Source organism: Impatiens glandulifera, chromosome 5, assembly GCF_907164915.1.
Source record: "Impatiens glandulifera chromosome 5, dImpGla2.1, whole genome shotgun sequence".
Taxonomy (NCBI): domain Eukaryota; kingdom Viridiplantae; phylum Streptophyta; class Magnoliopsida; order Ericales; family Balsaminaceae; genus Impatiens; species Impatiens glandulifera.
In genome coordinates this window covers 1,641,261-1,763,156 of record NC_061866.1, presented here as the reverse complement: position 1 = coordinate 1,763,156, position 121,896 = coordinate 1,641,261, and the positions used below count along the sequence as shown (strand labels likewise).

General features: G+C 31.6%; 12 protein-coding genes across 13 annotated transcripts in view; 4 read left to right on the top strand and 8 right to left on the bottom strand.

Moving 5' to 3' along the window:
* Positions 1-4,411: 4,411 nt before the first annotated feature.
* LOC124938983 (mitochondrial Rho GTPase 2-like) lies at positions 4,412-14,658 on the bottom strand. Its single transcript, XM_047479503.1, has 14 exons — positions 14,370-14,658; positions 14,137-14,269; positions 13,901-14,050; positions 13,139-13,315; positions 12,566-12,817; positions 10,395-10,463; positions 7,849-7,904; positions 6,741-6,822; positions 6,194-6,405; positions 6,017-6,086; positions 5,775-5,887; positions 5,124-5,274; positions 4,794-4,980; positions 4,412-4,724 (listed from the first exon to the last, which is right to left on the bottom strand). The coding sequence occupies exons 1-14, from the start codon at positions 14,558-14,560 to the stop codon at positions 4,651-4,653; spliced, it is 1,917 nt and encodes a 638-aa protein (XP_047335459.1). The 5' UTR covers positions 14,561-14,658; the 3' UTR covers positions 4,412-4,650.
* A 6,913-nt stretch (positions 14,659-21,571) lies between these two features.
* On the top strand, positions 21,572-23,591 carry LOC124938468 (pentatricopeptide repeat-containing protein At4g02820, mitochondrial). The gene is made up of 2 exons (XM_047478911.1): positions 21,572-21,912; positions 22,060-23,591. Exons 1-2 carry the CDS (start codon positions 21,628-21,630, stop codon positions 23,314-23,316), a joined length of 1,542 nt encoding a protein of 513 aa, XP_047334867.1. The 5' UTR covers positions 21,572-21,627; the 3' UTR covers positions 23,317-23,591.
* A 2,193-nt stretch (positions 23,592-25,784) lies between these two features.
* LOC124940252 (protein trichome birefringence-like 11) lies at positions 25,785-27,454 on the bottom strand. Its single transcript, XM_047480749.1, has 3 exons — positions 27,004-27,454; positions 26,712-26,933; positions 25,785-26,513 (listed from the first exon to the last, which is right to left on the bottom strand). Exons 1-3 carry the CDS (start codon positions 27,405-27,407, stop codon positions 25,823-25,825), a joined length of 1,317 nt encoding a protein of 438 aa, XP_047336705.1. The 5' UTR covers positions 27,408-27,454; the 3' UTR covers positions 25,785-25,822.
* A 6,275-nt stretch (positions 27,455-33,729) lies between these two features.
* Positions 33,730-36,530, bottom strand: LOC124938201. The gene is made up of 3 exons (XM_047478599.1): positions 36,229-36,530; positions 35,056-35,994; positions 33,730-34,836 (listed from the first exon to the last, which is right to left on the bottom strand). Exons 2-3 carry the CDS (start codon positions 35,968-35,970, stop codon positions 33,958-33,960), a joined length of 1,794 nt encoding a protein of 597 aa, XP_047334555.1. The 5' UTR covers positions 35,971-35,994; positions 36,229-36,530; the 3' UTR covers positions 33,730-33,957.
* Positions 36,531-39,815: 3,285 nt separating this feature from the next.
* LOC124940225 (outer envelope membrane protein 7) lies at positions 39,816-40,294 on the bottom strand. The gene has a single exon (XM_047480716.1). The coding sequence runs from the start codon at positions 40,206-40,208 to the stop codon at positions 39,951-39,953; it is 258 nt and encodes an 85-aa protein (XP_047336672.1). The 5' UTR covers positions 40,209-40,294; the 3' UTR covers positions 39,816-39,950.
* Positions 40,295-41,517: 1,223 nt separating this feature from the next.
* Positions 41,518-43,835, bottom strand: LOC124938096. 2 transcript variants are annotated; one of them, XM_047478469.1, is made up of 8 exons: positions 43,701-43,835; positions 43,488-43,611; positions 43,227-43,297; positions 42,779-42,887; positions 42,516-42,598; positions 42,286-42,444; positions 42,040-42,147; positions 41,518-41,896 (listed from the first exon to the last, which is right to left on the bottom strand). In XM_047478469.1, the coding sequence occupies exons 2-8, from the start codon at positions 43,558-43,560 to the stop codon at positions 41,714-41,716; spliced, it is 786 nt and encodes a 261-aa protein (XP_047334425.1). In that variant the 5' UTR covers positions 43,561-43,611; positions 43,701-43,835; the 3' UTR covers positions 41,518-41,713. The 2 variants fall into 2 exon arrangements, with proteins under 2 accessions (XP_047334425.1, XP_047334426.1); XM_047478470.1 differs by having other exon boundaries at positions 43,709-43,727.
* A 1,034-nt stretch (positions 43,836-44,869) lies between these two features.
* LOC124940332 (TVP38/TMEM64 family membrane protein slr0305-like) lies at positions 44,870-50,098 on the bottom strand. The gene is made up of 9 exons (XM_047480844.1): positions 49,439-50,098; positions 49,123-49,184; positions 48,584-48,638; positions 47,808-47,906; positions 47,463-47,549; positions 46,503-46,619; positions 45,771-45,863; positions 45,640-45,670; positions 44,870-45,217 (listed from the first exon to the last, which is right to left on the bottom strand). Exons 1-9 carry the CDS (start codon positions 49,526-49,528, stop codon positions 45,012-45,014), a joined length of 840 nt encoding a protein of 279 aa, XP_047336800.1. The 5' UTR covers positions 49,529-50,098; the 3' UTR covers positions 44,870-45,011.
* A 6,116-nt stretch (positions 50,099-56,214) lies between these two features.
* On the top strand, positions 56,215-62,696 carry LOC124937798 (early endosome antigen 1-like). The gene is made up of 11 exons (XM_047478126.1): positions 56,215-56,338; positions 56,983-57,059; positions 58,917-58,976; positions 59,078-59,131; positions 59,473-59,605; positions 60,192-60,649; positions 61,037-61,210; positions 61,341-61,457; positions 61,652-61,831; positions 61,931-61,977; positions 62,249-62,696. Exons 1-11 carry the CDS (start codon positions 56,215-56,217, stop codon positions 62,445-62,447), a joined length of 1,623 nt encoding a protein of 540 aa, XP_047334082.1. The 3' UTR covers positions 62,448-62,696.
* Positions 62,697-74,489: 11,793 nt separating this feature from the next.
* LOC124940103 (probable galacturonosyltransferase-like 4) lies at positions 74,490-75,626 on the bottom strand. The gene has a single exon (XM_047480587.1). It carries the CDS (start codon positions 75,589-75,591, stop codon positions 74,539-74,541), a length of 1,053 nt encoding a protein of 350 aa, XP_047336543.1. The 5' UTR covers positions 75,592-75,626; the 3' UTR covers positions 74,490-74,538.
* An 11,503-nt stretch (positions 75,627-87,129) lies between these two features.
* Positions 87,130-101,812, top strand: LOC124937609 (piezo-type mechanosensitive ion channel homolog). The gene is made up of 21 exons (XM_047477902.1): positions 87,130-87,806; positions 88,077-88,157; positions 88,408-88,567; positions 88,678-88,835; positions 89,224-89,380; positions 89,518-89,710; positions 89,876-89,991; positions 90,298-90,382; positions 91,871-92,086; positions 92,166-92,343; positions 92,504-92,632; positions 92,770-92,943; positions 93,066-93,299; positions 93,815-95,350; positions 95,738-98,226; positions 98,310-98,705; positions 98,782-98,940; positions 100,093-100,590; positions 100,680-100,821; positions 100,993-101,137; positions 101,228-101,812. The coding sequence occupies exons 1-21, from the start codon at positions 87,758-87,760 to the stop codon at positions 101,361-101,363; spliced, it is 7,431 nt and encodes a 2,476-aa protein (XP_047333858.1). The 5' UTR covers positions 87,130-87,757; the 3' UTR covers positions 101,364-101,812.
* Positions 101,813-111,170: 9,358 nt separating this feature from the next.
* Positions 111,171-114,102, top strand: LOC124940456. The gene is made up of 4 exons (XM_047480976.1): positions 111,171-112,231; positions 113,025-113,238; positions 113,324-113,456; positions 113,538-114,102. The coding sequence occupies exons 1-4, from the start codon at positions 111,375-111,377 to the stop codon at positions 113,828-113,830; spliced, it is 1,497 nt and encodes a 498-aa protein (XP_047336932.1). The 5' UTR covers positions 111,171-111,374; the 3' UTR covers positions 113,831-114,102.
* Positions 114,103-115,205: 1,103 nt separating this feature from the next.
* The window catches only part of LOC124938017 (sugar transporter ERD6-like 7), a 13,460-nt gene continuing 6,769 nt past the window's right edge, over positions 115,206-121,896 (bottom strand). Inside the window, exon 15 of the mRNA XM_047478375.1 lies at positions 115,206-115,265. Within this exon, the coding sequence (XP_047334331.1) occupies positions 115,227-115,265 (39 nt within the window). The 3' untranslated portion in view covers positions 115,206-115,226. The remainder of the gene's footprint in view (positions 115,266-121,896) is intronic.

The following is a 121,896-nucleotide window of genomic DNA, read 5'->3' as shown; positions in this document are numbered from 1 at the left end:
ACAGTTAAAGTAGGAATATTTGGACTGAAAAAGACTATATATAATGAGAATAGACTACAAAAACAAAAAACATGGATATCCTTGGTTTGATCCATCTAATATGAGTCATATGAAAGCATCATGGTATTGCAATTAATATTGTCCACCCGACCGAGGACACCCACCCATTAAGTAGTTTGTTTGTTGTACACTTGAACATAACCAACAAACACACAATCCACGATGGATTTCACTAACAACTACCTAGATTCTATATATAGTAGCAAGAAATCATGCAAATTAATTAGTTTAACTTTCATTATATATATATATATACCTAGAGACCAATCGAGCTTTTTTTAATGTTCATGCTCTTTTATCTTTGGTCTCAAAAGATCTTATGTTACTTTTTCATAAAATAAAAAATTAATTATGGAATGTTAAATAATGAATCTTAAGTGTTGATTAGATAACTGTTTAAAAAATAAAATAAAAATAAATCAAATATGAATTGTTACTTATTGGATATGCAATTTGATCTTTAAAAATATGAAGAAGTTATTTAATTGATTTTGAAGTTTTAACAAATGGACAGTTTTTTCAGTTTTTCTTAAAGAAAACTGTTTCCCAATATCGCCGGTTGAAATTTATGTGTTTCATAACTTAACGATAAAGAGCTGAAAATATTATGAGAAAATTATAGCGAATGACATGATCATTTTATGAGTGAATTGAAAATTTAAAACTTCTCAAATATTTTTTTCGCCCCTATCATTCTTTTTTTCTCAGTATTCCTCTGGATTGACAGGAAAAACAAAAGTGTGTTTCCATTTGTTTATTTTCTAATGAAATATAATATTTTAGGAGAAAAAAAATAAAACCAAAGAAGAAATGAAAAGGGTCTCCAAATGAAATGATGGAGGTAAGTATTTGATTCTTATTTTTAATGATTCATTATATTGTAGCAAGTGGCAACACATATTCCTTCTTGTCCTAATTATTCTCCTAAGGACAAAACAATAGATTTGGTACAATGTTCCCTTTTAATTTATTTTCTTGTCACTTCAATTATGTAATATAAATCAATTATTATTATTTTTGTTAAGAAATTAATTGTTTATTCTAACACAAGCTTTTGATATAATAGATATATGAAAATTGCAATTTTCTTTATATCTAATCCGATTAAATTTTACCCTTTTAAAAAGAAAATGTGAATGTTCCTATTTTAAAAATAATTATAACTAACTACTCTTTCAACCTAACTTAAGTGAAAAAAAGGTTTAAACTTGATTAGTTGAAATTTAAAGTTCAATTCTTATTGAAATTATCTAAATTACATTATCTTGAAAGTTTTGAAGAAATACTTTATTCTCTTCTAAAACATTTGAATTGGGAGACATACATGTGAATCATGTAATCTATTTCATGTTCTTTTCACATTTCATATTAACTTTTTAAAACTATCATCTTATTTATTAAATTAATTTAAATATTATATATTAAAATTAAATTTATATTAAATAAAAATTAAAATAGAATGTATTATAATAAATGTCTAACTATATTTTAAAAATTTATTTTAAAAAAAAAGAATTCAAATAGAATATGTATTTTATTTTAATAAGCTTGACTAAAATTTTCAACTTAGGTAATATATTTTATTTTATTGTTCATATAAAGTATTATTTTGATAAAATATATATTTATTTTAATAAGTTTGATTTGTGATGTATTTTATTTAAATATTTATATAATTATTGTTTTGATAAAATATATTTATTATGTTAATAAATTTTATAATAAATTTGATTTTTTTTTATTAAAAGATAACTAGCATAACATTCCACTGTCATAACAAATTTGATTTATTGTATATTTTATGTAAGTTAATTTTTATTTTTATTATTTAATTTAATATGTTTAATTTTAATTATATATTTTATATTATAAACTTAAATAATTTATGAATTTAGAGAGAAAAAAATGTGAATAATTTTAATAGAAAATGAGAATATGAGTAATTTGAGTGGGTAAAACATGAATAAATCACATAAACTTTTTCAATAACTCAATTTATTATTTTGATTAAAAATAAAAATTTGACAAAAGTGAAATATTATATTTTGGTTTGAATTTAGAAAATTAATACAATAATTAATCTATTAAATACTCTTAACACACCGTTATCCTAAATTAAAAAAAATTAAAATATTTCTCTAACATAATCTATAAAATTGTTAAAGTAAATCAATTTTTGTATAATTTTGCTATTAAATATTTTTATTTAATTCAATCATATATTTCTTTTTATTATTTCCAATTTTTCTTATAATCATTTATTAATAAATATTTCAAGAATAATTATAATAATAAATATTTTTAAATAGTTATATATCTTCATTATATTTTTTTACCATCCTCAACTCACTTCATTAATAAAGCAAAATATTAAATATTCTTAATTTATTTTTATAAAATTAAAAAAAATCAAAAAAAAATATAAATCAATCTATATATCCATCAAAATATTAAAATACTTTCTTATTTCATTTTTTAGTCCATTATAAATCACAAATAATTTATTTCTTCATCAAACAATTGTTTTTAAAATCCTCAAATAACAAACAAACCTCAACATCACTCCAACAATCTCTTCATCCATCTAAGCAATATTTGTATCTATTATTATAGTAAAATTACCCAAAAACTATAATATATATATAGAGAAAAATTAAAAACATTATTGTCAATAAACACTCAAAAACTAATTTTTTTTTTAAAGATTATCAAACAGATTATTATTTATTTTATTTTAGAAACCCTGATTAAACCAAAAAAAAAAATTTAAAAATGAGAAGGAGAATATCAAAATCTCGAGTGGGTCCCACTTATTGTTTTTCATGAGGATTTTGCAAATCTATTTGAGTTACAGAGGAGATTCTTGTCCCTTTAGCCTCGTTTCGTTTCATGAGAGGGTTTTAGAATAAAACTTAGGCCTTGTTCTATGGGTTTTTTTAAAATCAAAAGAGAAAATTTGATTGATGGGTGATGATTTTGAGAAAGTAATGATTATTTTTGATAAAAAGACTTAAAGATATATATAACTAAAATATAAAATAATAATTTAAATTAGAAGGTATTTTAGTATTTTAGTTAATGAAATGAGTGATGTGATTGTTGAGAAGTGATTGATTGGAAAAGTGATTTAGTTTGAGTTTTTTAAATAACCCAAGGAGGACAAGGCCTTAGTTTTTATCCTAAAATCCAAATATTTTATGAACCATTAAATCAAATAATTTTATCATTTAAATATCAAAACTACCCTCTAATTTTATCCTCTCTATCTATAAACCATCATTCTCTCATCTACACTATATCCTCTAAAGTCAAAAGGCAAATTAGTTTTCAAATTTTAAAAACTAATTTTTTTCTACTTTTTATCCAACAAGATTTTTTTTTTTTTTTTTTTTTTAAATAAAACTCAAATAAAACTCAAAAAACTCTTTCCTCAAACAAGGCCTTAGTCCTTGTTTTTATTATAATATATTAATTCATATTATACCTTACCCAAAATAAAATTAATCATATAAGACCCTTATCCAAACTTGATCAATATATTCTCTGAATTAGAGAAAAATGAAATTGAGAGCTCCTTCCATATAAAACAAATATAATTTAAATGAAATAAGATGTTTTGGACACATCCTTATTTCAAAGAGTCTTTAAATAAAAAAGTTTCTTTTTACCTATTTTTCCATCAATCAAATGAATCTATTATTTATTATACAAAATATTAAAATACTTTTTATTTTATTTTTTAATTAAATATTAATAAGAAAATCAAAATGACTCAGTTTTTCATATCAGATAACAAATAAGAATTAAATCCAAACAAAACTCATTATAAAAAAACTTTGAAAAGATATAAACTAAAGATAGAAAACATGAATTTGATGTAATGAATTGTGTCGAAAATTATGTGGGACGCGTGATTAGACTTGAAAAATTGAATTTATCTTCTATTAGATTTAAGTCAAATCAAGTGTTGGACACATCATTCCCAACACCATTCATAATACAAAATTTTCGCTCTCTATCGTTACTCTAAACTAAAATACTCACTATTTCATTTATAATAAATAAATATAAACTGCACTTTAAATAATTCAACTTTTCATAACCCATATCATACCAATTATTTAAACCACCCAAATTTGAAAAAGGCCTATTTTATGATTATTCAAATAACTCATTCAAAATAATAAATTTGGCCTACACAAAAGTTTCAAAATGCAATGATTGTGATACAATTTGGGCATGGGCGTGTTGAATATGTTGCCAATAGATTGTTAGGGCATATCTGAGGTGAAGCTGAGAATCTATCACTTTGTTTCTTTCCCAACAAAGGAATATCTATCGACTATCTATATGAGAGCAGCAGTAGCCCACTTGAGCCTACTTTTATTGTTAAAAATATATGATAGAAACACAATTTATTTAACAATCAAAATGAGAAAATTATTGAGTTTCATCTAAGTCTGAGTCCTAAGATTTGTCGTCAAACAATTCAAATGAATAATAAATAGATAGTGTATGTAAAGTGGGAAAAGAGGTTTAAGTTAACCCGAGATAATGAAACAAATATAGTATATTTACCCGACATTCTTCTTAAGATGAGGTGTTTTTCCTTGCAGCATATGTGCGATAAGCTGCCAACCCAACCATAACGACTGCAGCCCCAACTGCAAAGTTTAGCACATTAAAGATTAATTTTCTAGTAGCCGTGGATAAACTGAACATATTTTACGTACCAGAAACTAGCATTATTGAGCGATTAACAAACTGATGGAAGTGTTTCTGCTTCCTTCCCATTTCAGTTTCTGGGATGTTTAAATTAGGACGATCAGCTGCATTCACGATTCTGCAGAATACATTGTTCAGATCTCCTTCCTTCACGCTTATATGAATAGGCGCATCAATTCCCATATCCTGGCATATCTGGAGGAATGCATGTAAACAAAATTTATGAAACTTTAGGGTGTGATTGGTTAGCGATGAATTGGCATTAAATTGGAATTGACTCGGGTTTGTTTGTTTAAGGACTTAATTAATAAACTGCTGTTAGAAAGTTTTTAGATTACCTCAGCAGATTCTTTTATTGCCAATGGATATGAATCTATATCATCCTTAGTTGCAATCAAAAGTGAAGGTACCAAAAACCCAGTTTCTTCTCCTTTTTTTGTGACCTCCATTAGCAATTCCGAGGCTCGCTTCAATGAGTATTCATCAGAACTACGCATAAAATCCACCAATATTGAGTAAAGTTGAAAATGTAAATTTGAATCTAGATATCAATTGATTAAAGATACAACATGAGAGTAAAATGGGATGTTTTGTTACCTAACTTCTTTTCATATTAAATCTACATTTGTTATGTTTGTACAAAAAGTAATATGAGAAAAAAGAACCCCATACCAAATGAAACAAAAAATTACACTATAATTTGAATAATGATCAAGAAAATAATTTGTATACCAAATGAACCAACAAATATTACACTATAATTTGAATCATGATGTAAAAAAATAATCTGATCAAGATAAAAAGAACAATAATCTTATACCAAACCAAAAGAAAAAGTAAATAATCACTTTCAACTGTAACTTTAACAATTTTCCAATAAGATCGTGCTAGTTTCCAAATACACTTTTGAGTCCTCCAAAGTTGAGTGCAAGGTATATGTAAAAAACTATTCCTGATTATTTCCACGTAACTAGAAAATGAACTCTTACCCGTCATAAACGAAAGCAGCCACATCACAAGCTGCCATAGCTTCCTTCTTTTCCAGCAGCATTTTGACACCATCTTCTGGAATCTCCCTCAGTACAAGTATCTTCTTTGTTCTCTGACCAATTCACATCAGCATGACTTATTTAAAATAAATATGCACGGCTTCTTTAAAAACAATAAAAACAGTGCCTTATTTTAGAGAACAGGTCTAGCAAATAAATATGGCTCACTGAATTGTACTCACTCCAGGCCTATCGACAATATTGGCAACATAACGCTCCTCAGCTTTTGAATAAGTAGTTTCCATAAATGGTCTGCAGATACACTAGTGAACATCAATTTTCATATTTAAAAGTAAAAATTGTTTCTAGAAATACTTATAACTCAATTTTAAATAATGATAAGAAAGATTTTGAAAAACCTTCCCAAAAATGATTTCAGCAAAGAAGATTTTCCAGAGCCTTTGGGTCCAAAAACAAAGCACTGGAATACATTTCTGTCAGTCTGTTGTTTCTTCCGATCAATTGATCTTCTTCTAGTAACACGAAGTGCTGATGCAGGGTGACTAGTGTATCCAATGTAAATTAGATTAGCCAAACCTTTTGTTGGATCCAGCAATGTCATAAGTGCCCACTGCATTCATGCAATACAAAAAAAAATCATATATAGCCCAATGAGGAGAAATTGTACCAACAATTATTATGTTAAATACAATTTCAATGTTCTATTCAAGCTTTTTTTCATACTTGAAATTGATTATTGAGGATCAAACTATATATATATATATATAGTTTAAGAGTATTTATGAACACTTGAGAATAGATTTAGGATTGTAAGAGTGTTTAGAACAATAACATTTTAATTGACTTCAATAGATAGAGTTCTACAGTTCCATACAATAAATAAATAAAAATTCAGGCATACAAGTGGCAGTGAGAAAAAATATTTAACATATTTTTATTCCATACCTCAGATAGAAACCCATTAAGAGAGATTCCGCCAAATGCACTTCTCTCTGCCGCATCTCTATAAGGAGATTCATCCCAAGGACTGAAAGTTAAAGCACAAACAGCAATGTGAGGCCAGACTTTCTCTGTTGAGAAAGAAACAAGTGCAGAATGCAGACAACTTAAAGTTGACTATTAGGAAATGCAATGCAAAGAGTTTTTTCATGTATCTTGAAAATATTTTGTGCCACTACAATGAAACCAAAGGCCAAGTCTCTCTCCTTTTTCCTCACTAGGTAATGAAGCCATAGTTATGTTTAGACAATCCAGAATCCCTACTTTTATAGGTGATTTAAGAGATTCGTTCAAAATATCCTGTCTTTTGGATTTATCTCTTATTTCTTGAGATTAACTAACACAACTTTGTGCATTGAATGGAGGAATTATGCATGTATCTGCATTTGTTTTTACTGGAAAATTGGAAATTGAAACACAAGTTCCTGAGGGTGAATAAAAGCTATGATGAATACACCCTATTTACAATGACAAGGAACCTATGGTATCAATAGTTTTTTCTTCTGAAAATATCCTCGGAAGTGACCTAATGAAATAATAAATTTGGGATATGGGTAGGAAAACTGGTGAAAAGTCCATCTTTTTTCTTTTGGCTAAGCCTGCAGGAATTATAAATTTACTTGTTTTATGTTGCGACTTAAAAAACAAGTGCAAACAGCTTTGTTGGCATCAACTCTTGTTGTCCAAATACCATAAATTGCATCAGTTCTGCTTTGCATCTATCCTCGTCGTCTGCTCTAATTTTTCTTTTTTTAATGTTTGGTCCTTTGTTTTCTCGACTCTTTACATTGCTTTCTGCTTTTTCCTTGTATTTTTCGTCATTTGCACAACGCATTTTTACCTATTTCATATTGTACTTTTTCTAATACATATCTCCACATCATTTTCCAGTTTCATTTTTGTTTTTGGTTCTACACAATTAGCATGTATCCTATTTTTTTAAGAAAATGTTCAAATTTATAACATAATAAATTAATAATAGACTAATAGTTATGAAAATTGCAGCAAATGAAACAAGATACAAACAACAAAATTTCTTACTTAAACATATCACCTTTCTGGAGCAGTTGAAAATAGATCTTCAAGTTCAGGAAGTCGCAGGGCTCCATCCTAATGATATCCAGTGTTCATATCAGATATGAAGAAATTCAATACAGATTATAATGGAAGAATAGTTAACTAAAGTCTTTTTAATTGAGAATCATCCACATCAGTCAATAAAAGTAGATTATTTTTCCAGTCATTTCAAAACTTTCATAATCCCTTCCCGAACCAAACATGTTCTTTTGATTCATTTGGCTCTGATGGCAACAATAGAAGAAAGAAAGGTGAGGCAATTGGTAAACCAGCAGAAGAGGGGTTCTAGAGGGATTGAAAGTTTATTCTACAATTTGAGTTGATAGTAATCCTCTTTTCTTGCACGAGTGCCCTATTAGTTTGCCCATACGAAAGGAAAAAAAGACATCTCTAATCCACCTATTATCTGTTCCAGTATGAATCTGGGCATCCATTGTAACTCCTCATGCTAGTAAGTTGCGGGTCGCTCTGACCAGTCATCGGTTCCATCATGCACATATCAAATTGCGTCTTGAGGTCTCAGGTAGAAAGCCTGGACCAGGTAGCGTGAGTATGTCGTTTGTCACTAGATCCATGTTCTTTTCCCCTAGTAGTGGAACCGCCTCCAGTCTGACTGGGCCAAAAGAGAAGAAAGTTCTAAAACCTAAGTTGCCCCTTACATGTAACTGATTGCTTGTTATTACATCAAAAAGGAAGGTAAGCCAACGAGAAGAAGGCCGGAACAGAACTTGGAACCGTAAAAAGGGACCGTGATCAATTACATGAGGTCTGATGCCCACTCCCTTGAAAAGATGGAGTCGGGCTACGTAGGCACCAGGCCGACCAGAATATTCAAAAAAAAGAAGAAAATGTTTGGAAGTAGATTCAGCTCGACCAAAAACCAAAAAGGTAAAAGAGATCAGAATTTCTTCAATAATAAAGCATATATTGTCCTCATGAATGGACTCTTTCTAATGCGTGAAGGAACAACAAAGATCCAATTTTCGGGAGTCCTGTCTTGGAGAAAGTTAAGGATCCTGTCTTGGAGAAAGTTAAGGATTGACCTGGGTTTAGACCGCTCTATTTAAGAACCCCTTTAGACAACTGCCCTGTGCTAGCCAGTATCTTTCATACCTTCAGCCATGACCAATTTCTCCTAAGGCCATGATCGAGTCGAGCTAGACTAGACAAATGATGCCCTTTCATGGACCAACAGAACTCTGACCTCCTTGAACAATCAATCCTTTATAAGCCATTAAAGCATCTTTGGACATTGACTAGAGCTCCACTATTGGTAGTAAGGGGGGGCTGAATGAAATGTGGCGGGCATACAAGAAATGGATTGTCAGGAATGGTAGATGAAGCAAGGATGCATAGCAAGCTTAAAAGACTACACAAGTAGGATGCATTCAGGCTTTCGCTTTCCTTGGATTCTGGTCAGCTCAATTATATCGACCCATACTTTTTCTTTCATATCCATTTGCAACCAACAATCTTCTCGCCAACAGGTGGTTTGACCAACTCACAAGTCTGATTCTTTTGAATAAAAAACTCCTCAATCATAGCAACAATCCACTGAGCATATTCACTACAAGTGACAGCCTCACGATAACTAGAAGGTTCAAAACCCTCTATGGCCTTTGTTATGCTGAGTGCATAAGCGACCAAATCCGCATATCCATCTTTTTAGCATAAAATACCTTTGTCAGCCGTGTGAGAAGACTATAATTCCTTCCTCCAGCAGAACTGACAAGTGACACCTCATCCTGAATAGGCTGAGTGTTTTATTGCACGTGAAAGCTCACATGAACCTTGGGCTCCACTTGCTCCATTTACGATAAGGCATCGTAGTCCTACCTGCAACTGACTCCTTATCCCGGGAAATTCGAAGTGGAACAAAGCATGAATGGCTCAACCAAAATGTAAGATCTCTACTGCACAGGAGTTTTGGTTCCTTTGGATCAGGAGACCACAACCTAAGTTTCTTGTCTGAGATGTTTAACATCATAAAGATAAAAAAAAAAATCTACAATTGGATAAATTCAAGTAGCTTATAGTATCAAAATTATATTTAAACTTTTTCTACCATGTAATATGGCCACAGAAAAAACTTGAATTCCCCAATAACAGTGCCATATTTAAGTGATGTCCGATAGGAGATATCTAGTTTTCATCTAAAAAGAAAAGAAACTGCTGCATTATAATATAAGGAGTCAAAGTCTCTAGTCTCCACAATATGCCAAGACTGTGATAGTTCTTGTTTCTTGATACAAGGAGTTCAAGTTCAAAAATAAACATTTTGTAGCATACCATGTAAAACTTGTTTCTTAATCAACCTACATTGTGCTTGACCTATTGAAGCAGAGATGTCTACATTTCTTAAGTTCCATTTCCAAGATCTTTCCTTCAAATATTTCTAAAGAAAAAAAATGTATAGCCAAATAAATCATGGGCTATCACTAAAACATCAGATGTGGAGTATTAGCCAAAAGATCATCTATATTGAGAAGAAAAAAAATGAAGAATGTGAGAAAGATTAAGTACCTTATCAGCATCAAACAAACTAAAGACTCCCTTCAGAAACTCCATAGCTTCACTAGTCAATTCCACAGTCTACAAAGAAAGGTACTTCAAACAAAATTTACTAAAGAGATGAGACAAATGCAGCAATGCCTCTACACAACAAAGAGATGGCAACTTCCACAAATGATCACCTTCATGGTTCTAGATACTAAATTACTTTAACAAAAAAGATTCAAAATACAGTGTTATTAAAGGAACCGCATATTTAAAAAATAACTCATAGAAATTGATTTGAACAGCTATATTTCTGCCCACACAGTGATACTATTGGGATTTAAATGAAAATTCAGTCTAAAAAGTAATTAAACAGCTAGTTTAATGCTATTTCACTAAGCATCTTAAAGAGTAGTGAAGTATGAGAGAGAGCAAATGATGGTAGTGAAATCACCTATACACTCAAAAAAAAATATCTTCAAAATCAGGAGCTCCGCATGGAGTCTTCACGATTTTTAAGATAAAATATGGCACGGTTCGAGGGAATTCCACTCATAATGAGGCCCAAATTCAAGAACATGACTCTCACTTCAAGATGTTTGGAAGCTAGTATTTCTGATATTTGGAACAAGAGATGGAACAAGGTTTTTAAAGAATCTATGGAGGGATGTGACATCCTTGCAAAAGTCAATGGTTTAGACTGGCCCACAGACGGTACATGCACGTGGGATTGGAAATCAACCACTCATGGTCATTTCTCAACTTAAAAAACTAGGGATTTGATCAAGAGTCATGGCGACGTGGTTCATTGGAGTAAGGTGGTCTCGTCCATAAAAGGGGTTCCAAGGCATCAATTCATCATTTGGTTGGCATTTATGGAAAACTTCCGACAAAGAACATACTACGAAGATTCATGGAAATGGACAATGTCCATTGCCTATTTTGTCGGGATGCGGAGGAGACATTGGAGCACCTGTTTTTTGATAGCCCATACACATGTGTTATCTGGAGGAAACTCAACAAGTGTATGGGCAACAAGATAGTTCCAAAAGATTGATTTGGCCTATAGGATTGAGCCATCAGGAAGACTAATCTGAGAGCCTCTACTCAAAGATCTACAGATGCGCTTTTGGGCAATGGACGACGAGATTTGGCCAATGAAATGCAAGACACTTCCCCAAAACAAGAAGGTGTGACGATGAAGTATGAAAATAAATCTACTCTAATGTGCTGATTTAGAGTAGATATTGGAAACAAATGTTGAACAACTTCACCAACTGGATGTTGTGCAAATATGGGGATTGGACTCAGAGTAGATGTTATCATGATGTATGCAATTAGTGTTGTAACTGATTAGGATGGATTGAAACCTTTTATACATACTAATGAAATTTTGTTGATGTATATTATTGCTTTTGAAAATGAGAATTGAGTCTGTTCAGCATCTCATTCTATTTCATAAATTCTTTTTATTTTTAATACAAGGTTTATCCTTTTCGTGCAAAAAGAAAGAAAAGAGGCAGTGATAGTTCTTTGGCTTCAAGAAATACCCTCTTGATAAAAAAGCGGAAATCCCAGTGGTGGTAAGCAATTCCAGTATCTTGGTTTCTAGTGTCCACGACCAACTAAGCTACCCCTTGATGTTGAAATGTTTTTTTTTTCTGGAAAGTTGCTGCAAGTAATAATAACTAAGTACATAATGAAAGGTTCTGCTACTTGGAATAAATTACAAAAGCTTCATAATTTTAGCATCAAATCCAGTACCGATAACTTTCCAGGTTTAAACAAACTCAGAATTAGGTTTGTATACCACAAGCTGCATTGTCTAGTCACAGAGGTATTGGACTGTTGGATCTAGCTTAAGCTTAAAAAAATAAGGCTGATCTTCCCTATCAAAAATTAAGCATGAGCGAGTAATCCATGAAACATTGTAATTTGTGTAATCTGCAAATGATGCCAGCTCCTTAAGTCATTAAGGTAAATACCAAATTAAAAAGCATAACACTAGTTAGGAGTTTGGCTGCATCAATTATCTGCATCTATGGACGATCACAAGATTTGGGGAAATATTATGGATAATGTATTTGATAGTTCAAATAGGATGGTTCCTCTAAGCAAAAATAAAAATAGGATGGTTCCATTGTGGAGGTTGTAGCCTCTCCTAATGAAAGTATGAAATATTTCAATTAGAAGAAAACCTGGTCAGGTGCTTTCGTGGATGGAACTGAAAGTTGATCCTCCCTCAGATTAAGAGTATCATCGTAGCCAAATTTCCTCAGGACAGTCCATGTTGTCTCAAGGCAACCCTTCTCTATAAAAAGAGCATGGAGGAACAAGAAACCTGTCAGGGTAAGTCCAAATTCATTAACACCTTCTGGTAGCTTTTCTTGTACAACTCTCTTAACACCAACCATCTCAGCTGGCTGCAACGGAGTGTTGAAACATTTAACCTGTACAAAAGGAATGTATGATCAATTCACAATAACAGAGTGTTGCAACATTTAACCTGTACATAAGGAATGTATGATCATTTCACAGTTAAAGACAATAGATATGGACAGCTCAGTGGTAAAGTGCAAAAACTCATGTCCTCAAGGGCATGGATTCGAGTAAATGAAATAACAGCAGCAAAGGAACATCCTATGATGAAGAAATCAACAGAACATAAGAACTTCAAACTTTTTCTGTAGTGTAACAACTTTGATTGTTAGAAATGAAAAGATAAGCATCCATGTCAAGAGGAATAAAGATGAAAAGAAGATAAGAGAAACCTGAAACTCATTTAGCTCGGTATCATTAAGAACACCATCCATGTCCTGATCGCAGAGAACAAATATCCGTTTCAATGCTCTCATACTTCGGGGCTTAAGTGCTTGAGTATCTTGATCAAATAATGGGCTTGTGGGATGAAGTACTGCTTTTTGGGCAAAATAAAAGACTTCAGGCACCTGAAAGAAACAACAATAAAATGCATTACTACTTCAGTACATTATTAGTTAGGAAAAATTAATACAAACCTGAAAACCAGAATATCCATGAATTGGGTGTGATGAAAAATATAACCTCGATACTTCAGAAAAAAAACATGACCGGAAAGACAAGTGGATTGTTGACAGACAACAGTTTTGTAATTCATATTCCTCCTAATTTGTGCACAAAACTAAGCTGATGTAAAAAGGAGTGAGCAAATAAAATAGTTTTTTTCTGGGAAAGCTTCAACCTATAAACATTTAACTGGTTGCTAAAGTCAGTTATTGAAAGTCATATTATCTGGTCCAAACATGAAGAATAGAAGCAACAATTGACATCTTTCTTTGCTACAGAACATTGCTAAAAATGACAGACCAAATTAACAGAATAAGAGAAGTTTGCATATAATCTTCTGAACAAAAATCATGTGCATAAAAATATTCATATTTATCCCCAAATTCTAGTAGTGTAAATCATATATAATATAACATATTGAAAGCCATAGATGAAATTGTTAGATTTTGCATAGCCTAATTAAGCAGAAACAGTAAATCATGACAAACCTGGACTAGGTTAGCTGCGGAACATTCTATACAAGTCTCAATCTCACGAAATTGTTGCATTACAGGAGCCATAATCTGATCTAAGCTCACAGGAAACCGTTCATCTCGCAAATCTAACTTACACCCAACTACAATAACTGGCACCTTCACCTGACCAATCAATAAAATTAGTATTACATGTCGAGTGTATACGTAATTTAAAAACGTGAGAGAGGAGGGAGGAGGGAGGGGGATACTTCTAATCGACGAAATTCGTGGAGCCAGAAATTGCCAAGGTGATCTAGCGATGCAGGCTGATCACAAGCGTAGGTAAGCAAAACAACATCGGCTCGCTTCAATTCTTCGGCGAGCTTGCCTTTGCTTTCCAAGCTATAGATTGGATCAATGAATTGACATGAACAGAAAGATTAAAAAAACTAATCAGAAGTAGGCAATCAACCGAGATGGATGAAAAAGTGAAGAGGAAAACCTGGAAGAAGTATCGATGATTGTAATGGGAACGCCGTCGGGAAAAGTATCGGGAGAGAGGCGAGTAGGAGGCAAGACGTGCGGTACTGTATCGGGAAAGGCCTCGGAAGCGACAGCTGAAATCAAGCTGGATTTGCCGGTGCCACGGTCGCCGACGACGACGACGCGGACGTTGGTGCGGCCGACTGCCATCGGAAATCTTTGGCTAGTCAATCGGAAAGATGCTGGTAAAGGTGGAAACAATGGAAAATGAATGACCGTTTCGGCGTGTATCCAGGCCCAAAACTCGACCCGCTTAACACGCGCGAAACTTAACATGGAAATTGAAAAAGACCCTTGTTCTTATTTTTAAAGTAATCTAATTTGAAAGTAACAATAAATCTAATTTTATAATATATTTTTAAATAACTATTTAGGTAAGAAAACTTTATTAAAATTAGCATATAGCACATATATTTGCACGAGAAATGACATAAAACCGAGAAAAAAAATTAAGTGATATTATTTTTAATTATTTTAAAAATTACGGTAATAATGTGATAATATTAGTAATATGTTATGTGTGATTGTTGTTTGATAATATTAGTACTATGTTATGTGTGATTATGATAAATTGATTGTAATTTTCTTTTTTATTTATATATATGCTATCAGATTTTAAATTTATAAGAGATTACAGATCTAAACGGTGAGAACTTAAGTAGGTTTATTTAAGTTTTAAAAAAAAAGTAATTGATATTAATAGTTATTTGGATTAGTGAGAAAGAATTGATTGTTGTGTTTATTTTTTTATATATAACAAATAATATTTTATAATAAAATGTATCCCTTAGTATAGAGAAAATGTAGTATTATTTATCCAGTGTTACAAATAGTTAAAGATTCATGTTTTTTGCAATACATAATAGGTTGTTGTCATTACATTGGTTACGTAGTGATATCAAAGTAGTATTTCTATGAAAATGACTTAAAGTCATAACATAAAAATGATGTGTAATCTTCTTTATAAAATGATCTTCGATATTTTAATATGAGTAATGATAGGGGGAGCGAAATATTTGTAGCGAAAGTGCAGCGAACTGATGTGGAAGGCTGACTAGGCATGATGACTCAACATTTCAAATTTTTTATTTATCTCTCCTCGTTCATTAATAATTTCTCTCTCTTCTCTTTATTAATTATTTATTTTTTATCTTTTCTCCAATTTTTATTAATAATTTATTTTATAGTTAATTTGTAAATATATATTTATAAATTTTATTATTTAACTTATTTATAAAATTTAAAATAATAATAGAGACAATAATAAATTAAATAAAAAAATAACAAAATATATATATTCAAATATATATTTAAGAGAATAAAAAATTAAATATAAAATTCTTAATTTTTTAATTAATTATTTATATATATATATATTAATAATTTATTTATTAATTTTTAAAATGAGTTATAATAAAAAATAAAAATTTGTCAAGATAAATTAACTCAAATCAAATCATATTAATATTCAAAATAAATATAACTCATGATATATTAATATTCAATCGTAAATAAAAATGTTTTTGATAAAAGTTAACCCGATATGATAATATAAGAAGAGAGAATATATAACATTTTGAGTTAATTAATTAAGTTTATAATACAATTCACAAGAAAATAAAATATAAAAAAAAATTAAAGAGAAAAAAAAAGAAAAACAACTACTAAAGAGTTTAAGTAAAAAAATATATATAATTTTAAAAATTATATATTTAATTTATTTATTTTCCCTATTATAACTCATTTTAAAATTAAATAAATATATAAATTATATACAGGGAGAGGAGAAATAATTAATTTAAAAAAATTAAGAATTTTTATATTTAATTTTTTATTATCTTAATTTATCAAATATAATATATATTTTTTATTAATAAATTATCAATATATAAATAATAAAATATATAAATATATATTTACAAATTAACTATAAAATAAATTATTAATAAAAATTGAAGAAAAGATAAAAAATAAATGATTAATAAAGAGAAGAGAGAGAAGTTATTAATGAACGGAGGAGAGATAAATAAAAAATTTGAAATGTTGAGTCATCATGCCTAGTCAGCCTTCCACATCAGTTCGCTGCACTTTCGCTACAAATATTTCGCTCCCCCTATCATTACTCTTTTAATATATCTCTCACTCTTATTTTGATATTTTAATTTCTCTCTCACTACTTATTATGTTCCCCTAGCCTTGTAACACACAATTAAGGCAACAATGAAGGTTATTTAACAGCAATGGAGTCGGATGTTGCTAGAACTAAAGCTAATGTAAAATAATAGGCCGTAAAACACAAAAGACTTGACAAAATTAAGAAAGACGCGGACAATTGAGGCTGCCCGAACAGCCCACAAACTCAGTAAAAAGGTATACCTTGTTAATTTACACTTTTTTGTTTTGTTTTGTTTAATTTTATTATAAGGTGGTGTTATTTTGAAATAAAAAAGTGGAAGAGGAAGAGAAGGTGTGCCAAGGCTAGAACCATAGGAGGAAGAGGAAGAGGAAGAGGAAGAGGAAGAGGAAGAGGAAGAGGAAGAGGAAGAGGAGAACCCGAAGCTGGAGTTCTCCGCCTAGGAGCCGGAGTATGTAGTAAGTAGCACGATAATTTATTAAGCACTCTCTCTCTCTCTCACTCTTTTTGTAAATAATAATGAAATTATTATCTCTTCTTCTTCCTTCTTCACTGTCTCCTTCTTCATCAACATTTTTTTCTTGCTTGATAATATTAGTAGTATGTTATGTGTGATTGTCGCTTGATAATATTAATAGTATGTTATTCGTGATTGTGATAAATTGATTGCAATTTTATTATATATATATATATATATGCTATCTGATTTATAATTTATAAGAGATTACAGATTTAAACGGTGAAAACTTAAGGAGGTTTATTTAAGTTAAAAAAAAGTAATTTCTGTTAATGGTTATTTGGATTAGTGAGAAAAAATTGATTGTTGTGTTTATTTTTTTATATATATCAAATAATATTTTATAATAAAATGCATTCCCTTAGTACAAAAAAAATTTAACATTATTTATTCGTATTGCAAATAGTTAAAGATTATTGTTTCTTGCAATACATAATAGGTTGTTGTCATTATATTGGTTACATAGTGATATTAGAAGAGTATTTTTATGAAAATGACTTAAAGTCATAACATAAAAATGGTGTGTGTAATTTTCTTTATAAAATAACCTACGATATTTTAATCTCTCTCTCACTCTTACTTTGATATTTTAATCTTTCTCTCACTACTTATTCTGCTCTAATGGCCTTAGCAACACACAATGAAGCCAACAATGTAAGTTTTGATAAAGAACACTCTAAAGAAATATTTAACAGCAGCAGAGAAGGCTACTGCTAAAATTAAAGCTAATGCAGAAGACATTGTTGTAAACAAAAAAGACTTAAAAAAATTAAGGAAGACGCTAACTATAAGACTGCCTGAACAACCCACAAACTCAGTAAAAAGGTATACCATGTTAATTTATAGTTTTTTTGTTTTGTTTAATTTTATTACAAGATGATGTTCTCTTGAAGGAAAAAAATAAGAAGAGGGAGAAGAAGAGGGAGAGGGAGAGGGAGAGGGAGAGGAGGTGTGCCGAAACTAGAGCCAGAGGAGAAGGAGGATGAGGACTTGAAGTCGGAGTCCTCCGCCTAGAAGCCGGAGTATGTAGTAAGTAGCACGATAATTTATTACATACTCTCTCTCTCTATCTTTTTGTAAATAATAATGAACCTACTGTCTCTTATTCTTCTTTACTATCTCATATTTCACCAACCTTTAAAGAAGACGCCGGGTTGTACTTGTTTTGTTAGGTTATAAATTCAAAATATACATATAAAATTTTTAATTTTATTTTTAACCGTTTTAAGTTTATGGGCGGGACAACCTACAATCCGACCCAAAAATCTATCTACTCTCACATATATATCCAAATTAACCACAACTCTTGACCTAGAAATCCAGATACTTTTAAAATTAAGCATCATTATATATATATATATATATATATATATATATATATATATATATATATATATATATATATATTAGTTAGTTAAAAAGTTAAACTTATATTGTTAAAATATCATTCTTTCATCAAATTTGGTGTTGAATTTAAAATATTAAGACTTATTAGCCTAATTGGTTAAAAAGTTGTATTTGTTTTTGTTAGATTACAAGTTTGAAATATACATATAACATTTTCAATTTTATTTTTAACCATTTAAGGTTTATGGGCAGGTTAAACCATAATCCGACTCAAGTATCCATTTACTCTCACACGCGCGCACACACACACACATATATATATATATATATATATATATATATAAATTAACCACAACTCTCGACTCGACAATCCGAACATTTTAAAAATTAAGCATCATTATATATATATATATATAGTTAAAAAGTTGAACTTATATATATTGTTAAAATATTCCGCGTTCATCAAATTTGGTGTTGAATTTAAAATATAAATTACTATTAGCCTAGTTGGTTAAAAAGTTGTGCTTGTTTTGTTAGGTCGCAAGTTTGAAACATACATATATCATTTTTTATTTTATTTTTAACCGTTTTAAGTTTATGGGTGGTCAACCCACAATCCGACCCAAGTATTTATTTACTCTCACACTTATTTCCAAATTAACCACAACTCTCGACACGCCAATTCGGACACTTTGAAAATTAAGCATCATTATATATATATATATATATTAGTTAGTTAAAAAGTTGAACTTATATTGTTAAAATGTCCCGCGTTCATCAAGTTTTGTGTTAAATATAAAGTCTTATAATTAGCTTACTAGTTTGCAAGTTTGAAAAATATATATAGCATTTTTAATTTTATTTTTAATCGTTTTAAGTTTGCTGACGTGTCAACCCACAATTCGACCCAAGTATTTATTTACTCTCACATATATATCCCAATTACTCACAGCTCTCGACCCGACAATCCATATATTTTGAAAATTAAGCATCATTATATATATATATATATATATATATATATATTAGTTAGTTAAAAAGATGAACTTATATTGTTAAAATATCTCGCGTTCATCAAATTTGGTGTTGATTTTAAAATATAAAGTCTTGTTAGCCTAGTTCGTTAAAGGGTTGTACTTGTGTTTGTTATGTTGTAAGTTCGAAACATACATACAACATTTTTAATTTTATTTTTAACCGTTTTAAGTTTATGGGCGAGTCAACCCACAATCCGACCTAAGTATCAATTTACTCTCACATATATATCTAAATTAATCACACATCTCGATCCGATAATTCGAACACTTTAAAAATTAAGCATCATTATATATATATAGATTAGTTAGTTAAAAAGTTGAACTTATATTTTTAAAATATTCCGCGTTCATCAAATTTGGTGTTTAATTTAAAATATAAAGTTTTATTAGATTTATTGGTTAAAGAGTTGTACTTCTTTGGTTAGGTTGCAAGTTCAAAATATACATATATAATTTTTAATTTTATTTTTAATCGTTTTAAATTTATAGGCGGGTCAACCCACAATTCGACCTAAGTATCAATTTACTCTCACATATATATATATATATCTGAATTAACCACAGCTCTCGACCCAACAATATGAACACTTTAAAAATTAAGCATCATTATATATATATATATAGAATTATAACCATTAAATTATTTTCATTTTCTAATATTTAAAAAATAAATTCTTATATAAGATAACCATTATCTAACTTATTAAATGTCATATTTATGAAAAATAAAAAAAATTTAAATTTCATAAGTTTATCTTAAAACCTATATATAAATTATATCGAACTCAGAGTCTCATAGAAGTCGTGGATATTCTACTTTTATTGTCGCTAGGTTATAAGAGAGCATAACACTAGGGATTACAATTGGACGGTTCGGGGAAAGAAATACATTTATCATACCGTCCCGTTTTTATTTTAAGGAATGCTCTTATTTTATATATTTAATTGTATTTATAGTGTTTGAGGCAGAATTAGAGTGAGATCAGGACGGGGGACACAAATATCATCCTGACCCATTTCTGTTCGATTTCAGTAAAAATCTGCCCAAACAAAGCAATTGAATTCGGTAACCGCGGAACAATTTCAAATTGTCATTCTTAAATAATATCTACGATGAAAAATGACATAAATAACAAAAAATTATTATATTCAAATATGATCACAATTAAATTAAAAATCAATAAAATTATAAAAAAAATTTATATTTATTTTGATATGTATGAAATATGGATAAGTTTATTTGGGTAGAATGAGTTTTGGGACATTTAAGTCTCCACCGTTGTTAAAAATTACGAAACGTGCCACGGGTAATAAGATTTAATAATTTTTAAAATTTAGAAAATTTGTTAAGAGTAAAATGATATTTTAAATAAAGGAATGAAGTGATTGAAAAAATAAAAAGGAAGAAAGAAAAAAAAACCAATTTAATCTAAAATAAACCAAATAGGACATGTCGGTGTCATTTTCTAAATTTATCCCTAATTTAAAAGTGTATTATTTTATTTATTATTAGTTCTATTATATTTATCCCAACTAATTAAAATCAATAAATTACTGTTCATACAGATAAAAAATAATAATGGTTTAAATTATACAATATTATATTTTTTTTATAATATAATTTTTAAATATTTAATTAATCTATTTAAATTTATAAAATTAATTTAAAATACAATATTTATAATATTTTATTTTTAAACTTTTTAATATATATATATATATATATTATTTTATAAAAATTTTAATATATATATATATATATATTATTTTATAAACTTTAAAATGTTTATAGGTTAAAAAATAATAATTATGTGTGTCACCTAGATTAGACGTGAACATTGCACAAAATTAACTATTTTTCTTTAACTAATTTTGAATAAATATAACATTAATTACAAGTTTATATATATATATATATAATAAACTTTTAAATTGTAAATAAATTTAAAAAATGATTAAAACTTTATAAATAAATATAATATTTTTTTAAAACAAAAAAAATTGTCACAAGATTTCTCTCTTTCAAATTTTGTTATTTTATCAAAATATAAAAAAAAATAAAAAAGAATAAAAAATCATCTCACTATATATACAAAGAATCGTCTTCTTGCTGCAGGCATCTACTAAAATTTTGACCTAGTTCCCCAGTGAAGTGAGACAGTGAATTATCGTTCAGTAACTGATGATGCGATCCCGCTTAACCAACGCGCCGGCGCGCCTCTTTTCTACGGCAGTCGTTTCGGCGCCGAAGCCAGCTGCTACCAGACCTTCCTCGGACAAAGGCGGCGGCGGCGGCAGCGGCAGAGATACGCTAGGTCGCCGTCTGCTTAGTCTGACTTATGCTAAACGCAGTGCTGTCATTACGATTAATAAATGGAAGGAAGAAGGTCACACCGTCCGAAAGTACGAGCTCAATCGCATCGTTAAAGAGCTAAGGAAGTTCAAACGCTATAAGCACGCTCTCGAGGTATTCATTTTTCAACATTTTTCTCTGTACATAGGGTTCTTGATCCTGTTTGATATTGATTTTAGCTGGTGGGTTTCAAATTTCTCAAACTTTTTTTGGGAAAAATCAAGTGTAAGTAGCGAGTTTGTGCTATGATTTTCTATGTAGATATGTGAGTGGATGAAGGTTCAAGAAGATATTGTGCTTCAACAAGGAGATTATGCAGTTCATCTTGACTTAATTTCAAAAGTGCGTGGTATGAGCAGTGCTGAAAAGTTCTTTGAAGATCTTCCTGATAAGAATAAAAACAGACATGCTTGCACCTCCCTTCTCCACACTTATGTCCAGAACAATGAATCTTCCAAAGCTGAAGCTCTTATGCAAAAGATGTCAGAATGTGGTTTCTTGATTAATACTCTTCCATACAACACCATGCTTTCCTTCTACATCTCAAATGGTCAACTAGACAAGGTTCCTCAATTGATCCAGGACTTAAAGATGAATACTTCACCAGATATATTCACTTACAATCTCATACTAACCGCATGTCTACCACAACGTGATGTCGAGACTGCAGAGAAGACCTTACTCGAGATTCAGAAAGCAGAAATCGAGCCAGATTGGGTAACCTACAGCACTTTAACAAGCTTGTATATTAAGAACTCGCTTCCTGAAAAGGCAGCAGCTACGGTGAAGGAAATGGAGAAGAGGATTGCTCGTAAAAATCGACCAGCTTACTCTTCTCTCATTGGTTTGCATGCCAAGCTTGGAAACTTGGATGAGATTTCTCGAATATGGGAAAAGATGAAGTCGAGCTTTGTGAAAATGAGCGACACTGAGTATGCTTGCATGATATCGTCGCTTCTGAAGCACGAGAAATCTGAAGAGGCAATGAATCTATATGAGGAATGGAAATCTGTTTCCACCTCTGGAAACCCTAGGATTCCAAATCTGTTCCTTGCAGATTATATAAAAAGGGATCAGATGGAAGAGGCAGAAAATTTCTACAATAAAATGGTTGAAAGTGATATTAAACCTTGCTATACTACATGGGAGATTCTTACATGGGGATACCTAAAGCAAAAGAAATCAGACAAAGTTCTAGAATGTTTTAAGAAAGCTCTAGGCAGTGTTAAAAAGTGGATACCTGAAGGAAGGATTACGAAAGAAGTATTCAGGAACCTCGAAGAGGAAGGGGATATTGAAGCAGCTGAACAATTGTTGGTTACTATTGGTAAAGCGGGTCACTTGAGTACTGAAATATATAACTCACTTTTGCGTACTTATGCCAGTGCCAATAAAATGCCACTAATTATCGCGGAGCGCATGGAAAAGGATAAAATTGAGATGAACGACGAAACCAAGAAACTTATTGAATTAACCAGTAAAATGTGCGTAAGCGAAGTTCCTACGTGTATTTCTTAAATCATCTATATGGCATATCGGGTTTCTGGAGGTGATTTGGCAGAATACTTTGACGATCCAATCTGTAAGTACAGTTTTGGTTCGTTTTGTTATTTATTTTGCGCATCCTCCATTCATTGAATGGATCCTCTTTAGTTTATTTTGGATTTAGCTTTGCATGTTATTGCTACTATAGATGTTTTTGGTGGCTGCTGCAATTTATGGATTTCCTAGTTCCTACATTCTAAGTTGTACTACTACTTGACAAGAGAATAGATAAAGGATTGCTTTTCATATTCAAGACTTCCAAACACTTAGCCTCCATGTTTTGATGATTGAAATAATTTGAAATGGAAATAGAATTTCAGTTCCAACTCTTTTATAGAATTGGGATTGATTTACAATCCAATTCTTATGGGTGGAGAAATATTTGAATGGTAAAATTTTAAGATATTTTTATTTCTTCCTCCTATTTTCTTAGGGCTTGTTCTTATTGGATTATGAAAAAGTGGATACATGCTGATAAAACAAACCAGTTTACATAGAACCAAATATTGCCTAAACTAAGATAACATTGTTTCCTTTCGAAATTTGTAGACTCAACGACATATTTGCCTCGATAATGGTTGATCTTTCACATCTTTCACTATAAAATTTTAAGCTATTTTTATTTCTTCCTCCTATTTTCACAGGCCTCTCTTATTTGGTTATGAAAAAGTGTGTACATCACAGGGTACCGAACAATGCCTAAACTAAGATAACATTTGTTTTCTCTTAAGATTTGTAGATTCCACCAACATTTCGACTCATATTGGTCAATCTTCACATCTTTCACTATAAAATTTTAAGAAAATTTTATTTTTCCTCCTATATTCTTATGCTTCTAGTTTACCTAGGGAACAAACATTGCCTAAAGCCCTAAACTAAGATAACACATCCAACATTTTGCCTCAATAACAATGGATCTACCCATCTTTCACTATAAAATTTTAAGAGATTTCCTCCTATTTTCTTAGGCATTCAGATTTTTTAGAGCACAAACATTGTCTAAACTAAGATAACACACATTCCTATTTAAATTTGAAGATTCCACTGACATTTTGTCTAGATAATGGTCGATCTTCACATCTTTCACTATAAAATTTTAAGAGATTTTTGTTTTTCCTCCTATTTCTTAGGCATAGTTCTTATTGGGTTATGGGGACATGCCAGTAAAATAAACCAGTTTCCATAGGAAACAAACATTGCATAAACTAAGATAACACATAGTTCCTCTTTAAATTTGTCGATTCTAACCACATTTTGCCTTGATAATGATAGATGTTCACATCTTCCACTATAAAATTTTAAGAGATTTTTATTTTCTCCTATTTTCTTAGGCCTCATTTTTATTGGGTTGTGAAAAGTGGGTACATGTCTTAAAACAAACCAGCATATAGGGAACCAAACATTGCATAAACTGCATTCATAATGGTTGATATTCACATCTTTCAATATAATACTTATTAATATAATACTTATTAATTGAATGTTTTGAATCTGAATTGCATTCAAATTACAATGAATTCATGATAACCTTTTAGTCAAAATATTATTTTGATAGTCTTTCTTTAAGAGACTCATCAAAAGTCAAAATTTATTTAGGCAAATTAAATGATGAGTGATAATTTTGAAGAGGTAATAATTATTTTTTTAGTAAAAAGATTTAAAGGTATTGATATAAATAAATAAAATAAAAAAATAATAATTTAAAATATAGGTTATTTTAGTATTTTGGTTAATAAAATGAGTGATGTGATCGGTGAAAAGTGATTGATTAAAAAATTAATTTTATAAAGATTAAAATAAAAACTTTTACCGAACAAAGCTTAAGATATGTTTAGTTTATTATGTCATCGAAATAAAATATTTTAATTTTAAAAAAGAGTAAAATAAAACATTGTCAATTCAATTTTTCTTCTTACTTATAGTCAATCGATGCACAACCTTAGTTTAATTTATTCTTCTCACTTATTTTTTTTTTGTTATCAGACTTTTAACATGATCTTCTATATTATAAAATGAGAAAGAGCGATAATTTGTAATTTTTGTAACACAAATTCTTCAATTTATAAAAAAATCAATTCTCACAAACAAATTTAAGATATATTAGGAAATAAAAATACACCTACATTAATTACTTTTAATTCCTCTTTTTAAATCTTTAAATTAGCAATAAAATTAAAATTAGTCTTAATTAATTCCAATTTAGCTTTACTCAAAGTTAGCCACAGTTAGTTTGTTTTCCCCAAAAAAAAAAAAAAAAGTTAGCCACAGTTTACATGTAAAGTTAATAATAAATAATTAGTCTTATTTAATTACAATTTAGCTATAATCAAAGTTAGCTTGTTTACCTATAAAGTTAGCTTATTTAATTACAATTACCGATTCTCAATTCAACTTACAGCGTGTTTTGAGTCTGAATAAAAAAAAATGATATTTGATCTCATATAAACATGATTCTTTACCTATAAAAACTTATTTGTTATCATGTGTACATATGCTTGTGTCTTGTTTGGTTCAACTCCCTCTTCAAGAAAAACGCATAAAAAAGCTCATTCCACGAATCTGGTACACCAGGGAGGCACCAGTGGCTACAATCCTGTCGATGAAGAGGGGCGACACCTTTCTTTGGTCCTAAGTAATAAACCGATAAATGTCCATCTTTTCTCCTCGAACTCATATTGGTCACATTCAACAAGTTATCCAATAGTTTTATTCGCGAGGATTGATTGAAAACATCTATAACAATCCTAAATTGATTGAACGTTTCTTGTGAAACCAACGAAGAACCTAAGTTTGGCATCGTCTCCATATAACAACTTCCCCTATTCCTCCAACCCCCACCGGTAAAATGGACGGGCGCATAACTTCGAAAGAAAACATTGGTCTTGCTAATATAATCAACTTCGGTTTCTATCCACTTAACGAGAGTCTCTATAGATTTCCTAAACGCTTCGTCTAAGCTCATATTGATCTTCACTTGGTCTCCTTCTTGAAAATAACAACCCCTCCTAATAGTCTTCTCGTAATTCCACCAATGCCCGGAGTTGAAGATGAGCACGTCCGCGTCTCTCCAATGACCAGAACTCCATTCCAACTTATCCAACTTGAGAACTACCTTAACTTGTTTAGGAGCTCCCTTTGGAGGGTGACCTTGAACCACCAAATAAGGAGACCTATAAATTAAAGGTAAACAAATTCTTAATTTCAATCTTTTTCATACTCAAATTAAATGTATTTAAACTAGTATTTGAATACATAAGTATAACTCTACAACCTCCTACATGATAACATATATTAATCCAATCAAAACTATAGAGAAAATTGTACCAAAACTACACAATTTTGATTTGGGTAAATCCGTAATCTAGTACCTGTAATATTCGACAGTGCAGTTGAAATCGCGAAACTTAAAGATGAAGTAGCCGTTGTGGTTTGAAATTGGGGTTCCGTTAATTTCATAGATTGAACTCTTATCATCTACGGCTGAGGATAGCAAACAGAGAAGTGATTCCCATTGATTTCTTCCTATAGAATCTCCGACAAATACTAGCCGTTTGTTCCTAAGTTTCTCCAACATCATCTTAGCATCAAACCTTTAGACAAAGACAATACTACAATCATTAAACATATGCAAATATGTTTTTTTTTTCAAAAATTAGTTACCTAGGCAAGTTACAGTATCTGGGTTGCCATCGCCACTTAGTATAGAAACTATCGGGTCTTCCATTTTCAGAACAACGAAAGCCTGCGTCTAAAAAGGTGCAATCTTGGGACATATATAAAGGATAAGTGTCGTCCCAAACCCAATTTCCATCGAAAACGTTGCAGTTTTTTCCGCCATTTTCAAGGAAACTTGGGAGTTGGTTAACAATGGAAGAATTCGAAATGGTCCATGATTGGATAGAATTAACGTTGTTGTTGTTGTTGGTTGCTCGTTGGTAGTCCAAATAAAAGAAACAGAAGATGATGAATAGAGAGAGAAAGAATAGACCACCAAGAATGCTCTGTAATGGGTCAAGAAGAGAAAGCCGCTTAATTTTCTTGAAATTTTCAATCTGGGTCATCATTTTCTGCACAATTAGAGAAGAAAACAAAAGCAAGTCTTGGTTTATTCTTCCTGTATTTGTTCAGTTTGGAAACAAATAAAGAAAGGGAGAAGAAGAGAGAGAAGATTCAATGGTTGAATGAAGTTGGAAAAGTTACTCGTGGGGATAGTGGAGAATCAAGAAAGACGACTATGCAATAATTACCGATAAAGCCCCTCACGAAATTGCCTTAACCAAACACGCCACCTGCTCTTTAGTACTTTTCTTTCTTATTGTAATTATTTCATTTCTATATTTTATTTTAGGTCAATTTTAATAAAATAGATTATTAAAATTTTAGTAGTGGTTCACAAATGAAAAAACAAAATTCATCTTATTTGATTTATCTAATTAATTTGTTACGTTTTTAAATAAAATGATATTTAAAAGCGTTTTGAAATATTCTTTTATAAATTGAGTATTGTTTTATAGATTTACACATTTTATTTTATCAAAATTGATTTAGTTGACTGAAATAATGTGTAATCTTAGCAAATATAAAATTTGAATGAAGATAGATTTTGTATTTATATAAAAAATTTATAACGACATAACTTTGTGTACATCCGTCAATTTGAATGTATAAAAATAGTAGAGCCTCCAAAATAAGTGTTAATTCACTTTCATAATATTCTTAAAAATCAATCTAGACTTGGGCTAATTAAATTTCGATTAATAATTTGCCTAATTTTGGTTTTAAGATAACTTTATGTGTGAATTATTTGTTCTTTTTTTTAAATTTAGTCTTTGTTTATTATTGTTTTCGTCTAATGCCAACCTTTAAATGTTAAATGGAATAATCTAAAATGTAAAGCGTAAGAATTTTTAAAAAAATGTCAAAATTAACTAGTAGAGACCTTAGGGGGCGTTGTGAGACATAGCGTCTAAAAAACCATTTCCCAAGCGTAACTAAACGCAGAACTCACATCTCTTAATTTTTTAATTTTTGAAATTAGGTGGCGAGTCTCTAGTCGTGAGGATTAATTAATATTGAAAAAAGTTAAAGTAGGCCTATGACATACTTTCCATTAAAAAAATCTCAATCTCTCTCAGATTCGACAGGAAGGTAAGATATGGAGTTGTCCACAAAACCTCATTTTTAAAACTTAAAATTTTCAAACATTAAAATTGATTCCCCTCACGTTTTCAAAATAATTTTTTTAAAGAGCGTCCCAAAACTTTCAAACTAGTCGATCAAAGTGTTTTTAAAAAATCGATCACAATTTTCTGACGACTCTGTTGGGGACATTCGACGTTTGACTCCAAAGTAATTTTGTCCAAGTATTTAAACTTTCTTACGCTTTAATTTATACTCCATGATCACATTATTTGACTATTTGCATAAGACTTAGAGCTCCAACGTGGATGTGTGTGTATACATCGTTGGATGAAGCTCACGCATCTATATTTTATGTGCTAAGGGTAGTCAATGTGGATGACACCCTCAAACCATGCCTTGAAGGCTTTTGTATGATTTGAGAGTTGAGAAAAACACTAGGAAAAAACCTGGATTAACCCTATCTTCTTTTCAAATATCCCCTACTATTGAAAATGAGGGTTTTGAAATAGAGGTGAGGGGGATATCCAATTGAGAGCTCCCCTTACATCGAGATATCCCTTTTGGGATAGTATCCCTGTCGGTGGAACAATCTCTCTTAAGCCATTTCCAACTTTAGAACAAAAATCCAAAAAGCCAATTCTGCCAAGTCGTTGCCTCGTCTTGTCCTGTCGAGCAACAAAGCCACGTCACGAAGCCTTTACTTGACTACTATCTATATAATAAATACATGTATGCATATAGATATTTCTAGACTCTCAATTTACCCATTCAAAGTTTTAAATGCCATTAAATATGTGAACAATTCTGAAATTTTGAGGCTAAATCTAAAATGAGTAAAATCGAGGAAACCTAGAAAAGCTAAAAGAAGAATCTAACCTAACGAGTTCTTGTCTTTGTGTCTTTAATACATAGGTTACGATGTCGATGTTAGATGGTAGACAGTGGGCTAGGAAATTCGAAAGGGGAAGGCTCCAATGTAACGTCTGCGGTTTGAATAAGATCCTTCACCTGTGGAATACACGATCTCATCCAAGTTTGCTACTCAAAATGTGCAGATCCAAGTGAAGGAAAAGGTCAAGGCAAGAGGACTAATGAAGAATGGATACCAGATTATTTTTTATTTTCTTTCATGTACTTTCCTATTATTAGACTAGATTTTATTCTAGATTATCTTTTGTGAGTGTTTTATGTAACGTAATGATAAGGGGTGGATTGTTTGCGATTGTGAGTTTGCGATTTTATCCATAACACTTAGGGATTTAAATAAAACAACTAATTCCTATTTTACTAATACTTTTATACATGTTATATATTTTGAATGGATAAATTGAGTGTCTATTGCATATTAAGGATTATGTGCATATGAGCAACGCATTGCTTGTTTTATTTGATAAAGGGTTCGAATTGACTTTGTTCTCTTGAACACAACATACTCATATTCATCATCATTTACAATGACTAACGCACCAAGAAGGTTCAATGAGTCAGTCCGTCTAAAGCTAGACGATCTTCGTGATATGCTAATACAATTGGGACAACAACTTGAAGACCTCATCGTAGAAATCGAAACTTATGCGACAATTGAACTCCCGTACCGAAGATCGTGCGAGAAGAAAGAGAAAAGGGTGTGTAGGGAGTTCGTGGATGATTAGAAATCTGCAGAAAGGTCTATTCAGAACAAGAGTCAAGCAAGCACATCAAACTCAAGGACAAAATGCTCATAAAAGAACTCATTTTTCCTGAACATAGTCAACAATCATCACAAGCAAGGAGTGCCACTACTACTCCACCTCGTAGAAAATTTGACGACTTGGGGATGTCATCGTCAAAGGCCTTAATGAACTTGTTGCAGAAGAAGTTGATTCAAACGTTAACACCAGAACCTAGGATAGAAATTAGAATGGGCAAGTTCGCAAATGAGTAATGCGAATATCACTAGACTATAGGGCATTCCAATAATTGTTGTTTCCCTCTCAAACAGAAGATTCAAGATCTGATCGACGCTAAGATCATCCCGACAAATCATCCGAGTCAGAATTAACTTGTAGCATGAAACATTATTTAGAAAAGCAATAGGAGAATTTGTCCACTACAAAAGAAACAGTTGAAATAAATCTTAACACAATAGAAGATCCTCAAATTGTTTTAATTGGTAAAAGTTTAAATGATTTAGAGCGAGAAAATTTAATTAAACTTTTAAAAACAAACAATGATGTTTTTGCATTGTCTTATAAAGATATGTCAGGTATTGATCCAGAAATCATTCTACACCGCATACCACTTTATGAAGACGTAAAACCGGTGAAGTAGAAGCTCTAGAGAATGAAGGCAGACATCGTGGACAAGATCAAAGAGGAAGTTCAGAAATAGCTCGACGCAGGATTTCTCGAAGTGATAGATTACCCAGAGTGGATCACCAATGTAGTCCTAGTCGCGAAGAAAGATGGAAAGATCCGAGTGCGTGTAGACTATTGAGATCTCAACAAAGCAATTCCTAAAGACAACTTCCCACTACCACATATCGACGTGCTAGTGGATCACGCAACATGCCATCAACTCCTATCATTTATGGACGGATTCTCAGGCTACAACCAAGTACTAATGACTTCAGAAGACAAGGAGAAGACAACGTTCATCACAGAAGTCGGGACATTTTGCTATCGAGTCATGCCTTTTGGGTTGAAGAACGCAGGAGCAACCTATCAATGAGCTGTCACAATGATTCTTCACGATATGATCCAAAAAGAAGTAGAAGTCTATGTTGATGATATGATTTTCAAATCAAGAGATCGAGAAGGGCACATCCAGAATCTTGACAATTCTTAAAATGCATCAGGAAGTTCCAACTTAGGCTCAACCCAAAGCACATTCAGAGTGACAGTAGGAAAGATGCTAGACTTCCTAATCACACAAAGAGAAATTGAGGTTGATCTAAGCAAGATAGAAGCAATCAAAACAATGCCACATCCACGAAGCAAGAAAGAAGTCCGAGGCTTTTTAGGCAAGATTCAGTATATAAGTCGATTCATAAACAAGTTGACTATGACATGTGATCATTTGTTTAAAATTTTAAGGGAAAATGAAATATTTGTCTGGGATGACGCTTGTCAAAACGTATTCAAGAAGATAAAGGGGTACCTCAAGAATCCTCCTATTCCGATGCCACCAAGACCAGGTGTGCCGTTAATCCTATACTTAACAGTCACAGAAAAGGCGATGGGTAGTCTACTAGCCCAAGAAAAATGAGGAGAAGACAGAAGTCGCAATTTACTACGTAAGCAAGCGCATGACAAGCTACGAACTTAATTACTCGCTAGTAAAAAATGTGTGTTGGGCCCTCGCTTGGGTCACCAAGAGACTAAGGCATTACATGCAAGCCCACACAGTCAAGTTAGTATCAAGACACAATCCAATTCGTCATTTATTCCAGAAAACGCTTTTGTCGTCGAGATTAGCTAAGTGGATGATGATGATATCAGAGTACGACATCAAGTACATAGTTCCGAAATCTATTAAAGGAAGCATTGTAGCATATTTTCTCGCAGACCAACCAATCGAAATTGAAGACGACAAAGAGTTAACAATTCCCAAACGACGAAGTGATGACTATCAACCCTACAACCTGGAAGCTACTATTCAATGGAACTTCAGGCAAACAAGGCTATGGCATTGGAATACTACTTATCGATCATGTAGGGACATACAACCCGATCTCAGTCAAGCTCAAATATCATGTGACAAACAATGAAGCAAAGTACAAAACATGCATCTCTGGCTTGAAGATTGCTCACGAAAATTGAGCGACGCGTCTAGAAATAGTAGGAGACTCGAACTTAGTCATTTCACAAGCTAATGGTGAATGGCAAGTCAAGGGAGAGAACCTCAAACCCTACCATCAACACTTATTGACTCTAGTGACTAAGTTTGAACATGTGACATTCACAAACACTCCGAGAAGTCATAATCGATTCGCAGACACTTTGGCCACGTTAAGAGTCTCGACGACTAAATTCAAAGAGATGAAGGCAACCCTCCAACATGTGACGAAAGAACTCGCGCTAATTATGAGTTGTTTAGCTAATCAAACTTTGTCATCCATGTCAAAAACGTATCTTCCTCTCGTCTCCTTACCACGCCGGTTATATTTACTCATATTAAGTTATTTTATTATAATTATTAAAATATTTTAAACTAATTATGTATTAAATAAATATTTATAAAAATATAAGTGAGGATAACATTTATTATAAATATAAAAATAATAATTTAAATATATAAAAATTAGATTTGGAATATTTATTAATAAGATATAATATTAATACAAATATTAAAATATACAAAATAAAAATAAATAGGTTGGGTGAGTTTGAATGTAAATTAGATTAGTTTGAAAATTATTGAATAAAATGATTAGTTTTGAAAGTTGAACTAACTCCAGATTAACTTGGTGAGCCATCTCTTTTAGAACAGTTTGATCTTGATTTTTTTTTCAAAGTTTATTTTAACTTATTTTTTAAGTTTTTTTACCTTGTTAATATCATCTAATTATCAAATTCATTAAATCATCAAATAAATACCCAAATACTATTACTTTAATTTTAAATAAAAAACAAATATTTTAATAATTTATCTTAAACAAATCTCAAATAACATACTTTTTTTATCAAACATAAGAATTTTTTTGAACAAAACCTATAAATTTCCTAAAAAACCTAGGATCAAACGAGCTCTTAATATTAGACTATGTAAATAGTGTATATCATCTTCAAAGACTTCTGATTCCAGAATTGCACTCTTTCATATCAATAAGACTTTGATTGTAAGAATTTGAGAAGAAAGAAACTGAAATCTTATTATTGAAAAATCAATTATTCAGTTTCCTCATTGCTTAAATAAACTAAATATTACAGTTATGAATGACAATGGTCCACCAACATTGGCATTGTTTGATATAGACCTAATATTCCCTAATCAATCCATACCATTCAAATAATCTTATCTGAATGTAAACACCAAACAAGGTTATTTTCAAATAAACCAAGATCAAACAAGGTGATAGGGATATGGTTTTGCTACTAGTCTTTCAGTGTTTCTCTAGCAGTTGTTCAATGTTCATGTAATAGTTAGGCCTAGCTATATGTAATGATCATGTTGTTTGAGCTAATTAAATATAATAAAAAGAAAGTAAATCATTTATGGGATTTCTATCTAATACAGCAAATGAGAGAGCAAAATGTTTTTAAACAAACAAAAAAATTGTATAAGAATCAAGATCCAAAGACAAATGATTAACATGCGAGGATAATCTAGGTTGAAGTAGCGCAAAATGACATTTGATTGTTCAAATTTAAAACACCTGCCCAAACCAAATTATCCACCACAATGGTGAGCATATAAGGAGTAAGAGTGATAGATGATTCATGCTATGGTTCCAGACATCAATGTGAATCAAATCAAAATACTTCGGCAGATTTAGTTGTGCATATATGAATTAGACTCCTTAATTGACTCTGCAACTTCAACTCCTGTGGTATTATCAGTTACCTGGAGAATTCCCTTAACGGAGGGTGAACCACTTGGTTCTTGGTTTTCACTGTACTCTTTCTTCATGGTGGGTGAATTGGACTCCTTAGTTGACTTTGGAACTTCAACTTTTGTGGTATCATCTGTTACCTGGAGTATTCTTGGTTCTTGGTTTTCACTGTACTCTTTCTTAATGGTGGGTGAATTGGACTCCTTAATTGACTCTGGAACTTCAACTTTTGTGGTATCATCTGTTACCTGGAGAATTCTTGGTTCTTGGTTTTCACTGTACTCTTTCGTAATGGTGGGTGAATTGGACTTCTTAGTTGACTCTGGAACTTCAACTTTTATGGTATCATCTGTTAACTGGAGAATTCTTGGTTCTTGGTTTTCACCGGACTCTTTCTTAATGGTGGGTGAATTGGACTCCTTAGTTGACTTTGGAACTTCAACTTTTGTGGTATCATCAGTTACCTGGAGAATTCTCGATGAACCACTTGGTTCTTGGTTTTCACTGGAGTCTTTGCTAATGGTTGGTGAATTAGACTCCTTAGTTGACTCTGCAACTTCAACTTTTGTGGTATTATCAGTGGTCTTGAGAATTCCCTTAATGGAGGGTGAGCCACTTGGTTCTTTGCTGGACTCTTTCTCAATGATGGGTAAATCAGTTTCCTTTGTTGATTCTGTACCCTCATCCTTTCTTGGTGGTTCTTGTTGTGTATCCTTAGGTCTGACTTGTAGTGGCCCGAGCTTGCTCTCAATATCTTTTACTGCCATTGTTAAAGATCTGACATCCCGAGCTGATGCTAATCTTCCAGGTGAAGCCAGCTGCCAATATATGAAAAATAAATAAAAAAATGTGTTCTTAGTTAAATTGCATAGCAGCTGTTCCAAATATCCATCTGACATCAGCCTAGTTATGTTTAAAAAGATTGTAAGAATTAAGGCCGTGTTTGATCTGGGTTTTAATCTGTATTTCAAGGGGAATTTTGGCAATATTTTAATAATCCAAGATGAAACAAGGCCTAAGAAAAGTCTGAAACTCACCTCTTCTACTTTTTTTGATCGTTCATCAAGATCCTCATCGGCTGCATCCTTGTGAATGACACGAAGAACGAGCACAATGTGATAAAGAAGAGATTGAACGCGATGATGCTCAATTTCACTTTGAGGAAAGGTAGATTGACAGCCAGCAGAATAGAATGTGCAATTGATAATCTTCATGGGACAAACAGTTATGCAATGTCTGTCCATCTGGCGCCTCATGATGTTAGCCGGGCACTTCTGCTCACATGAGATTATCTTAAACGGACAAATGGATTCATGGTTCTCCAGATGAGCTGCCGAAAATCTGGCATCACATCCTTCATGCATACAGTCCATAGTTCTGAAGCTGCAGGTTAGAGAATGCTCGGCCAGTTCTTCCTCAGAGTTGAATTTCATGCTGCAGTGAAACAAGTTCTTTGTATCCACATTTTTCAGCAAAGTTTTAGCTATAGATTCTTTTCTCTCCAAAATCCAAAACCCATCCATTTCCATGTCCTGTACAAAATCATCTATTTTGTCTTCTCTCCTTTCACTTAGTATCCATCCCGAGACTCTGCTAAAGATGTTCCTTTTCGAAGTAGCGAAATCTTCAATGAAGTCTGCGATAATGTCGTATGGATGGTCCGATGCTTCTGGACTGTCTTCTAAGATTATAGATTCGGCAACAAATGTTTCGCTTCTATTAGTTAGATATTCCACCATTGCTCTTCTCATTTCTAGAGCGACCGAAGCCGGACTCCTGAATAGCCCTCCCGTGGTGTTATCTATACATGCAGCACCTAATCCAGGCAAAAGTGAAAGTGCTATTTTGTGAATAATTTCAGAATCATAAAGATCGCAATTGAACAAAAGGACCACTTCTTTCACTTCTTCAAGTTTCTCAGGTTTGACCTCATCTGTATCTGGAAGATCCATGCTTCAAAATGTCTACCTACAGGACTGAATATGGAAAACAAACACAATGATTCATCATGAAAATGCATACTGTTCGTTGTAATACTATTTGCAAATGAAATGAAGATCCATAATAAAGCCCTTACAATATATTTATTTACAATCAAGCACATAAATGGATTCAAACATTTGTAAATACCGGAGGGATCAGAAAATGGGAAATTAATTTTGCATCTGGTGAGGATGTAAAAGAACCGAATAGTTGGGTATTAAATGTACCAGTTAAAGTGACGGCTGATCGGTGAGATAAGCAATGTGATTCGATCTCCAAGGAGACAGAATTTTGGCCCTGAAGAAGCTTGAAAGGATGATAATAATACCGTTTGTTGGTGGAATTGATGGAGATGAGCCTGAAATTGTTGGTGCGGCGACGTGGGTCGTGGGTCGTCGGCGTCTCTGGATCAAAGATTGAATCTTGCAAGGGAAAAGATGAAAAAGATGAAGATGATGATCTTAGGTAAGTTGATTAAAAGAAGGATTAGTTATAAATTGTCACGATTTGTGCGGACGAGTCATACAGCTGTTGCAGTCATCCAAATTAGCAAATATATACTTCTTTTTTTTTATTATTATTATTATTATATAACAAATGAAAATAAAAAAAATATATACAATATTTATTTATTAGATTACGTGCAAAAATCGGAAAATTTGATGAGATGACCCTAAAAAATTTCTTAAATGCGCGGGTGACCTGTGTATAAAATTAATTGCGTCGGTGAGCACTTCAAAATATTCTGACGAAATTACTCCGTCGCGTAACGCGAAGGCAGGATCATCTCGCGACGGAAAAACCTGTAAAAAGTACAAAATATCTGGACAAGATCGTCTCGTGACGGAAAAAACTGTAAAAAGTACAAAATATCCGGGCAAAATCATCTCGCGAAGGGTAATATCGTCTCGCAACAACATCATTGAAGTAATGCAATTATAGACTGACCATAATGTTTTTCTTTCGCGAAACGATACGCGATAGAGGTAATTTCGCCATAATATTTTGAAATGGTTATTTACACAAATAAATTTATGCGCTGATCACCAACCCATTAAGTGTTTTTAAGGTCATTTCATCATATTTCCTTGAAAACGTAATTGCTATCAATCAGGAAATAATTACCCCCTTGTCAATAAATGCATTATTGAGCCTAATACCAATTAGGAAATAAGTATTCCCTCAATCAATAATCAACAGTCTAGTTAGTTATCCTCCTAATGATCCCTCCACATACCAAGTCAACATACTTGAACAACCCACTTCTTTCTCAATAGCCAACTCTTTCATCTCATCTCAATTTCTAAAAGTTGTTTCATACTTACCCACTACCCACAATTCATTCTCTAAAATGTTTTTTCCATCATCTTCTTTAAATTTAATCTATTTACGTCACTTTAACATTGAATCAGTCTCTCTATTGAATCAAATAGTGTTAGCAAGAGAATGTTAATAGAAAATCTATTTTTTTTATTTATTAACTTTTTTCAATTTCTAGATCTTGGCTATAGTGGGTGCATGTACAAATGGTGCAACAATCGTTTTAGAGAATGCATTGATAAGAAAAAAAGTCGAATAGAGCCCTTACAACTAGGGGTGGGTCGGTACGGTATACCTTAATGTTTTATCCATATTTTATACATTACCGAAAATTTTGGTATACAAAAAAGTCATACATTTATCTTACCTTGATTTCGATATACCTTAATTTCGGCACGGTATCGGTATTATACATTTGATACCTACAAAACACATTAACTTAAAAAAATTAATTTAATATAATTACTATACAAACAAACGTTACACAAAACTAAAAAAAAATATTTATCATAAATTAAAATATTCGTTTCAAAATCCATCATTTGTAAGAACTATCAAAATGTTAAAATTAAAGTTATTTACAAAAATTAGAGTTAAAAAGAATAAACATATGTATAGTCTTCAAGTTAGACTAAATTAGAGGCAAGAGAGTCAAATTCAGAACGGTCTTTAATTGCATATTTGTTTTATAAATTGATAATATAACTCAGAAAATAATATTAATAATATATATAATTAATTTAGACTTAATAAATAAAAAAATCCCTCTTTTCATTTTTTTTCAATTCTTTAAACAATTTAAATTCATCATCATTTATTGAATATTTTCCATAAGTTCAATTTTTTTCCTTTTAGTCAATCATTTGTAAACCAATATTTTTACAATTTTAGGAGTCAAACGGAAAGAAGACTCGCTAACAACCGTTAATGATGATATTGTAAAAATATCTTTGATAATAATTGAAAGGATTAAATACCAAATTTCACTTCTTTTCCACTACTCGAAGATATTGAAAATTTGGTTAGATCTTTTTTCAATATAATCAGTAAGGTAAAAATTGCATTGAAAAATATTTCAGTATAATTATATTTTGATATTATTCAAAAATTATATTTCTATAATTAAATTAATATCAAATATATTTAATTATTTTCTTATAAGTATTATGTATATTATATATATATTAATTTATAAATATTATTTCGGTATATCTCGATATACTAAAATTTTAAAAATCTCATACATTTACCTTATCAATAAATTCGGTATCGATACCATACCTTATCTTTTTTCAATAGTATACCTTAAAAATCGATATTTTTGATATATTGCGGTACGGTATTTTCAATATACCTATAATATCGGTAATTTTCTCTACCCCTACTTACAACTGAGAAATTAGAAAACATATGTTCACAAACAACAGTCCAAAATCTACATCTAGACGTCTCAAATCATTCCCCATGATAATTAATTTGTTTCATCAAGGAAATTCTTCAAGGGAACCATTTCGTTTTGAACATTACTTGATTAATAATGAATGTTTCCACGATTTGATCAAAAATCAATGCACCTCCTCTCCAATGTGTAAGATGATGACTTTCCTTCTGGAGTTGAAGAGGCTCATAATGTTTCGGGAGAATTGAACAGGGTATTTAAATATGTTCAATAATAGAAGGGAACCAAATTCAATGTCACTCATTGCATCTTTTTGTTCTTCGGATAAGTGTTTAACGAGGTATTGAAGGCTCATTGGAGAGGTTTAGATCTTAAATATTAAAACTGTAGAAAACTTTCTTCTTTTAAGAAGTTGCACATTACAATCTTCCGAATTCATCATCGATTAAGTAACACAACGATTTGTTTTTGTGATTTCTTATTATAAAATGACAGATATAAGTAAAGGTTTTAAAGAAATAAAAAATAAAGCTACAAAACAAAACGTACCATTTTTACTTCAAAATAGATTTGGTAATAAAGTTTAGTTTGACAAAAGAGTGGTCACGATCAACCAAAAATGAAGAAGTGTAAAGCACAATTTACACGACAACTGTTGTAAAGAGTCTCTAATGTAAAGCGCAATTTACAACAGCTTAATCTAAAACGCGCTTTAGACGATAGCCGTTATAAATTAAAACCGTGATTTTTTATTTAAATTTCAACTCAAAATTTTTAAGGGTTAAATTCTATATTTAAATTAATAAGATTATTGATATTTTATTTATTCATTTAAAAATGTAACATAATAAATGAAGTTCATTTGCAAATATAATAAAAATCTTTGTATTTTATAACTTGAAGAATAAGGAATCAAAATAGTGAAATTTGAATAATTGTTTCAAAGATAGTCCCAAATTGATAATTCAATCTAGTCCAAAATTACTAAAAACTAATATATTAATTTAAAAAACGTTATGGTAAATATTGAAAAAACCCTAACTAGTGAATGAGAGTCAAAATCTTTAGCTATCATCCATTCTGAAAGAAGATTTCATAAAATTAAATATATTTTGCTCACTGCAATAAGTATCATAACTGAAATTAAACCAGATAGAATAACAGCAATTACAAACCCTAAATAGTGGTAGTGGCTTGCAGTACTATTATTAATATGAAAAAGAAGAAGAGTCAGTCGTCTTCACCGGCGGCTTCGACGGCATCGGCGGTGGCTGCTTCGACAGCCTCAGCGACTTCAGGCGGCGAATCGTGACCTGCTGGCTTGTTGATTTCATCTGGATCGACGGCAGGATCAGATTTGTCTATAGCAGCTCGAGCACCATCTAGCCACGGCTTCAAAGCGAGTTCAATGGCGGCCCATCCAGCAGCTAGGGCACCTAACACAACGATCGTAGTTTTCAAAGCGTTCGGTTTTGTTTCTTGCGCCATGGATAAGACCTTCTTCGTCTTCTTCCTTTTCTTATCTCTTTTCTTATCCTGAACTGAACCAGGTCTGTGTGCCTCTACTACTCAAGGTCTCAAACTATTAAAGATGAATAAATGGATCTGTAAGAGGCCCATTATTATAACTTAAGCCCAACACAAACCCACTTCAATTATTTTCATATTTTTATTTTTAGTGGCTATCAATTGCTATTTCAAATGTTTGAACGATGTGAAGATAGAATTATCACAATTTTATTATTATTATCTATTATAGAATTTCTAAATTTGAATTGCGAACAGTTCAAGTTATCATCATTTTTATCGTTTTCAATTTTTTGGCAATAAAAATAATCAATTCTTGTTTTATTCGTTTTATTCAATTATTTTTACATTTTTAAGACATTCAAACCACATTTTTATTATATATATACATATATAAATAATTAGTTTAAAACACAATTACGAATGTAAAATACATTTTATTTATTGAGATGATAAATTAATTAGAAAAATAAAAATAATATATTATAATAAGAAGACGATGTATTATTTGATTTTTTTTTAATAAAATTATAATAGTTTAAGCATCTATCACAAAATTCAATAGTGATTTTATTTAATATAAATAAGTAATAAATTAATTTTAAAATTATCGATAAATCCCGAATTGAGCTCATTTCGAGCGAGACACAGACTGACTTTTAAGTAAAACCTACATACTGACTTTTAAGTAAAACCTATCACCAGATAAGAGAGTTGGAATTGAACTTTCACTATTTTTAAAGTAGCGAGTGACTCTCTTCTCGGTCTTCGAGAAATTGAAAAATGATGAGATATCTTGTTTGTTGGTCAATCATCCGAATAGACTAATTGACTCTCTTCTCGGTCTTCGAGAAATTGAAAAATGATGAGATATCTTGTTTGTTGGTCAATCATCCGAATAGACTAATTGTTTTGATCAATATCTTAAGAGAATAAAATTTCGTACTATCATCAATAAACATCTTATAAGAATTTATTTAAAAATCAATTTTATTTGTATATTATTATTATTTTATATATATAATTAAGTATAAAATCATATTGAATAATATGACACTATTTATAAAAAAAAAAAATTAATAATAAATATAAAATCAATTTAAAATAATCAGCAATTTCAAAACATTATCTGATGAAATTATTAAAAAAAAAAGGAAAAAGTGTTCACACAATAAATTTATCTAAGTTTTCCGTGTTTCCAAGAAAATGGGACCTTGTATAACCAAACTTTAAAACTGAATCAAACTTTAAAATGCAACTGATCAGAACATAAATGAAAACAACTAAACATTTATATAATAATGTATGTACAAAGTACAACCTTAAATCACTCTGAAGCTAGAGAAAATTAATACTACTGGATACTGTTATGATTGTTAATTAAGCTTTGCATTGAGATCCTTAATTATCACCACCAACCATACCATAGGTTGTCTTATTTTACAGTTGAATCAAATCAAATCAAATCAAATATAATCCACTCTACTGGGAATTTCACCAAAACCGCCTTTAGCCATTTTCAGGAATTCGCAAAGCGATATATTTGGGACCTCAGCACGATTCACTTTCTTCTTCTTTATCCTTGTCATCTTCAACCCGTCCTTCCCCTCCTTCGACTCAGTAGTTGTCATCGAAACCACATTGTAGAACTATAACAAAAAGAAAAGTTTTTACTTTTGAGAAATTGGCAACATATGGGTAAAATTAAAATATGTTTTGATTTGGTTCAACATATGGGTAAAATTAAAATATGTTTTGATTTGGTTCTTAGATATCCAGAAACTGAAACTACCTCACAAACACCATGCAGCAACAACCTCTGGAATGGATCTTGAACATTCATCACAAGCACATCTCCATCTCCATCATTATCATCTGTCACAAATGTTCGCACTTTTTCCTAAACCAAAACAAAAAAACAATCAAGCTATGATGGTAAAACATCAGACAACAGCAAGAAAGTGGACTTGCTCTGAAGTTTTATCCAAATAAACAAAATTTTCAACAAACAATTGATATCAAAAAAGCCCAAAATTACCTCGTATACTTTAAGGGAGTCGGACTGAAAGCTACGACGAAGTGCTTCTCTAGTTCGAACACCCACCCTGTGCCAGGCATTCAAAACAGCCATCTTATCAGAATCCATTTGACCATTCTTCTTAGAAATGGAACTTTCAAATGCTTTGATGGTGATTGCCTACAATCGAGGAATAAAGAAATTAACTTTTTTAACTTTAACATGCTTGACTAAATAAGTTAAGTAGAAACCTCTTTGTCCATATCTGTATGTCTAAATCTGTCCCATTCCTCCCCATTTGTCATGCTAAATGATGATGGTGGAACTTCATCGCCTGTAAATAGAAAGCAAATCAATAACCAAAGAAGAAATTTACGTTGCCAAAAGAAATAATAAAAGAATGACCTTCCCTAGAGCGTAGAAAACAGTGCTTTAGAATAGAATAACATGGATATTGTACGAACAACATATGTAACAAATTCCCAAATTTATTAGAGCAGTAACTGTAACACACCCCAAGGTGGCGGAGCAAACAATCCCCTTATTTCTTCAGCATTTAGCCGAGGAACAAGCTCCATCAATAAACGATCATTTAACCATCTGCGTGATCTACGGTTCCTTACCTGAAATAAGAAGAAACAATTTCAATGTGATCTATCATAAGCTAAGAAGTCAAAAGCAGAATTACTTGATAGTTTGCGAAGAAGCTAAGCACAAACATCTATTGAAGAAAGAGATGTTGATCTTTGATAGAGCGAAGAAGATGTTTTTACGAAATGGGCCATTTTCAGCCACAAAAATCATTCGATAACACACTAACAATAGCTATTAGATATACTTCAGTTTCAAGATCACAACCTGTAAAGAAGCAAATGGGATCCTCCATAGCCAACAATGGAATTACACATGTAAATTCCTCTAAAGAAAATGGTCAATTACTACTTTAAAGTATGAATTATTACATTTCCAGCCAAGTTCTCAAGCTGCTCAATCTTTTGCTCTATAGCATATCCTCGAGATTTGGCTTTGTCTCCTGAGAACACATACAGAGAGATCGACAACAAAGCTTTAATAAAAACACATCAACAATCCATATGATCTGAATCTAAGATCTACCTTAACTAATTCGGCTCAGAACTATGATCAATTGAAAAAGACCAGAACTTTCGGACAACAACCAATCTCTAACATAAATTTACAAATGAAAAACAGCAAGAACGTACCTTTCGGAAGGTCAAAGAGAGGCGATGAGGAAAGCAAATCGTGCTCCCTAATCAGAACATCTGGGGTCGCCATGATTGAATGGTAATCGAAAACAGACTGGTGTTTGCAGTTCTTTGTATTGAGCTAATCAAAAGATTGTCGTTCAAAGGAATTAGTCGTGATTGAAAGGCTAAATAAGGAGATGAGAAACGAAACAAAGGATTAGGCCTTACGATTATACCGAGGAATATGCCCCTCCTTATCCTGACGGTGCCCCAGCTTCTATCTATCTCCCCCTTTTGCAAAGGTCAAAGCTTTTACTCTTTCCGGACACAATTCATGAAATATTCACCGTAGGATCAAATTAACCAAATACATTTTATTTTTATCACAAATAACTTCAAAGAGCAGCCAATGTACAAATTGAATCCAGAATTTTAAAATTGCAACAAAAGTCTCACTTTAATTTTAGTTGGGTCTCCTATAGGATTAAACCCTAGTTTTTTAAAATACAAAAATTCCAACAAAAGACAACCACTAAACATGGGCAAATAAATGTTTGATTTGATGGCATTGTGTATGTTTTTGCCTAGGTCTTCATTTGATTTTATATAACTATAATCGATTAAAAAATTCGAGAAGAAATTTCGCGTGAAAGTGTGAAATCTTTTGATCTACTTTCTTTTTTTATTAGAGTGAAATGACATACCCACGCATTTTTAGTCTTCAAAGAGCAGTCAATGTATAAATTGAATCCAGAATTTTAAAATTGCAACAAAAGTCTTACTTTAATTTGAGTTGGATCTCCTCTAGGATTAAACCCTAGTTTTAAAATATATAATTTCTAACAAAAGACAACGACAAATAAATGTTTGATTTGATGGCATTGTCCATGTTTTTGCATGGGTCTCCATTTGATTTTGTATAACTCCATAACCGATGAAAAAATATTCTTAAACCAAACGACACGATTGTAACTCGGAATTTTGTGTGGAGGGGTAAAATTTGTCAATCTACAAAGGAAGGCAGCTCTCTGGGTCCCTACCGACGCTGAGGTGCGAAAGCATGGGGTGGCAACTAAACACAAGGGTTCCGCTCGTTGCGGGACTTAACCCAACACCTGAGCTAATAGCCCGTCGTGCGAGCCCCTGCTGGGGGCGTTATGCCAAAAGCGAGAGAAAAGTCATCCTCTCTTTCCTAAGTGAAAAAAAATCTTGTTTAAGAATACATGAGCACTTTTTTCCTGAGAATAAATTTGGTTTCGAAATAATAAATAATGGACAAATCTTTCATTCTATTAGGCCGATCAAACTCCATAGCATAAATCCAATCATTCTCTGGGAATTATAGTATAGTAGTAAGTTGCACGAAAAAAAATAATAAATCATTGAAAAGGGACACATTTACATGAAAAAGTGGTGGGGAGTTTCTGTCATTGAAGTATTCCTCTGTGATCTACAATTTTATATCCCTTCAAATCAAAGGTAAGTATTCAAATTGTAAAGTTGAGCAAAAAAAGAAAAGAAAAAGGGAGTTTATTACTACTACAAAGTATGGTCTTGTTGATGTGATTCTATCCTGATTACAAGTGGCTCATGAAGATCCGGAGGTGGAGGTGGTGGCGGTTCCCCAACAATTGGGAGTCGTGTTGAAACAAAGGTACCATCATCGTCAATATTATCACCATTCTCAGCTAATGCCTTCTCCAAAGAAGCCCTTGCTATTCTGGTTAAGTACAATATCACAATTGCTGCAATATTCATTTAAACAACAACAATCTCTTAAAATTGGTCAAAGGTTATTATTCTCTACACAAGAAGAATTGTCACTCCAGCAAAATTCTAGGCTACAAATTTTCTTGCTCACGAACTTGTCTTGCTAATGCACCAATTCAGCATGGCATTATGGTTAGATTTTTTCCTTTCCTGGAGGAGGTGCCAGTGAATCGAACCTAACACCTCAGTATGGACATTGTTTGTATAATTGGAACAACTTTATTTATATAAACTTTTAACATTTAAAATAAATAAAACTCTAATCAAAATACACAAATCAGCATACATCCTCAGGTTTATAAATTAGTCACTACATAATGGAAGTGTTGAATAACAATATTTATTCTCATGAGAAGTGAGTTTATAACAAGACAATCGGATCAGATGAGAGACTTACCCGATAATAAAAAGCCACATGCAATTAAAACCTGCATTGACAAGCAATGGTCAAAGAACAGAGAAAGATATAGGCGAAAGTAATTTACAATGTAGGTCTATTAAAGGAAAAAGTGATTAGATTTCTCTTACCCATCGAGTTGTAGAAATCTCACCCCATCCATGCGTGACATCAGAAAGATCCTTCAGAGTAGTTCCAACATAGACCAGTGCGAATGTTATTGGCTGCAAATTAGTAGAGGACTTACTTCTTTACCCAATGAATTCCAAATTGTGTAATAGTCAATTAACATTTAACACTGACAATCAACCCCATGCATTTTATTATAATTCAATCCATGACGACCATATGTAGAAAGAAAGTTCATAATTCTTTGGTCATGATAAACAATTTGTTAAACAATATTGCCACAAAATATAAAGATTCCGAAATAAATATTTTAGCTAAGCAACCGCTTTTTAAAAATATCTAACTTTGAATTTACAATCAACAGCAAGTAGATATACACGGACACATACTTCACAACAAGGTATTTATCAAATTCAAAGTGGGAGCTAAAATAAACCTCCGCAAGTAGAAGTTACCCCCATAAGCCTCAAAAGAAACAAGGATTCCAAAATAAGAATGCCTGCTAGTAAAGCAGGTACTTAATTTTCACAAAATACAATAAAAAACAAACAAGCCAAATCCATACAAATCTTTCACAATGAATACTTAATTTTAATGATATTTGTCAAAAACAACAGAGGTTAGCATGTGAACATCAGGAACCAAAATCTTAGAATGATATTGATGCATGTTGTTTACATACAACATAAACAGATAACATTAGATACTAGTCAGCAAAAAGAATAAGCAAATACCATCATTCCCAACCAAGTAGCAAAGATGTACTCCCCTAGACGAATAGGGGTCACTGAAAGAAGATAATTTAACATGTTGAATGGAAGAAGGGGAACAAGCCGAAGCAGCAAAACAATCTGTAGAACAAATAGAAAGATGAATCAGAATCTACCACATTAGAAAAAATATTAATGAAGATTATGCCTCATTTAACATTTGTGAGGAATCTTAATGGAAGGATTTAATTTATGTCAAATTTGGTAAGGAAAAGTAAAACAAAACTGTCATCATAAAATCCTCAGCAAAGAAAGAATATAATTAACTTTTGTAAGATAGATTGTTTATGCAAGGAAAGTCAGCAAAGAATCTTATGTTCTAGTGGACTGCCTAGAAAAAGAAAGAACCTTACAATATAATCTACTGGTAAGAATGCGACCATAAAATGGAGGGTTTTGTGTGCCATTGACTCTCTGTAAGTATTTAGTAAAAAAAGTGGGACAAGTGGTCTTCTTATCTTTATGATTAGATTCAGTCATGTTTATTACTCATTTCGTTTATCAAACATCTATCATTGAATATTATATATGAAGGTCTGATGGTTTGAACTACACATGCAGAAATATGCTTCTTTTACTCATGCTTATTATTCAGTCAAGCTTATTATTCAATCAAGCTTATTACTGTAATACATGACAGGAAAGCAACAGAATGCTAGAAAGTTTGCCACAGAGTATCCAATTCTTCCCAAACCACCTTGATCCTGAAATGTTCAACAGTATCACCTAAGATCATATTGTCTTTGCCTCACATTGACAGTTTGCAATCAGATCTCTAGGTTCAGAATGGTTAACCAGACTTCAAATTGAAGACTAATTGCATTGGTAATATAGTCCAAAAGTAATTAGTATACTAGCAATGACAAAAAGGCACCAAAACAATAATATAAGAAGAAGATGTGATGAATTGGCATTTAATTAAACCTTGAAGCCGGATCTTTGAATTGCAAAAGCAACGGCTTGAAACTTTGGATAATTCTTCAACTTGGATATGACATAAGATCTTCCAATCTGTGAAACAGTTAGTATAAAAGGACAGTTATCAAACATATACAAATAGTTCCTTGAGATCCAAGGATATGAGCAATAATTTACAGTGCCAAGTTATCCAGTTAAATATTGCAGCCAGCTAAGACAAAAACAAAAAGATAAATGAAAACATGGTTATGGTAAAAACTAAATGTGAAAAACTATTCATCAGGGAGCAAAACATTATCCAGAAATGTATGCAATCAGCCATGGTGAGGCTTAACTATTTAAGACACTTACTGTTTTTCCAAGAAGAAATGCAGCTGTTGCACCTAAGGTAGCACCAATGGAATCAGCAAAAAATCCTACTGGCAAACCAAAGAGATAGCCACCTCCAAGCTGTAACATTCAGGAGTACAGAATCACAATCATCTTACTCAAATGAAGAATCATCAATAAACCTATTGGTGCAAGTCCTACTGACAAACCAAAGAGATCATCTTACTCAAATGAAGAATCAGAGGTACAGAACAAGTCAGTGTAAGCCTTTAAACTGGCTGAAGAAACGTAAGACAAACATAGTCCTACTTCTTTTGTTTCATTAATTTCAAACCAGTTGCAAAATAATAGTAGTTGCAACATGAGATATTCACCGTCTACAAAAAAATAAGTGAACAATGCTTTGGAAAATGTCCTGGTGGAAAATTGTTGATAGATATAAAGAGGTTCAAAAGAAATATAACCCTGCAAAAGAGTGATGGAAAATCTTTGATGTGATGAAAAGGAAACTGGAGAATGCAGACCCTCATTTTCGCGCGAAACGTCAAAACATTGCTCAGGAGAACAATGAAATAGTAGTTTTTCCAAACAGGTTCCATGCACAAGTAGATGGGATCGAAAAAGTTAATTATATGTATGCAAACATGTGTGTAGTACATAATTTTTCTAGGCTTATCAGAAAATGCAGGACCAGAAATTTCTAGCAAAAGCAATGAGGTGGGAGAATTCACCAAAATCCCAACTGAAACCATCCATGAAAAAGTTGTTGAATAAGAACGAGAAATGTCAAGACTTACAGTGAGAACAGAAGCTGGAACTGCCAAGACTGTTAGTGGAATATATGCAACAGCTCTGCATAATCACAAAATCTGATCAGTGATAAATTTCAGGATTTCAGATTCCTAAATCATAAAATGTATCTGCAATTGGGTCCAGGTTTAGTCTAGTATTGAAAGATGAATAGTCCATTCTTCTAGGTCAACCTCCTTTCATTTTCTCAGTCTTAGTCCTTAGGAGGTGATCTACTCTCAATAAGTTGAAGATAAAATGATTAAATTCAAACAATTTCTTTAGCAAGAACATCATTCATAATATTTCTTGACTACAAGTCATCATCAGATGCATTCACAATAAGGATCCGCTTATATTTGCTTGTTTATTTCTTTACAATTCATTTTCAACCACTTCTTCTTAAAATCTCTACCAGTTCACATATACACTCATGAGAGGAACAAATAAATATTTGAACACCTAGAGACCAACACACTTGACCAAATAGAAAATTTTGTACTATTTTGTGTAAATTTTGACCAAATAGGTACACTGGATAACTTACAACACAAGGGGCCCCCAAGGTCCAAGATCCTGTTTCACCCATAGCAAGAAGGTCTTCAATATCTGAGGAAAAGTAATGGGATTAGACACCGAATTATGACTCCTCTCTTCTGGGGTAAGATCAGAAATCATAAAGAAGCTGGTGTATCAGAATTCAGAACTATAATCTCATAATGCATAACATGCAGTATCAAAGGGTGAGATGGAAATCAACATTCCTTCATCGTACAGACTTCATAACTTCTTGAAAATCAAACATCCTCCCGAGTTGTAATGTAGAGTTTGTAAATTGTGTGTGTGAGAGAAAGGGAATATACCTTTTCAACAGGTAATGTAATGAAGGCGACAACAATGGTACCAAAGAGAAAGAAGAAAAGGATGGCTCGAGAGGCAGAGGGAATCTGCATCGACGAGAAAAGCCGGCGTCGCCACGGCCGGCAATCCTCGCCATCGACAGAGTTAGAGAACTCTTGCCTCAAAGACGATCTAGCCCTTAACCCCTCCACGTTTGCCAGATTTAACTTCCCCAGATTTCTCGAGTTCAACGAAGATCACGACATATGTAACCTTTACCCAACTCAGAAAGTAGGTTTCTTTTCTCGCTATTATTGCTGATCGCCTTCTCTATTCCACTAAAATCAACAAGTAATCAAGTGTAAATCAATTCATCCTCCTCGAGATGAAACCCATAAGTAATCAATCAATCAATCCCCGCTAGTCTAAATCAGGTTGAAGGAGATGATTTCCCGGTCAGTTTCAATTCACCGCCGCCGTTTCTTCAGTTTAGCGTTCCTTCCTTCCCCCGCTTTCACCTCACCGTGTAGATTTACCGTTACCAGGGAGGTGAAAATTAGTGAAATGCACCGACTTTCTTGAAGAATGGACTTCTCCCACACATACAAAGTTTGGGTTTTCCTTTTGCCGGCAATTTTGGTAAAACAGACAATCTCAATTCTCAATTCCCAACCCAGATGAACAAAGAATGCACCTTTCATATCTCAAATTAAAATCTTACTCATATATAATAATGTTACAACAACTCAATAAAACAAAATTAAATATTTTATTATTTGTCATATACAAGGTTTGATTTCAAAATTTTGATAAATAATATCAAATGCTAACATAATAAAACACTTAGAATGGCTCCATGGCTCCAAACATGAAAATATGTTTATGATTTAGATTTTGGGCATTTTTTTTATTGTGTATTTCATCTAATTAACGTTATAAATTATAATAACTATTTCACGTTAATAAAAATAAAAAATAGAATGACAAACAACAACAAAATTAAAATGATTTTTAAAATTGTTGAATCTCAATCTTATGCATTAAAATTATTGTAAATTCATCTATTTGTAGATTTTTTTTTTCACTAATTTGCAAAATCTAGGACATTCATTGCAAATAAAATCAAGCATTCATGGTCTTAAAATCAGAAAATAAAAATAAAATTGTCTCTTCATTTCTTGTTTTTTTCTTAACAAAGTAATTTTTGGATTTAAAACAAAACTTTTATCCCATCAAATATATTTTTATTATTAAATCTCTTAATTTATTAATTAAAATATTTTTATTTAATTTTTAAATAAATATATTTTAAATACAAAAAAATATTTTAGTAATTCAATTCATATAATTCCAAATAAATCATTTTTCATATTATAGTTTTTTTTAAATAATCACATAAAAACAATAAATAACTCAAAGATCAAAGTTAGAATATTAATTTAAATAAAATAATCTTACAAAATATATTTTTAATTATATATAATTTAATAAATAGAGAAAACAATGATATTTAAACTCGGTTGAGTTCCAAAAAAAATGGGGAGTCATGTTGTTAGTGTAATGTTAGTTCTAAATGGTTTTAACAAATGATATTTAAAAGTTAGGTTTATCATCACATATAAGTGGTCTATCGTTTAAAGTTTAATATTTCATACTCTAGACTAGAGTTCGAATCCATTCTAAAAAATTAATTATTATATCTGAGTACGCGAACATTTGTAATTGAAATGAAACAGAAGCGAGAATGTTGGTTTGAGTAACGCAAACATTGGTGAAAAAAATTAAAAGGTTCGTTTATGGAGGAACCCAAACATGGGTGATAAAAACATAAGAGTTCGTCAATGGAGGGAATGTCGACTTAGAGTAAATAAAATATTGGAGAGAAAGCCTACAGGTTTGTCCACGGAAGGTGATTTGGGTCTTAAGATCATGCTCAAGAATGTTTAAGAATGCACCATCGAATTTGGTCATTAAATAATCAAAATCATTATATATATAAAAACTTAAATGAATTGGTTAGTTGATTTAAAAAAAAAAAATCAAACAAGTATGTAATAATAAATAATATTAGACCCTAGTAGATAATTTATATAATTATTCAAAATCTAACTTACAAAATATATATACATACATAAAATTTGAGTAACGCAAACATTTGTGAAAAAAATCTAAGGGTTCGTCTATGGAGAAATGCAAACATGGGCGATAAAAACCTAAGAGTTCGTCCATGGAGGGAATGCCGACTTAGAGTAAAGAAACATTAGAGAGAAAGCCTAAAGGCTCGTCTACGGAGGGTGATTTAAGGCTTAAAATCATGCTCAAGAATGTTTAAGAATACACCATCGAATTTGGTTATTAAATAATCAAAATCATTATATATATAAAAAAACTTAAATTAATTGGTTAGTTGGTTTTTAAAAAAAATATCAAATAAGTATGTAATAATAAGTAATATTAGACACTAGTTAGTAGATAATTTATATAATTATTCAAAATCTAATTTACAAAATATATATACATACATAAAATACTGAGTAACGCAAATATTGGTGAAAAAAAATCTAAGGGTTCGTCTATGAAGAAATGCAAACATGGGTGATAAAACCTAAGGGTCGTCCATGAAGAAAATGTCAACTTAGTGTAAAAAAATATTTGAGAGAAAGCCTAAAGGTTTGTCCACGGATGGTGATAGGACTTAGGATCCTAAAAAATGTTTAAGAAAGCACTTTCGAATCTTGTTATTAAATAATCAAAATCATTCTATATATAAAAACTTAAATGAATTGGTTAGTAAATTTTTTATTTTTTTCAAATAAGTATATAATAATAAGTAATATTAAACCCTATTAGATAATTTATATAATTATTCAAAATCTAACTTACAAAATATATATATACACACAAAATTATAAAAAAATTTCAACAATCATAAGTGGTCTAGCGATTAAAGTGTTAAAATTTCATATTAAAAACAAATGTCCGAATCTCTCTAAAAAAATAATTATTATATTTAAGTGCGCGAACATTGGTAGATAAAGTGAAAGTGAGAATTTTGGCTTGAGTAACAGAAATGTGTAAGAATGTACCTCGAGTTTGGTCATTGTAGATATAAGAATATAAAAAAACTTAAATGAATTAGATAAATAATTTTTTTAATATTTTTATTTTTTTTCAAATAAATATATAATAATAAGTAATATTAGACACAGTAAAATTTTATATTTGATTGATAATTTGAATGTTTTCAATTTATATGATTTTGAGTAATTAAAAAAATAATTTTTTTAAATAAAACATAAATTTTCTAATAATTAAATAAAAAATATTGAATTAAATTATAAAGTTTTATAATTTTTTTTCTTCATTTTTTATATCTTTATTAAACATATGATTTCTTAGCTACTAAATAAACTAGCAAGCCTGTTGATTTATCCGGATAAGGATAAAGATAAAAATAAAATATTATTTATATATAAATATTTTAAATAAAAATAATATTATTCAAATTTAAATAATTTTAAATTAGTTTTAATTTATAAAAATTAAGTTTAATTCAAATAAAATATATATATATACACCGAGTATATATATAAAATTCGAAAAACATTTAAAAAAATATTTAATGTAGACAAATCAATTATATAAATTAACATAATCTATCAGATAAAATAAAATAAAAATAATTTCAACAAAAAAAACAAAATCTTCAAACATTGAACTTTTGATTAAATTAACAATATAATTATACTTATTTAAAAAATATTAAAAAATTAAGTAACTAATTCAATTAAAAGTTTTATATTTTTTATATCTATAATAATTTTGTTTATTAATTTAATAATATTTAACATTTATCAAAATTAGAAAAATAAATAAATTAAATATAATTAATTATTTTAAAATAAATAAATTGAATATATTTAATTGTTTTAAAATAAATAAATTATTATAATAGATAATTGAACTAATATAAAAAAATTAAAATATATAAAAATTAAAAATAAATATGTGGTAATAAAAAATTGTTTTTGTCTTATTTTTTATAATAATAAATTATTATAATAGATAATTGAAAAAATATTAAAAAATATTTAAAATTAATATAATAATTAAATAAAAAATTCATACAATGTCTTAATTTTTTTTATATTAAATAAAAATATATGTGCTAATAAAAAATTTAATTCTTTGGTCCAATATATTTTTTTATAATAAAAAATAAGTCTTAAATATATTTCTCAATTAATTTAAACTTAATTTATTAGTTAAATACATTTTTAATTTAAATATTTTTATTAATTTTATTTTATATATTTTTAATTTATTTTTAATAAACATTTATTAATTTATTTATTTTCAATTAATATATATAATTTTTTATATTAAATAATAACATTAATTATTATTTTTGAGTGTTTCCATTTGTATTCCATTTGTATTCTAATAAGTAAATTTCAAATACATTTCTAAATCAATTTAAAACTTAAAATAATTAATAAAATATATTTTAAAATTTAACAAAAATAAATTTCAATTATGTCTATTCACATTATCTTATATTATGATAAGGGAGAAAGTAAAATAAAAAATTAATTTCAAAAGAAAATAATATTAAGAGTTAATTAGAAAGATAAATTATGAAATGAGAGAAAAATTTAAAATTTAAATAAATAAAAAAATTTAAAAAGTAAAGTATTTTTAAAGATGAAATCTTTGTATTCATTCATTAAACATTATTATATATATTATTAGGGAAATGATATAGGGAACGAAATGGGGGAACGAAATGGGGAGCGAAGTCACCTGGCATGCCACGAAGGAAAGAGAAAAAAATTACATCTCCTCTCTAGCAAACCCTCAGATCATTTCCCGCTCATCAAACAAAACCCTCCTTATTCTTCTTCTTCCATTTTCTTCACCCTCGGCACGCTGTTTATCATCTTCTCATTCCATTCTTTAGATTTGTCTTCATCCGCGCCGTCTAACTTCTTCTCCTTACATTTTTTAGATTCGTCTTCATCCTCGTCGTTTAACTTCTTACTGTTCTTGCGTCTTCATCATCGTCCTCCTTCCGTTCTTTAGTTTCGTCTTCGTCATCGTCGTCTTCTCCTTGTGTTTTGTTTAGATTCGTCTTCGTCACTGTCCGACTGTCCGATTAGCTTCTTCTTCTAATGGTATATCTTCTCTGCCATCATAGCTTACTTTTTTCTTTGTTTTATTGTTCTTCTGTTTGTTTCTTGGATTCACGTTTTTCTGTTGTTATGTGATTGTTATGTGTAGGAACCAATATGTAGCTAGAACCTGTATAAATTTGTTAATATTTTTGTTATTTTCAAGAACCTGTATAAAACTGTTAATATTTTTGTTGGCTTGTGTTGTCCTCTGTTTTGTTCTATGTTGTCCCGTGTCTTAAACTATGATGTCCCGTGTCTTAAATTATGTTGTCCCGTGTAAATATTGAAGTTGCTCAAAATGTTAATATTCTGATGTCATTTGTGTTATTGTAATATGTTATTCTGTGTTTTAAACTATATTTTTTTTGCGTTTTATCCAATATGTCTTCCTGCATTTTATTCAATATGTTGTCATGTATTACTGTAATATGTTGTTCATGTGTTGTCATGTATTCTTTGTGCTGATTTCTCTTTTTTGTCTTATGTAGCCCTATGGATGAACCATCATCACCATGTACCGAAGACAAAATTCCCAATGTTGGGATGTCGTTTATTTCTGAAAATAACCTACCAACAATTGGGGACATAAATAAGTATATATTTTTGTTGTTTATGTAGTTAGACTGTTAATATTATGTTGTTTTTAAAAACCTGTGTAAAACTGTAAATATTTTTGTTGGCTTGTGTTGTCCTCTGTTTTGTTTTATGTTGTCCCGTGTCTTAAACTATGATGTCCCGTGTCCTAAGCTATGTTGTCCTGTATTTTTGTACGCTGTTGTCATGTGTTGTAAATATTTAAGTTACTCGAAATGTTAATATTCTATTGTCATTTGTATTATTGTAATATGTTGTTCCGTGTTTTAAACTATATTTTAATGCGTTTTATTGTTCTTCTGTTTGTTTCAAAAGATTCACGTTTTTCTGTTGTTTTGTGATTGTTCATGTGTTGATTTTTTGTTTTTTGTATTCTTACAAAATGGAACTCTTTTTATGTAGGAATTGATGGAATTGAATGAAACATGATGATGCAAAGACTGTATTCATTCTTTCTTTCTTACTTTATTTTTTGTTTCTTTCAGCAAAATATGTCCAGAATCATCATGTATGTATTCATTCACCATGTTATTAGATTCACATTTCCCTAACAATAGAATCATATTTCACTTCTCCATTTACAACCATTTTATTTATTTATAGCCTGTACTTGAATATATGCAAAAAGAAATTGAACAACATTTAACTACTACTTTTAATCATAATAATAATAAAATTGAACTCCGACAGGACTCTTGGTGCCTCTGTCCGTGCCTGGCTCAAGAGCACAATAACGACAACAACTAGGATCATCAACTTTGCAACAATTGACATGTTGAAAATAATAATAATAATAATAATAATCTCTCTTTCTAAACCATATTTTACCCAAATTGACAAACCATTCTTAAGAGATCAGCTAACAAAACTATTCAAAAAGTAAATGTTTTAATTATACTAACATAAAACCATTACATTACTATTTCGGATAATTTGGTTTTGTACAACTTTCTGGTCTTGTATTGTAAGTTCATCCGATAAATGTTAGAATCGGATTGTAGAATCCTCGATAGATATTGGATTCGTAGACAATGAATATTCTTGCTCGCATTTGCTCGGGTTATGCCACAAGTCCACTTCGGATCTCCCTTGTATGTCTCCATGTGCAGCATACAGAATACTCCACAATCCTTATAGTTCCCTACGTCTTGCCAGGTCATTTTCAATAGCCTCGCAACGCATTTCAAGAGTGTGTCAAAAATGCTCAACTTCATATCCGCAACAAAGTTCAAAAACTTGCATCCAATAGTCTTCAATACTACGTACTTTGAACCCATATTTATACCCTTCAGGAGTGGCATATTGTCAATGATATCCATTGTGTTCGACTTCGTATTGTAAACGACCAAATAAAAATGAGAATCATAACCTATGGGTAGAAAAATCTGCATCCAAATATCACAGCACAATAAAGTTAACATAGTATAGTGATAACACACCGTAACAACATAGGACAACATAGTTTAGTGTAAGACAAGGGACAACAAAGTGTAAGACACTGGACAAAACAGTACAAAACACAATACAATAGCGTATTAAACACAAGACAATAGACTTACAAGTTCAGCCCTTTCAAGTTCTCCAAGCATTAATCCAAACTACGTCAGTTCCTTTAGTAATACAGTATTATAGTCCTTTTGTGACAAGTTTGTTGCACTCTGTTGAAGAACTTTTATGTTAGACAAGAAAAAAAGTATTATATAAAGACTTAATGTTCATGTGTAGTACTCACACTATGAATGGTTGAGAAAAAAAATCGGCTTCGAGGTGCTCCTGGCTTTGTAGTGTGTTTGACGCAGGTTGTATTGTTTTTGCTGGAGTTGTGGTCTTGGATTTAGAAGCAGCCTTCGCAAGCACTATTAAGGGTTCAGAGCGAGTAACTTTCCTGTTATTCCTGTTATATACCACCCCACTAAATTTTCTGCAAAATAATAAAGAAGACATTAGTACTGTAATCAACATAGGACAACATAACTAAAAACACATGACAACATAGTTTAACACACAAGACAACACAATATTAACAATTTAAGTTTAATATTTATCAACTGTCTTTCTTCCTGTCTTATTTCATAACAGCTGCTTGATTGTTTAAATTGAAAAAATTCAAAGTGAGGTTGATAATATATTGGCTGTGAGTTTTTCTTTACTTTTTCATACCTCTGTTATCTTCTCCATTTCCTAATAGCACTCACCTAAATTTTCAAAGAGTTAATCATATACATCTGCTTCATAAACAAAGAGTTAATCATTTCCTAATACCTCTGCTTCATTAACAAAGAGTTAATCATTTCCCTAATACCTCTGCTTCATAAACAAAGAGTTAATCATTTCCTAATACCTCTGCTTCATAAAATGGTATAGATATATCGACAGTTAATCATATAACAAAAAATAAAGAACTGATTCAATGAAGATTAAACAAGAGGAGACAGTTAACGCTGCAATAGATCCACAATGAACAGGGGACACAGTAAATGAAAATAGTGCAACAATGATAACTTATACCTAAAGTTAACACTGCATCTCTATCTGGCTTTTTCCTTTTACCTAAAGTGTTTTTGTTCTTCTCTGTCATTGTTTGAGCGGATTCCATTTGAGCGGATATTTAGGGTTAGAGTTTGAGCGGATACTTAGGTTAGGGTTTAAACGGATTTGAGAGTGGGTTTGAGCGGAAATGGTAGTGAGTTTTAGCGGAGATAGAATGAAGATTGAAGAGAGAGTTGTTAATCAAAAATGAGAGTGATTTTTAGAGGAGATAGATTGAAGATTGAAGAGATGGTTGTTGATCAGAAATCGGAGTGAGTTTTTGAAGAGATGGTTGTTTAGAGAATTTTGAGCGTTTCCAGATTGAAGAAAGAGAATGGTTGAGAGGAAATGAGAGGAGTTTGAATTGAGGGGTACTATCCTACGTGGAAAAAGAAAACAAAATTAATTATTATTTGACCTACCTGGCATGCCAGTGGCTTCGCTCCCCATTTCGTTCCCCCATAGTCGCTTCTTGTATCATCCCTCATATTTTAATATAAAAAATATTGATAAAAAAATATTTTATATTATTAATATGAAAAATATATATATATATATATATTAAAAAAAGAGAAAAAAATACTTCATAATTAAATTAATAATTAAATTAAGATTAAGAGATAGAAATATATTTATATTAAGAAAGAAATATATATATTACGAAAAAAAATATTAATATAAATAAATTAGAAAAAAGAAATTATTTTGATTTCTGAACGATGGTGGAAAAAACTTTTCTAACATTTTAAATTAAGTATTATATATTCGGTGGTCGGTATACTTTCCACGACTCTCAATCCGGGCACACACTATCGCGGTCGTCTACTCTAGCTTGATTGCTAGAGTCATTAGGTTTGTGGTCGTTTCCTGTTTCTTTGATCTTTTAAAAAGCAATTGAAGCTTCAAATTTCCTGGGAGGAAATGAATCTTTTCTGTTCCCAACTCTTTTAGATACTCTAGAATCTTTGATTCTCATAATTTCAGTTATTTTGATTTGACTATATATGGTGTGTTTTCTTTAAATTTACAGAAGTTGATTCTCAATTCTGAAGATTTATTGTATGTAAACAAAGAATTCAAAAACTGAAGAACATATTGTATAGATAAAGAAGATAACAATCTATAACTGATCTGTATAGGAAAAGGATTCTTTTTTATTATCTGGGTTTTCCTGATTTCCTTGAAAACGCCTCAAGAAGAATAGGGATTTTGTCTGGTTGAACTTGCTGAGTTTGCAAAAGAGTCAGCTTTGCTTGATGTTGTGGTAGCTGACTTGACACTATATTTATCTTCATTAGATAATCTTATTTTTTAGATGAAATTTGTTCTCTTTCTAACTTGCTTTCTGTTGGTTTTACTTTGCAGGTATTAATGGGTTTCAATTCTGTTTATCGCAATTTGCGGGAGGTTTTCCCTCAGGTACAACAGTGCCTCATTAGGTCCTTGTTATTCAGTTCTTATATGAAAAAGTTGTCAAATTTCAAAAGCCCGGGTATAAGTTTCTAATTTATGGATTAGATAGTTCTTGTGAAATGCTATGGCTAGTATTATGTCTTCTAGAATCATCTTATGTATATTGCATTGCTTGATCATAGTCCTTCCACTTGATTTCTGGGAAATTCTTATTTGCTTATCAGAGGTTGATCTTGAACATTCTTTAAGGAATGATCTAATGTAGTGCAAACTAGTTTGCTGATTTCAATTTCAACACTTTTCTATTGATATTGTTTTGTCTGGCTTTTACATTTTAATTTGAATAGATTGATAATCGCTTGCTCAGAGCTGTTGCTATCGAGCATTCAAAGGATGCAGATGTTGCAGTAGGGGTTGTTCTCACTGAGATTATTCCCCGTATTACTCAGCAAAAGGTGGCTTCTAGTTCCTCAAATATCGGTGAGTTCTTTTGAAAATTATTCTACTTGTCAAATTGATTATGTTATTTGGCAACAACATTTGTGTGTCTAGAAGAGTGGAGTTGGTTTGGATGGCTGAGTTATCATCATTTGTTTGACATCTTACGTTTTGAAGTTATACATGGTGAAAGAGTTGCATATAAGTTTACATTCATTTTGTCAAAGACCAATTCATTATGCTTTGTTGACAAATATAGAAATGGCTTGGCCTCAACTAAGATAACAAATCAGCTTACTTAAATATATATTTTGAAATGTTAAATTTCTTGTAAGTAGAGGGTTCGTGAAGATGACTAATAACAATAGGAATATTGTCTATACCTCCAGCTCCATGTTAGACCTGAGTTCCTTTGAAAACCTCGATTTGGAATAATGATTTTGATGATGTCTTCGTTTTGAGATATAGTTTTGATAATTTTCCATTTTGTAAAACTTGTGGAAAAAATGTCATGACTTGCTTTGTAATGGATCGGTTTTCCCACAATAAATACGACCTTCTCATTTATTGTGGATAATGAAAAGATTTTCACTTTTCAATAAGAGTATTTATTATGGCATTGGGACAGGTGGTTCAAATGACAGGAAAGCTAAATTTCATCCTACTTCACCAGTTTCATCATGCAACTCTAGTAAGAAGGATTCCGATATCAACACAATTGCCGATGACAACATGCATTTTGGACAAAAAGATATTGTCGGACATTCTATTATGGACTCTAATATAGCTGTCAGCAAAGCAAGCTCTCCTGTCAAACAATGTTCAGATGGCAATAGTATGGAGTTGGATGATGTGTTTCAGCATTCACAGATACCAGCTAAAGAAAGCGTGATGAATGCTTCAGAAGGCAACCTTCATTCAGATTTAACTGGTATAAGTTCTATGGATGCTGAAACGCTTGTTGCTGTTAAGGAACCGACTGAATATAAGGACGAATCTGCTATCAAACCCTTAGTTGATGGCTCTGGTGAAGTTTGCAGGATTGACATGCTAGAGGGTTTTACTGAAGATGCAAAACTTAACAAGGTAGAAACATTATGTGCTTACTAAAATCAAGTATCAATGTGCTGATAACTCAAATATGCATATTATATGCTTATGTTGTTGTATATCACTGTCCTTTTAAGCTGGTATGAATGCAGTTGATACCCTTTAAATCAAGGGTAATTTGGTTAAACAGACTCAAATAACCGCTTTCTTGAATTGGGATGTGGTTGGATTATTTAAAAATCTTATTTGAAACATGCCCTTAGTATGATATCAATGGTTAGAGTTACTTGCTAGAAACTGTTTATTCTTTCTACTTGACATGGTTTTGATAAACCTGTTTTTCTACCGTTTAAACATGGTTCTGAATCTTGACCTTGCTTTAGCATCTTATTTTGATTCTAATAACTAAAAAGTATGCTGCAGGAAACTTTGGTTTCAGCTGTGGTTTTGGTTACTAGCTTGTTGAAAGAAATTGAAATTCAAGAGAAAGAGGTCGAAGATGTCAAAAAACGAGCTGCAAGCCGTTTCTCAGACATTCTAACGAGGGTAGAAGACCTTAAAGACATAATGGAACGTGCACAAGAAGCTAATGAGATGGTTCTTATTTCTTACTTTCATAAATACACTATCTTTAGATCTAATTGCTTGGTCAATAATAATTCATATTGATATTCTACCTTTTCTTTGACTCTATAATTCTTGCGTGTCCTTGTATATTTTACTGCAGCATGCTGGAGAAATCTTTGGGGAGAAGGATATCTTAGACACTGAAGTGAGGAGACTTCAATCTCGTTTGCTTAACTTGTCAGAAGAAAAGAATAAGACTCTTGATATTTTAGATGAGGTGTGGTATCCATCTAACTTTTATTTTGTTCGTTGTTTGTTATTTGGAGCTTAAATGGCGCTCTACTTGATACATGATATCGAATAATGTTAGCTAATTGGATTTGTCTTGTATTAAGGCCAAATGTAATCAAGTTTTAGATTAAGATTGTGAACATAATAATATATAATTGTCCCTTTTCATTTTTCCCACAGATGCATTGTAAACTTGGGGAACGTTTGGCTGAGGCTGAAAAGGTTGTGAATACAGCCGAGATTGAAATGGTAGAAAAAGAGAAATTGGCTAAAACTGCACTTTCTGAGCAACAACTTATCCTTATAAAGGTGATTGAAGAATCAAAGAAACTAAACCGAGAAGCGGAGGAGAATACCAAGGTAGTACTACTTCTTTCCCCATGTTATTGCACTATATTCACTATGTAATTCTGTATAGTTCCAGATAAGTGACCTATTATTCACTATCCTTCATTTCAGTTTCGAGAGTTTCTCAGGGATAATGGCCCTGTTGTGGATATTTTGAAGTAAGTATTTTTCTTGTCTTCCTTTTGGCCTTCTAAATTTCTTCATATTTGTTTTTATAAGGTAGTTAGTGTTTGATTTACCACGATCCAATATATGGAAGCTTTGACAAAGATAAAAAAATCTCCATATAGGTCTATAAAATGTTTGATTCCCACTAAGAACGCCTTTACTCTGATATCTAAAAAGAAGAAGAAATATTTGTCAAATTTGAAATCCGCCCTTATTACTGCTGATCTCATATAGCAATGTACAATTATGTGTGTTATGCAGAGAGGAAGTTAGTACTATTTGTCAGGATGTGAAATTGTTGAAAGGGAAGTTGGATGAACTGCGGACTTCGTGTGGTGAATATGTTGAACCAGTTCAGCTTCTTCGCGAAGAAGTTGATTTGGTTTGTGTGCCGAATGAACCAAGAGCCTCTGCCCGTGACTATTCCAAGGCTATTGATGATGAATGGGACTTATGTTGATAAGCTTGAATCGGACATCTTTCGAATGTGGTCAGTAAAACAAACTCGCGATTTCTCTTTATCGTGTATATAGTTCACAATGTAAAGTTATAGGCGAAACTCGGAAATATAGAAGACATTTTGAGTTTCTATAATGATAATAATCTTGCATGTATATTGCACTACTGTTCTCTTGAATTTGCATGGTTATTGAGAATATTTTGACATTTGCTTCTATGAATAAAATATGTGTGGCTATTTTTATGTAAATCTTGATCTTCCTGATGTTTTAGAGCTCATGAGTTCTTTTTTATTGTTTTTTGAAAAGGAAAACTCTTTTCACTAGTTCATAATTAAAGAGAGATAAATATTCATAATTAATCAACCTCATTTAATTAACCATCAAAACTCAATTAAGTCTAGACCCATAACTGATAATTACTTCCTAGCTAGTTTCCTAACTAATATACACATAATTAAAGACTTTCTTTCATATATCTACAAAAATAAAACTTCATCAGAGAGAGCTAATTATGATGTGAAAAAGTAGAGAAGAATTATAAAATCTTCTAGAATATGAAGATGAAGATGATCATCAGTCTTGCCAGCAAAGAAGGATAACTGTACACTTCCACATGATGTAAAGCCTGGCTCTTTGCTCTCTAATCTGCTTTGAACATCTCTGCCATGATCTCATCTTTGAGAACCTCATAGAAGAAGAAGATGATGATGATGAATTCAACCCCATTAACTAATTTGTAGACCTGAACTATTTCAATTCTTTCTTTCTGATGAGTGGCTGAGGGTGGTGACTTGTGTGTGTATATATATATACTAGATCAAGAGAAAGAGAAAGGGGGAGAGATGATCAAATCGAAGAAGAGGAATACTTCTAATAATTATTAATACTCTCACTGTGGGAGATATCTTTATATGATGATTTGTGGTGGGAGAAGACAGAGATTGGCCCCCCAGCAGAGAAGAGTTAAGGTGGGGATAATTGGGTCACCATTAATAATAAGAATTGGGAGTCCTACAAACCAGAGGCAATAGCTACATCCTACAAAGCCCTTTGTCTCCCCCTTCCTCTTTGGGCCCCCCTTCAATGGAAAATGACCTTTCATCAACTCCTTTTATTTCTCTTCATAAGAGCATGACATCATTGAGACATTAATAATAAATGTAGATGGTATATTTCCTAAACAAGAAGGTTATAAGTTTGAGTTTTTACATTTTTTTAATTGTTATATAAATATTTTTTGAGATCTGGTCAAGACAACTCAATTCTCGGATCTGACCAGACAACTCAATTCTCGGATCTGACCAAACTGCGTAACGGTTGAACACAAAATTTCACGTCTTAAAGTTTATGATTTGAGTATTCACATGTAGAGCATTTAAAAAAATATTTTAAATACTAAAGCCGGGCAAGAGTCGGATAGATGACTAAGCCTTACAAATTAAGTGAAATATGATTGTTTTGTCATTTAGATTGGAATGATTGTTTTGTCATTTAGATTGGAACGAGGAATAAAAAAAAATTGATAAGTGAAAACTTGATAATGAGAAAAAAATCATTGTTATGTGTCAACTATGAAAATTGAGTGAAATATGATTATTTTGTTATTTAGATTGGAACGAGGAATAAAAAAAATTGATAAGTGAACTCGATAATGAGAAAAAAGTCATTGTTGTGTGTCAATTATGATGGTGAAAAACAAAATAAGATAGACTAAATTCTCATAATCAAAAGTTCAAAAGGAATCACAAGTTCACAACGGAGAAATAAAATTTTGTTGATGAAATCGCATAGGAAGGAGGATGAAAAATCTTAATGCGACAGAAGACTTAGAATAATGAAGCATATGATTGAGTTTTATAATGTTTAGATAGTATTTGACATTTATCAATATTTTTACTTTATTCTTTATAATTTCACGAATCTAACAAAAACACCATTTTAGAAAAAAATAAAAAATAATAATATGACCACAGTTTGAACATTTCCCAACCTCTTAATTTAGTAAAGAAAATTTAACTTCAAATTGCCCTTAATAGTGTATTTATTAACTTTGATATGAAACATTAATATGTAGTTGTTTATAATATTATTGGTCTCTTTTGTCTTTATTATTATTTATTTAAAGTTAACATAATTTACTTCAAATGAATTATAACATATTTAATGAAAATTTAATTTATGATATTTGATCTTGAAGTTTTGTTTGTATTTATTATAATAATATTTAATGTCAAAATTTATAATTAATAAACTTGTTCCATTTTATAATGAATCAATATATACAAGTAATAAAATAAGATGTACAAATGAGGGGAATCAGACACATACACATGCATGTATGGCTCTAGAAAGAACATGTTATAGTTGTAAATTTTCATATATATATATATATATATATATATATATATATATATATATATATATATATATATATATATATAATATAGTTGTTTAATAATGAACACATTAATATTCTAGTATGTTCCATTTCTGTTTTTTTTTAAGCTTGAAAAACTTATTAGGTGCTCATCATGTGAGATGTCTTGCCTCACCTTCCATGGCCCAATTCATGCATGTAATTAATTTATTTAATTACTTGAAAATATGATTTATTAAGTTGGTAAAACTGTGTCAAATTTAAATATATAGTGCAGACATTTTATTTTTATATATGAACTAGGGTTAATCAGGTTGTTCGCGTGTCGCTTAGTCAAAATTCTAGTTTAACTTTAATCAAGTTCGAGTCGAGTTTGAGTTGACTCGTTTAATATTCGAGTCGAGCTCAAACTCATATGATACTTGCTCAATAGTTTGTCGAGTTTTTTCGAGCATGATAATACATTATTTTTTATTTTATTTTTAATATTAAAATTTGAAATAAATATTTTTTTCTTACAAATATTTGAAAATTTAATTTTAGTTCAAGTTTCGATCTGAGTTTGTAGGTAAATATTCGAGTCGAGCTCGAGCTCAAATTTATAACTTCGTTCGAGCTCGAGTTCGAGTCGAGCTCGAGTTCGAGTCGAGCTCGACTTGACTCATTTACAATCCTAATATGTACGGTACAAACATCATATTTATCAAAAAGAAACATAATTCAATTAATAAAATTTTATTTTGTTAAACTTTTTTTTTCAAAAAGTAATATTAAATAATTTTGTTTTAATCATACCAGTTATTTTAAATTTATTATCCTAATTTTATTCAAATAACCCAAAATCAAACTAACTCTAAGGAATAACAAAATGAGAAACAAACTGGGCCTGGTTATGGGCTGGACCACATGATACCAATTGAGAAGAGACATCGCTCATTGGGCTGTGGGCCCGAAACCATACCCCTTTAGGGCACACAAATGTCACGTGCTTTCTCTCGCATCTCATTAAACTCGTCTACAAATGGTGTGGTACGTTTCTGCATGAAAGTTATTAACTTCCTGTCATTTTTATTTTATTTTATTGCAAATGTCATTTTATAAAATAAACAAATCAAACAAAATAAATAAATAAATAAAAGGGTTCTTAAAATATCTTAAGGCTTTGTGCGTTATGAATTTTTCTGTACAAATTAAATATTATTTTAATTATTTCTAAATGTCATTTTTGTAAACTTTATCGGACTTTTGTCATTTTCCAAAAAAGGGTAATTATTAGAGTCATTTCGTCAAATTTGCTCATTTATCGGACTTGATAAAGTTTGCAAAAATGACTATTTCAGACGAAAATACCCATTCGCGTCACACAAGGTCATTTTTGCAAACATTATCGCGTCACACACAATCATTTTTGCAAAAATTATCAAGTCATCCCTTCACATCACGCAATGCATGCATCGCGTGACGCGAATGTGTATTTTAGTCTTTAGACATGTCGAAAAGGTCATTTTTGTAACTTTATCGAACTTTTGTCATTTTCCAAAAAGGGTAATTATTAGAGTTGTCGGAGACGGAGCTTAGTCATCTCTTTCTGCTTGTGCGCTTGACCATCGGGGATGAGTGGACATTTTCCTTACTAGTAGCTAGTCTGAGGTAAACGAGTAGAAAAAATAAACTAAACAGGTTGTCATTTAGAAACCACATATTAGTACAGTATACTGGGGTCTCCGGCCAGAACCACACGTGCAAGTTTTCCTGCATGTGGCATCCAGGAAAAAGAAAAGTCTGAGAAGAGGCTATCCTCGGAAACATCCAAACCATGCAAGTCTTCTATTCCATGAGTCAAGGCCGCATTCGGCACACCGTTCATGATAAGGAAATCAAGGTGCAAGACTTGGTCGTATTCCCGAAAAGGACATCGTAGACGACTTTTATGGTAGATCCAGAAACTGAAAGCACGAAGATTCTATTTTTTGTCGAAGAAGCCCTGAAAAACGGGGTATTCTCTTCCTAGGAAAAGAGTACGTGCGCTATGGCTTAGGCAGTTAATCGGATCAGATAGCCCTTCGACATCGGAAAGATTCTTGAATAAGAGGCTAAGAATAGTAAAAAAAGGGGGGCTTGGTATCTATGTGTTCGAGAGGTAGAAAACAACCTCTGTGGGTTGGACCCCTTGAACGAAAAAGCGACATTCTCACTCAAGCTCAAGCATTTACTTTTCGTCAAATTTGCTCATTTACTTTCCCTCAAACTCGGTTAAAAAAACACTTAGGCCTTGTTCGGATGGAGTTTTTTTAACATAGAGGGAGAAAAAGAATAATGATTGTTGATGATTTTGAGGAGGTGATGATTATTTTTAGTAAAAAGACTTAAAAATATTGATATATATATAAATAAAATAAAAATAATAATTTAAAATTGAGGATATTTTAGTATTTTTGTTAATGAATGAGTGATTTGATTATTAAGAAGTGATTGATTATAAAAATCCAAAGAAAACACATTCTTAAAGAATGAATTTGATCAAACTAATAACATGTGGAATATAAATGAAGATGTTTCTTCACAAATAAAAAATAAACTTTTCATATAATCTCATATCAAAGTTAAGGCTAAAACCTAATATAACAATGATTTTGAGTAGTAAAATAAGGAGACAGATCCTCTGCTATCAATGTAGCGTGTTTCTTTGTTCCCTCTCACAAGGGGAGGGACACTATTGTAAATAAAAAAACCTTTTTTTATTTACAATATTGTCCTCCCCTTGTGAGAGGGAACATGGAGAACACGCTATATTAATAGTAGAGGATTCCAAGACAATAATATTCCATTGGATAATCTTAACTTTTAAATCCATGTCACAAACTCCACAATAATTCGAACAACTTTAGAAAGCAAATAAGAGAAATACAAAATCCCAATTAACTTGGATTCTCTTTAAAAATGAATTGATTAAGGTGCCATTATTTTGATAAGAAAAAATAATATTAAAAAGGCCAAGGCAAACAGGACATAACATGTTCAACTTTTCACGTTGGCTGTCTCATTCAGCCCCCTTATCTCTACCTCACTCCTAAGGCATTCTTTGTTTGTTAGGACCAACCCTAATCCAATCGCTAGCCGCTTCACGTGGGGCTTCGCAGGTCTGGTGCCCTACATATAATATTATAAAGGGTGCTTAAAGTGACCCTTAGAGATAGGTCATTAACTCAATATATTCATAGGCTAAAATGTAAAATACATTAATTTTAAATACAAAAATAAATTATAGTAATTTAATAAATTAAAACTCAAAATAACAAACATATCAAGGGTTCAATTCCCACTGAAATTAAAAGAAAAACTTAAAATAACTACATCAAACAAGCCCTTAATGAGCAAGACTGATCATATTTATGTGGTATATATATGGGGACAGGATCAACTATTCCAATTTATGTTCCCCTCCATGTATCTTTTTTAAAAAAATATATAAAATTAGTTGTTTAAATTCATATATTTGTCTTAATAAATAATTTTATTATTATTATTATTATTATTATTATTCAAGGGTAAATTTGGGGCATATTGGAAGAAACCTGATCCTTGCCCATATATACATAGTCCATCAACTAAAATACAAATCATCATTTATTTATTGTTTATAATATTTAAAAACATGTATATTAGTAGTTTTATATAAATAATTCAAACTAGTTTCCAATATTATTTCAAAATAATCTCACATTGGCATTACTGATTGTGACTGTCACCCAATTATATATAAATTCATTTTCAGCCATAAACTTTTCAAAATATAATATATATTATTGTGACATGAAATGAAACTGCTAAAGGCTAATGAACAACCTAATAATAATTATTGAAGTAATGAGGTATTTTTTGGCACCGTCTGTTTGTTTGTTTGTTTGTTAGAACTCATAATCCCAACAAATTTTATGGGACCGTACTTGTATTATTATTATTATTATATGGGTAAAACGAGTTGATTTAGAACTCTAATATATAGATCGAATCTTGACTTTATTAACCTATAATCCAATTGTATTTGTCCACAAGAGTGGGGACAACAAAATATCGTATTATTCAATGATAATCGACTGTTAACAAATTGAAATATTTTTATTTTTTATTTTTATTTTTTTATTCAATGATAAAAGAAAAAGAAGAAGAATAGAAGTATATACAAAGAAGAGAATTAAGAAAATGAGTTGAAGTGGTTTCTTTTTTGGAATTAAAAATTGGACAACGCATGTAAGCCCGTAAAAACACTTTATTATTTAAGCGCGCAGAATTTGTCGTCTGACGGGCTCGAACCCATAATCTTAGAGTGAGAATATCTACACCTTGTTGCTGCTAGGTTAGAAGAGAAGATTAAAATGTGGACTCAAGATGATTAAGCACAGACCTGTAAACACACTTAACCATTTAACTAGACGCAGAACTTGCCGTCTGACGGGCTCGAACCCAGAACCTCTTAAAGAAGTTTTAGAATATCCATCCTTCATTACCGTTAGGCTAAAAGTGGGTTTAATGAGATCTGCGAAGCCGACAAACAACACATGACCAATCCCTGAATGACACGTGCACTCCGGTCGACGTTGGCGGTGTACAACGGCGGGGCCCGGCTTCACGTGATGTTGCCTGATCTGAAATGAGTTGTGGACTAGAATGGAATTGGAAAAGATCGGATTTCTCAAAAACATTATCTTTAATATAAAAAAAAGGCAATGATTTTCGAGATAAGGTATTTGAAGTGAAATAATTTGACAGTTTGTAGCCCATATGGGACCCTCTTCTTTCAAGCCAAGATCACCTATGAACCCCACCGATAGATCAGATGGGAGTAGTCCAGATGGATTCAAGATCATTTGTATCATTCAAATCTAATTATTGTTCTAATAATAAATTTTTTTATTATGTGTAAAGACTAATATAATAATGAATTATTACGTTTTACCCTTAAGTGATCATAAGTCATTCATTCATTCATTTGTTCTTCCAATAAATTAATAATCACTAACAAATATTTAATAATATTTTTTCCAAACAAAATTAAAATAATTAGATTTTCAATGTTTACCGGTAAACACTAAAATTTTACGTACCGAATTTATAAATTTTAAAATAATTATTTTGATAAATAAAATCATAATAATTAAAATCAAGGCTAAAACAAGATTAGATGATTAATTGAGTTAATTATTGCGATAGTTAAATCCTAATTAATTAAGGATTATGGCTAATTAAATAAATAAAATAATTTGAGATAAATGTTATACTCATTTTATCTCAAATTAATTCAAAAAAATTAAGGGGAATTAAAATAATAATTTAGGGTAGATATTGATCATATTTATCCAAAATAAATTATTTATTAAGCTCAAAAATATATAATTTTTTTTTTGGAAAAATATATGTCATATTTATTAAAATATTTTATATATTTTGTAGATTAATAATGGAGCAAAAAAGATTGAAAAAAAATTAATTTAAACAAGCTCCAAAGGATGTAAATTGTTTGTGATCCTGTGTGGCCGAAACTCGGAGGAATCGCTACAGCAGAAGCCATAGCATTCGGATGAGCGTTGGATCCTCATCCAATACCGAGGAACACACAGTGTCACCCACTACAACAGAGGAAGACGCGTTCGCGAAGCAGCGGATCACCAAATGGCCGTTCCAATGTCGTCTCCTTCAACGTAGACGAAATGCCCAACGTCCGCGTGCACCCAAAACATCGTCGTTTTGGCCCTCCCTCGACGCTCAAACACGGAAGTTCGAAACAACGTTGTTTCACCCCGCGTCTTCGTCTTCCTCGCAACGAAGAACGGATAAACATCCGTAGCCATCTTTGATTTCTCAAAGATGAAACTTTGTCGTTTCTCTACCTTTTGACTTCGTTCAAAAGGTGAAATGACCACCCTACTCCGGTGATTATTTCCCTTACGCCTAGAAGCATCATTGATGCCTATACCAATAACTGACCATAGAACATCCAAAATGCTATCAATGAACCGACCTTAGGAGGCTATAAATAGCCACTTGAACAAAACGAAGGCAAGAGATCAAGTCTCCCCCCCTCAATCAAGCTCAAAGGAAAAATCGCCATTAAAGCTTCAATTTTTTTTAGAAATCGGAAATTTTTGTGTAAGGCCTTAAGACTCTAGTTCAGACATTTAGAAACTTTCCCTAAGAGTTAAAGAGTGTTTTCTAACTCTAAATAAGCTTTCAATCAAGCTATAATTTAATTTACCAGTTTGAATTGAAATTTTTATATTTCAATTTTGGTAGTTTCGAATACTGCCTAGTTATTCGATTTCTTGATTAGAAAATGATCATAGGATCATTTTTAAGTTTTTTTTTACTTATTCCAGCCCACTTGGTCGATGAACCGACCTTAGGAGGCTATAAATAGCCTCCCTTGAGCAAACTAAAGGCAAGAGATCAAGTCTCCCCCTCTCAATCAAGCTTAAAGGAAAATTTCCATTAAAGCTTCAAGTTTTTTCTAGAAATCAGAAATTTTCGTTAAGGCCTTAAGGCTCTAATTTAGATATTTAGAAAGCTTCCCTAAGAGTTAGAGTTAAAGAGTGTTCTCCAACTTCAAGTAAGCTTCCAATCAGACTGTAATTCAACTTAGCAGTTTGAATTGAAATATTTATATTTCAGTTTTGGTAGTTTCAAATACTGCCTAGTTATTCGATTTCTTGATTGAAAATGATCATAGGATCATTTTAAGCTTTCCGTTGAAAAAAATCCTAATCAATCATCTTAAATTATAAATCCCAAATTTGATTTTGAAAAAAAAAAAAATTAAAATCGGGTATTCTGTTCTTGAGTTATTGCTCAAGAACAACAATCCAACGAGCTTCCCCATATATTTCTAATGATGTTGAGAACCTATTTGGACCAGTTTCAATCCATCCCAATCATGTTTGATCAAAACTAATTTTTTATAAAAAATATAAATTTTAGTTCTTGAATTGGTCAAAATAAATAGTCAGTGCTTATGTTTTGATTTCATTCAACTATATAAAGCATAAGAAGCTATTGACAAACTCCTTACGCTTCAATTAAGTCTAAAAACTAAAAACCCGTTTTTTGTCATAAAATTGTTTAGGTTAAATGGAACATCAATCTGATCGAATGACACATCGAGATGATGTTATAAATGCTCATGGGAGCCATATGAAGCTTCTCATGCCCTCAGATCAAAGGATCTGAGCCTCAAACAAAATCACCAAACCTGTAATTTGGTGTTCTTGATGATCGAGAAAGGTAAGCCCAAAGCTAACCTCCGACCGAGAAAACCTAGCCCAGATTTAACAAGAAGTTGACACAGGTTCAATTTCGACCAAAATAACCTAGCCCAGGGATAGCAAAAAATCAACTTAAGTCAGGTTTCCAAAAGAGGAATCCTCTACACTCGACCGAGGATTCTTGCACCCGACCGAGAATTCCTGCACCCGACCGTGAATTCCCGCACATGACCGAGAGCTGCCTATACCAAGACTGTTGACTTCCGCACCCCGAACGAGGGGTTCCAACCCAAGATCGAGGGTTTTAGTCGCAGACCGATGGAAATTGCACCTAGGACTATTGACACCGGTCCTAAGGCATGTATGGTTCCACTTTAAAATTTTCAAAATTATTTTTATAATTTTGGAATTCTAAACCATTATCTAAAAGTCAGAAAAATATAAAATGATTTTAAAATATTTTTAGAATATTTTCATAAAAATATTTTGACAAGGGCTTGTTTGTGATTTATTTTTAAACTCTAATGCCTTCACAACTGATACTCTTCAAACACATTCCTCATCAATTATCATCATTTGCTACCTATACTAGCATTTAAATATTATTTTTATAATTTTTAAATACCAGAAAAATATGTGCATACTTAGGTCCGTTAGAATAATTGATTAAATAAAATGACAACCAATTTTTCAAAATGTAAGATTTTATAGAGTAGAAACCGTTTTTTAAACGGGTATGTAGGACATAGCGCGAAAGCCCTTTCCTGAGTATCAACAAACTACAAACCAAACAGAAACTCTAGTAAAAAATAAGTTTGTATACGTATAATTTTTATTGATTTTAAACTAAAAATAAATTGGTGACTCTTTATGAAATAAATAATCTTTTAAATTAATCGTTTTAATTAATTTAAACACAAATTTCTAATAATCAAATTTTAGTTTGATGATTTCAAATCTAAAAGATTATTTGAAATTTGATCATAAATTAATTATTGTCATAATTTTTTTAAAAAGGTCATGTCATATTTAACAATATTTTAAAATAATGTTTTATTTAAAAAATATTTCTAACACGCAAACCGATTTTGAAATTTCTCAAATTTCGAGCTTTTCCGGGACAAGGATGCTCCGGAGGTTATAGTATCTTTTTATTTTTTCTGATAATCATCAATTTTCATTCATAATAGAAAGATAAAAATTGACAAACACTCAAAATAAGTAAATGTGAAATTTATGATTAATCATTAAAAGCTTGGATACTATTATCATATCTTATCATATCGTAAATAAAACACTAACAATGTAATTAAAAATTTAGGTCAAACGTGAAAGTCATTATGAAATTCGGTAGTCAAAATCTTTAATTCACTAAAATTTGATACTTAAATTAATGATATTGACATTTTATTTATTTATAAATGTCACGTTGATAATAGTTAATAATGTTTGAAAACGTTAAGAGAAAATCTCGTTTTGTATAATTTTAACAATAATGATACACAAATTGTGAGGTTTGAAAGCAGAAGTCCGAAATCCCAATTAACCTCTAATAAAGAGCCTATATTTGACAATTCGGTCATTAATAAATGTATTGATTGAATTCACATCAAGGAAGTGGTGCTTGAAAAGGCCAATAACAACTCGTTATTTGCTAATGTTATGAAATGTTACTTTGGTGTTTTTGAATATCAAGTGTGGATGAAAAGAAATACAAGGGTGTTTTCAAGAACAAGAATGAATGGATATTGTCATGCCCTTATTCATACGTGATAGAGAATATATGCGAATTTGGAAAATTGGGAGTTATGTTAAAATTGAACCATCAACTTTGAAGAAGTCATGAAAGTTTCAGTGTTTAAGACAAGCTAGATTACTTAATGTTTGTTTGTAAGCTTATTGTGTGGTTTAATTCATTTTGTCTTGTATACCATTTTCTTTTTAAAATTAGATTAAATGTTATTTTTGCTCTATTTTTTTTTTCCTTTGAAGGTTTTTAAATAAAATGACACTCAGTCATTTTCTATAAAAAAAGATGAGTCTCAATTTGACAATTCAGTCATTAGTAAATGTATTAATATTTATTATTTAAATTGAGTATCAACCAATTTTTAAATGTTAAAGTTGAGGATTTGAATTCAAGGCCTTTATCCATTCTTTTGATGATAGGCAAATGAAAAGTCTGAAGAAGGAAGATTGGGCTATTAAGGAGGGTGTGTTGTTCTTGGGCTCATGCTTAGTATTAAGATTGGGCTTTGAGTTGGACTCTCCCTTTCCTTTTTTCCACAATCATAAATATGAATGTTAAGAAGTGGAGTTCAAAAATGCTATATTCTTTTCAAAAAAAAAATCTACATGAAAATTGAGAAAGTTATTTAGATATAATAATATTGAAGATTTTACTCTCTTATATAAATTCCAATCCCAACAAATATTCCACTATCATCATTCTTGATTCTATTCAAGAAATGAATATTGATTGGACGAGATTGCGAGATCATAAGGAGCCCAAAGATGATCGACAGAACACGGCATTCGTGAATCCAATCGAAGCCAAGGTTTCCCTTTTCCACTCCAATGAAGAAGACTAATAGAACCAGAATGTAATTTCCGACATCTCCCTTCAATATTATCCCCACCTAATCCATGTTGATTCCAACGATGATCAATCGCTTTAATATTTCCAGCCAAAACCAACAAAAACGGCGGCAAAGAACCCAACTGATAAATCCTAATCTTTTTCTGAACCTCCATCCATTTCTCTACTTTTTCTGTATACTTCCCCAGCCGCCATTTCTCCACGTCCATAACCATCACGCCGGTGTTGAAATAACAAGCCCGCCGGCCTTCAAACGCCGACGCAAATAAAGGGTCCGACCAAAAAGCATCGGTGAAGTAGTTCGTGAAATTCGCATGACAATATTCGGGTGCGCCGACTACTTTATCTTCCAAATCAACTTCCCAAAGCTTGTTAATGTCGTCGATCACGACCAGATCTGAATCTAGGTAGATCACGCGGTTGACGTGACGGGGAAGAATGTCGGCGAGGTAAATTCTTGCGTAATTTAACGGTTGATCGAGAGCTTCTCGAATCGATTTCGATATCTTTCCTTGAACCCAATTCGATTCGAATTTGTACAATCTGAATGATAGATAAGGGAACGTTGAACGTATACTTGACCATATTTCTGGGTCGACACTTAACCAGAGGAAATGGAATACTACGTTTTCTGGACATGTTGAATGTTGGAGGATTGAGAAAACGGCAGCCATTGTTCCTCGTATGTAATTGGCGTCAAGGGTCATTGCCACGTGGACGTGGGATTTACTGTTGGGTATTCCACAAGATTCGCCATTTCTGAAAGCTGATGCTTCACGAAACAGGGGGAATTGATTTTGCGATTTGATGCCGGTTGCTCCGAAGAGGAGGATGATTAATGGGAAGTGAGAGAGAGACAGGAGGCTATGGAGAGGTGGGGAAGATGAACTTCTTCTTCTCCAACAGACCATCCTGTTCTCTCTGCATGGGAAATTGGAATGGATGAAAAAAAATTGAGTTAAAATGGTATATATGAGATGATATATGAAATTTGATTGGAGGGAAGTAACAGCAGCCATTGAAGAGGAGATTTAGGAGGAATTGGTGATTGAGAGTTTTGTTTGGGATTTTTTTGAGGAAGTGAAGAAATTTCGGATTGGATAAAATTACTTTATTTGAATACATATTTCAATAATACATAACTTTTGATGGTTTTCGTGAAGGAATACTTTAACTATGATATGATATTAATTTATCATTTCTTAGATACATTGGGATGATCATTTTTTCATTTTTTTAAGGATCAAAGTTTATTTATTTATTTAGAATTAAAGTTTTTATTATTATTAAAGAAAGCCAACACGGTGTTTCATAGTTAATCATGATCTTTGATTAAACTTAAACAGTTTTTATAGGACATTGAACATGAAAATTTTGATCATTTATCTCATTAAACATTTATCTCATTAAGCACCTAAGGTTGCATTTATTTCTTAAACACCAGGGTTGTTTGCTCCCAAATAGTTCCTCCTTATTTTTTCCATAGGGAGGACAAAAAGTGTAATTATTATTATTTTTTTGTTTGTAAAATAACTATTTTGCCTCTCTTAAAAGGAAAATAGGGGGAGCATAGAGATTTTAGAGTTGATAGATTTTACCTATTCGAGCGATAGAGTTTTGAGATACCTATTCGAGAAATAAGGTTTTATTAATATATTTTTATTAGATTTTTGGTCGTAGTAATGTTGCGAGAGGGGATACCTATCGAGTGATAAGGTTTTAGCAAAATTGTATATAAACGATGTCTCGACCTATTGATAAATATGGTTTTTAGACGGTAATTGTGTACAAACGAGTAACACACCTATCAACCCATAGGATTTAGTCAAGGAGTCGTGTATGAATGACGTCTTGACCTATCTACAAATAGGATTTAGTCACAGAGTCATGTTCGAACGACGTCTCGACCTATCTATAAATAGAATTTAGTCATAGAGTCGTGTACGAACGATTAGCGCACCTATCAACAGATAGGGTTTCTAATGGAATAATATACAAATGATGTCTCGACCTATTGACAAATAGGGTTTATATGAAGAATTGTGTACGAACGATTATCACACCTATCAACAAATAGGGTTTATGACAGAACCATATACAAATGATGTCTCGACTTATTGACAAATAGAGTTTATAGGCGGAATCGTGTACGAACGATTAGCGCACATATCAACAGATATGATTTCTAACGGAATCATATACAAATGATGTCTTGACCTATTGACAAATAGGGTTTATAGGCAAAATCATGTACGAACGATAAGCGCACCTATCAATAGATAGGATTTCTAACGGAACCATATACAAATAATGTCTCGACCTATTGAAAAATAGGGTTTACCAACAGTAATAGTGTACGAACGATTAGCGTGCCTATTAACAAATAGGATTTATAACGGAATCATATACAAATGATATCTCGACCTACTGATTACCAGAGTCCTAATCCTCGGGTTTATTTTTATTGGTCGGGGTCCAAAGACCCTCAGTCTAGTAAGGACTCTCAATCATTGACTGAGATTACCGGTCTAGGTGTATAAACCTAAAGGCCCTTTTCCCACTAATTAGGTTCGAAAAGCCCGACATCGACGTGGATAATAGTGAAAGCCAAAACATCTCAAAAACCATGAGCTCTGAAACCAAAAAAGCCGCAACGTTGTTAAAGAAACCACCTTAAGGGAAACAACTCATACACTCAACTTCAAACTCAAGCCCAAAAGAAAAAAGTGACAAGAGAAGCTAGCGAAGACGAAGAAGCCAGAACTCTATCTGGAAATATATCCCAAAAAGACATAAGGGTGACAAGAAAGAAGGAAAGAAAGAACAAGGGCAAAGACAAGAGAGACGAGTCTAAGGAAATCAACCCCTATCGTCTTGTTTTAGTTGATTGATTGTTAGTTTCATTTCTTATTCACTTTTGTACTATGATTTTATGTCCGTGTGTGTTTCTTAGGCCAACTGTGGATTCCTTATGGTCATCGTGTGTTGACTTCGAGAAAACTGTTGTAAGCTCAATTTCAGCTCTTGTACTCCTTTTACCATTTTCGGGTTTTTTTAATTAATGGCGTGAGTCATTTCTAAAAAAAAACTATCGGTCTTGGGCTAGCTTTGGCTAAGTCCCTCGGTCCTGGGTTAAGGAGCTCTCAGTCTTAAGTTTGAGATTCTCGATCCCAAGGTCAGACCTCTCGTCCTATGTTAGACTCCTTAGTCTTGGATCAGAATCCTCGGTCGGATCTCTTAGTCCTAGCTCAAGAACATCGGTTGGACCTCTCGGTCCTAGGTGAAGAACATCGGTCATAGGTTCGAACTCAGTCATAGGTTTAGGTCTAGACCGATGATCCTTGGTCGAATCTCTTGGTCGTAGGCTAACAAGTCTCGGTCCTCAAGAACACAAATGTTAAGTTTTATAAATTCATATTTTTAGCTTGGATTATTTGATCCAAGGGTTTTGGTAGCTTCACAAATTTCCCAGGAACATGTTGATCATCATCTCAAAGTATGAATCGACCTAGATGATGATCAATTTGTTCAAAACAGTTTGTGATAAAAAATAGAGTTTTTGATTTTAAAGCTCTTTTGAAGTGTAAGGAGCTATCCAATAGCTTCTTTATACTACATATACTTGATTGATATAAAAACAAGAACACTAGATGCTTGTTTGAACCAAATCAAGAAATCAAAATTTCAATTTATTTTAAAATTTTGATTTTGATCAAACATGATTGGGATGGATCAAACATGATCCAAACAGTTTCCCAACATCATTGCAATCATGTTGGGATACTTTATGGGCTGTGATTCAACAGAATTAGCCCAAGAACAACAAACCCGTTTTTTTAAAATTCAAATTTAGTTTTTTGTTTATTAGATCGATTGGTCGGCTCTATCCTATCCAGGTAGTTTCTAAATGATCCTAGGATCAATATTCAACCATAAATATAAATTAGAGGGTGTTTGGAACCTTAACAAGGATTGGAGAACACTTCTTGATCCTTAGAGAAGCTTTTGGGATGTTTAGATCCAAGATTTTAAGGCTTTAAACGAATTTTCAAAAAATCTAGAAGCTTTGAGAATTAATGGCGGATTTTCTATAAATCGTGATTTGAGAGTGGAGATTGGATTCTCTCGATTGAGAATGACTCAAGGGGTCTATTTATAGTTTCTCTAAGTGAGTGGAGGCTTCAAGTGGACTAAATCAGCCAAATCCATTAATAGCATTTTGGCTTTTCTTGAGTCAAATTGTAGAATAAGGATGAATCATCCCTATTTTGATAGGGAGAAATAATCACCATGGTAGAGTGATCATTTCAGGCTTTAAATGAGATGAAATAATTGACTAACGAGGGAGTTCCAAAAAGGTGAAATCGAAGACGGATCTTCATCCTTATCCCTCCGGCATCGCGTTGGAGACGAAAGTGACGCTCAAAATAACATCGTTTTGAGCACGTTTGAGCGTTATGTCTAAGCGTTGTTGTGTCTGGGTATTCCATTAATGTTTTGGCTAACGAGCGTGAGCCAATCTGCTGCCTCGCGCGTGCGCTTTTCCTTGGCTACAACCGGCTACGCGACTGCTTTCTGGGAGCTGAATGAAAATCAATCGCTCATTCGATGGCTGTAATTCCTGCTGTAGCGAATCCTTCGGGTTTCGACTACACTAGATTACTGATATTTATTTTTTATTTAAGAGTTTATTTGAAATTGATTTTTCTTTCACCCTTTTGACTTTAGTTTTAATCTTTTTAAATGCACAAAATATTAAAGTAAATATGATAAATATTTTCCCACTTTTTTGTGTGTGTGCGTATTTTAGGGTTAAATAAATAATTTTGGGAGATAAAATGGGTACCTCATTTATCCTAAATTATTTATTTTAATTCCTGATATTTTCTAAAATTATTTTAAGATAAATGATTACAACATTTATCCTAAATAATTTTATTTTTATTATTTTGGCCATTTTCCTTAATTAATTAGGCTCTAATTATCACAATAATTAATTTAATTAATTTTTTTAATTTGATTGGGTTAATTATTTTGATTTTATTTATTCAAAAATAAGTCAAAATAACTATTTTAATTTTATAAATTGGTAGGTAGAATTTTAGTGCTTACACATATAAATGTTAATATCAATTCAATAACAATGTAACTCTTTAGAGTTTATCATCTTTCTTATTGTATTCTCTACACTCTCCATTTCATTCTAATCTTCTCTCTACATATCTTTCCATTTCAATTATTTTAACTGGTATGCTCCTTCATATGCGTTGTTGTACTCACATATTAAACATAATTGTGATTCAATGTACGGTGGACCGCAACTCTAAAATGAGAGGAAACATTTGAGGAAATTTCTAGACAATGTAGTATAAAATATGCTAAAAAGATGGTTCTTGATTGTCCTAATAGATAAATTCAACATTTGTAATGTTTGAGACATCCTTAGTGTACAAGGATGTATTTGTTAGAGCTAAGAAAAGAGAATTACAATATAAAGTATATCATATAGTGAAGAACTAGAATTCGTCGATGACATTTTTTCAAACTTGATGTCATTTTATAATGTGACTCAATTATTCTTTGGCACAAAATATCCAACAGCTAACTTAATTTTTCCAAAAATATGTGATTTATATATATGAAATTAGCTTTATGAATAATTTTTTCTAATTGTGTTATTAGTTAAATGGATGCTAATTTGAATGTGAAATTAAAAAAAAATAGCAATGCCATGATATAAATGACTTAATGGGAGTGACAATTCTTTTAGACCCAAGATATAAATTGGATTGTTAGAGTTTTACTTTCCCAAAATATATGAAGATTCATTTTTATCAAAGATTGAAGAAGTTCACAAATTATGTTATAACTTGTTGGAAGAATATCATCACAAGTCTGATTTAATAAACGATGTGGTGATGATAGTTCTTGTTCAAATTCAGCCAATTTTATCACTAGTAACACTTTAAGTGATTTCCAAAAGTTTGATGAAAATGAAGAGATCAAAAAGATTGTACAAAGATTGTACATGTGAAGAGTAAATTTGATCCTTATTTAGAAGACGATACTGTAGATTTTGATATATTGATAGGGTGGAAGATGAATGCTTGCAAGTATCCACCTATTCAAATTATTGCTATATATATTTTAGCAATTTCAGTATCTAGCATAGCGTTTGAATATATATTTTTAGTGATTTTGGGAGGGTGTTAAGTTCTTATCGAAGTAAATGTTGATAATGAAGATGCCGAGGTGAAAGGTGAAGAAAGAGGTTTTTATTATGTATATTATATACATTGTTAAATATTTAATTAGTTAACTACTAATTAATGTTATTTGATAGTAGATGTTAGTATCTTAGATTAGATCATTGTTATTAATTAATATAATGTGCTAAAAAAATGTAGATGTCTAAGATTATTATGATGTTATTAATTAAAAAAAATTATCTTTGTTATTTATTAATATTTTTCTTTTTTATGAATGTTAGGATATGATGTTGCCAAATAAAAATGGGATTAAGTAATTTTCAAAGTGGTAAAATGTTGAGACGATGAAAAGAAAAAAAGGTTAAACATTTTATATAGTTAAATATTTAATTAATTATTATTTATTAAGAAAGATTATTCATTTTTTTTATTAATGTCGAATGTGATTTCCATTTAAGATGAAAAACGGAGATATAGTCTATTAGAAGTTTATGTTATCTTTTGAAAAATGATTGTGATTGGATGTTTATTTGTTTGAGTATTTAATATTTTAAAATTATTGTTATTGAATGTTACTTTTATTTGGTATTTGATAATTAATAACTATAACTATATGAATTATTTTATTTTATTATTTATATTTTAAGTTTAAATTGTTTTTTAATTTTAGGTGCACTACGGGGAATTCCCGTCCCCGATCTGGACAATGATGATTTATATTTAAAATCTCCCTCAGGAATGAGGGCATGAATGGTAATGTTATTCCCTGAACTGAATCACCTCATTGACGTCCTTAATGTTGAGTGTGTTTAATATTTTTAATTGCTTAAGCTTGTGATTCTTATTTGCTATCGATTATTCACTTTATTTGCTAAACGCTCACATATGTTTTATTTTTTTCATTTTTTATTTTTAATTTTTTTAAGATAACATAATAATTTCTTACGTAACCACTTCTTATTTAAACTTGAAAACTATATCAAAATAGCGCTAAGTTATAAGTGTATTAGGTATACCAAAACAAATATAACCTAAGCAAAATACATATTCACGGTGGAAGAGGGGCTTTGCTACGGATAGAGATTTGTGGTATGTTTTTTTAATTAAGGAGAACTAGCATGACACCCCACATTCATGACACCCGTTTCAACTCAAAACGCTTTCAGTTGAAATCAAATCCGTGATCTTTTAATTTCTTAAGCCGACTCTTACCACTGTGTTACCTTGGTGGGTTGAGGGAGTTGTGGTATGTTATAAGTGTTTTTTGTTCTAATCATGTTAATGAATATTTGTTAAAAAAATTTTACAATAGATGTTAGACATGTAAACATCGTACTAAAACTAACATGTTTGATGTAATATTCAAGATTAATTGATTATTAACACTTTGAGTAAGATTTTGAACACTATAAAGATATCACTCTATGTCACAACACAAAAATTAATATAAGCTTGTTTTTTATTAATTATAAAGTCATTACATAACTTAAAACTACCATGAAATGACTTGGAATAACTTTGACAAAATTTAATAAACATCTCATATTACATACTCTACTAATGGTCCATGTATATTAAAAATATAAGAATTGTTTAAGAAAACGACAAAACATTAAAAAAGTCACAAAATATAAAAATAAGAAAATAATATAAATATGCTACTCAATATGTTATCGAGTTCGTAGATTCTAAAAAAAAACGATTAATTATCCTCTCCATCTGACTCTATTGACTTTGCGAAACGAATATCATAAATCATATATCATAATAATAAATTATGAAGGATACACATCGGACGACTACAACCGCTGAAAGTTTTGTAGTTTCCCTTCAACCAGATAGTCCACTAGAAAATAATCGGGATGATAACCCAAATATGTAGGCATGATAGTCACCTCAATCCAAATTTCTCAATAATTATCCAAAGACTCAGACTTCATCTAGTGAATGTCAATCTTACAGTATTCATCAAAAAAAATCAAATCATTTCAACATAAAACAGTTTAAAAATATCACCAAAGATCAAACACATAAAATCATTCCACCTCAAACATAAAATGTCCAAAGTCCAAACATAGTCATTACAACTTAAAATTAAAATCAATCTAAATATATAACATATTAAATTAGTTCAACTTAAAATAGTTACCAAATTCATGATAATAAATTTTAAATCATGTTCATCACATAATAATAAAATATTAAATATTTCTAACCAAACAAGAATAGAAATCCAACTTACTTAGACACTAAAAGATAAATTGCCTGATAAGTTTATCCATGTGTAATAAAATAATAAATAACTAAAATAGTGTTCAAATAATAATATATTTTGATGTAAAACAAATAATATTGAAATTTAATTTACTTTCATCTTTTTATTCACTCCATGCAAATGTCGAAGCCAATCCCCTCCGCATAGAAGAACTTGCACAGTCTTTGGGAGAGTGATGAACGATAGGAATCAATTACCCTGCTCCAATACTAAATGTTGTTTCAGAAACTACCAAACTTACAGAAATAGCTAAAATATCAGCTGTCATTTTTTTATAACACTGAATATTGTATTCTATTCATTTTCCACTAATCTAAACATGAAAAATATTTGGAAATTTCGGTCGTCTTCAAACAACACTTTTCTAGATAGTCTGATAATTTAGATTTTGAAGGATCTAAAGTCTCAACTTTGACATAATAAGCATTAAAGTCTTTCCAATTAGATAGAATAACCATGTTGAACCATAGTAGAGTTAGAAGAACCTAGATTCTCCAAATGTAATGAATGAGAAATTCTTTTACAAGCATTTTTAGCAACATAAACATCATAAAGTCTAGTGAGAGCATCTTTCACTTTAGAAAAATTCTTTTGACATCACCATTAGAATAAAGTTTAGGAAAATAAAACTCGATCGTTAACATTTTCTTGGTTGGATCTAACACTGTAGTTAAAGCCATCAAAAAATTGCATTCATCAAATATTTGTCAAATTTTGTTTTCATTTTCATAATCAAATGATTAATGAAAGAATCTTCATCATTTACGTTCCCATCCAACGTTGATTTTATTTTTTGAACTTCTTACATAAACAAATTAGAAGTGGGATATTCACTATCTGAAATAATGTGCGTGGCTGTCCAAAATTCCTTTAACAATGAGCAAATCTTTTTAACCTTCTCCCAACCTTCTTCTAAATGGCAACAATCATAAAATGGATCGCGTTCATTGAACATTTTGAAAGCTTCTTTAAATTTGAGTGAACAACTTAACATATCAAATGTTGAGTTCCATCTTGTTTTGCAATCATGAACCAATTTTTGATCTTTCAATTGCAGTTGTTGCACATACACTCACTAAATTGCACACGTCTCGCCTCTAGACGATTCACATATTCCACACTTTCTTGGATATCACCAATAACATTTCAATCACTCCCAATCCATCTTGAATACACAATTTCAATAAATATGCACAACAACGATAATGAAATAAATTTCCATCACATGACAATATTGTGGACCTTCTAATTGTATCTTTCATGTGTCGTATAACTACAACATTTTTCGAAGAATTGTCAACTATAATAGTTAAAACCTATTTTCAATGCCCCAATCTTTTATTCACTTTAACATTGTATCATAAATCTGAAGACCTCCTGTTGGTGGTGGAATGTTGACAAAACTTAAAACCCTTTTATTTAACTTCCAAGAAAAATCAATCAAATGTCTAATAATAACCATGCATTCAATCTTTTGGTTTTTGATTTCCAACAATCCGTTGTCTAATTGATTGTACGAATGCCTTCAAAATTATTTTTCAACTTTTTTTTCTCCATCTCAAATATTTTAACAGAATCAGCTTTGTATTAACTCTACTGATTTTTTTTCCCATTTAGGCATCCCCGCTTTATCAACAAATTAAATCATTATGTTGTCGAAAACTGACAAAATAAAAGAAGAAACGAAAAAAATAACATAATAAGAATTTGATAACGGAGTTCGGTCAAATATTATCTACGTCTCTGAGCACTAAAGTTGCCAATTAATAAGGAAGAAGAGATACAAATATTGGGTGCAACAAAACATAGAGAGGATAATTTCTTTTATAGACTAAGAAACTTCCCTCACTCCCATCATCTTCTGATGTGGGATTCTAATTGTGAATTGAGTTTCTTTTATATACTAATAAACTTCTCCCACTCTCATCATCATCCGATATGAGATTCTAGTTATGCCAAAAAACAACAAATCTCTACATTGGAACAATAACAATACAAATTTTCATCATTAAAAAATAGTTCTTAAGTGCTTTCAATTGACACTCTTGATATTTACCAAATATAAACAATGTTTAAATTTGGTATTTCTCATGTCTTTCATCTCGAACTCTTTACTCAATTGAGCCTTCAATTTGTCAATTTTATATTGTCTCTTTGATTCTATCAACATATCATCAACGTACAAAAGTAGATAGATATAAGACTCATCTTGCAGTTTGCACAAATACACACAAGAATCTAATTTGTGGTCGATCATAAACTTGTCAAGTTGCTTATAACATTTTTACGGCGATTGCTTTGACCCATACAATGATTTGTTCAACTTACAAACCGATTTTTTTTTATGAGCAACTTTGAATCCATCTAGTTGAGACATGTAGATTTTTTCGTTCAAATGATAGTGTAGGAATGCGGTCTTCACATCTAGTTGAGCTAACTCCAAATTCACCTGCGCTACCAAGCCCAATAAAATTCTAATAGAAAAGTGTTTAATAATAGAAGAAAATACCTCATTATAATAAATTTCTTCCTTCTGAGCGTAGTATTTAGCTACAAATCTTTCCTTGTAGCGAACACCAACTTTTTCAGGAAATCCTTCTTTCTTAGCAAATATTAATTTACAATCAATAGTCTTCTTCCCTTTTGGTAGATGCATTAACTTGCATGTCTCATTCTTCTGAAGAGATTGCATGTCATCTTCCATAACACATTTTTATTTTTTATTTTCAGTACTTCGAATAACATCTGAAAAGTTTGATGGAACATCATCTAAGGCTGTAAGTGCATAGACCTCCATGTCAACAAACCGAGCTGATTTTTGAATAACTCATCTTGGTTTGTTCACAACAATTGATTCACGTTGTTGTGAAGGTTCTTGGGTCGGAACCTCTTCCTCATCTAACTCTTTATTTGTCGTTGGAGAGTCACTTGTAGTTGGACTTATCTTTATCTGCTCAAACTCCACATTTTGCAAAGTACAATCATTCTTGTTTGGTGTTACCTTATTCAACATTAAAGATTCTTCAAAAGTAACATCTAGCATATAAACACCAGAGGCGATATCATTAAACTCCAGTTGTAAATCCCATAAAGAGAGTCTTCTTTGCTCGTAGATCTAATTTTGATTCAACTACATGATAATATGTTGTAAAACCAAAAATATGCAAAGAATCATAATCAATTGCAGGTTTTCAAGACCATACCTCTAATGGAGTCTTGCCACTAAGCGTAGATGATGATAGACGATTTACCAAATATTGAGTATATGTCACAATTTTTGCATAAAATTTCTTGTCTAACCCAACATTAGACAATATATAACAACTTTCTCCACCAATGTCTTGTTTATACGTCTTGATACTCTATTCTGTTGTGGTGTTTTTTTGATTGTCAAGTATTGAACTATGCCACACTCTTAACATAACTTCTGGAATGATTCATTTTTGTATTCTCCATTGTTATCAGTTTGAATAATTTTGATATTTCTTCCTATCTAATATTAAAAGAAAAGCGAGAACATACATTAACCCATAATATTGAATATTGAATAAAGTGGAGACCATGTGACCAAAGTAAAAACTGAAAAGAAATAAAGTGAAATAAAATTAGATTAGGACTTCTATTTCCTCATTTTGACACATTACAACACCTTACCTCATATTCTTTAATTTAATATGTTTAGATGGTTATGAATGAAATATTATATTTATTAAAATAAATCCAGATTTAAAAACATAAAATACCATAATAATGTCAACTCTCTTGCTTAACAAAATAAGAGAAATAGAAGAGTTGACATATATTATGATTTTTTCCTGATTCATTTATGTTTGGCTTCAATTTAAAATATTTTATTTAGATTAATGTAGCAAGACAGTAAAATTGGTAGAAGAAGAAGAAATGATATTTTAATTATTAGGTAAAAGATGTGAATTTTAAGGCGTTCAAGGTTGCTGCTTCTCACATGATAAGAATATTCCCCATCATCCATGGATGTTAAAGAATTACCCATGTAGTTTGCGCTTTGATTTCACTAATTTCAACATCCCATGCTCTTTCTTCTCTCTATAAATCAGCTATCATATACATACATATATACTCTCCCCATTTTGATTTTAATTTGGGGAAGGCGGATGATCTCGCTTTGATTTTCTCACTGCGAAGAGCTAAGGAAATTGTCCGCATTGAGGAGCTTGTAATAACCAATTTGTTATCGTAGCGGGAAAGAGGAAAGGGAAAGGGAAAGGGAAAGCAGGTTGATTTGTAAATTAGGAACCCCGGACTTTTATTTATTCTATCTGCTTCCAGTTTGCAGATCCCGAAAGTTCATCGAATTTCATATGCTGCAAGGCAGGCAGGCAAATATCCGATTATAAGAGATGGGTTTTCTTTCTTTATTGAAAGATTGGAAACCCATCTGAAGTTGCAATTGGAGTTCTTTTGCCACGGAGAAGAGAGCGAGAACCTGGTTCTTGTGTGCAAAATCACGGTCTTTCCTGATTTGAGAGGTGGGGTTTCATTATCTCCTAATAGATTGAGTTCACTGGAATGGGATTGGAGTAATTCTACGAGGAGAAGGAAATAGGTGAGACCATGGACACTTTCCTTGGAGGATTTGTGCTTCCTTTGCTACTTTTTACAGGTACCTCCTATTCTCTTACATCCTCTGTGCTTAATAATTCGTTGAAGCTTTCCATTATGAGCGTGTCATCTGAAATTTGTTACTCATTGTGGAATCAATTTTCTTAGTTCTAATTCCTAAACTTAGGCAAGGATGCATGAACTGTGAAGTTCTTATATGGTGTTACTTTGTTGGATTTCACCATCCGATTGGTCTACTAATTAGAATTAACCTGTCATTTCTATGCTTCTAGAGGAAACTACAGTTGCTTTATGTCTTCATATTTTGCAGCGGCTACCCTAAATTGGAGCTTAATATCTCTTCTGGATTTGTTGGCTTTTCTTCTTATTAGATTTACTGCCCCCAAAAGAGGTATGTCTTTTGCAGTTATTTCTGTTTATGAGATTCATTGCATTTTCCCATATAAGTTGAGGTCAGAGTTTTGTTGCTTATTTTAGATTTAGTTCTAATAAGGTTATGCCTTTTAGATTACATCCTTAGATGTATATGAAAATAAGAATAATATCAAGAGAAAAAATCCTCAGGCTCATTGCCTGAATTTCTGTTTAAAACTCATGTTTATGACGTTTTAGTACTAATACAAGAATTAATTATGTTGTAGGGTTTCGTTCTCGAAGGAGAATTCCGTTACTATGGTCAATATTTATATTCTCTCTAGTTGTTATTCTCATGCAAGTGCTGTTTCTTATGGTATCGGCTATGGACGATGGTAAGTGGGGCTTTGGCAATGCTTGGGGTTTTAAGCTAATTGGATTCATGAAGTAAGCACTTATTTTTCTATACACTAGTTTTTTGTTTACTGGTACACCTATTTATGTTTATTATTATTTTTTATATATTATTCTCATACGTTTTTTGAATGTTTATTTAGGCTTGAATCTTGGAGAACTCCGATTGTGATCTATTTCTTGGTTGTGCAATTATTTGTGGCTTTTGTTGCTTCTGTTGAAATCCGTGCAGACAGATATGGTTCACTCCTAAGTTATGAATCATGTTGGGGAAATTTATCGTCATTTACTGAATATATAGGTCAGGGACTACTTACCCGCAACTTGAGGTTTACCAAGTTATTTTGCTTACTGCATATACAACTCAACTGCATTCATTAGAGCATATGCACTATTTAAACTTCTTTCACTCCCGTTTGTGTTTATTAAAAGTCGACTTTGTGACAACTCTGGTAATAGAATCTTTAACATTTGAAAAAAAGAAAAAAAATCACTGAATAGGAGTTGTGCAGGAGCGATCAATCAATTGATCAGCGGTTGAGATCTTCAATTTTACGGAAACTTTTAGCATTTTTTCCTTTATGCATCTAACAGAAAAGATTGAGTGGTTAAAAAGTCTAACTCTTTCATCTTCAATCCTCAATATGCTCTTCTTTTCCTTAACATTTATCTGTTGCATTGTATGGTAGGTTCTCATGTTAGGGTTGCTTCCTGCTTCTTATTACCTGCCACTCAACTTCTCGTGGGCATTAGCAACCCCTCTTGGATTTCTCTACCATTTTTTATTTGCAGCTGTGTTGGTCTTGTTGATTGGTCCTTAACTAGCAATTTTCATGGCCTTTTCAGGTACATATGTTTACTCTTGTTTGTTTTCTTTTTTGGAAAATAATCCATGGAAGCTTACATAACCTCTTTCTGTCAAATTATTACTTAAAAAAAAACTATCTCTGAGGCTTATTTTGGGAATTATCATTTTCTTCAAGGTGGTGGAGGCCACTTTGGCTGTACGCATCCTTCAACATCTGCCTACTTTATCTTTATCAGCTTCCTATAAATCCACCAATTCCTGAGATATTTCAAAGCATTGCGGAGTTTATTGGACTTTATAAAATATCTGCAAAATCTGAGTGGCCGGAAATTTGTTCCAGCATTTCTCTGGTTTTATTTTACTTGATGGTATGTATATTTGTTTTTATCTTCTGTGCTTTAATCCAGTTGGTGCATCGCTAACCACTAACTAAATGGTTTCCTATATACCATCGACAAAGATAAAGATTCTCTTTTCACTTTCTGCTTATTTGATAAGGCTTCTGTTTTACTCCTTCATTGAATTTTACACAGCTATCTTATGCTAAACTCGATTTAGAGGAACTGGATTTTCTTTTGTCAACAAGAGAATGCAGCATGACTGATCAACTTCTTCCCTCAAAACATTCCTTTTTTGTCAGGGAATCCAGGTGATTGACTTGGGACATTTCATATTATTAATGAATTATGCAAATCATTATACATTTGTTATTTCTTTACAGAACTTAAGTTCTTCTGTTTTGGCTGAATTTAGTAAATGCATGCCCATTTGTCAAAGAAATTTCTGAATTCATTAATGATTGTACCATAGTTCCTTGCTGAAATGCTGGCTTCATTATATGGATATCAGCTTCAATATTTATTGCAGAGCCAATCAATTTTATCCATTACTTTTTATTTATGTATTTCAATTCATCATAAATTTGCCCGCGACTGATTAGCTTCATCATTTGCAGGTCTGGTGTGAGGCATACAAATGTTTTACTAGGGGGAACAGTTTTTCGTATGTTTTGCATCAACTTTTTCACGTATGGTTTTCCGGTACATTCTCTTAAACTATACATTATTTCAAGTTCTGTTGTCCATTTCAACTTGATTCAAAGAGCAGGTGATCTTGTGGATGCTTCATTAGTATCAATCCCAGGATTGACAACGCATTTATGAATTGAGATCACTTTTATGTTTGAGAAGTCACATGTACATGTTTGAGAATTGTGAAGCCTTGTATTTAGGCCTAGCAAATGTAGAGCCTTAGGGCTTGTTTTGTATTTTAGGGTATATTTTTACTTCCCGTTTAAAAATATATACCAAAATAAATTAAAAAACCAGTTTGGTATTTGAGATTCATCCGTCATAAACAAGCCTTCAAAAGACCCCCTTGGGACATATATCGTTTGGGCCATCTCATTTGTAGGTAAGGGTATCTCAAATTGACCCATCCCAAAAATTTAGTTCCCATTTCAGTTTTGAGCCGAAGTATCTAACATTAAACTGTTTTGCATGATATCCGCATACACTCAGTTTGTCACTTGGACAGAAAATTAGCACCGATCAATTCAGCGGTTGCCATTCTGCACACACTCCATGTCACCTTTGTGCGAGGCTTTTGATATCGACTCTCTGTTCGGTGATTGTCCTTAAAACCACTCTTTTTAAGTTGAATCAAGATCTTCCAGGCATCCTTGTTTAGGCTGGTATTTACCGCAAAGCTTTAGGGAGGGTGTGAAAGTATCAAACTAGTTTCATTCCAATCAACACATTTTCCTTTCCAAGAGACATTAAGGAGTTGTGTCGTTTATACTTATCTGTTAAACAACAAAACTCGATAGTTTATCCATCCAAAATATATGAAGAAATCTCCTTTCTCTTCAAAATTCTATATATATCCACAATACTTGTCAAATAGAACATTCCTTTCTATTCATCCCCTGATAGTTAATCTAGTTTTGAAAATTCGATATAAATCCCTATTCCCTGATAAGTTTGCGCGCAAGAGATAAGAACGCTTAATGCTACCATTTAAAGCTAATAGTCTTAAGTTCTTATTAGGTATTGTGTCAAAAAAAAATATCAAACTAGCACACGCCACTTTAACTCCCTTTTACACGTGGAAGGATGAATATATTGATGAAAGTTGTAGAAGGGGCACAGTCCCAGGCAACAAAGGAAGCTCGTTTGATATGGGAATCAAGAGAACTCCAAGAGACTAAACTTCTGAGCATGAATTTTCATGTAACAAGATTCACTCTGGCCATCTTTGAATCAATCTTGCATTCTGTTTGCTGCTGGGAAACTTGATTTTTCATATTGTTGTTTCTTATTGGTGGCAAAGAAACTCTGGCCATGGTTTTTATTTCAAATTGTTGGCAAAATGGCCAGCAGATTCTACTTTTAAAATTGAACATTCTATGTGGGTTTCTGTTTCCTATATCTAGATCTTTCAATGTTTCCCTTTACAATAATTTCCAGCTAAAATATGATGTACATATGTCATTGTCAAGTAAAATCTGTTGCTCTGCATTTCGGCAGGTTTCTCTATTTGCTCTTTGCTTTTGGAGCTTCCACTTTGCAAGTATATGTGCTTTTGGGTTGCTTGTCTATGTTGGCTATGTTTTATATGCTTTTCCATCTTTGTTCTGGTTACACGGGTTGAATGGACTGCTTCTAGTCTTCATTCTCTTGTGGGCTGTTAGCACATATATCTTCAACGTGGCATTCCCCTTGGTGAATTGGCGACTTGGGAAGGTATTCTTCTTCGACTTTAATCCTTCAAGATCCAGGTTAAATGTTTTAAAATAACGAGTCTTCTTTCTTGCATATGCAGGATATGGAGATATGGGAAATGGTTGGATTATGGCATTATCCTATTCCTGGACTGTTTTTACTTGCACAATTTTGTCTTGGAATTCTGGTTGCATTGAGTAATCTTGTGAAGAACTCCGTTTTAGTTTGTCTTTCTGATGAAGATGGAAAATCTTCAGGTGACAACTGTAGTGTTCAAGGTGGGTTGACCTAAACATAATCTTTGATCTTTGGAATTATTAATCTCAAAAGGTCTCCCCTCTTTTATTGCATATAAAACTCAATTTGCAACTGTTTTGGATTGATATTTATGCTTTCAGCTTAGTTATATGATGGTTCTCCTGTGATGCTTCATTTTAGTGAAGGAGGAGACAACGGTGTTGATTGTTGCTACAGTTGCCTGGGGACTCCGCAAGTGCTCTAGGCCTATTATGCTTGTGTTGATATTTCTAATTGCCATGAAACCTGGTTTTGCTCATGCTGTATATAGTAAGTTATCATTATAATCCTAATCTGTTTTTCTTTGTGAGTTCTAGTTATCTGTTTTTGTGTGATCTCCTTTCTGTGTGAAAGTGGAATTTTGATGCATATGTCCTAATTGGTGGTCATTCTGAACTACTCTTCAGTAATATTCTTCCTGATATGCCTCCTGGGCCACAGAATCAACAAAAAGATACGCCAATCCATGATTCTTCTTTGTGAGGCACATTTTGCAATCCTATATATTCTGCAACTTGATCTTATTTCTAATACTTTGGAGCGCGAAGGTTCGTTGAGCAGTGAAATCCTTTCACAATTGGGTAAGCTCATATAGTCTATTGCCTTCTTTTCCTCTAGTTTTTTGGGACAATTATTTATTTATCCAAGTTCTATAAATATAATTTTCACTTTTCTTTGACAAGGTTCTTACATGGTTCTGTAGGTCTTCTTGAACGTGACAGTTCCGGGGATTTCTTGGAAATAGCTTTACTTGCATGCCTCTGTGCCATTCATAACCATGGCTCGGAAATGCTATTTTCTTTTTCAGCCATTCTCCAGCATGCTCCTTGTCTTCCGGTTGGGTTTAGTGTCTTAAAAGCTGGTTTAAACAAATCAGTGCTATTGTCTGTTTATGCCTCACCAGGAACAAGAAACAGAGATATTGATGCTTCTTATGGTATTTTTCTAATTTTCTAATGTGAGATTATAAAATAAGTGTCATATGATGTTATACAGTTGCTTGGTTTCTCCATTCAATTTTACCATATCTGATTGAATTGTCTTCTTTAGACAGAGAACATGCTAAGTGAGATCTTGTAAGCGTAAATTCAAGCATATCCAAGAATTGTTAAAGCATAATTTAGGTCCTTTTTCACCTACTCATTTTTACTTCTCGACTGCTGTTCAAGATCTGATTTGACTTTCGGACAAGATTGGCTATTTTCCCTTCCTGTTAAAGGGTTATGACTTATGAGGCGGACTTTCCATTTGAAATTACTTAATAGATTGGAAGATTGTGGTGCATTTTACAAGAATGAACTCATCGACACATGCTGACAATAATTTCAGAAGTTATTACCTTGCTTAATAGCGTTTTAGGGTCATACTGCATAACTTCATATTATCTTTGCTCATTGGAAACATATCCTCTTATACTTATTATTATTTATTTATTCATTTTTGTTTTCTCAGAGAGGAAGATAGCTTCTTACCTTAGTGCAATTGGTGAGAAATTTTTGTCAGTCTATCGTTCGTGTGGAACCTACATTGCCTTTTTTACAATTCTTGTGGCTGTTTACCTAATGAAACCAAATTATATAGCATTTGGATATATTTTTCTTCTTCTGCTTTGGATCATTGGAAGACAACTTGTTGAAATGACAAAAAGGCGCCTATGGTTTCCTCTGAAAGCTTATTCAATTGTTGTTTTCATGCTTGTTTATTGCTTGAGCATTTTCCCCAGCCTTGAAACGTGGCTATCCGAAGTGATAGATCTTCATGACTTGGGCTTCAATAGCAGAGGCTCTTTACTTCAAAATGTTTGGGAATCTCTGGCAATTATGATAGTTATGCAACTTTACAGCTATGAGAGGAGGCAAAGCAAGCATACTAGACCAGACTATCCCGATCCATTACTACCTGGAATAATTGGTTTCCTCAGGCGGTTTGTGATCTGGCACAGCCCGAAGATTCTATATGCCACAATGTTCTATGCTGCTTTATCTCCAATAAGTGCTTCTGGGTTTTTATACCTTGTTGGTCTTGTCGTATGTTCAAATATGCCTAAGATTTCTCGGATACCTTCAAAATCTTCTTTGGTCTACACTGGGTTCTTGGTAATAACAGAGTATCTGTTTCAGATGTGGGGCAAACAGGCTAATATGTTTCCAGGCCAGAAAAACTATGATTTAGCACGATTTCTGGGTCTCCAGGTTTTTGAACGTACCTTTGCTGGTCTTGAAGCTGGTTTGAGGGGGAAAGTTCTGGTTATTGCTGCTTGTATACTTCAGTATAATGTCTTCCATTGGCTGCAGAAAGTACCTAATGCTAATTTACATGTAGGGAAGTGGGAGGAACCTTGCCCACTGTTTCTCTGTGTTGACGATAGCCTGCCAGTGGTGAAAATTTCTAACGGGGAACTAAAGCCTTCTCAAGATTCTAATCCTCTATCTGGATCAAGAAATAGTAATTCTTGGCATTCTTTCAACTCAGAGTCGATTCAATCACCTCGTGATGTAGCTGCAGAAACAGGACTATCCCAAGCCACTGGTAGAAGGAAGTACACCCTAGGATATTTCTGGGGTAGCTCTGACAGCACTAAATGGAACAAGAAACGAATTCTCTCTCTGAGAAAGGAGAGATTTGAGACACAGTTAACTACCTTGAAGATTTATTTGAAGTTCTGGATGGAGAATATGTTCAACTTGTTTGGCCTTGAGATGAGCATGACTGCGTTGCTTATGGCCAGTTTTTCCTTATTAAATGTTATCTCTATCTTATACATAGCGCTACTAGCTGCTTGTATTCTTTTGGATAGACGAATCGTGCGGAAACTGTGGCCTATGTTTGTTCTCTTTTTTGCTTGTGTACTTGTTCTCGAGTATTTTGCTCTCTGGAGAACAATTCTACCTCTCAAACAACATTCTGAGAGTGAGAGCAGTGTGCGTTGCCATGATTGCTGGAAAAGCTCAGATCTTCATTTTAGTTATTGCAGAAACTGCTGGCTGGGTAAGACTCTTGTTTACAATCTCAACACTTGTATTGCTTTACAACATTAAATGTCTCACTTTTGTATTCTGTTGTCCTCCAGCATAAGCTCTCTCAATAGCCCTCATATATACATGATTCATTTGAAAACACTATTTTTATGTGATTTCCCATCCATATGTGGATACAGTTGAGATCATATTTGGAAACAGGGTGAATTTGAACCTTGTGTACTCGGATTCAGAAGTTTATTGGCGGTTACTCAGAAAGTTGCCAAATAGGTCCAATAATAGAATAGAACCACTATATGTTCAGAATAGGTTTTGTATATTATTCTTCGTGATCATCATGTTTGCATGCTTCATTACATTTTGTTCATAACAACTCGGATTTTTATCTTTTTTGTAGGACTTACTATTGATGATCCTAGAATGCTTATAAGCTATTTCCTGGTCTTCATGGTTGCCAGCTTCAAGCTTCATGCTGATCACAATTCTGGGTTCTCGTCATCTAGCACATACCGCCAAGTGATGACTCAACGCAAGAATGCTTTTGTTTGGAGAGATCTCTCTTTTGAGACAAAAGGGTTGTGGACTTTTATTGATTACCTGAGGCTGTATTGTTATTGTCATCTCTTAGATCTTGTACTTGCTTTGATTCTGATAACGGGAACCCTCGAGTATGATGTGCTACATTTGGGATATCTGGGTTTTGCTCTTGTTTTCTTCCGCATGAGATTTCAAATTCTAAAAAAGAAGAATAATGTTTTCAAGTTCTTGAGAATTTATAACTTTATTGTGATTATCCTTTCTCTTGCTTATCAATCCCCTTTCCTGGGAGATTACAATGCCGAGAAGTGTGGAACGGTGGATTACATATACGAGGTCATTGGATTCTACAAGTACGACTATGGATTTCGCATTACATCAAGATCGGCCATTGTTGAGATCATTATTTTTATGCTGGTCTCACTTCAATCGTACATGTTCTCTTCTCCTGAGTTTGATTATGTATTTCGGTATCTCGAGGCAGAGCAAATTGGTGCCATTGTAAATGAGGAAGAGAAGAAAGCTGCATGGAAGAAGGAGCAACTGCAACATATTCGTGAAGCGGAGGAGAAGAAGCGCCAGCGAAACTTACAAGTGGAGAAGATGAAATCTGAGATGCTTAACCTTCAGATCCAGCTTCATGGAATGGATTCAAACGCATCTTGTGGTGACATTTCACCCAGTAGTGAGGGATTGAGGAGGAGGAGTCTCTCTCTTTTCTCAACAAAAGGCGGCAATGAAAAGGGAGACATCCTAACAAAGGAAGAGTTAAACAGTGAAACCGATAATTTTTTTCCAATGGAATTTCATGAATTTCCAGATGATATTAAAACAGAGGCGGCCGTGGAATCTAGGAAGAATTTAACGAGATTGTCTTATGGTGAGATCACTGAATTTGAGGAGGATGTTTCCAGTTTTAGTTTTAATATAGACAGAGAGAATAAAGATAAAGTCCACGGGAAGGAAAACCCTCTAGTTTCGGCGGTTCACTTTTTGGGGGATGGTGTTTCTGAAATACAGTCGTTGGGAAATCAGGCTGTTAGTAATCTCGTTAGCTTTTTGAATATACCACAAGAAGATTTTGATTCTAGCGATCAATCTAATGGAGAGAATGTAGTACATGACGAAAGAGAAAATGAGCGTGTGAAGCATACTTCTTTTGATCATTCTTCTTCTCTAATATCAGACAAGACCAGATCTATCTCAGAGGCCACTAGCCTACAGCTTGGGAAGATACTACGTTATATATGGTCACAAATGCGTTCAAATAACGATATATTATGTTATTGTTGCTTTCTTGTGGTCTTTCTTTGGAACTTCAGTTTACTGTCAATGATCTATGTTGCGGCTCTTTTCTTGTATGCCTTGTGTGTTAACACAGGTCCAAGTTATCTCTTCTGGGTTATTATGCTAATTTATACGGAAGCTTATATATTGCTTCAGTATTTGTATCAAATCATCATCCATCATTGTGGAGTTGGATTCCAGTCATATTTTCTTTATGAGCTGGGATTCCCAACCGAAAAAATTACATCTTCCTTTGTTGTCCATACGTTGCCTTTGTTTCTTGTCTACTTATTTACACTCATACAGAGCTCCATAACAGCAAAGGATAGTGAGTGGTTTTCCTCAACAGAATATGATCTTTTCAAGAAGAGGGTGTCCAGCAAGAAAGAGAATTTGACAGATTCTAGCTGGACGGAGAAGGCCCGAGAAATTATGACGCCTGTTACTGATGTGGTGAAAATAATGATCAGATCTTTTTCAATCTACTGGAAGTCACTAACAGAAGGAACAGAATCTCCTCCTTACTTTGTCCAGTTATCTTTGGACGTCCATGCACGACCTGAAGATGGGATTCAACCGGAAAGGATTGAATCAGGAATAAATCAGATGCTTAGTATTGTTCACGATGAGAGATGTAAGGAAAAAGCTGCTAGCTTTCACCATTCTTCTAGTAGGGTTCATGTTCAAAGCATTGAGAAAAGTGATGAAAATCCTAATGTGGTATTGGCTGTTCTTGAAGTGGTATATGCATCTCCATTAACAGAATGCAATTCAGCTGACTGGAACAGATCACTAACTCCAGCAGCTGACGTAGCGAAAGAGATTCTGCATGCAAAAAATTCTGGTATTGTTGAAGAAATAGGGTTTCCGTATCCCATATTTTCTGTGATTGGGGGAGGAAAAAGAGAGCTAGATCTGTATGCATATGTTTTTGGTGCCGACTTGGCTGTCTTCTTTTTGGTATCTGTTTTCTACCAAGCTGTGATAGAAAATAAAAGTGAATTTCTCGAGGTATATCAACTTGAAGATCAATTCTCAAAAGAATTCGTATTTATTTTAATGGTAAGACTCCTCCACTGGAACAACATTCTATTTTAGACTCTTTTTTTGTTGCTCTTAAGTATTGATTACATTTCATCCTGTAGGTTATCTTTTTCTTGATTGTTGTTGATCGAGTCATCTACCTCTGTTCATTTGCTGCTGGAAGAGTGATATTCTACCTTTTCAATCTTGTACTATTCACATATTTTGTTACAGAGTATGCTTGGAATATGGTTGCTCCACAAAGAGAAGCTGGTGTGTTTGCTCTTCGAGCTATATATCTAACAAAATCGGTTTCTCTGGCTCTGCAAGCTATACAAGTCAGAAATGGTGTTCCTCATAAAAGTTCCTTATACAGGAACTTTCTGACCAGCAATGTCTCACAAGTCAATTATATATGCTACAGACTCTATCGGGCTCTTCCCTTCCTTTATGAATTACGTTGCGTCCTTGATTGGTCTTGCACAACCACATCCTTGACCATGTATGATTGGTTGAAGGTTGGTAACTGCCTATTGTTAAGGCAAACTTTCTTATAATGTTCTGTTTCTTGAATGGTTATATACTATTATGCAGTTGGAAGATATAAATGCCAGCTTGTACCTAGTGAAATGTGATGCAATCTTGAACAGGGCCAAGCATAGACAGGGAGATAAGCAAACGAAAATTACGAAATTCTGCAGCGGAATATGTTTGTTCTTCATCTTGATCTGCATTATTTGGGCTCCTATGTTGGTAAGTGTTGAAATATTCAATACTATATTATGAGATTGTTCTCGTAGTATAATATTTTTTTTAAATGATATCATTACCACATAGTCAGCTCGAAAGTCGCATCTTTTATGGAGAATGTAACAAGATACAAAAAAAAAAAATCATCACATCGAAGGACTTGTTTACATGCATCATTTTTGTTTTTCACTCCAGTCACTTTGCCCATTATGTTCAGAATCAATGTAAAGAGTTTCACATCATTTTATCTCTTGCCCATTTGCTAAGGCAGTCTGTTTTTCTTGCCTTGGGCTCTTCTGCTTGAGTGTCCTGACATGGATATTTATACTTTCATCTCTTATCTCCTCACAACCATCATCTTGAAAAACTTCATTCTTATTATCAATACCAAATTTTATGTCATATTTCTGCATTGATATATGGATTATATGGAAAACTAGGAATGACGTTTTCTTTAATAATTTCCTCTCCCACAATCATTAATGTTTCTCAAAAACATTTACCAACTTAGGCAGAACCTAAACAAATTGGAGTTCCCTCAACTATCCTCCTGATCTACACTTTTTTCGTACATTTCAAAGAACTGTTAGACTGGACAAGTTAATATTATTCTCATTTGTAATGGGACTCTTCTTCATGAAGATGCTTTAACTTCAGTGGTAGTTTGCGATCCAAAGGACAAATTCTTTTCATGATTCAATTGAAGCAAGGACCTTACAACTTGCTTTTCAATGACCATCCTAAAACTCAAAACAATCAAAGAAAACTCATGTCATCCTAAAAACTAGGTTTGATGCCACAGGATTGAGAATAATTAGGTTTGATTATAATATTATCACCTACCTTATATTATAGGGTATTTATCATATAAATAGATAATCTAAGTTTACAACATTCACAGTAGTATTACTTCCCTTTAATTTTCTACAGTAATACCTTCTATTATAGCTATTTATCTAATATGCTCTTATTATTGTTGGAATTTAAACCTATGTAGATGGTTTCTATCAGTGTGAATGAAAAAATAAATTTGCACCAAAAATAAATCTACCTATGGAACTGATTTTGTTTCATTGTATTATATTTACTTATTTACTTGCACAACTGTGTTATGTGTACAAGTTTTGTGTAATTTTCGAGCATCTACTTTTACAGATGTACAGCAGTGGAAATCCAACAAACATAGCTAATCCCATAAAAGACGCGAGTGTTCAGCTTGATATCAAGACGGCAGGCGGAAGGTTGACTTTATTCCAGACTACCTTGTGCGAGAGAATCCCGTGGGACATAGACACTATTAATCTCGATCCTAATGGTTATTTGGATGCATATGATAATACCGATATACAGCTAATGTGCTGCCAACCTGATGCTGCTACTTACTGGATGGTTCCTAACGTTGTTCTTAACAGATTTACCAAATCCATCAACAGGAGTATGGATATAACTTTTACTTGGGTACTTAACCGGGACAGGCCGAAAAACAAGGAGGTTGTTAAATATGAGAATGTTGTTAATCCGTGGGATCTTCCTGAGCCTTCTGAAGTTCAAGATGTTCTTAAGGGAGTTAACAACAGCTTTAGAGTACACAACCTTTACCCAAGACACTTCAGGTTAACTGGTTCTGGTGAAATAAGACCGTTTGATCTGGAGGTATTGTTTCGTATGATTTTCTTCAGCATTGTGTTATTAATGTTTTTTTTAAGCTGAGAATGATTAAAATTTTATTGTTGTTGTTGTAGGCTGACGGGGTTAGTGCAGATCTTGTTATGCATCACGGAAATACTTCATGGTGGTCGTTTGAGGATACTGTTCCTTTGAATGGGACCGAGTGCGGAGGCTTGGCTGGACCGATGGCCATAATTGTATCCGAGGAAACACCACGTTAGTTTTCTAATTTTTCCCTTTTTCTGAAAAAAAAAAAACAGCTGGAATGTGTGTATCTGATTATTTATTTATTTTAGATCTTAAGTTGGAATTATCCCCTTTGAGATGATTTCTCCCTTAGAATTATGTGTATCTGATTGATTTCTCTATGCTAATGGTTTATTTCAGAAGGTTTTCTTGGGGAGACTCTAAGCAAATTCAGTATATGGGGACTCTATATTTCTTTTGTTCTTGCGGTTGGTCGATTTATCAGACTGCAGTGCTCTGACCTAAGGATGAGAATCCCTTACGAGAACCTTCCTTCTTGCGACAGGTTCTCGAAATGATCTTCTCTCCCTGAATGTTAATTACAATTATAATAGATGAAAATAGAGAAAACTAATGCATATACATCTTTTTTTAGGTTGATTGCCATCTGTGAGGATATATACGCGGCAAGAGCAGAAGGCGAGCTTGGAGTTGAAGAGGTTCTTTATTGGACACTGATCAAAATATACCGGTCCCCACATATGTTACTCGAATACACGAAAATTGACTAGCCAATAGCCATCTACAAAAAAAACACTAACCACTGACCTTACTTTTGGCTAACAACAGAGGATAAGACTATTTGTCTTATCATTCTCGGGCTCCGAGAGAGTTCTAAACACGTGTGGCTAACCATCAGCAGTCGCAAAAGGAATAGTCCAAGACTCGCCATTGAATTGGAGCCTTGTAGGGGTGATGGAAAGGAACAGTCTAATTGTAATTCATGAGTGGTTTTTGTTGCTAAATTGAGCACTTGTGTATTTTTGTTTGACTAATTTGATGAGAAACGTCGGGAAAATGTAAATAATATTCAGTCCAATTGAGATTTGATGAATTTCTTTTTTATTGTAGAAAAGATGACTGAAAATACTAATTGTTGTAATAAATTGTTTGAATGGTTGGTAGTAAGTGTTTTTGTTATTGAGAACAACAACTGCCCTTGTTGGGTATATGATTATTGTAATATTATGTGAATTATTTTATAATTGTTTGGTATAAATTTTGAAAATGAGCATGATCAAATATAAAATATTTTAATATTTTAGTTAATAAATATTTTAATATTTTAGTTAATAAATTGTGAGAAATGATTAATGAGGAAATAGAGAAACGATTTTGATTAAGTTGTACAAAATTACTATCATATTTTATTTATTTAGTTAATTTTTGCCTTATTTAGAAATACCTAATCCGAAAAGAATTGTTTTGAACCAAAAAATTATTAAATTTATTAATATATAAAATTAAGATATATTTTATAACATTAAATTAATATCTGAATAAAATATTTGAAAGAAAAAATGTTTTTAAATTTAATTTATAAAAAGAAATTCAAATTCAAACCAAGATTAGTTCATTATTCATGAAGATGAAACATTAACACTTCTAACTAAAGAGATATTAAAAGAAAGGAATAACCAATAGTTAGCAATTAATGCCCTTTACTAAATATATATTATTTCTTTATAGGGTTGATAATAAATTGCTATCAATGAGAAAAAAATAGATATAAATTTAGAATAACAGTAATTTAAATCATAAAGAACTTATTTACTTTTTTTTTAAGTTTTTTCCCTCAAAAGGGTAAAAAAAATTTTTTTTTTTTTTTTTAGTTTGACATTAAAAAAGGGATAGGGCCAAACCAGCATCTTTCTGGACAATACATGAAGGCTGGCCGGTTGGCTGTCTTTATGCTTTTTCCTATTATTTTTCTATTTTCTAACATTCATAACATGTGTTTTAGAAAAATAAAAGTAAAAAGTTACATAATTTGTAACTTTAACCGTCTCCAAGTTAAACAAATAATCAATATTCACATGATTATTACTTTCTATTTATGCCTTAACCCATAATATGATATTGTTTTTGGAATAATCTAAAAATTAGAGTTATCAAACTTTAATTTATTATAAAAACAAACTACAGCTCAACATATTTTTAAATAAAACCAAAATTGATTTGAATAACCCAAAATAATTAGGAAAATAAACATCTCAATTATTATCAAAATTCATAAGTCAAAATAATGGTCCACGTAGGGATAGTGGGACCCATTCAACTTGATTATATATATTTATATTATTATTAAAATAATATAGCCAAGACAAATTACTCAAAATTATTTAAAGATGAACTGTATTAATCTTTAACTTTTATTTATTTATTTAGTTGTGGAGGACTTCGAGGTCGTCTTTGAGTTTGGATTTTTTTGATTTTCTTTCTATAAAAAAAAATAATATTTTATTTCTTTTTAATTAATTATTTATTCAATTCATGAATTAAAATAATTAAATATTTTTATTTTACTTTTATAAAAATTTATTTTAAATATAAAAAACAAATTATAATAAATTTAATGTTAATCAAGATTGAAGAACATTTAATGTTTTCAATGAGATCAAATACTTAACTAACAAATTATATAATATGTTTGACCTTTCAAAATATATTTGATATATATTTACCAAACTGCTTCTAGTAAGTGCTAAGTGTGACATGTCTCATATTAGTTTATTGTACAATATAATAATTATTTCAACAACTATGTATTTTCTATTACAATTATTGAAGGCTACAAATATATGAAATATTAAACAAAAAAACAATATTATTTAATGCAGTTAAAGCCTTAAAGGTACTTCACTAGTGTATACATAAATATGATTGGTGAAAATAAATTTACAATGTCCTTGTCTCGTTCTAAGTTGGATCAATTTGAAAAATCTGCATGCAAGTCAAACAAAAAAAATGAAATAAATAGTCGAATTAATATATTAAATATTATTTTTACTGACTAGACATCAACTTCTACGTACCACAAGTGGTTCTAAGTAGGGTTACACAATTTATCAAATAAACTTATAATTTTATTTTATTTAGTATTTATAATTTGTGTCTTCATTCATTGCACACATAAGTCATCTCCAACTATTTTACAATAATTATTTATTTTTAAAAATAGTATCAAACTCATCTATTTTATTTTTTTTATTCTTACTTTTTTTTATTAAATTAAAATTTTAAATAAAAAATATTTTAGTAACTAAGTCAATTAAAAAACTCAAATAACTTATTTTTTAAACAAAATATTAAAAATAATTAAAAAAGATCAAGATCAAATAAGCTTTTAAGTGATAAACCATATTAAAAAATTGAACTTAATTTAGCTTTTTTTTATTTTGGAAGATTAACTTATGAGAAATTGTTAAATTGAATTTTCTTATTTGAGTTGAGATTTGAACTTTTTTTTAAATCTCATAAATTTTAAGGCTCTTGTTAATACATTTATACCAAACTAAATTAACTCTTGTCTTAATGGTTTCAAACCCCGATAACTTATTATCTATGTGATATTATAAATAAATAAAAAAATATATATCAATAATTTAAGTATCGAATTTCAATTTTAGCTAATTAAGAGTTTTGATTACAAATTCACTAAAATTCATAATAAAGTTATTCATTGTTAAATTTATGATAAAAGATAATATAAATAGATAATAAGTTAACAATATTTAAAATATTAAAATAAAATATCATTTACTATAATAATAATAATAATAAAGAACCATAAATTATAAAATTTAAAATAAAAATCCAAAATTTTGACCTAATAGATTGACTTAATAAAGTACCCAAAATTAAATTCAACCTAATAATAATTCACTAATCAAGTCTAAATAAAAAAACTTATTTAGAAAAAATATAAATATGTTATTCTATTCTTATCAACAAGATGTCTTTACTTTCTCTGAAAACTAGAAAAAAAAAAAAATTGAGTCCACGTAAGATGCCTGGGAGGATGATACGGCGGATTATTTGTGACGTGGCTTTCCCACCAAGATTAGTATTGGCCTGAGTCGTCTCTTCTTCTTAAGTCAAACTCCTTAAAATAAGGTCAACTAAAAACCTTTAAATGCACAAGTACCTACGTAGCAACTAGCCATTATTATTTAACTCTTTATTTTATGTCAAACAACACAAAATGTAGATGAAAAATTAAGTATTTGTTATTAATATTGACATTTAATTAAGAGTAATGACAAGGGAACGCAAATTTGGGGCCGCGAAAGTGTATGAAAATAGAATATTTCTTTTTAAACACGGAATATTCTCTCTTCTCTTACTAATTATTTTTTTTATACTTCTACCGATTAATTTATCCCTGTTATCACGATTAATTATTTCATTAATTTTTTCTCTCATTTAACAATAATCTCTCACATTAAATATTTTAATAATATATTTAAATAATAATAATGTATTGAATTTATTAATTAATTAATTTTTTCACTAAACCCTTATCTCTAAATTATAAACCCTAAATTCTAAACCCTAAATCTTAAATCATAAACCTTAAACCCTAATTAATATGTTTAATTAAATTATGAATTTATCTCTTTTATTTTTTTTTATATTTTTATGACTTTTTATGACTTTTTAATTCCTTTATTTATCAAATATTTTTTATTTATTCTTTATGTCCTCTTTTTTTTTTCTTATTATTTTTTTTATTGACTTATTAATTATTTTCTCTTCACACAATTGGTGACTAATTATTAATAAATTAATTTTTTTTCACTTATTTCTTTGATAAATTCATAATTCAACTAAACTAACCTTAATATTAATAGAGATATTAATTAGGGTTTAGGATTTAGAGTTTAGGGTTTAAATAAATTAATTAGTGAGATAAATTAATTGATTAGTGAGAGAGAAAGAGAGATAAATTAATTAATTCGTAGAAGAGGCAGAGATAAATTAATTAATAAAAATGGAGAGAATATTCCGTGTTTAAATAGAATATTCTATTTTCGCGGACTTTCGCGGCCCCAGATTCGCGTTCCCTATCATTACTCTTTTTAATTAATAAGGGTGTGTTTTGATAAATATAAAATTGAAATTGAGATTATTTGGAATACAATTTCAAACATAAGGATGAGTAGAATATTTGAGATTAAGATTTGAAATTAAAATTAAAATTTCAATAGAATTCAAATTATTTTATTTTTATAATTTACCATTCCACTCATTTTAGTTAATAATTTTAGTTTTTTTTCTATATTTTTTAAATAAAAAATATAATTATTTTATCATTTACAACATAGTTAACCCGGTCTTTTTTTTTAAATTTAGAAAGTTAAAAGATCAAAGTAATATATATATATATATTAATTTAGTAATTAAGTTAACTATTTAAATTAATATATATATTTTAATTTAGGAAGTTAATATAATGAACAAATATTTTAATAATATAAATAATATATATTCAAATTTGTAATCCAAAAAAAATCTTTGTTTCATGTTCGATGGAAAAGTTCGTGTTTCGAGAATTTTAATATCGATTTGTGTGTTAAGAATTTTCTTTTAAAACAAAACATTATTTAAATGATTCCTGACAGTTTTTAAAGTTAATTAAAAATAATTAATTATGAGGGTTTAATTTTAAATAATCCGAAAATTTTATATTAATCAAATCATGATGTTTAGAAATCCTTTAGTTTAAAATTGAAACATAATTAACTTAAAATATTATTTATTTTGAAACAGAATCGCCAATTATTTTTGAAAATCAATAAAAGTTGGCATACGTATACAAGTGTATTGAACAGGGTTTTCTTTTAGTTCATAGTTTGGTGATACTTGGGAAATGTCTTTTGCACTTCATTCTCCGTACCCGTTTAAAAACAATATCTACTTATAAAGTTGACTTTTGAAAATCGATTGTATAACATTTTAGTTTTACCCAATTATTCTTCTGATACTAGTCATGCTTCTAGGTTTTAGCGTTATTTAAAATATTGAAACAACAATATTTAAATGTTGGTACATTTAAATATTTTTGTGAAAATATCCTAAAAATATTTTGAATCATTTTCTAATTTTTTAGAATTTTTAGAAAATAGTTCGGGGTCCCAAGATTACAAAAGTAATTTTGGATTTTGAAAAGTGGAACCAAACAAGTCTTAGGACTGGAGTCCTAATCCTTGGGTCTATTTTTGTCGACTAAGGTCTAAAAATCCTCAGTCTAGGTCGAGAAGCCTCTCGGTCGAGGCTTGGGATCTTCGGTCAGAGTGCCAAAGTCCCTCGGTCTAAGTGCTAAGAACTCTCTATCCTTGGATGAGATTACCAATCTAGGTGTATAAACCCCACGGTCCTAGGCTAGCTCCGGGCTAAGTTCATTGGTCTAGGTGTATGAACCCACCAGTTATGGGTTAGCTTTGGGCTAAGTTTTTCTGTCATGGGTCGAACCTCTTGGTCCTAGGTTGAACCTCTCGGTTATGGATATAAAAATCATCGGTTGGACCTCTTGGTCCTAGGTCTCGGTCCGGACCAATGATTGTCGGTCGGACTTCTCGGTCCTCAAGAACACCAAAGTGAAGTTTTTTTATAAAAATTTTTTAGCTTGGATTCTTTGGTCCAAGGGCGTGTATATCTTCACAAAGCTCCCAAGAATAGGTTGATCATCATCTCAAGGTATCAATCAACATGGATGATGATCAAATCGTTCGAAACAGTATGTGATCAAAATTTGAGTTTTTGATTTTAAAGTTGTTTTGAGGAGAAATGAGTTATTCAATAGTTTTCTTATATCTCATATACTTAATTAGTACCAAAACCATAACACTAACTGTTCGTTTATATCAAGAACTCAAAATTTTCAATTATTTTGAAAATTTTGATATTGATCAAACATGATAGGAATGAATCAAACATGATAGGAATGGATTAAACATGATCCAAAAAGTTGTCCAACATTATTACAATCATATTGTGATGCTTTATGGGACGTAATTCAAGAGAATTAGCCCAAGAACAGCAAATACATTTTTTTTATTTTTAAAATTCAAATTTGGGTTTTTTTGATTTAGGTTAATTAATTGTTTCTAACCTATCCAGAAAGTTCATAAATGATCCTAGGATCAATAACCATAAAATACCATAAACAACAAGCATGCAAGCTTATGCAATTTGAAATATAAAAATTTCAAATTTAAACTGTAAATATGAATTAGAGGGTGGTTGTAATATTAGATAACACTCCTTGATCCTTAAGGAAGCTTTTGGGATGCTCAGATCCAAATTTTAAGGCTTTAAATAGAAAATTCGAAAAATCCGAAAGCTTCAAACTTTAATGGCGAATTTTTGATTTTTTTCGATTTGAAGGTTGAGTGGATTCCTTCCTTTCAGAATGACTTGGAGAGTGTATTTTAGCATCCCTAGGTCAGTAGAGGCTTCAAGTGGATCGAATCAGCCAAAAGTCATTAATGGCGTTTTGGCTGTTCTTTCGGCCACTTAATGATATAAGGATGAATCACCCCTATGGAAGTAGCAGAAATGATCGCCAGAGTAGGGTGATTATTTCAGTTTTTGAATTAGCCGTTTTAGTTGACTATGAAAAAAGTTCCAAAATTGGAAATCAAATGATGGATTTCATCCTTATCTCTCAAGCGTCGCGTTGAAGACGTGACGCTCAAAATGACGTTGTTTTGTGCGCGTTTGGGTGTTCCGTCAGCGGTCCATTGGCAATTGGGCGTTCCGTTAGCGTTCTGGCTAATGGAGCTAACACTCGGTTATCTGATCTGATGCGATGCACGCTTCCTCGGTTACACCCAGCTATGCGGGTACTTCCTAGGTGTTGTATGACAATCCAACGTCTATCTAAAGGTCCTGGTTTCGGCTGTAACTAAATTTTTGTAATTCGGCTATACCCGATTACAAATATAATTTTTATTTTAAAACCTTAATGATTTGTTTGAAAATGATTTTTTCTTTCACTCTTTTAGCTTTAATTTTGATTTTTTAAAATAAATATTAAAATAAATATGTCAAATATTTTACCAATTTAATATATTTTTGTGTGCATATTTTAGGTTAAATAAATAATTTTGGGAATAAAATGAGTAACTTATTTCATCCTAAATTATTTATTTTAATTCCTGATTTTTTCTAAAATTATTTTAAGATAAAATGAGTAAACATTTATCCCAAATAATTTTATTTATTTATTTTGACAATTTTTCTTAATTAATTAGGCTTTAATTATCACTATAATTAATATAATTAATTTTTTTAATTGGGTTTTGAACATGAAGTTAATTATTTTGATTTTATAAATTGGTATATAGATTTTTAGTGCTTACAAAATTATTTTTATGTATTTTTTAAACATAAAAATTTAAATTAAATTATAATTTATAGTTTATAGTTTTTTCAAACCTAAAAATAAGATTTAATTCAATGTCAATTCTAATATAAATTTCCATTCTACTCATCCAACTATACCATATAATTCACATAACAATGTTATGTGATGTTTTCATTTTATTTTTGTTTTTTTAAATAATTTACTTATTATATATTATTACTTATAATAATAATAAATTATTCTTAACCTTTGTTTGGATTGAGTTTTTTTTTAAGTCGGGAATAAAAAGTAACGATTGTTAGATTATTTTGAAGGAGTAATATATTTTATATTTATTTATTTTAGATAAAAAAAAACTTAAAAAATATTAATATATAATAGAAAAATAAAAAATAATTAGAGAAATAATGAACTTTCAAGAGAAGAGTCGTTGGAGAATTAAAAAATATACAAGAGCTCAATAATTTATTAAGTATCATTTTTTTTCTATGATATATTTTTTTGTGCTTAAACTATTTTTTTTTATCATTTTTAATATATATATATTCTTTTAAAAATAAAATAAAAAATAATTATTTAAAATATATAATATCTTAATAACTTATCAATGAATTGAGTTATAATTGAGTTATAAGATGATTAATTGAAGTAACGAGTTGAAATAGTTTCTCAAACTCAAGCATCTTTTTAAGTAATTATATTATATTTTTGAATAATTATATTTTATATTAATAAGGCTTAAAATTTTAAAAATAATTATTTATTTTATATATTTTATTTTAAAACCTTTGAAGAAAGTAACATTGAAAATGATGAGATTAATATATTTATTTTTTTATCTATACATATATAAATACTAATTTAATAAAAATATATACAATAATATTAAACTTAATATATCAATATGATTATATATAAATTTTATTTAAGGTTAATTAAATAATTTATTGTATATATTTTTAAATATTTAATATTAACAATTTATAATAATTAAATTATATATAATTCAAAATTATTTTTTTAATCTTTTTTATATTATGTCATATATTTAAATTTTATTCAAGTAATTAGGTAATAAACTATAATATAGGAGTCATAAGGACCGACCATATATCATACTTATCCAATTCATCAAATATTGGGTCAAATTTGATATTATTTTGAATATCTTATTTAATATATTAATAATTAAAAGTCTGGAATGAAAATAGAATTAATGGCCTCTTATAAACTTACCAGTTTTGTAAATTCATATAATATAATATATAAATTTAAATTTTTTGGCCTTAAAATAATAAATATTTTTTTTTCAAATTTTAATAATATAAAAATAAGATATAAATAATTAATATATTATAATAAAAAAAAAAAGATTGAAAAAGATAAAAAGTTATATATATATATATATTTAATATAAAAAGAGAAAAAAACTGATAATATAATATATATAATTAATAATATTATTAAATATTAAATATTAAAAAAATAGAGACTTTGTGATCTTTCTCAGAATTCTAACCATATATAATTATATATATATATATTATTAATAATTTTTTATAAGTTTATAAATTATAATTTAATTAAAACTGGATAAGTATTTAAGTTTTTTCACTAACGAATGAATTTCTTTTATTATTTTAACCTAATATATTTTTTTAATTAATTTATCATATTTGTAAAAATAAAATAATAATTTTATATTTTTCGATTTTCCAATTAGAAAACAAGAAATAATGCGTTAAAATAAGATTATATTGAAAGTTTGAAGGGTAAAAATGATCCAAATTGCAAATTGAAGTCATAAATATTAATTTAAAAAACTAATATTACCCTAAACCATAATGTCTGCATCAATAATTTAAGACCCTGGATCTGGCTGCTTCTAGTTTTCCAATAATGGGTAGAAATAAATAACCTTTGATCAACTCTCACCTCTAACTACTCTACTAATGTTAAAATTCTTATTAAGTAAAATAAAAATTAATTAGTCGAGATAAGATGGTTTTAATTGTTCAATGATTTAATTTGGAAGATATGATATTTGAATAAAAATGATGGCTTTGCTGTAATCTAGTTTTGTGATTTTCCATTTGTTTGGTATCTGGTTGTCTTTATTTGCTGTCTATTAAACGATGATCAATCCCAACTTTTTTTTTATAGCCCACACCACCACCATCCTTTCTCCCATCTCTTTCCTCTCTCTTTCTCTCTTGTGACAGCCATTTTTATCCCTTAATTATCTGCCAATTGTCACCAAACCCATTTCTTAAAAGTCTCATAACGTAAATCAAACTGCTCCCTCTTCAAAAAAACTAAACTAAAATCCCCTCCCCCAGTGATCAGTCAAGTCAGTCTTCACAAAATTTTCATGCCGAAACCCACAAGCAACCTACAAAAAGATCGTTTCTTTCACCGCTTCTCCTCCATGATCGCAACCCTCAACAGAAATCTCCGGCGACTCTTCCCCAGAATCCGCTGGCCAGTTTCTGTTAAGACCCAGACCAAGAATATTGTTTTCAAGGAATTGGGAAAATCAAAGCCAACAAAGGGTCATTCTCATGATCAAGAACCTGTCCCAATCGGGTCTGCTACGGTTCACCCAAACAGGTCAAGCAAACCCGGAAAACCCATACGCGTGGCTACATTCAATGCCGCCCTGTTCTCCATGGCACCTGCACTTCCAAAGAAGTCAGAGAAAGTTATCATCTTTGACAACGAAAACAACCAACAATCTTCAAAATCCACTAAGCAATCACCTAAAGGAATACTGAAACAATCACCCATGCATCCAAACTCGTCAAAATTCGCGAAATCAAAGCTTCGAGTGTCGATTAATTTGCCTGATAATGAGATATCATTGAAGAAAAGTGGGCAATTGAACTTTATTGTGGAAGAGGAGGAAAAAGAAGGGTCTTCCAGCAAGGCACAATTGAAACACTCGCCAAGCTTGGGTTTGTCTGGAAGGCACATTAATGGCGGCGATGGAGGGAAAAAGAGAACGATACTTGAGGTGTTGAAAGAGCTTAACGCTGATATATTGGCTATGCAAGATGTAAAAGCAGAGGAAGAGAAGGGGATGGAGCCATTGTCGGAATTGGCTGCAGCTTTGGGGATGACCTATGTCTTTGCAGAGAGTTGGGCTCCTGAATATGGGAATGCAATCTTGTCTAAATGGCCTATTAAGAGATGGAAAGTTCAGAAAATCTTTGATAACTCAGATTTCAGGTTCTCTCTCTCCCTCCCTCCCTCCCTCGATAGATCTTCTTGTAGCTTGAATTTTAGTACAATTTGGGCATGGGCTTTGCACAAAAGTTTAAACTTTAAATGTATAATTTACTCAATCGATAGACTCATAGTTTAGGTCATGTGTTCAAGTCTTCACACCCTTACAATCATGATGATTTAAAGGGATCACGAGTCATGACTATGAGGGTTATATTAACCTACCTCCGAGAATAAATCCGTGTAAAAAAACAAAAGTTTACAAAATGAAAGAATTGTTGTGTTAGGCTCCTAAAGGGATGAGTCAAAATGTGCAAATAATTGATGCAAACAATCTCTATAATAATGATTGGTGTGTTAAGAATTGACAAAAGTATTATTACAGTAGTGAAATTGAAAAAAAAAATGCTCAATAATTTAGATGAGGAGAAAAGATTGAAATAGAAGACATTAGCATTAGGTTTGTGTTGGCAAAGAAAGAGCCACAAGAAGGAAGCAGTTGGGTTTGGGGCACAAAATAATAATAATAAATCTTAAAAACCCAAATCTCAGTTTGGCTTTATCCAGCCTGTCTGATCTTACACATTAAAAATGTCTAATGTTCTGATTCTTCCCAGCTCCAATGGTGACCCTGTCATTGTCAAAAGGGTACTAATCTAATCAACAGTTATCTGTATGCTTACCAAGAACAAACATGTCCCCACTTCAATTTTTGTTCTTATCTACCTTTGCCTATTTTATTTCTTTCTACATGTGCTACATTTCTCCCTTGGTTAAGGTTTCGTTTGGATTGCAGGAATGTATTGAAAGCCACAATAGATATTCCAGAGGCAGGAGAGGTGAATTTCCAATGTACTCATCTTGATCATTTAGATGAGAACTGGAGAATGAAGCAAGTAAACGCCATCATTCAATCTAATCATGACGAAGTTCCTCATATCTTAGCTGGAGGGCTTAATTCTCTTGATGAAACGGATTACTCGACGGAGAGATGGACAGATATAGTTAAGGTAATAGTAAATAGTGTATTGTTTAATTCGATTGTAAGAATCCAATCTTTAACATTATAATTTTGGTTTAAACTTTGAATGACAGTACTATGAGGAAATGGGAAAACCAAAGCCAAAGACAGATGTGATGAGGTTCTTGAAAGGTGAAGAGGACATGATAGATGCCAAGAATTTTGCAGGAGAATGTGAAGCGGTTGTGATGATAGCCAAAGGCCAAAGTAATTAATCAAATACCCTTTTGTTTTGTTTTTGTTTTGTTTTTGTTGACAGTTATTGGTTTGATCATATGATGCTGACAGGTATACAGGGGACTTGCAAATATGGAACAAGAGTAGACTACATATTGGCATCACCAGATTCTCCATACAAGTTTGTTCCTGGCTCATACTCTGTTATATCTTCTAAAGGAACTTCTGATCATCACATTGTTAAGGTTGACATAGTAATAGAATCAGAAAGTCGACACCAAAATCATCATGTGAATAAGAAGAAGATGACAAAACGGTTCATCAAAAACCAAGTTGTCAAGATAACAAACTCATCTGATCAATCCAAGGGTATATGGAGCTTACATACAGATAGTGATAGATAGATAGATTGATCCATCAATCTCTCTTCTTTATTGGGTGTTTATTTTTTCTTTTTCGATCGGTCTAACTCCTCTTATGATTGTGTTCTTGAACTTATCTGGTGTGGTGGGTTTTCTTCTTGTGTAGATGATTTTATAGAATAGAAAGAAAGATCACTAATGGGTGTGGTGTGTAAGAGCTTGTATATCATTATCATACCCAATAGGAACATTATTAAATCTTACTGCGTGTTTAATCAAATGGAATAAAAGGACTACCTTTCTTCGGTTTTCAATCCATTTTTCTCACATTTCAAGGGCTAAAAAAATACTTATAATGAGTTATTTAAGATGGGTTTAAAATAAATTACTTAAATATCATTTTATATTTAAAATTTGAATTGAATAAAAGTAAAATATTGATGAATTAAGGTAATTTGATGATTAAAATGATAGTTTTGTGTCTTAACTAGTTTTCCTTTTTACTTGGAGGTTAATTTTCACATTTTTTCTCCATTTTTGTTTCCTTTCATTTTTGATGTTTGGATCCTCCTTTTTTTTATTGATCACATTGAACTCTTCATGAGAACCTCACAAACCTGAGAACAAAACCCAACACAAGTTATGACAATGTTTGTCAGACAAAATCACAATCAAATCATTAATCAAAACAACATCAAGAAAAACAAAAAGAAAATAGAGAAAAGAGAGTCACAATCTTTCTACTTCAAAGATATGACATCCCCTTTGTGAGAATGTTCATACATTTAGTTTCAATCTTCACTTCTAGGAATGAATGGAAGCCTATATCTGTTCCAAAGTTCTGCCTTTTGTCACTGGAACCACTACAATTATGAATAAGATTGCAAGTGCATTGATCACACCATAAATAATGAAGGTACCTGCCAATTGCAATCAAAATATGTCACATATCCTATCTAGCATAATGCATACGTTATTGTTCTGTATACCGCATACATGTTTAATCTTGATCAATCTCTTCCACAAAACAATATTTTTTTGTTAGTTAATAACATTGTTTATAGTCAAGCATTTACCATAAAAACTCCAGCTCATAAGGAAATTGAAAGTGTAGGACACTATCCAGGCAATGGACCAATTAACCAACGCTGCTAGGCTCCCAGCCGCTCCCTTTTTTATTTATAGGAATTATCTGCAATGCGAGGTAATTGTAAGATTGGTTGATTTTCAAACCTTTTAGGTAGTTAATATGTATTATCGTTTGCATACTTCAGATATTCCGACCCAAGGAACTTCTCCCATTCCTACTGCATATGATCCTACGTATACCTGAGAAAAAGCAGTTCAACAATCAGGATTAAGAACTCTTAAAACGGTTGACAATTGTGGAAATCTTCACTGCACTGAATTGAGAGAATTACCAATATGCCAACTACAACTAGTACAGGGGATGCCTTGAGAGTGCAATTTCATGAACCAATTTCACAAAGTGATTTTTACCATTGGACTAAATATGTTGTTTCAGAAAATTTAATCCAAAGAAATTTCCCAAACAATTTATTTTCTTGATTAACGTGTATCAAGAAAAAAACATTGAAAAAAATCAGACATCCTTTGAAATATGGATCCAAGTGCGATTTGTTTCATTTCATGAATCGACAACCTTAACGTGCTGAGTTCGTTTATATCTTCACATGAATTGGCAGCCTTAGCGTGCTGAGTTCATTATTTGTGTCATTTTGCGAGTCATCAACTTGAGTGTGTTGAACTCTATGCTTGTTACGCAAGTCGCTCATCATCTCGCTGATGTGAGGACTTTATATTTTCTAGGAGTAACTCGTTATCTTAGATACGAGGATTCTATGCTTGTTACGCAATTCGCTCATCATCTCGCTGATGTGAGGACTTTGTGTTTTCTAGGAGTGATTCGTTATCTTAAATACGAGGATTATATGCTTGTTACGCTAGTCGCTCATCATTTTGCTGATATGAGGACTTTTTGTTTTCTAGGAGTGACTCGTTATTTTAGATACGAGGATTCTATGTTTGTTACACAAGTCGCTCATCATCTCGCTGATGTGAGGACTTCGTGTTTTCTATATGCGGCTCATTATTTTTTATGCGAGTATTCTATGTTTGTTACGTAAGTTGCTCATCATCTCGTTGATGTGAGGATTTCGTATTTTCTAGGAGTGACTCGTTATCTTAGATACGAGAATTCTATGTTTGTTACGCAAATCACTCATCATCTCGTTAATGTGGGGACTTCGTGTTTACTAGGATTGACTCATTATCTTAGATACGAGAATTCTTTGTTTGTTACACCAGTTGCTCATCATCTTACGATATGAGAACTTAATTGTCTTGATGGTTTTCATCATCGGTTCGATGAAAAACTCTTTGATATGTTGTTTCTAATGGTCCTCTTGGAACGTAAGAAATGAACATCTTCAAATACAATCGTGATGTGTGATTTTTGGTAGACTTTCATTATTACGGAATAATTAAAATATTTGTAACCAAATCCAAACTCTCATCCCAGTGTGAATTCCGGTCAACAATGCATGAATTCTACTTCTATCATTGATGTAATTCCTGGATCACTGCGATCAGGTAATCGATGAAACAAAAGATTCACCACAACTTATGGTTGCTGATTTATTATCAATTGTATTTTGCAGGTGATACTAACTCGGAGGGTATCTCTTCGTATTCATTCATCAGATAGAACTGCCCAGATGCATCGTCTTATGGGGAGTCTCTATACAGGGACACATGATTGCAGCATGCTATGTTTGTATGTATTGTTATCTTGTATATGTATTTTGCAGGAATATTGCTATCGTTGCGCAACTGATTCCTCAAAACATTGTTGTCATCGTGAAAGGTAAAGTAGAGTAGAAGATGCACGGCCCATGTTGTATCTATATTTAAATGTTGGGGTTACAAAATTAGTGCATATTTGATCAGGCTTGGACACACGTTTTGCAAAGTGAGAGGTCATCTTCTCCAAACTTTGTTCAAGAAGGCATTCAATAGACACTCAATTTTTACACCCCGAAATTAAATTGAGTCTGCCCAGTTCAGTATGGGGTTCATACTTGATTATTGGACTGGGAGAACAAAATAAAAAAAAAACACTTTTCGAAATTGGCTCGGAGTGACCCTTGAATAGTGGTCCAAACACCAATTTCCAAAAATGCTCGAGCTTCATATGTTTTCATACGTTCAATATGACCGCCTTAAAAATTCATTAACTATGAGTAAAATATTTTTGTTGGACAAAATATACCGAACAATCACTTCGAGGCTTGTTTGTGTGTCCAAACGTCATTTTCATAAAGAGTCGGAATTTGAAAAACCTGAAACGTTTAGATTGACCGGTTAAAAAATTATTGAATTTTGAGTATAATATTGTTGTTAACAATTTTGTGTAGAACACCTTCAAAAGGGCAAAAATGTCAAAACTGAGTTGAACTGGGCGAGTCAAGAGCGGGTCAATGGGAGTCAACATGCCAGGTGGCGCGTTAAAGAATTCAAAAAAATGTGCACGCTAACGTCATGCTGATGCCAAGCACGTGATTATTTGAATAACGCCCAAAATTAGTACATTTGTGTTGTTTTTCTACTGAAAAATCCTGAAGACATTCTCAACTTGGAAAATTCACCCAGGTCGCTATACTCAACGAATTAACTGTTCTTGGATGATTTTAAAATCATGAAGAGTCCTTTACAATGTTTGTTTGTATCCAGAATAACGTCGACGTTCTTAACCCCTCTAAATTGGCGATAGAAGACAATGCGACCAAGACAAGATCAAACCAAACATGTCTGCGATGTTTAGTTCATAACTAAAGTTGTAGTGCTTAGTTTTTGGATTGTGACCTACGATTGGAAATTGAGACGTAACCTGTTCGAATGGCACCGGTCTCGTGTCTCCATTCAACGGCTAAGGCAGTCAATTTAGCCTAACAATGTGATGTAGGTTCACCCACTTTGTTCCTGGGAACTGAAGTATGTGATTACTTTGAAAATTCATATCTTTTGATTGGCTTAAACAATTTTGAAAAACAGGATACCATTGGAAAGGCCTTTGAATTAGATTTTATTTGATATTAAGTAGTACTCATGGTTCGACTTACAGGCCGCAGGAGGTTGCCCGTAAGCCAAGTTATTCAATTTGAGACCCTCGGCTCTCCACCAAGAATTGCATGGATTTACGACCAGTCTTGAAGATTTATTCTAACACGAAACTGGAAGCTAACTGACTCACCTTTCCAACGCATCCTAGCTCAGCCTTAATGGTGGTCTGAGTCTAAAGTTATGGCTATTAAAAGTCTCAGTTGATCTAGGTTGGCAGAAAACTAAAACCAGAAACGCGTAACTTCAAAAATATGTAACTCGGTCCACACTTGACCATTTGGCTCAAACAAAGGCTCAAAGTGTAGTTTGACCGATTTCCTACAAAGGAAAAATAATCCCAGGCACGACTTAGGAGGATATTTAATCGGTTGAACTCGATTTTTTTTACCAATTTTTTTAAAATTTTAATTCCTATGTTACCCTTGCCCAAGGAGTATTTAAGAAGATTGCCCCATTTTGGACAAGACAGTTACATAATTACGATCATAGACATTCCATTTTCTAAAATACACACGAAGAGAGAGAGAGACTTGGAGAGGAAGTTACCAATTGAAAAACACTTGAAAGGTGATTCCGGCGAGCTTCATCTTTTTCATCTTTTCTAGTGAATTCATCTTCAACTTCAGTTCTTCTTTGTTTATGTCTTCTTCGGGTAGGTCTTTTCCTTCTAATATACTTGTAATTCATATAGGACGTATGTTTTGTACACCGACATTGACGTTGAATTAGATCTATGTTAATTTAATAATTAAATTCCAGTTTGTTAATTGATGAATCCTCGTTTGAATGTTATTTGATTGTTTGGTTAACATTAGTTGTGAGAGTTCTAGGTTAGTCAAGTTTAGTCTTAGGAAGAGGCTATGTCATTGCTAGCCTCCCTTCTCAATTCTGTTCGCCAGATTCTTCAAACTTTGGTTGTCGGAGGAATAACTGTCGGCAGCGATGTTCTAGAAGGCTTCTTCGGCGCGACGTTGGTGCATTTGAAGCTTTGAAGGATGAGGAAGGCTTTTGTGATGACCACCAAGGCCGACCCTAAGGATTGGGGGGGTTGGTAATGCAAATTTAAATTTTGTGGCTCCTAAAATTGTAAAAAAATAATTTTACGGAATAAAAAAGTTATATATATATATATATTGTATAATATAAAGTTAATATGAAAAAAGAAAAATTAAAAAAATAAGATTAATAATATAATATATAATCAATAATACTATTATATATTAAAAAATTAGGCCCCATGAAGGTGAGCCCTATGTAACTGTATAAGTTTACTTACCTCATGCCGACCCTGGTGACCGCATCATCGAAGAAGAAAATACCAAGTTTTTAAAATACGCGGTCCGACCGGCGGTTCAACCGGTCCGACCGTAAAACGGTTCAAAGGACGATCCGGTTTTTAACTTTGATACGGTAACCTTTCGAACCGATCAAAATCTGGTTCGATCGGACGATCCTACCGGAAAACTAAACCGGAAATTTTCGGTTCGTAAGGTACATAGTGATATTCTTTCTTTTTTCTTCTTCGGTTTGTTCCAATTCTTCAGCACCTCGCGAGCAGAGAAAGAGGAAGAGAAAACCAGCAAAAATGAGAGTCTACGTGTAAAGAGAAAACCAAACCAGATCTATAATCTGTGAGAATAGAGAGAGAAAGTCTCTGGTACAAAAATGTGAAAACGAAAAAAGTTTTTATCTTCATCTCCCTGTCAATGGAGGATGTTTTAAAAATATTCGTAGCTATTAATAGCTGTCATTTCAGGGGTGTCATTTCAGGAGTCCCATTTTGTTTCTTTCTGACTTATTTACAGTCTTTGAATGTCCTATATGATTTTGACTTTTGATTACAAAGTATATTTCAATATTTGGTTTGATATTACAAAATATTTAGTTTCATATTTTAATTAGGATATATTTTATTATTTTATAAATATATATGTTTAATTGATTATATATATATATATAATTTACATATGAATATATTTATATTTTAAGAATAATTAAAATCCGGTCCAACCAGTAGTTTAACCGGTTCTACCGGTTGAACCGAAGTTCGCTAAAAAAACCGGGTTGATGACCGGAACGGTTTTCAGAACCTTGGAAAATACATACGACAACTGTCGTCTGTTTTTCCAAATCTATAGAAGAGCGTTATTTGCTTCCCCTGTTCTATACCTTTCCTGTCTCGAAATATTTTCCAGAGGTCGCCAATGTTTCGGCGAGCCTCTATTGCGCGAACTTTAACAGATGAAGCAATGACAATACCGGAATGAAACTTTGTAGGTTATTGGAAATCCAGATCGGGAAGAATAGAGCATGTATTTGTTCTTCGACTCCAGATTCCAGCATTATTCAAACAAGCGACAAGGCGACAAGGTTGGGAGTGATTCTGAGGCGACCGTGGATGTCTTTGTCTGCTCTCCCTACGCAGCCTCGGGAATCACCGAAGCGGAAGCAGGCAGAGGATGAAAATGACAAACTTCATTTCATCCTTTCAGATTTTTGGAATTTCCGAATTCCTGAAGTTCCAGAGCAGCACGTTCAATGTGTCTCCTGAATTTTATTTTTTTTTATTTTGCCTATGAAGTTTTAATTCGAAATTAATTCTTAATTTTGAATTAATTAAGCTTCTGAACTTTCAACCTAGTGCAATTTTTTTACCCTAAACTTCTAAATTCGAATTATTTTTTTGAGAACTTGAATTCATTTGGCCCTAGACTTTTGTTAACGTCCAATTTGGCCATTCAATTTTATATTCGTCCAATTTTGGATATAAAGTTTTATTTTCCAACTTTTGGGAAATTTTGAGATTGTTTTGTTTCCTTTTATACCAAACAACCTTATTTTTTTAATTGGAGCCTCCAAATAATTTTATAAAAATTCAAAAAATTCAGGAATGGTCAAAATATTATTCCATAGGAGCACGTTTGAAAAACGACTTATTTTGGAATGCTCATATCTGAAGCTCCATAGCCCGGAAAATTATGAAATTTCCACAGTAGGTTCATAAAAATATTGTTGACTTCCCTACAAATTTTTAGAATTTTCGAAACACTTTCAAAATAATGCTCATTTTATTGGAGTCATATTGGGTATTTTGCAACCCCGAAAAGTTCTGTAATCAAGAGAAAAATGACATGCACAAGAACTCTCAAGATTTTCTAGTTCTTTTGGGAAAATTCTCAATTTCGGTTGTTGCATACTTTGGGGCTCCAATTCCCCTCTCCGTTTCTTAATCCATCTTCTCGTGTACTGGTGAAGTTCTTCATGTGCAAGGATTTACAGTCTATTAACAAGCAAAACTTCAAGAAAATCAACAAATGCGAGAGTTCACATTGTGGTTCACATGTGTGCCTATGGAGTGCATTCAATGATCCATTTCATCTTCTTTAAATCTAGGAAAATCTATTGAGAGTCCAGAATCACCTTTGGACTTAACATATGATATTCTTTTAAAGTAGATTTAAAACACGATAAACTAACATTCAAGAATTCTAATGCCTTAATTCCAACCTTCATTGGAATCTAATCAGAGCTATGATTATTTCTTCTGGATTAGAGACAATGTTAGGGCATTCAAAATCAAAAAATTCTAAACTCAGAATGCAAATGTGTAATGTACTTTCACAAATAATGACCAATTACATAGGAGTAGAGACTATCCCACGGGATAGGCGCATAAAACATAGCTGCTGTGACATTTTTTCATGTGTAACCAAGCACTAGACCCTTAATCCATGAATACTCTGTTTTATTTTTCGTTAGTTTTTTTTTAAGTAAACTAAAGTGGCGACTCTTAAAGTCAACCGGATTATTATGTTTTGAACACGTACTAATCTGGAACTTGTACGGGCCAAGCTAGGAAAGGTCTATGGTATAGAACTCCATTATGGTTCATCATCTCAAACATATAGGACAACATCCTATATGGATAGTTCTCTTATCTACTTTTTGTGAGATCCAAGAGGAAG

Excerpts from the sequence above, each read along its gene's own strand:
- LOC124938983 (XM_047479503.1), bottom strand. The coding sequence starts at position 14,560 with ATGGCAGTCGGCCGCACCAACGTCCGCGTCGTCGTCGTCGGCGACCGT. Across the intron at positions 13,316-13,900 it reads CCGCAGCTAACCTAGTCCAG|GTGCCTGAAGTCTTTTATTT; the intron begins GTTTGTCATGAT and ends TGTTTCTTTCAG. Across the intron at positions 6,406-6,740 it reads TTAATGGGTTTCTATCTGAG|TGGGCACTTATGACATTGCT; the intron begins GTATGGAATAAA and ends GCATGAATGCAG.
- LOC124938468 (XM_047478911.1), top strand. The coding sequence starts at position 21,628 with ATGATGCGATCCCGCTTAACCAACGCGCCGGCGCGCCTCTTTTCTACG. Across the intron at positions 21,913-22,059 it reads GCTATAAGCACGCTCTCGAG|ATATGTGAGTGGATGAAGGT; the intron begins GTATTCATTTTT and ends TTTTCTATGTAG.
- LOC124940252 (XM_047480749.1), bottom strand. The coding sequence starts at position 27,407 with ATGATGACCCAGATTGAAAATTTCAAGAAAATTAAGCGGCTTTCTCTT. Across the intron at positions 26,934-27,003 it reads AGATACTGTAACTTGCCTAG|GTTTGATGCTAAGATGATGT; the intron begins GTAACTAATTTT and ends CTTTGTCTAAAG. Across the intron at positions 26,514-26,711 it reads TGCACTGTCGAATATTACAG|GTCTCCTTATTTGGTGGTTC; the intron begins GTACTAGATTAC and ends TTTAATTTATAG.
- LOC124938201 (XM_047478599.1), bottom strand. The coding sequence starts at position 35,970 with ATGGATCTTCCAGATACAGATGAGGTCAAACCTGAGAAACTTGAAGAA. Across the intron at positions 34,837-35,055 it reads GATCAAAAAAAGTAGAAGAG|CTGGCTTCACCTGGAAGATT; the intron begins GTGAGTTTCAGA and ends ATATATTGGCAG.
- LOC124940225 (XM_047480716.1), bottom strand. The coding sequence starts at position 40,208 with ATGGCGCAAGAAACAAAACCGAACGCTTTGAAAACTACGATCGTTGTG.
- LOC124938096 (XM_047478469.1), bottom strand. The coding sequence starts at position 43,560 with ATGGCGACCCCAGATGTTCTGATTAGGGAGCACGATTTGCTTTCCTCA. Across the intron at positions 42,888-43,226 it reads TTGAGAACTTGGCTGGAAAT|GTAAGGAACCGTAGATCACG; the intron begins GTAATAATTCAT and ends TTCTTATTTCAG. Across the intron at positions 42,148-42,285 it reads ACTCCCTTAAAGTATACGAG|GAAAAAGTGCGAACATTTGT; the intron begins GTAATTTTGGGC and ends GTTTTGGTTTAG.
- LOC124940332 (XM_047480844.1), bottom strand. The coding sequence starts at position 49,528 with ATGCAGATTCCCTCTGCCTCTCGAGCCATCCTTTTCTTCTTTCTCTTT. Across the intron at positions 47,550-47,807 it reads CATTTCTTCTTGGAAAAACA|ATTGGAAGATCTTATGTCAT; the intron begins GTAAGTGTCTTA and ends ACTGTTTCACAG. Across the intron at positions 45,218-45,639 it reads ATGTGGCTTTTTATTATCGG|CAATTGTGATATTGTACTTA; the intron begins GTAAGTCTCTCA and ends TGAATATTGCAG.
- LOC124937798 (XM_047478126.1), top strand. The coding sequence starts at position 56,215 with ATGAATATTCTTGCTCGCATTTGCTCGGGTTATGCCACAAGTCCACTT. Across the intron at positions 56,339-56,982 it reads AGTTCCCTACGTCTTGCCAG|GTTGTATTGTTTTTGCTGGA; the intron begins GTCATTTTCAAT and ends TGTTTGACGCAG. Across the intron at positions 61,458-61,651 it reads CTCTTGATATTTTAGATGAG|ATGCATTGTAAACTTGGGGA; the intron begins GTGTGGTATCCA and ends TTTTTCCCACAG.
- LOC124940103 (XM_047480587.1), bottom strand. The coding sequence starts at position 75,591 with ATGGTCTGTTGGAGAAGAAGAAGTTCATCTTCCCCACCTCTCCATAGC.
- LOC124937609 (XM_047477902.1), top strand. The coding sequence starts at position 87,758 with ATGGACACTTTCCTTGGAGGATTTGTGCTTCCTTTGCTACTTTTTACA. Across the intron at positions 89,381-89,517 it reads AATTTTCATGGCCTTTTCAG|GTGGTGGAGGCCACTTTGGC; the intron begins GTACATATGTTT and ends ATTTTCTTCAAG. Across the intron at positions 101,138-101,227 it reads AACCTTCCTTCTTGCGACAG|GTTGATTGCCATCTGTGAGG; the intron begins GTTCTCGAAATG and ends ATCTTTTTTTAG.
- LOC124940456 (XM_047480976.1), top strand. The coding sequence starts at position 111,375 with ATGCCGAAACCCACAAGCAACCTACAAAAAGATCGTTTCTTTCACCGC. Across the intron at positions 112,232-113,024 it reads TTTGATAACTCAGATTTCAG|GAATGTATTGAAAGCCACAA; the intron begins GTTCTCTCTCTC and ends TTTGGATTGCAG. Across the intron at positions 113,457-113,537 it reads GATGATAGCCAAAGGCCAAA|GTATACAGGGGACTTGCAAA; the intron begins GTAATTAATCAA and ends TGATGCTGACAG.